General features: G+C 42.8%; 8 protein-coding genes across 11 annotated transcripts; 6 read left to right on the forward strand and 2 right to left on the reverse strand.

The window, feature by feature from the left end:
- Positions 1-44,407: 44,407 nt before the first annotated feature.
- Positions 44,408-46,445, reverse strand: cks1b (CDC28 protein kinase regulatory subunit 1B). Its single transcript, XM_080516090.1, has 4 exons — positions 46,349-46,445; positions 46,070-46,136; positions 45,784-45,911; positions 44,408-45,141 (listed from the first exon to the last, which is right to left on the reverse strand). The coding sequence occupies exons 2-4, from the start codon at positions 46,126-46,128 to the stop codon at positions 45,092-45,094; spliced, it is 237 nt and encodes a 78-aa protein (XP_080372216.1). The 5' UTR covers positions 46,129-46,136; positions 46,349-46,445; the 3' UTR covers positions 44,408-45,091.
- Positions 46,446-47,899: 1,454 nt separating this feature from the next.
- Positions 47,900-58,103, forward strand: pbxip1a (pre-B-cell leukemia homeobox interacting protein 1a). 3 transcript variants are annotated; one of them, XM_080515786.1, is made up of 10 exons: positions 47,900-47,943; positions 49,172-49,299; positions 50,321-50,405; positions 50,490-50,557; positions 50,753-51,368; positions 52,787-53,212; positions 54,089-54,132; positions 54,298-54,393; positions 54,548-54,728; positions 54,882-58,103. In XM_080515786.1, exons 2-10 carry the CDS (start codon positions 49,228-49,230, stop codon positions 55,937-55,939), a joined length of 2,646 nt encoding a protein of 881 aa, XP_080371912.1. In that variant the 5' UTR covers positions 47,900-47,943; positions 49,172-49,227; the 3' UTR covers positions 55,940-58,103. The 3 variants fall into 3 exon arrangements, with proteins under 3 accessions (XP_080371912.1, XP_080371910.1, XP_080371911.1); XM_080515784.1 differs by lacking the exon at positions 47,900-47,943 and adding an exon at positions 48,145-48,390; XM_080515785.1 differs by lacking the exon at positions 47,900-47,943 and adding an exon at positions 48,512-48,639.
- A 1,098-nt stretch (positions 58,104-59,201) lies between these two features.
- On the forward strand, positions 59,202-61,202 carry s100a11 (S100 calcium binding protein A11). The gene is made up of 3 exons (XM_080515704.1): positions 59,202-59,289; positions 59,374-59,518; positions 60,888-61,202. The coding sequence occupies exons 1-3, from the start codon at positions 59,207-59,209 to the stop codon at positions 61,017-61,019; spliced, it is 360 nt and encodes a 119-aa protein (XP_080371830.1). The 5' UTR covers positions 59,202-59,206; the 3' UTR covers positions 61,020-61,202.
- Positions 61,203-63,731: 2,529 nt separating this feature from the next.
- Positions 63,732-70,924, forward strand: s100u (S100 calcium binding protein U). The gene is made up of 3 exons (XM_080515662.1): positions 63,732-63,887; positions 66,508-66,636; positions 66,983-70,924. The coding sequence occupies exons 2-3, from the start codon at positions 66,517-66,519 to the stop codon at positions 67,622-67,624; spliced, it is 762 nt and encodes a 253-aa protein (XP_080371788.1). The 5' UTR covers positions 63,732-63,887; positions 66,508-66,516; the 3' UTR covers positions 67,625-70,924.
- A 1,863-nt stretch (positions 70,925-72,787) lies between these two features.
- Positions 72,788-73,343, forward strand: s100s (S100 calcium binding protein S; the record flags this gene model as incomplete). Its single annotated transcript, XM_080516500.1, has 2 exons — positions 72,788-72,955; positions 73,152-73,343. The coding sequence occupies 2 exons, from the start codon at positions 72,788-72,790 to the stop codon at positions 73,341-73,343; spliced, it is 360 nt and encodes a 119-aa protein (XP_080372626.1).
- A 4,942-nt stretch (positions 73,344-78,285) lies between these two features.
- LOC308144524 (SH2 domain-containing adapter protein E-like) lies at positions 78,286-88,250 on the reverse strand (the record flags this gene model as incomplete). The annotated part of the gene is made up of 6 exons (XM_080515654.1): positions 78,286-80,313; positions 80,554-80,673; positions 81,134-81,404; positions 82,782-83,018; positions 84,688-84,814; positions 87,807-88,250. The coding sequence occupies 6 exons, from the start codon at positions 88,248-88,250 to the stop codon at positions 80,130-80,132; spliced, it is 1,383 nt and encodes a 460-aa protein (XP_080371780.1). The 3' UTR covers positions 78,286-80,129.
- Positions 88,251-89,858: 1,608 nt separating this feature from the next.
- On the forward strand, positions 89,859-95,660 carry pygo2 (pygopus homolog 2). 2 transcript variants are annotated; one of them, XM_080516247.1, is made up of 3 exons: positions 89,859-90,823; positions 91,496-91,548; positions 92,003-95,660. In XM_080516247.1, exons 1-3 carry the CDS (start codon positions 90,772-90,774, stop codon positions 93,689-93,691), a joined length of 1,794 nt encoding a protein of 597 aa, XP_080372373.1. In that variant the 5' UTR covers positions 89,859-90,771; the 3' UTR covers positions 93,692-95,660. The 2 variants fall into 2 exon arrangements, with proteins under 2 accessions (XP_080372373.1, XP_080372374.1); XM_080516248.1 differs by having other exon boundaries at positions 89,902-89,998.
- A 1,709-nt stretch (positions 95,661-97,369) lies between these two features.
- cgnb (cingulin b) lies at positions 97,370-118,485 on the forward strand. Its single transcript, XM_080516562.1, has 20 exons — positions 97,370-97,441; positions 101,187-102,343; positions 102,436-102,524; positions 102,605-102,674; positions 106,323-106,420; positions 106,626-106,758; positions 109,042-109,254; positions 110,820-110,968; positions 112,968-113,046; positions 113,355-113,567; positions 113,757-113,855; positions 114,357-114,614; positions 114,699-114,869; positions 115,857-116,018; positions 116,193-116,282; positions 116,382-116,465; positions 116,550-116,668; positions 116,788-116,896; positions 118,017-118,180; positions 118,335-118,485. Exons 2-20 carry the CDS (start codon positions 101,219-101,221, stop codon positions 118,465-118,467), a joined length of 3,558 nt encoding a protein of 1,185 aa, XP_080372688.1. The 5' UTR covers positions 97,370-97,441; positions 101,187-101,218; the 3' UTR covers positions 118,468-118,485.
- The last annotated feature ends 3,411 nt before the right edge of the window (positions 118,486-121,896 follow it).

A 121,896-nucleotide genomic window follows, 5' to 3' on the forward strand; every position in this document is an offset into this window, starting at 1 on the left:
TGCCGAACCACTGGCAAAGCAAATGGAGGTTCAATTAAGGCGAATAAATTAGGATTAACGCAAAATGCAGCGCATTTTCATTTTAATTAAATGTGTTTATTATTTATTTCCAGAGCGCGAGACTCGCGGGGGGGGGGGAGGGTTGGGAGATCAGACGCCTCACTGCTCCCCTTATAGGATGATACAGGCTGAAGGAGAGTCGCCCAGGTACAAAGATGTGTGGTCACACACTGTGCGCACACACATTTTATGGGAAAATGATAGGATTGTCATTAGCACTGATAGGAATTCACAGAAAATCTTCACCCTGAAGCCTGATTTTAAACACATTTATGATCCCTGCAATGCGACAGAGGGAGTCGAATCAACATGGCCCCTTCCATTTCATTCTTTTAAAGTTACGCTTGGCGAGGTTTTATGAGCTCCTACACAAATCATATTAGATGAGTTGCCACCAAGTCATTTCTTATATATTACTGCACCTCATCATATCCCAGAAGCAGAGAAAGCAAAAAAATAAAAAAAATAAAATAAAATGCAGCAAGGGCCCCCACACAGAGCAGCACATAGCTAAATGGCAGAGAGACAGCAGAGGGGTGACACACGTCGTGTCATCGATGTCATGGCAGCACGTCCCGCTGTCTTGTACGGTATAATCTAACCAGTCTGGGTGTCAGACAGGCCGGTTTGTGTTTTTTTTTCTGCCCTGCCAATGTGGCTTCTTGGAATCGAGGAACAATGACAAGACACACAAAGTCAGGGGCGTGATGGAGGCAAACACACAAACAAACAGGAGCAGATAAGACACAAATTTTCCCTCCATGCACTCGAATTAAAGGCTTCCTTTTATTTCAAGGGCTTCGTTTTCACTTTATTAGTGATCAATGGGTTTAGACTTTTGAAATGGGAGCATCATTATTATCTGCAGTGGTTAGCATTGCTGCCTCACACTGAGAAAAATCCTGGTTTGGGTCAATTTAGGGATGTTTCTGTGCAGAGGGAGATTTTAATATAGATTTATTTTTTGTGCATGTTTCTTTGAAGGTTAACTGATCATTCTAAATTGCTCTATAGCATGAATGTCAGTGTATCTGATGCACTGTCCAGGGTGTATCTCATCTTCACTAGTAGTAATTAAGAATTGGTTTCAGCCCTTCATGATGGTCATTGGTAAAAGTGTACTGGCCCGAGCAGAAAGACCTGCTACAGGGATTAAATCCATGACAGCATAGTATGTTATTAATGGTCATCTTTGAGACCGCTTGTCCCTGTTCTCTTCCCTTCATTGAGCAGCTCTTCCTGGGTAGAGCTGGACTAATCCTTTACTGTTCTCATGATCATTGATGCCCCATGAGACGAGATCTTGCATTGAGCGCCAGAACAAGGGAGACCGACGGTCATCTTGACCGTCTTCCATTTTCTAATAATTGCACCAACATTCCCAGCCTTTTCACCAAGCTGCTTGCCTATTGTCCTCCATACTTGAGACAGAAGGCAGTATGAGTGGAGAACAATGAAATAAAGAGATTCTGGATTCTTCAGTAATAAAGTGACAGAAATGTTTTTTTCTTTTTCGCTCAACAGCAGCAGTTATGTTACAAATTGACAACCAGCTTGTTCTCACAGCCTCAGCAAAGACAAAAAGGAAGGAAGAAAAAAAAATCTCCTCAGACTGCTCCTTGTTGCCCTTTTATCACCCGTGTTCCTGATTGGCTGGCCAATCAGACAGAGCTCTGCCAGCAGGTCACAGGTGAGTTCAATCTCTTTTCCAATGGAGCTGAGGAAGACCAAACTGTCAAACCAAACAAAGAACAATCAAAACATTCCAGTAACAACCAATAACATCTTTTACTTTTTCACCCCAAATGAACATGATTGCAATTTCTGTACATTCTAAAACTTTATGCACCTTCCTTTCACCAAAACATCAACATGTATCCAAAGGAAACGATGAGGAGGAGGCAGGAAGTGGGAAAACCTGCAGAATTGGCAGTGAATCAAATATTTATTTTCCATTCTGTAAACATGCTGCTCCTGTTTTGTGGTCTGCATTTTTGGTCTGGTGTAACAGATCAGATTTTTTTTAATTTTTCCAATTCTACAAATGTGCTCATCATTCAAAATAATGCTAAAAAAATATTTATGAAATAATTAGAGGTGTTTACTGTCTGTTAAATATTGAAGCAAATCAGGATGAGCAGAAATAATATCATAGGTTTTAATATAGTTCTTTCATACCATGGAAAGTCATTATTAACTATAAATGTCTTCATAAAGGTATATGACCTCTCATGTAAAATATGTTGACAAAATGTTTGTTGCAATTGGCAGGAGGGGGGGATAAAACCTAATTGGTGCAGATGGGGTATCAGAACAAAAGTTGATTTTTAATGATGTTGTATAATCCAAAATCTAAACACTTCTTGCACAGAGGTAACAAAATCAAAATCCACATGAATCCAAAAATGCATCCATCTTCTATATCAGTTTATCCTCTTCAGGGTCGCAGGCCACTGGAGCAACGCAGCCAACCATGAACAGAGGCAGGGGACACGCTGGACAGGTCACCAGTCTTATCACAGGACAGGCACAGCGGGGTACACAATCACATATGTCACAATTTAAGGTCACAAGCACAGAGGAGGAGCAACAACACACTAAAGATGAGGGAAACAGAGGAACACATGCAGAAAACATGAAACCAGCCACATACTTTAACAGCAACAAAGGAACTCGCTTGTTTTCACAAGGTCAGGAAACTAATTCAAAGTTATTTCTGACCAGCACTAGAAGTGCGATTCTACTGGGAGGAGGTAGGGTATGGAGGGAACTCTCACTTCCAGATTTTGATGAATCACACCACAGTTGCCGTCACATGAGGAAAAAAAGTTTGAAAACAATATTGCGAAGAAACTTGCTTTGCATTCCCTGCTCGAACACATTACTCTGTTCTTGCAGTTTATGTAGCCCTTCATTCAAAAACAAAACATGAAACGCAGCGACGCAAAGAACCATGAGGAAATACAGCTAAAGAAATAAGTCGAGAAAAACAATAATAAAAGCAAAATAGCACCAAAAACAACAGAAATAGATCCATAATTACAAAACAAAACAAATATCATTACTTATAGCGCTTTAGTTATATATACACATCTATGCAGTGTTTTATTGAGGGATTTCAGCATTCATTGAGTCAAAAGAAACTGGTGATTTTTTTTTTAGAACTATATCAACACAAACTTCTAAAACAACCACAATTGAATAAAGTCAGGGGAGGATGTTCCAAAACAATCAGGCAAGACCACAAAGAAAAAGATTTGATAAAAAAAAAAAGACTTGTGGAAGGCAGATACATCCTTCAATGTTTCATCAACAAATCAACTCGTAACATCGTCCCTCACGCTATCGTTTCAATAAATGATCAGTCATGAAATATTTTCTGCCCACGATTATTTGGATTTGACGATGCTGCTGGGTGGCAGCTCAACTGTAAGTTTGACACATAATAGAGTGAAATTGACATACTGGAATACTGCCCGGATAAAAGTAGAGTTAAAGCTGGTTGGACAGGAAACCAAAGGAGGCATCCACATCCCGTCTATTGCAAACTCCCCAGGTGGCGGAGAAGACTGACATTCCACTGAAATTACTGTCACTGAGGGACATTTTTCAATCATGTCAAACTTATGAGGAGCTGGAAATCGACTCTGAATTGAGACATTTTCCTTCCTGTTTAAATGTCTTTAGATCAATTGACCTTTTATTGCGTTGCGCTGAGTTTGAAGGTAAATGGCTTTTACTGCAACATTATTGAATGTGCTTTAAATAAGCACTCACAATTTGTGCCTCCCCAAAAAAAATAAAAAAAATAAAACTGGAGTTGAGTGTTTCTGTCGGAGTTCATGTAGAAGTGGGTTAGTCATTATGAAATTACATAAAACATAACCCTTTGCCGTGCATTAGCTCCCCTACACACCTGAACTCAGTAGGAGTGAAACTGTAGCATCAGCAGCACTTTGCTTTGAGTGGTATAAATACGCCTATACGTCCAATGTCTTCTTGGAGTGATACAAGCATGAATCAGCTCTCCATTAGACTTTCATGAGGGAGCAGAAAGACAACCCACAGCTTTTATTTCCTTTACGTTACCTTTCTGGTCACAAAGGTAGAAGAGTGCTTTGCAAACAATGATGTATGGCACATACCCACACAAATGCATTATCATACAGACAAGCCCTACAGTTAGTTATCATCGGAGAGGAAGAGTTTTCAAGCCCGAAGGCAGACAGCGATGGAAGCCCAGTGGTATTGTAAACACCTACACTGGGAGGCTATTTGAATGGATCCCATCAAGTATTGGGGTAAATTAGATATTAATTCCATGCAATGGGGCCTACATAGCAAGTCACGTTGGCAGCTGGCAACGAAATTAAGAAAATAATGAGATTTCCACAAAGAAAAGGGAGAGAAAGGCCAAAAGAAACCAGATAGAGGGGGCAGATGAAGGAGAAAGACAGAGGGGGCGAGAGAAAGATGGAGGGGAAAAAAAAAAGAAAGATGTCATTTCGGAGGCGAAGAAAAGATAGGTGTGGAAATGAGGAGGTAAATGCAGTGAGCGAGAGGGCAGAAAGGGAGTCATAAACTGCATTTATAAACACGTCTCTATAGTAACCAACTGGTAATTTCACTAGTGGGAGCACAGAGAGGAGGAGGAGAGCAAACTGGGCCACCATTTACCAGCGTCACTAGAATCGAGTTATTATTGTAAAGAGAAACCTGCAAAGGAGCACATTGAATGAGGCTGGCTATCACTTTTTTTTTTTTTTTTTTTTTTTTTTAAGTAGGACTGACTCAGAGGTTGTCTGAAGTTAAAAAAATAAATAAATAAAACGAGGGAAATCTTCGATGCACACACCCATCGCTTTTCTTTAAAACAGGTCATGCTCCCCAGGGCTCTATAATTCTGTGATTGGTCTGTAGTTTTGCCCTGCTGAGGGAGTGATTCCATCCTCTGCTTTTTACTGTGCGCAGCTTCCAGGGTGCTCCGAGGCTCGCTGTGTAAAATCACAAGCAGTTAAAGCACACCTTTACTACGGCGGGTAGGTGATAATGCTGTGCGGAGTAAAGACAAAAAAAAAAAAAAAAAAAAAGGTGTGAGCGAACACGGAACGTAGAGGTCATTTCTCCTGTATCAGTACGTGCTCCACATACTGTAGCTGCTCTCACCCACTATGTGCAATTACCCTTTAGCTGTGTGATTGCACATGACGATTAGCAGGTGTGTGCTATGTGTGCAAGTCTGCAAATGTGCAAGTTGTGTGTGTGTGGTGTGACGTTTGCTGTTGTTGTTCTTTCACCACTGAGGCACCGCTGCTGAAGCGTAATGTTTTCTCAACGTACTGCAACCAGCAGCCATTCTCTGTTTGTCTCCTTTCTCCTCCCCTGTGGCGGTGCCTTCGTCACCCGTGTACTTACACACAAACATGCGAAAACAGAACGTGAAGTCATGAAGGAGACTGCATGCAAGACGGGCCTATAAACACCCCGCCTCCACTTGTGAATTTCAATAACATATAAGTATGAAATCCAGACGTGCCACCCCTGACATGCGTGCAACTGACTGTTAGATCTGGAGTGTAAGACAATCTCTGTCATCCAGTCGTCAACAAGACACTCGGCACTAATCTGCATTCAAATCTTAGACAGTTTCCATTAAACGTGAGTATTTGAACCGAGGGATGAAGCTCATCTTCTGTTACCTTCGTACTCTCTTTGCAGAGCGAGAGCAAAGACAAGCCTGCTAAAGATTTGCCCCTTGCTGCCCCTTTCTGCTTTCTCCTCCTCTTCCTGCTCTCCCTCTGTCTCTCTTGACAAGACTGCAGATAAGGCTCCAGCGAACAACAATAAGACCGTGGTCTCGTGTCAGGAGACCAAGGGGGAGCCCAATGAGGGACTAACCAGGGTGCAGATAAATAACAAGGCACGCTTGACTCTTCGGACGCCAGGCAGACCGGAGAATTAATCACAACCGGAGAAGCTGCAGCTCCTCTCCTGCAGACCAGCTGAGGCCTGCGCTTGCTGGAGCTTTACCTTTTGTAGTTTTGGTCATTGACACACATTTATTCACATGCACACGGACACACAGTGAATGATTCAGACAGAGATGAATGCAGATTTGTGCACAAGACACACACACACACACACACACACACACACACACACACACACACACACACACACACACACACACACACACACACACACACACACACACACACACACACACACACACACACACACACACACACACACAGTTGTAATAGTCGGCACAACAGCATTAGTCTCACTGCATGACTGTCCTTGTGAGTGATGGCAGCAGCATACGGCCTCAGGTGAGAGTTATCTTGCCACTTTACAAACTCCATGGTGCTGTAATGTGACACCAGCATGGCTAATAACATGCAATCCCACCCCTCCCTTTTCACAGTTTCACATCTCTCTCTTTCGCACTTTCCCTCTTTGGCTTTCTCCCGCACTCCTTTAATTGCTCCCCTCCCATCTCCTCAGTGCTGCCTCTCTCTTTTCTGCTCTCTCGTTTCCTCTGTTTTGTTGCCTTTCTTTATTGAGCATTTCTGTGATATCTGTTATAGAAACATACAGGAAATCCATTCTGTAGGGAACCCTTGCGGCATCCTGCAGAGAAATGAATGCAGAAACCACACTGCACTAGATGCGTATGGATATACTGTGCTTAACTTGAGCACTGTGCGGCACGAGTGCCGCTCGAGAGGACTTATGGGGATTATTCCCGGCAACAAAGTGTCTGCACTGTAAATTCTAGAGTTAAAAAAAATATACATAATGCACAGAGGAGAAGTAATAACACAGAAAATGTAATGTCCTGAGAGCAGAACATTGTGTTAAATTAGAAGAGTGTGGGATGCATTGCCATGGTATCATTAAGGTGGTCTCTCAAGGCTGATCAACCAAGTGAAATATTGGTGAATATTCAGGCTACACCTTCTTTATTTATTCATTCATTATTAATTTTTGCATATATTCCCATTAAACCAGTTATTAGCAGCGGTCTCTTCATCATCGGTTGAGGAGCAGTTCGCGAAATGCAAATTCACAGCACTTTATGAGCAAGAGCCTGCAGAAGCATCGAAGCTGAAAGTGACAAAGCCACTAAAGAAGACGAGGTGAAAGACCTTAAGGGCCTCAAACTAGAATACATTGCACCTGACAGCAAGAGCTTGTCCCTTTTATCGTCAATAAACAAACGTGTGTGGGAGGTAAACAGTGGCTGGAGCACTTCTCTGAGTCTCGTGCGCCGAGACAATGCTGGGCTCCAATCACCTGGCCCGTTCACACCCATCCAGCAGCCAGCGTTTCACTATCTGCCCAGGACGGCCTGGTCGTACCTCTGGTGTATTCGGGCTAATCCAGCTAATCCCGTCTTTTCCCCATGGACACCTCAACTCTCTTGGCTCCTCTCCTTTGATCCAAAGTTGCAGGAGGAAAAAAAAAAGAAACTCCTGTCTTGTCCATGTTTCTCTTTTGCACTACTTCTCTAACCACAGGTCCGGGGGGAGGAGGGCAAAACTTGGCAGTGCAGCCGCCGCTCTCTCACACCGTCTCTCTCTTTCTTTTATCCAAAAATATCCTGCTCCCTAATCCGGCTGGAGATGACAGGAGCAGAGCAGGTTGTCTTCCAAGGTGGAATATTGGATTCTGCCTGTTGCTCTGCTCCGTCCTGCAGGGACAAACTTTGCCTGGTGAATAGTTGAGACCGAAGAGAAAGGAGATTCCCTCCTACAGTTTCCCACATTTAATAAGCCTTACAAACTGAAAACAATGACACTGAGACAGAGAAACTACTATACACTGTCACCTATGGCCCACATATCCATTTTCTCAACAGACTGCAAATGTTTTCCTCAGCCTCCAGAAAAAAGGAAAAAAAAACCTCTCCTGTGTGACTTAACACTGAGGCTGATTGGGGACAGAATACAGAGAAGTTTTTTTGGCGGATAAACTATCACCACAGAAATGTCACGTCAGCCACTGGAGTAATTGCTTGTTTGAGTTGCTGTATGCATATTTGATTCACCTTCTTTTTCCAGATCAATTCTTGCAAATATAGATCAGGCCAGCTTACAGTTTGGAGCCCGTCTGACAGATGAGTTTAATGAGCAGCACTCACTGATCTCCTCAAGATCAAAGTCATGTAATCTGATTTTGTTCATAACTTTCAAACTGTAAAATGAATGAATGTTCCGTTGTTTTTGCAAATGTTGCTGAATGTATGCAAAGGTAAAATATGGGCGCACGTGCTGCATATGTATATGTAGGCTTGTGAGGGACAGTGCGTGGGACGGCACATTCCGTGCGAGATGTCATTCAAATAGCGCACTGTGAGAGCTGCAAGGCTGCGATAAGCGTAAAGATCTGATTTCACTTCTCAGTGTGCCTACCGCTTTGGCTAATTTTCATAATTAATTATAAAGCCGGTAAACATTACATCACGCGCCTGATAAGGTTCCCTGTTGTTCTCCTCGCTTCCCATTAAGTGAGAATTATCAGTGTGCGATACATTTTCCCTCTGTACTCCATTATTGAACTTCAATGGGGAGATTGTATGGACTCAGTAGTTGACTCCACAGTGAACCGTTGCAGTGTGGTCCCTGTCAGTCTGTCAGTCAGCGTGATGAGACTGAAGTTAGCAACAAAGACAAGAGACTGTGTCTTGTATGCTCGCTGGCCTCGTTATGTAGATAGACCCATTTTGTTTTCCATCAGCAGCTTAATGTTCCTCAACATTAAATTGCGAAGTCTTGAAACTTGATTTTTCCCTCCAGACAGAACAAAATGTATTCACAGACCATGCCGGGTTATTCTCAGCTTACTTCATATCTTCTCATTAATGAGTAAGATGAGGAGGCTTCTGCCTAATTTCAGCATGTATGTTTACTGCCACGCTACACAGGGAAAGGAAGAGGAATTTTATAATATTCTTCTTTTAATTAACTTTTTTTTTCATGTTTCCTCCCACTATGATCTGAATTCTCATTTACAAACTAAAGACAGCAGCTTCACTGAAACAAACCAAAAAAAAAAAATACTAATAATAGCCAAGACATTTATAATAAGTGACGTGCAATAAGCAAAAAGGAGCAGGAAAGCAGGAAGACATGGAGAAGAGGGATGTGAGAGGGGGTTTCAAACTGATGTGCTAGCAGCTGCCTGCTGTGAACAAGCCCTCTCAGCATCCAGGTCCTCATTGGTTAGAATGACTTAGAGTGGCGCCACGGGCCCTTCACTCTATTCCAGCGCCATCTTCCATCTCCGTCTTCTCCCTATTAATCTTTCACTCATATTCCCTCTCTTTCTTCCCCTTCCTCCCACTCCTCTCCCTCTCTTTTATTTGCTGCTCTCTTCAGCTTCCTCTCTGACTCTTTTCTCCTCTCGCCTCCTTCTCTTCCTCACTTTCCTCATCAGCGGAGCATCCTCTTCACATTTTCCCATTTAATGTTCTCTCTCTTTGTCTGCGTCTCGCTCTGTTGGTGTCATTATGAAGGACTCTAATGCAGATTGCCGTCCTGCTTCTCATACAGGTTGACATAAATGCATCCCCCCCCCCCCCCCCCCCCCCCCCCCCGCCTCCATGCTCCTGCTTTGCATCACGTCCAGCAGAAGGTCCAGTATTTGCTTAGGGCTTCTTGTCGAATAAGCAAGTCTCCTGATGTTCTTCCGTCTATTTGCTGCCCTGCGTGTGTGTGTGTGTGTGTGTGTGTGTGTGTGTGTGTGTGTGTGTGTGTGTGTGTGTGTGTGTGTGTGTGTGTGTGTGTGTGTGTGTGTGTGTGTGTGTGTGTGTGTGTGTGTGTGTGTGTGTGTGTGTGTGTGTGTGTGTGTGTGTGTGTGTGTGTGGAGTGTCGCTGTCCGGATTAAGGTGCCGTAATGAAGAGCAGAGGGAGCGTCGTGGACCTGGAGGTTGGGCCAGAACAGTACTAAGACGGATTAACGCAGCACACAACTGTTTTGTTGCATCACAGGGTGCGATTTGACAACCAGCAGTAAGTTCCTAGGAAATTTTCTCTGCAGGTTGTTTGTGAGGGCTGCAATGAACGCAGTGAATTTGATCGAGATTAGCACATCAGGGCAGGAAATCAATACCAAGGCTGTTTTCAAGTACCATCAAGTATGGTATGTCATCCAATTTCACAATTTACAATCCGCATGTTTACAATGGCGTTCTGTCCATTAGAGTGAGTCCCCACAGTAAGACAGATTAGGCAAATAAAAGATGCTCATTCCCTCAAGAAACTCCCTCACACATACCAGGAGGTGACACAAAATATGGCACTGAGCATTAAAAGAAACTCCCCAGCCTCTGATATCAGGTGTAAGCCTAATAAATCTGGAGCCACACAGCCCAGAATAACTGTCCACTTTAATTGCACGTTTTCCCACAGTAATTGACAGAATAATTAAGACTCAGAGGAGTCACTGAAACCATCTGTACAGGTAGAAACTGGATGTCCAAGAGAGACAATGGAGGAGGATGAAAGCGAGAGAGGAACCGCTGAACTCGCCCAGAAATTAAGAGGAGGAGGAGGAGTGAGCATGAGGGAGACAGATCGACACCGAGGCCAAGGCTAAGGAGGAAAAGACAGAGACCAAGAGTGCAAATGTGAGTAAAGGAGCAGGAGGGAGTGGAAGAGATGAACTCATTAGTTTCAGTGTTTACCGTAGAAGAAAAAACACTGCCAGACTCAACTTCTGCCAAACAGATTTACCCGAGATATCAAGTTTTCGGTGTGTTCTATGGCGGCCATGCATGCGAATCCTCTTCCTACACTCTGTGTCTGCATAACCTTTGTTTACGCAGAAGAGTGTGCATCTGAGATGCAGGGGTTTTTTTTGCTTTTATCAGTTTGTCAATGAGATAACTGGGTTTAGAGGACAAACACGGGGACAGCAAGGGAACGCAGACATATTAAATAAATAGGAGCAGAGAAAAAGACACTGCCATTACTCTTCTTGTGACTTCTCTTCTGAGCAAACATTTGTTCTTTGGTTAACGTAGATCTAAGTGGGCCATCTGGTTGCGTGCACATTACAGCTAACAACCAAAACCATCGGTGGTCCTTCTTTGTTCGCGCTCGTATTACAAACTGTTGGCAGTGACAGCCGATCATGTCACAGCAGACATGCCAAACATCAACGACCGCCTGACAAAAAGATTAAATAGATTTGCTTTGGAGTATCGAGCTTGTTGCAATGTTTGTTTTGTGTTTTGTTTTTCCTTCTCGGCTCACCCCGCTGTGCATCTGTAGCTTCATTCATATTGTCAGTGTTTGAGATTGACAAGCTATGCGCTAATGAGGGTGAATTTCAATTTGTGGTGCACGGCGGAGCTGAATGGAAATGAGAGCGGTGTGTGTGTGTGTGTGTGTGTGTGTGTGTGTGTGTGTGTGTGTGTGTGTGTGTGTGTGTGTGTGTGTGTGTGTGTGTGTGTGTGTGTGTGTGTGTGTGTGTGTGTGTGTGTGTGTGTGTGTGTGTGTGTGTGTGTGTGTGTGTGTGTGTGTGTGTGGACAGGTAAACACATTTAGCTCCCTTAGCCAATGAATAATGCCTTGTTAAGGTCAGTTACCATAGTAACATTTAATACAGACAACAGATGGGGACTTCAACAGCTTTATAGTACACCTGATCAAACAAACAAAGATGTGAATCAGATGAGGTGACAAAACGGTGATGGCAAAAAATAAAATGTAGTGAGCTCTCTCATTCAGTAAACGTATCATTTTGATGCATGAGTGACAACTGATGCGAGTGAATTGTGACAGCATCTCAGTTTTCCCATGGGCATCTGGTTACAAATATATCCATCCAACAACGACACCTGCTTTATTCTGATATGAGGCAAAAGGCAAGCTACTCAAAGGACGAGCCACCGGTTCATCACAGGGCAAATATACACTGATCAGCCACAACATTAAGACCACTGATGTGTGAAATGATTAAGAAGGATTGTCTCTGTTTGTGGGTGTGATTCATTAAGCAGCAAGTCAACATTTAGTCTCAAACGTCCCGATGGTTGAGCTCTGTGTGGGTCAAACTTATCAAATTAGGATTATTTGATGGCTGAGTCTTCAAAACTTCAAAACAAAATAGTCTTGTGTACGGTCGCTGGTCAAAAGTGGCCCCAAAATAGAAAAACTCAAGGATGTCCCATCTCACCACCTCCTGTACTTACAGGGTCTGTTACTAACATCTTGTTTTAAGAACACGTAAACTCCAGCCTGGAATCAAAGCAGTATGAGGCCACTTTCACACATAGCCGAGTATTTCCACAAACAATATTTCCCTCATAAATCAAATCATCCCCCCAAAAAAGTTTCAATTACACGAACCAACATAAAAACCTCATTAAGAGCTACTATAGTGTGCCAAACCTGGAGCTGGCAGTGTAACAAGAAGCATAAAGCCTCTGCACCTCGACATCATAGAGCATTTGCGATTGTAAATGCAACCAATCCAAAAGCGTGTGCACAGACGTAAAAGCAAGAACTGCTTTAACAGCATCCATGGCCTTCACAGCAGACAAACTGTAAACACAAGTCACACACATATGATGCTGAAGACGCTTATGTCGCATGCTGGGACTTTAAATTATGTGTCCCCCTGTGTGTCTACATGCAAAAAGAAATACCAGAGTTTTTTTCAAGTCTCCACTTTGGCTGCAGTTTTCAGATATAAACGATTTCTGTGACTTCTGTGACTCGAAAGGCCTGAACACATTGAAATATCACAGTTTTTGCTACACGTGAATTCGTTTAAATCCCGATCAAGTATAAATGTTCATTATTGTTGCAATTGATTAATTTATTAAGACTTTATATAACTAGAAATTTATATAACTACTCTCCCCAAAAGCATGTAAAAAACAAACACTTCTGGTGTGATATCAGAGCATCACAGGCTCCATCAAGGTTTTATTTTCAAAGCTCAAAATGAGTTTGAACTGGATTTAGCTCTGAGAATTCTCGGCTATATTTAACAGGTAACATTGGTTCTGACGCTCCACTGCCGTCCAGGCCTATAGTCGTCCATTTGTGGGATTATGAACGCTGCCGTCTGAGAAGTGTGCTTACCAAACAAGACCCGCGTTTCAATTGTTCTTTGTGTTGTTTGAAGTTCGGTTGGTGTTTGATCTCCAAGCAAACCAAACACAGGACTTGACGAGTTTCAGAGGTGCTGCTGTTTTCGCTGCAGATCTAAACTGATCTGTACGACGGAGAGGCTTTTTTTTTGGGGGGGGGGGGGGGGGTTGTTTACATACATTTTAAGCTGCTGATGAAACCGCGGCTTGTAAATCCATTTTCTTACCTGCTTTATCTAACTCAGTGGGCACTCGAGGCAATCCCAAAGGGCTTGAATGTTTACATCATACTGTTCTCTGTCTGCATAACCGGGTGGTTGCGTACAAAAACACAGCTCTGATGGTGAAAGTGTTCTGAATCTTTAAAATGATGCAGTTTCCAGACTTGCAAAGGCCCAAAAGATCAGACTCAAGCCGAGGACACTCTGTCATGAGGTGAGAGCACCAACAGCGATCCATCATCTGCTTTGTTCACATCTTTTCCTCAGCCAATGCAAAATAAATAAATATGACTGAATGAAATAAATAAATATGTGCTTGTAAGACCAGAGTTAATTAGACAAACTTTGATGCGGACCAGGGAACCACAACACAAGGGAGAACACGGCTTACAACGTTCAACACAGCTGAATGGACTTATGAGGAAAATTAATCCAAAAGAATCAACAAACTCAGCAGAAGCCAGAAAACATCTGACAAACACAGTAATGAGTGCTAAACAGAAAAGGCAAAAGGAATCTAAAAATGCCAAATAAAGGGAATGTAATGTATCCTTGAGTGAATTTTGTTGTTCTTAGATATGACATTAAACCTGATTCAAGCTGTTTTTCTTGCATGGATGTTATATTAGCCTCACATGAGACAATGATGAAAAAAAAAGGCTGATCCAATTTGTGCTACTTTTTCATAATCCAAATCATACTATTGTCACATAATCCAATTTTTGAAACAGAAACGTAATCTCAGCATTATTCAAGTCTATAGCGCATAATCTGCATTTCAGTTTTATTAGACTATATTGCATCGCATCCTCTCGGCATCTTGCTGCTCTTACAGCTTGTCCAATCCTGTTTCTGGGTCTAGGAGAGAAGACATTAACCCGTAATAACGGCAGGAAAGACGGAATCAACAGGGGAGGAAACACATTATAAAAGAATGGGTGGGAAGGCAGTCAACAGGCCTCAGCTCCCACAACATCAAGGGAGTCCCAGGAGGCCGAAACAGGGACGGGAGCCTGGTCCACCGAGGCCTGTAGGGAGGGCCAGAATATATTACTGTCATCGATGGCACAGTTCCCCAGACTCACAGGGCTCCGAAGTAGTGTTGAGGGCGAAGGGAACGCAAAACACAGCTGATTCTATAGAACTACAAAGTGTGCCCGCTGTCAATAGAGCTGTGAATGATGTAGGATGGGTTTTAGCGGTGTGTGTGTGTGTGTGTGTGTGTGTGTGTGTGTGTGTGTGTGTGTGTGTGTGTGTGTGTGTGTGTGTGTGTGTGTGTGTGTGTGTGTGCGTGCGTCTGCGTGTGCGTGTGTGTGTGTGTGTGTGTGTGTCACACACACGTGAGGCTTGCAGTGATGAATTACAATAGCAAATAGGATCTAATGAATGAACAACTGAATGTTTGAATAAATCAGTCCAGAGTGTCTGATTATTTTCTACTGTTTCGCAACTCCCTTCTCGCAGCGTGAACTGGCGGCCCTTTAAAAATTAGTCCCAGTGGGTGTAGAAATGGCCAGAATGTCCTTCAGTAACCACACCTCGCGAAAACTTCTCGAAAGCTTATTTCGGCAGAAATTGAACAACTGGTCTTTGTTGTGTGTGTGTGTGTGTGTGTGTGTGTGGCGTGTGTGTGTGTGTGTGTGTGTGTGTTTACAGTGCAGCCAAACAAACTGGTGGTGTTTGAATAGATACAAACATTCAACAATCATCTAATTTCATCGCAACATTAACAGTCGCCATCTGTTTTTCATGCTGGAAGAAGCACATGCAGTTTTTTTTTTTTTTGCACACTGCAATGAAACAGCAGCGATTGTGGCCATCCTGTGGAAATGGAGGTGTGCAGCCTGGCAGCACAAACACTTCATAGTGGCTGTTTATGTTCTGCACATGGCCACTGAGCAATACATAGAAACATGGGAGCCAAGTCTGGTGGGATTTTCTGGGTTTTATGACCCTCCAAAGTTAAAGTTTGTGGTGAGAAAGACAAACTCTCGCGAAGAAACACCTGGTTAGTGTTCTTGAAGCTGCGCTTTAGTAAAACAAGGCCTGTACCCAATTCTATCCTGTGGCTATGTCGAGAATATTGTTGAACAATGTAGATGTGACATCGACACACTGCTCCGGGCTGCATTGGCACAATCTTGTCAGACACAGCATGCAACTGGTTATAAAGTGACTAAAACAAGTTTATTCCAGGTGATACATGATTGTTGGTGCCAATGACGCACTCACAACTTATAGTTTGTTCGTCTTGTGCTACAAAACCAAGATGGCCGCTGTTAAGGGCAACAACTCTTAACGGTCTCACACTCAACTTTCTCACTAATACGCACACATACTAGCAATGTGATATTTTAGTTTCATTGACAGTGCAAACACAGGTTTGCTAAAATAGCAGCTGTACGTGTGGAAGTTATGTGATTAGAGAGACACGGCATAAATTTGAATTAGCTCTAATATAATTTGATGCAGCTTCGGAAGTGAGAACTGTAAACTGAGACTGATTTCAGAGAGAAGATATTAGACATTGTAATACGGTATAATCAAGCAGGGACATTATGGACTCACCCATTATTCACATAATCTGTTCATACAAGAGAAGTACGGGGTGTAATTACAGGGTGTCTTTTTTAGAAAAAGTTCAGATTTTTTTTTGAGAGTTACAGAGATTATACCTTCAAGAGGCAGTTTATTGACTTCTCCAAATTGGAACACTGTCGAAAATTATTTTACTGGTTATCATTCCAGACTCATGTTAGAAGCAGATGCTTTCCAGGAGAGAAATCCTTATTTCTCTTTGCAGGTAAGGAATATACTATATGTGCTTTTATCAAATACCTCATTTTAAATAAAAAAAAAAAAGAAGAAGAAAGAGACAAGACCGTTAAAGCTTATACAAGTGCTTGTGCAGCTATCTTTAATGCAAGAAAAATGAATACGAGACTGAAAATGAATGGGCTTAATGTCTATTCAAACATTAGCGAGATACGACGGTCCCTGCCCTCTCCACGTTATTAAATTGCCCATCGAGTGCATCCATCTTTTTCTGATAATTAAGAGCTGCCTGGGAATATCTCCCTTTTATTTAACAATTACATGTCGTTGAGACAGTCTAAGTGCAAAGATATATTTTCTCCTCGCTGGGCCAATCTCTATGTGGCCCAGTTTTTCTGCTGCTGACTCCTCTCAGATCGTGAAAGCTCTGGGGGTGAGTGGGGGGTGGGGGGGGGGTTGTCTTTAAGACAAATCTGAATCTGTGAATGTCTACAGAAGCAGGAGGCAGCGGGGGGAAGAGTGAAAGCAAGGAGGGATGAAGGAAAGAAGAAATGAGCGAGGATAAAGACACGGGTAAGGAGATGCAGAGATACAGCGGCAAAAACACAAAGTGTGCCTGTCAGAGGTGGAGGGAGGGGAAGGGAGGGCTGGTCGTTGGACACAGTCGGAACAGAGTGCAGTGACTGTGAAACTGCTTAAATAAACACTGCAAGAGAGCAGGAGAAGGGAGGGACGGGGAGAGAGTCAGCAATTGGGCCCACCGAGGGAGACAGAAGGTAAAATAAGAAAGGCAAGAGAGTGGACCAGGCTATTTTGCTAGTATGGAAGAAAAAGAGAGGCTTTTAGTAGATAGGCAACGGGGTAAAGAGAGTGACGTGTGTGTGTGTGTGTGTGTGTGTGTGTGTGTGTGTGTGTGTGTGTGTGTGTGTGTGTGTGTGTGTGTGTGTGTGTGTGTGTGTGTGTGTGTGTGTGTGTGTGTGTGTGTGTGTGTGTGTGTGTGTGTGTGTGTGTCACCAAAAAAAAAAAAAAAAAAAAAGATAAAGAGACAGATTATGAACCAGACCGTAGGATTGAGCTCAGAGGTGGAGCGTTTTAAAAGATGGAGGCAATGAAGGTGAAATGCAGTTGGCAAAATAGAGGGAAAGATAGAGAGTGACTGAGGAGAGTGGATTGATGGAAACAGAAGAGATGACTGCCAGAGGGGGGAAAAATGCCTCGGGGACCGCTTCAGCCTTAACTCACATAACGCTGCTGTGACAGGAAAACCTTTTACCTCCAATCCCGGTCATTTCCATATTCACTTGAGCCAACGCTGGCACAGGCTTGTATGTGAGGAGCCAGTGGCATGACTCTACAGGGATTATACAACCTGTCCTGACATTTACTAAAACAAAGCGGTTTTTTGAAGGCAAAGCACTGTAGTTAAGATGATAGGCTTTTTATACATTGGCTTTTAAGTCTCTTTCTATCATTGTATCATCAAAGTTTTTTTGTTTGTTTTGTTGCCAGGTACAATAAACACTTTACATATATAAAGAACGGCACATCATATGTATGAGTAATGTACATTATACTATACATAGGAAGGAGCATGTTTCTTATTCAACATATAAGAAAAAAGTCAGTACATTATTTCTGGATGATTCAAGTTTTAAATACTGCTCAATGGATGAAAAATTATTGGTAAATGTATGTCTCCCATGTTTGCCAAAATGTCAAGATTGCTTCCAGTGTTTGCATGTTTGAATTCCCGGTGGTTCGTTTAGTGGGTGTGATGTTGCTATTTTCTTGGGGAATCAAATAACTAATCAGGTCACGATACATGCAGGCCTCATCCTCTTTCTTCAGAACTAGGTTACTTTCAACACAGATAATTAGTGACCTGGCTACAGCATGAGAAAAGACAGACACTACTTTTTTTTTTTTTTAATAACATATTAATACAGTTTTATTAGTTTACAATCAATTTATTAGGTAAGATTAAAGTTACTTGTCCAAGACCAGAGAAAGGCGCTGAAGCCTTTCCCAGCTAAACACACTCAGGACACGCTACAACCATATACCATATAGCCATATAGCATGCTTTTATAGCACTGCTATAGTAGAATATCCACCACAACTACGTCCATTTTGGTTTATTGTATAAATATTTGATTGAGCGGTCAGTAACAGAATAACCAGTGATGTGACAAGTTCATAATGTCTGGTATCAATCATGCCATGAGAGCCATGTGGGGACTATGTCGTGACGAGGATGTTGTTGTTGGAGTTGCAGGGACAGCGAAGAGGAAGGAGGGCGAGGATGTTCATGGATGCAGTGGAATGAGGAAGGTGGATAAAGAAAGGGTTAGTGAGACAGGTTAGTTTTACCCTACTGATGATGTGTTGTTGCAATAGTAATCCTAAAAGATCATTCGATGTGGCAACCCCTGACTGGAAAACACACAAAAAAAACCAGGGAAACAGTTTGAACAGATAATAGATATTTACATATTACAGTAAATATATCCTATCTTTTTTTTTTTTAATTTCATACAGGTTCACACATTGGACTCAAAATCTCATGTTTTGAAAGCTCATACACATTTCATGCAACATTTTACTGTGATTATTCCTCCTGACACCTCCTCATGATGAACTAATTTCCCCTGAGAAGGAACACATATTTGTGTGTATGATCTTATTTATATTTAGGCTCTTTCCAATAAGACACTATCTAAAAGAAACATACTTGCAGTGAGGTTATTATTTAAAGGACTCAGCGTGAAGGTTTGCTCGATTGCTGCAGCTTATGAACCAACCAATAAAGTGCAAGTGTGTGTTTTATTTCTTCCTGAGTGTGTTTGTGTATGCATGCAGTACCCATGTGTGCATGGAGGCTGCCGCTCCTGCTGCCGGTTTCTGTCTGTCGCCTTTGGACCAAAGGTCATCAGCTCAACTGTCAAATTTAGTCCGTCACAGAATCTGCTCTGTCTTACAACAACGGTGTGTGGTTCAAGCTCCGCTGACGACACTCGACCCTCTGGTGTGGGCAGCATGTGAACGGGGAGAGGGGGGAGTGACAGGGCCAGGCTGGGAAATGGCAGCCGACACAGAGGTCATGGAGGCAAAGGGCCATGAAGAGAGTCACGGGGAAGGAGAAAACACAGGCAGGGTGATGGAGGATAACAGGAGGATAGGGTGACTTCCCCGGGTAACGTTTGGGTCTCTCTCTTGCTCCCGTGCTCCCTTCTTCTGTTTTCCCTCTCTTTCACACCTGACTCTGCCTCCCTCTGCCTACTATATATCCCGTTCTTTCCGCTCTCGCCTCTGTGCGCTCTACCGCTCCGTTGGCTTCAGGCAATGCTGTCCGTTCCCCTCTCGCACTCTGTGATGGAGGGATGGCTCGTGGAGTGAAGGAGCGGTGAAGCGATGGAGGCCTTAAGCACAAGGAAACAGTCCTCTCCCCACCGACTCGCTTCTAACATCTATTCAATTAATAATTTATTGGCTGTACGTCAACCTTCAGAACATAACAGCTGACTTTTATGTTACATTAAAGGGTCAGCGCAGCCAAAATACCAAAAGTGGTTTGTCTCTGACGAATACCTTATCTTTAGTAGTCATGGAGACATTTCTGCTCTTATCTGCAGGTATCAATCTCAGGACTCACAGCCCAGCTTATCCTCAGAAATGGTTGTGAACAGGAACATACTTCTTTTGCTGTTCTCAACGGGGGGAGGACATTCTCTCCCAGGAATAAGGAGGCATCCTCAGCCTACGCAGGGGTCATGAGGAGGCGCCCGGGTGGAGGCTGTGCAAACACAGAGCAGCACTTCTGTACTGAAGATTATTCATAGTCAGTTATTTTCATCTTCAATTCACCTTTTTTTTTCACCATTAAAACAAACACACGATGTCTAAACTTACTTCAAAACAGAAGATTTAAATAATCAGCTTTTACAGTTTAAATGATAGTGTAATGCGACAAAACTAATTAATTGGAATCAGCAAGTTGCATTGATAAACAATGTCCTTCATCTGGATGATGGAAAAATGTGGAATTACATTTAAAATTCAGCTTCTTGTTTGTTCCACACATTTTCACTCTTTCCCACAATTTCATATCCTCTAAATGCTAAATACGATCAAAAGTTCACCATTTAGTCCAAGACATGGATCATTGCCTTTACATGAAAACAAAATATTTTAGTACTTCTGAAATAATAACGTATATATCAAAATATGCACATTTATATTTATTTCCCTCTGCGACATCTTCTCTGCCAGACAAACTCCCTGAGTTAGGTTTGACGGGTCGTAATCAATCACAAGTGAACTCTTTTCAGCCTCATGTGACCTCATGTGACGCCAACAACCGAGCTGAAGGTCAATGAATCACAATAGAGTATCAACGGGTCACACCGCAGACCCCATGGTCCATCAACATAGAAACCGGAGACCTTTAGCTGAAGAAACAGTTTCGATACTGGAGCTCCACTATTTAGTTTGGAATAAAGGATTAGCAGTGCAGACAATCATTTAAATCTTATTTCAATCGAATATGCCTATATTAGCTAAATTAACAAAGAATAAAGTCTTACTGTGGCAATAAATAAACATAAAGATGAACATTTTAATTAACCATCTTGATTTGTTATTTATTTTGTTCCTCACAACGTGAGAACATCCCTGGTTCTGGTTGGGGAAGTTTTCATGTGTGGGTTTTTTCTCGTCAAGTCAAGTTTCCTTCTACAGCAAAAAAACAACAACAACAACAACAACAAAAAAACATGTTTGAGGTTATTGGTGACTCTAAAGTGCCTGCAGGAGTGAATGTCTGTGGTTGTAAGTTTCTCTAGAATAGAATAGAATAGAATAGAAGTCTCCTATATTAATGTCATCATTATATAAAATTGTTTGTGTATAAATAATTTTTTGTTTCAAGTTACTGGTTACCATTGCAGTATGAACTCCTCCACACAATTCTTCCATTTACCAATAGATGTTTTCATATTAAATGATGCAATCATACATCATTTGTACAAAATGTACATCATAAATTGGGCCGAATCGTGAAGTGTGCTGTGGGCTGGAATCCCCATTATTTAGGACTGTTGCTTTGGAAGGCAGATTGGAATGAAAGCAGAGACACATACCACACCGGCCAAGATACTTCAGGTGGTTTGTCAGAAAATAGGTGCTTTTTGATTTGGGTGAACTGACCCTTTTACAAAGATCTCATTAAAACATGGTGTGCTGTACTCGAACAGACTCAATTATCTGGAACCAGGTACTGCCTCTGTGTGTGTGTGTGTGTGTGTGTGTGTGTGTGTGTGTGTACTTTGCATAGTTTTTCCACGTGTGCGATTCACACATTTCTCATCAACTCTGCACCGTGCTTCGTTATCTCCTCGCACACCTTAATCAGCCAGTTATTCACGATTGGGCCAATTAGTCTCAGTAATCTGGTCAATTTAGCCATTCTGCTTTTTCCTTTGGGTTTTCAGCTCTTGGAAATCTTGCTGCTGCTGCTGCTCTCCTGTTAGATGCCACAGCCCTGGAATGGGGTGGAGGAATACGGAGTGTATTTGGTGTGTGGAGGTCATCGGGGGCAGTGGTAGGAGAAGAGGGAAGCTACTCGCCGTTCAATATCATAATGGTGCATTACAGCCGCAAAAGCTCCCAAAGCGCCGCGGCGAGCTGCACCTGGGGTCAGTCAGAGTAGCATTTAGATAGTAGCTCTTTGCTTTAAGCAGCGGGGGCCTCTCGCTTGCTTTCTCTCCCAAAGGCATTATCGTTTAATTGCAGGTGTAGCAGGTACACAGGGTGAGCAGGGGTTATCCGTAATGCGGATCAGTGTGGTTCTTAGCATGTATCACAGTCACTCGTTTCTCAATAAGACTGAACCGGGCGTCTGGGTATCGATCTGCGGGCTTCATTTACATCCAATGGGCTGCAGGATGATCAGAGCTTTAATGAACATATTAAATCTTTAGGTTTGTATCTGTTGTGACCTCGACATGGAGATGTGTGGTCCACTGCCTCGTGCACCTTCCTCCCGAACCTCGAGTCATTCCGTCTCATTATATGGTGACATCTGGGCCGCGAGCATAACTTCAATCTAGCATAATTAGCTCCTACCTATAATTAAGGCACCTCTTGTGGCTCTTCACTATCTGATTGTTTTGTTGTGGTAATAACTTTACCGAGGAAAAAGCATCTCCCCGGCTCAGGTTCCTCAGCTGATTGTGTCTTCACATTAAACGCTCCGAGTGTGGATATTTCTTGATTATTATACTATATATTATCCGTATTTTTGCACTGTGTGTGCAACAAGGTGAGACAGATGACATTTAAGTGATGCCACAATGTGTATTTTTCTTCTCTCTATAAATATAAATTTTAAAGATATGGATATTTCAGCAATATTAACCATAAGATAGACGTTATTATTCGGGGGTGGGGGGTTCTCCCAGTGGTTCAATCTGACACATCATCTTTCACTCTGCTCTTCTTTAGGTGTGCATAAATGACTCTTTCATCAAAGTACACACCAGTGAAATGAGGAGTTAATTGAGATACAGGGTGTTTGTCTAGGACTGAATACACTAACGTCGTATCGATTACAAGGCCTTGTTTATGTCACATTTGACGGAGCATGATCAATCCTGTCCTGGCACTTTGATTGATCACCAATATGCTGTCACTGGTATTGACTGGGGCTATGGTTAGAATAATACCACCATCCTAAATGGGCTGGATGAAGATGAACATGCTGAGCTGGTCTGATTTGTTTCTGAACAGCCACTTCTCCCTCTTGTTTTATCACGCCGCCTCGACCTCAGTTGTTGTCAGTGGGGTTTTTGGTTTTTTTTTCCCAGAGTCTCTCCATTTTTGCATTTCTCTGTTCATATCTCTTCCATGCTCTTTACATTTTCTTCAATAAAACTCTTTTTTTTCTCTCAATGTCTCCCCCATGGCCTCTGTATCTCCCTTTTGCACACAAATACACACTTTCTCTTCTCTGTCTCCGCTCATTATCCCTCCTTCCCCAACTTCTTGACTTGTCATTTTTCCAAAGGCTCTCCCAGATCTCCTCTGTGCATCTGTGAATTCTCTCTCTCTCTGTAGCGCTGCCCCTGTACAGCCTGACTCTTCACTCCATCCATCTCTGTCTCTCTCCTGCCTCTCCCCACTCCCCTCATCCATCTCTCCTGCTCCCTTATTCATATCCTCTGAGCTTTCTCTCCTCTCCTTTTTGTTGCATGTCATAGCAACCAAGTTTCTCCTTGACCCTCTGCAGTGAAACCGCATGCACACATTATTGTGAAATATGTCAATATGAGGGTATATCACATTCACAAAACACTACATTTTCCCATGCTCTCGTGTGTATCCTACATCTATCATTATACCTACATATTAATATTCCCTTATAATAAATGACTGTACAATTAATAATTCATTTTTATACTTGGCTTCCTATATATTTCTGGTAGATTTGGTCTATTTTGGCTCCAGAAGCATGTATGAGGTTGAACCGCTGATGCCGGGAGAAAAAGGCCTGGCTCATCTCAGTGGTGTCAGGTGGGGTTGAGGTCAGAGCTCGGTACAGGCCAGCGCCTTTTATTACACACCACACTGGGAAAAAACATTCCTTCATGGAGCTCACTTTGTGCTTTAGTGCGACGGTACATCATGTTGAAACAAAGCATCCTTCTTTGAGAAAATAAATGGATTATTGGATGCTGAATTTGTCTTAATAAATTATAGGATGATTCTACTTTGTATTGGAAAAAATTGCAATTATGATATGTTTAATTTTCACTCAGTTGCATCATTTTCTATACTAGGCTACAGTACTAACTAATTCAATCTGACGATGGATCGTAAAGATTAGTGTCGATCCTAGTGAGATACAGTCACATACACTCGATCTACAGTTTGATTTCAAACTCAAACCCCACACAGAAAGATCATCTCACTGTGACACGAGAGTACTAACCACTGCAAATGAGTATTTAAGCATGACATTGTACTTGTCAGTGCCAAACTGAATAAAAGACATTAATTCCTCTTTCGCTTAAAATGTATTCTTTATGTTCCTATTATTTATTCTGTACTTTTTTTAGTCTATCTAATATAACTGATCGTGTACATTCTTTTTTGTGGTGGTGATTCTTGTTATCATTACTTCATGTATCAATTTTTTAAGATCCAGTCAATAAATCCAGAGATTAAAAAGCCTTTTCCTCCAACTAAGTGTTGTAAGTTCAGATAATTGAATGAATCTGTCGTGTTTGGTTCAGAGCAGGACTCAAGATGCCAGAAGCACCAGAGCTCATTTTTATTCCAACACGGAAAAAAACAAAATGACCGAACAAACAAAGTCCTCGACCTCACGTGAGACGAGGAAGTGACACTGGAAAGCCCAAACATGCAGAACATACTGCGACACTGGAGAGCAGTCAACCCAGAAACACAGAAAAACAACCACCAGAACACGCAGAAGATGCCAAATATACACCACAGCGTCCAGGTGAAGACAATAATCACACACTCAGGCACAGGTGAAACACATCAGAGCAGGAACCGCAACCAGACACGAGGAGGAGGAGAAGTCAAAGAGCCTGAAACCTGAAATAAAGTTAGAAACTCAAAATGACATAAGAACAAAATATGCATCATGACAGAATCAGTCAGCTTAGCACATGTATCTCAGCAAAACCACAATAATACAATAATACAGCTTTTTGCACAGAAAGGCGAAGTTGAAGAAATAAAATTCATGCAGAAGTTACTTTCTCCGACTCAAAGCTTAAAAAACTTACGGGTAATTATCATTAATCGTGACTGTTCAGAAACTTATACAACCGTGGTTGACGTACTCATGAGAGATGTTACATTCCACTGTTTTATATCTTCTGCCGCCATTATAAGCCTGAATCACATGAGTCTTGTAAGATAACGTTTCTCACTGGAGGGACTCGCATGCTGGGATTCCTCACATCGTTTGGACGTCTGACTTTTCTGGCTGTTTTACGTGATTTCATCTTCAGTTGTCCGTTTACTAAGATTCAGATCAATACAGTGAAGCAACAAGTAAAATGACTCACAATCACTCCCTTTGAATTGTATGGAATAATCCTCCATAATGTTTTCAAAGGTGTCCTTGGAAAACAATGTAGCTGCAATGAAAAACATCCAGACAAAAGCCAGTGTGTGTGCAGTGAATATGCAAGGTTCTTAGGTCACCTGTCATGTTGCTTTTAATACATGCAATTGTGCAACAGTTGTTACTGTATTTTCTTTAAGGCACTCAGAGCATTGGGAATCATTTATCTGAAAATCCTCTTTATTTATCAAGCAGTAGGAGGCTCGCATTGTCTGTCGTATTATATACAGGTGAGAAAGAGACAAGAATGAATTGTTAGCATTGCTCAGGTAGGCACAATAGCTGCACTTGCATGAGAGATGCCAAGTGGGAAGAAAAAAAAAGCTAATTTTTTTTCCATATTTTACGTAAACGCAAGTAAAAAGGCAATTCAATCTCTTTGAAATTAGAGCGATAGAAACTGTATGAAAGGACAAATGTTTACTGATGTATAGGACAATAGTACATTTCTCTGTAGCTATGCATTTCTAAAGGCATTTTTTTAATTGTAATTTTTCTCTCTGAAGGTAATTCATGATTAACTCTTACCAGCCACTGTGACACAATTCACTGTGATACAATAACAATATTTCATGAAATATTATTCTATATATTTTTTTCAGTTTATCCAAAATGTTTATTTCCATATATTTTTGACAATTGTCTGAATTTGGGATCAAAACTCCTTTTTTGTTTTAAAATTACATGAACTAAAAACATTTAAATAAAAAAAAATCTACAAGTGTATCTTTGATTTTTTGTTTGTTTTGTGTAAATATAATCGATTTGTTGTTGTTGTTGTTGTTTTTTTACCAACATCGTCCTTATGGAGTTAGTTTCAATGAGCACAAGAGTGATATGCAATGTAAGTTTCTAAAGGAATTTTCAAACCATGAACATAAACCCAATTCTCTTGAATTTAAAGTCATTTTAAATAATAAGCTTGTTTGAACAACTTTTCATTCAAAGCATGATACTAGCAATAGAGGGGCCTAATGTGATGTTATCATTGGTATAAACATTAAAATTTTGCTATATTCTTTAAAAAATAATTATTGGAAAGGGTCTTGTTTAACTTATATCGTGACTTTACATATATATCTTATTTAAAATTCTACCATTTAAGTGCAACTTATGATCATACAGCACAAACAGCTTTCTTGAATTGAATATTCTAAAAACTAACTTGACTTTGATTATTATTGGTTTCACTGACTGACCTGCCTGAATAACAAGACAGATTTTGGTTCATTATTACTTTTTGTGTGTGATGTCAGATTGGTAGGGAAAGTGTCATTGGTAATCTTTCCTAAAAACAACATGTTTGACCCTCTACACCAAAAGTGCAAATGAAAAGTTTTACTTTTATTTCTCAGCAGCGGAGAACATATAAACTCCGTACAGAACGGCTTCCAAGGACCGTGCCGCTACGAGGTGAGGTGACGATTCGAATCGCGACACCAATGTGTCGCCCAGTTTTACAGTTATCTTGTTTAAACAAAAAACACACTGTAAAAACAAAGCAAACAAGATAAATTACAAAGTTTAACATGAAGAATTAAAGTAGCTGCTCCAACTTTCATTACATAATTTGTCATCATATATCGAGCGGTTTAATTATGCACCATAAATAAGTGGTGTATTCATGAACTGATGCAATGAATAAACAAACTGGGCTCGCAGATCTCCACGGACAAGTGCATACACAACAGCTCGCAAACAGACTTTAAGGTCCAGCCTTTCCTCCCGGCCTGCTCGTGTCTGTCTCGTCCACTTCTCTTCTCGCTTCCCCTCCTTCCCTCCCTCTTCACCGAGCAGGGCCAATTAGAGAACATCCCATGTTACTTCTTGGCTCAAGCAAAGACACTCTCCAGGGCCGCTAATTAAACACAACCCTTCCCCCTTTCTGTCTCTTTCTTCCTCTCTCTGCACTGTCACCTCTCTCCATCTGCCTCGCTCTCCCTCTCTTCTCCGCCCTCCCCGGCAGCCCCTCAACCTCTTTCCATCAATTCACCAGTGCTCCCCTGCTTTTCACAACTCTCGCATGGCCCTCCATCCCTCGCCCTCTTTGCCTATTTGTCACGGTGGAGGTTTGATATTCACATTGGGACAGTCTTCAGAGTCAATCTGTACAAAGCACCGGACTTGTTATTCTCTTCTGCTGGTGTTAACCATGCGCCCCGTGACCTCGTGTACACTTTAGGAGAATGTCCAGATCTGACAGCACTGCTCCTTTTTTTAACAATGTTCTTCCGGAACTACTGTTGCCCGCCGTCTGCAGCTGAGCAGGCTGACACTGACAACCGGGCCTCCTTTAATGGGCCAGTCATAGCTACCAGTTGTACTCCAGCTTTCTCATTCCGTCTTCCCCTTTTTTTCTTTTTTGCCCACGTCGCCGCCTGTCAGGGTACACCGTGATCCCGATGCATGCGGCTTTATAGAAACCCTCACCTGGCTTGGCAGAGGATCAGTCTCTTTTCGGTGCAGGTGGATGCCGGCGTAGTGAAACCGTAGACATCTGTTGTTGTCACATTTCCATGTCATGGGTTTTATCCAAGAGCCTTGATTAGTCAAAGACATGATCCAGCCGTGGTGTTTATTCCCATTAAGCAGAGATATTTGTTCACTTCTTGGCAGCAAAGCAAACCCCTGTATTAACCTGGGAGGTAGTTGCCCGTACTTTTGTTGTTCTCGCCTGTTTTCCAACTTTGGAGAAAACTTCAGACACCACAAATGCTCTGTTATTGCATCTTTTTCTTACCCTCAATCACAAGAAAATAACCCCCAGTCGAGAGCTTTTTCTCCGTTAAAAGCTCCCCTGACGCCCTCCATAAAGAGAAAAATATACCACAGGCATGTCTTTCATTTCCAAGGCAAAACAGGAGCAACGAGAGATTCCTGCCAACTGAAAAGGTAACAGCTGTAGACGCTCATTCTGATTCATATGCTGCAAAGTAGTTCCTTGTGTTGGACTGATGGAGGTAATTAGTTGTGATTTCTGGGGCTGGAGTAGCTCCAAAACATAAGAGAAATTTGAATAAACTGATGAGGGTCAGTCACATTCTGTTTACCCAGTTTTATGAGCAGACACAACATTCAGCGATGACATTCAGAGAGTTACTAGAAATAAACAATCTGTATTTTTGTTGGAATATTTATTATACAGTGGTATCGTCTGTGTAAAATGTATTATATGCGTGTTATACACTGGTATTAGCAGAGCTGTAATGTTGTTTATGCTGCCAGTGTTGGACTCAGATGTTGATTTGCTGGAGGGGCTCATGCAGGCATCTGCAACCTGTGGATCCAAACCCACATGTGGATCTGTGGCCTTTCTGTGGCAGCTCCCTGAAGCTTTCACTAAAATATACCTAAACAAGTGTTTCATCTTATTTAAATTTTATTTACACACCACAGTCATTTTCAAAATTACATTTATCTCTTGGATTATAAAAAATATATATATTTCATCCTTTCTGTGTTTATAATAGTCACTGTTAAACCTTTAATATTTAGAAGTACTTATCTTGTCTTATTCTGTTTAACTTTCTCTCTATTTTTCCCATGTGGCTCGGGAATAATGATCTAGTATTAATACCATCCTATTCTAAAAATGTCTAAATTGTATGAAAAATGCTGGAAAGGAAGGATGAAACTGCTAAAATGTGGTATTAAAAACAGCTGAAAATTTTAAGGAAATATTCACTATCCTCAACTCTAATTGAAACTTCATAAATGCAACAAAAAATACATTTTACTGGTTTAATATCTTTTGCGGCTTCAGGTAAATTTGGTGGAAAATCAGAAAAATGTCTCTTGGTTGGAAAGGTTGCAGATCATTGGGTTAGTGGTTTGAAATGAGAATATGTTGCTTTATATATCAAATACTGAGAAATTGGAATAACTGTAATTCATTCATTCCAAAGCCCCTAACTTGTCCAAATCTTGTCTGAAGATATCCAAGTGAATAGTCATTTAAGTGTCACATCTTCATACAGAATCACAATCTACGATATCGGCCATTCCACCCTGTCAGGAATGGAGTTGTTCTGAATGGTAGTGATGAACAGCAGCAGGAAGAGCAGATACAGCGAGAATATAAAGGTGACACTGTGGAATAGTCCAGCACCACTGGTGCGACTGTGAATCTCATTACTTGGGTGCACATGCGAGATAAATACAATGGGGAAACAATTGGCATACATCACTGACATAATTGCAAAAACATCTACTGGAAACCTCTGAACTGCCACGAGTATTTACTTAAATATCAGACTGACATCTTCAGAAGAATCCTAATTTCTCACATTGACACGACTGGTGAATGGTGTGAAGTGGTAACACAGGCGTCGCCCCCCCAGTCTCCATTTCAAATGTGTGCCCGAAGCTATTACACAAGTTGTGATGGAGTCCACAGGTAGCTTGCACCCGAGATAATCACTCTATGAGACTTTATAGATGCACACAAATATGAGATGTACCAGAAGCAGAGATTTTAAGGTTGTTTTCATGTTTTCAGGGCGTTTAAATTGGGCCAAATACCTAGGCTAAAAAAAAAAAAAAAAATCATGGTAAATACTGGGCTGCAAAAATAACTTACTTACACTTAACTTTCATTTCACACAAAAGAACAATAATAGGCTTACATGTGCAAATTGGTGAAACACATGTAGGATTCAGAGCTTAACTTAACTTTAACATGAGTTAAAGAATTACCTCCCTGGGATGAAAAAAGTACTTCTGATTGGGATTCTGATTATATAAATAGGGGTTTTGGATAGCGTGGTGCTGGCGCACAAAAGGCAAAAGCATTCAAATTAAAAGCAGAAGGTGCATGGACCTACGTCCTTGGAGAGATCCTTTTATTTCATATTTGTACATAAAAACAAGGATTAGTCTGTTAAAAAAGTACTCACTTAACTGAAAATTATGCATTTTGGTTTTTACCTAAAATGCAATTAATCAAGCATAAAATTGAATACTCCCCTTTATTTGTCTGTATTTGCTGATTATTTTGCCATTCATCATCAAACACAGTGTTTTACTTGACTACCTCAGGTTCCAACCCAGTTTTAATTCAATACATTTGAAAAGTGTAATACTTTTCACAAATTAGGTTTCGGCTTGTCATGAAGGGCCGATACTATGATGATGTCTTGCAGTCGGGTGAAATCGCCATCTTTGTATCAGTATTTGATCAAGCTCAGTCACACCAATGCATAAAAACTGTAATATCCAGGTATCACTGGGTTTTTACTTGAAAGGTAATTGATCTGGTGGCTTTTATGATATGCGATCAAAACAGCTGAACACATTTTTCATCCCACTGTGGTCCTCGCTTGCTGAAATTTGGATGGACCGTTTATTCAGTCCACCCGGTGAAACGGTGTTCATCTGTTGCCAGCTGGGTTTTATCGACCCCAGGCATGGCCAACATTGTTGACTTAGTGGAGCCATGATTGTGAGCATTAGATGACGTTGTTGATATTTCAGGCCATTATATCGGTTCCCAGCTGAGCATCGCCACTGAAAACATCTTAAAAATACATCTTTTAAAAAAAATAAATAAATACCCAACGCTCACGCCCAGCAGGCCTTCAGACTTATACGCTGTGTGGAAAATCCTACGTCCAACAGTTGTCGCGACAACTAAGTGAAAACTAGAAATGTCACTTTTTTTTTTTTTTTTTAAGAACGGCAGGAGCAAATTCAGAGATTTACACACTGAACAGTTTTGTTCTGCTTGGCTCGGGAATATCACAAAAGGTGATTATCAGGTGTTTTTTTTTATTGTCACTGACGGCAGAGCAATATGTATTTACCACTACATCATTAGTTACAAAACCACTTCCACTAGTTACACACATCCCAGAGGGCTGAGAGCGTCGGCAATGAGAGAGATTGTTCTGGGCTGCACTTTGTCAGCCATTGATTGATAAGAGGTTTTGTTTTCATGACGCCAACCAGATCACCCAACTGCCTCTCCCTCATTCAATCCCCAGTCCCTGAAGCAAAACTAATCCTAACTAAACTCCCAGGAATCCTCCCATCTCCCGTCCCACTCCTCTTTCTCTCACTCCCCCATGTTCTGTCATTCCTGAAGTGGCACTAATCCTCACCCCTTCTCTCTTTTTCATCTCCTCTTTCCTCCCCTTCGTGTTTTTATGATCTGTAGTTACCGGACCAAAACTAATCTCCCCCTCTCCTCCCCTCCTACTCCCTCCTTCCCAGTCGTCCTAACCCTCCCTCCCTCTTTCCCACCCTGGCATCCTCATGTAATTTACCCTCGACCGTAACTGCATCCCCCCCCTCCCCCCCCCCCCCCCCCCGGTCTGCTCTTCCTCCACCACAGTGCCTCCCTTCGTCTATACCCAGAGTTAAATTGACAGTCAAGCCGACGCCATGTTTGCGAGGTTCTTCTCCAAAACATCTCACACAAATAGACTTCATCTGACGATTCGCATCCAACAGCTGTACAAGGAGGAAGAAGATGTACCGTGTAATAGTGTTCTCCCACCTCTCAGAAAGGAGACAGTGGCAGTGCAGCAGGAATAAGAGAGGAGCCAGACACTTTTTTTCCTCAGATGCTCGTGAACCGCGCTGAATTCAGACATCCTCTGACATCTCATTCACAGACTTGAGATACACTCGTGGGTTTTTGACGGGCGCACACTCGCGCCCAGACAGCGACACGCGCAAGTACTCGTGTATTTGTATTGAAAGAGGGCCCCGCAATTTCAGCTGTATCGCAAAGTCCACAGAGGGAGAGTGGACGTAGAGCGAGCGCGCGGCTGTCAGCTCATTCTTCACAGCTCTGCTACAAACGCGTATATCTGCCGTAGCCGCATAATTACAGAGTTATCAGAGCCTTTCTCAGGTCCTCAGCCCCCGACAGCATATGAAAAGACCCCAATTAAGCAATTATCTTTAAAGGTAGAGCCTAATTCAGTCATTTGAGCTCCAAAGAAGCATTGAGAAGGGAGACCACAGTGGCTGACAGCTAATTCAAAAAGAGGGGCTAAAAGCATTAAGGCTCAGATAAAAATGGAGAGGGCTTGTCATCATGTAACGCTCTGAAAAATTGCAATAGCAGCGGCAAAATGTCAGACTCTTGTCAGAAAAGATTATAGCGTTTATATGCACACTGTGACTGTGCATGCTACTTTATCATACATGACCATTCTTCCCTAGGCTTTTCATGGGGCCGCGGCTCGTCCTCGCAGCATTTAATCCGTTTTAATAAAACAATCGAGCGTGGACTTTTACCCGCAAATGGCTAACATCTCAATGAAATGCCCTTTCTGCGGCGCGCCACTTTTAGTTCTGCTGTTTAATAGTGGTTTAAATGCTGCTGTCATTTTCACAATTAGTTCCTCACACTTTCGCTCTCGGTCTTTGTCACTCTCCGGCGTGAGAAACCTTCCTCCCAAATGCCATCCCCGGCTGTAATGATCCACACAAATTACCAAACCACTTACACAACTTTATGTGCTACAAAAAGCAGGAGGGAAATTGTCACTAATGAGAGCACTCTTTCCACTCCCATATGCAGGTTTCATTTAATCACGGATCAGTTTTACCTTTTCCATGTTTGCTCATTTCTCTTTTTCTTCCATGATCAATTCAGCTCAGTTGTCCATAACTATTGTTTATGAGCATCCATGTTGCTATGTTCAATGCTCTGCGTGTGTGTATGTGTGTGTGTGTCTGTGGTTGTATCAATCTAAATTGTCCACGTTGTACTGTTTGTCAATGTGTCCGCACTGCTGGAGCAAAGTGGAGTGATGGACGGCTCGACTACCTCCCTGCCTCTTGAGCTTGAATTTTATACGGAAACAAACTGACAATTGCAGTTCCAGCTTCTTCTTTTTTTTTTTTTAATAACTTTTCAGTATTCTAACTGTATGTTAGTGGGAGACTGAAATTGTATATTTCCCTGTTAGATGAGCAGCAAGAGCCGCGCTGATGGTCTTTTCATTTCAACAACAGTACTTTGGCTCATTCTGACAATAATCAACACAATGATAGCCAGACATATTGCGATGCATTATTCATTTTTGTCTGTCTGATTACCCACTACCGTTTGACAACCATCACACTCAAATGTGTTTGGATTACAGGCAGTGCGGAGTGCAAAGGGAAAAATGGCTCATATAATGTCCATCTATCATGCAAAGAGGGCCTTATGCGGCGGCGAGGGGAAGGAAGTAAACATTCGCAGACTCACCGCGGGCGCAGTTCATCGGCACTAAGCTGTAGTTTGACACAATGTCTCTCCTATGGGGGAGGAAGTAGCCTCGCAAGTGGTCAATAAGTCAGACAGTGCTTCATAATCCACAAAAGATAAATCCACTTTGCCGAGGCAATTCATAACGTTTGAGTTGTGTGGGGTCATTTAACCATTTCAATTGATTACTGTCATTTCGGAAGTAAGTTACCGTCTCGGGGTCTGAATGGAGAGGCTACTTTAAGACTCGACGTGCTGATCAATATTGTCGTCGCCAGGTCCAGACAGCATCTCACACATCAAGGCAATGTGGAAGTCCTCCCCAGCTAGCTCTGCTCCAGCTGGATCAATATGTCAAGCAGACGCGCGTAGACGCCGTTCTGCTTTCAGCCGCCCATCAACAGGTGCGGTTTTAACATGCCTCATTTATATGAGTGAGTCATTGAATCACCTCGGATTGAGTCGCCTTGTTCTACATAAAGAGAGCAGTCAGACGCTTCGACCGCCACTTGCCAGAGCAAGAAATATACTAATGTTTAAAAGACCCCTAAAGGATCTGCCAAGGTTGAAAATCAAGATAAAGCGCTCGGTCGATCCTAAAATTGATTTATAGCCCACCTCTCACAAAGAGCTCTTGAAAATACATGAGCCAGTGCCACCGTTTGTGAGGGTGATTTCATTTTCAGCCCTATTCCCTTTGAATGGAGTCTCAGGACATATTCCAAAAGCAGGACTGGAAAATGCCTCGGAGGAATGATGGAAAGGAAACCAAGAGACCCCTGAAATGCTGTGCCGGGTGTTTACAGTGCAGCATTATGAGGATAGACGGCTTGACCCGGGCTGCTCATATAGATGGGCATTACTGATTTTACCTGCTATAAGACTCACGGTGCCACTAGTAATCCCAACAGGCTGTGTCATGAAAGAACTCCCACTGCCAATCACATTATCCATTTCAACGGGCCAACTCATAGAACAGCTCTTACACAAACGCACCATAAAGTCCAATGAGCACAGTCTGCAAGGTTAGATCAATACGACCAATGTGCCCAGGACCAAACATCTTAAAATGTTCGTCTCTGGAGGTGCTGGAGTTTCTTCTGAGACCGGATCAATGCCTGACTGGCCAACTCCATTAGAGGACCTTTTCATCAACAGGACTGACTGGTGGAGGCGGATAAGTCGGGGCTCGGGTTCTGCTTCAGGCTCTTGCAGTAAGTTTCGGTTTGCACTTCAATGTTTGACCTCATTTGTGATTTTGGTGGGTCTACCGCTTTTTTTAGTGACTCCTCCAGACGTTGTTAAGAGAAAACAAGGGACAAGATTAAGTGAAATTCGAACCCCCAGTCGGACGCCCAACTAATTTTAGAATTCAGGTCACATTTGGCTCCTTTGCTGGTCTAAACAGCAGACAAAACACAGTAATGAATCGCCGGTAAACTTAATAGAGTGCTCTGCAGCGAAAGAGCAGGATGTGCAGTGCAGTGCAATGTTTTAAGGTACTTCACATGATTAGATTTCTCTGCCGCTGAGCAATGTTATAAGTGACACTTGTGATTTATCCAAACTATCGGCACACAGATCTGATGCCAACATCTTTGAGAAAAGTTCAGTGAATAACGAAATTGAAAAACAGAACATGTGACAAATAACTTTTTTACTTTGCACCAAAAGATGTGAAGTGCATTTAATCTGTGCACACCTTCATAATAATGCTGTGTTGACTGTAACATAACACATGTGTGTTTTCCAGCATAAACTCGTACACTCTTCAACACGGCAAGAATTCCTCCATTGTGCATTAGTCACGATCTACTTCAAGGACACGTCGCTACGGAAACCTGTCACGTCCTGTGTACATTTATTCTCTTCATCCCATGTTGCTTTGAGATCTTGTTCATCGCCTGCCAGGATACAAATGGAAGCATTCACACTTCCAAATCTTGACAACATTAATACTTTTATTGATCTTATTTTGTAAACTGTCTGTTTCTTCCTGTTTCTTCCAAGCTAACTTCAATGGAAACCACAGAAAAGTTGAACTAGGTTCTGCTTGTCTTGGAGTTTAATTATGTTTGTTTGAGACTGAGACTTCTGCTTTAAACTTTTCATGTACCGACATGAAGACTGACGTCTTTATGTACGTTTGCCTTGAAAAATCACCTTTTTTTTTTTTTTTGAATTTCTGAAATGTGATCAAATAGAAAGAAATGTGACACTATGTTTCATCCTATTGCCATAAAACAAGTGAAAACTGACTAACTGGGAGCACATTTGGCAACTTTTGTTGAAGATAGCACATTTCTGTGTGAGGCAGTAATGCTGAATGAGATAGCTCAACAAAATTTAATAACCTCATTGAGAGATTTACTGACAAATATGCTCGAGTTAGAACAATAAGCTATATATTGAGTCTATAAATCACAAATTTGGCTGGTTTTGAAACCTTTACTGATTTTATTATAAGCAAAGAGTACATGATGGTTTGTACTTTTGTGATCAACGTCTGAGTGAAATGTAAACACAATACATATATATGGATATATGTATATTCACACACAATTACGTTTCAAAATGTGGTCGCCTCCATCCAACCTGCGCAGCCTTGAACTGGATGAAGTGTTCGGGAAGATGGATGGGTGCACTTTGTATAACATAGCGGAAGAAACGGTGCTTGAATAAAATAAGCACATGCATTCACCAGGTAATCACAACTTCACCTGCTTCACTGGCCGCGTTAAAAACCCAACACATGTACCAAACAAACTCATACGTCAGCGACCTATTAAGATCTTGTCATGCTGCTTTCAACCAGATAAAAAGACGGAGGACACTGTGTCCAACATCCAACCAATGACATTTTCTCTCGGATGAAGTTTGTTGGTGTTATATAAAAAAAGAATGCAAAAGTCCGTCACAGATTCTCCTCAGAGGTCTCTGATTATGCGGTTATCTCCTCCTCCCTCTCTCTCTCTCTCTCTCTCTCTCTCTCTCTCTCTCTCTCTCTCTCTTTTTTTTTAACGCCGCCGCCATGGTTCAAGAACAATAATGTGGTGTTAAATGTGGCTCCTTCAACATTTAATTTATGTCCTCATTTACTCTTGCAGCACTAATTCCTTGTTAAAGTGGAACTGTTAAACACTAGACTGAACCTATGATTATTTTAAATATCGCCTAAGAAAGCGCTATGTTTCTTAATTGTCCTTTTAGGGAAACAGTAGCATTAGAATCTGGACAATACTTGCTTGAATTAGGTGATAAAATGATGAATGTTAAAACTGTTGCCTGGATGGAGGAATTACTCAGCATGAGATAAAGTCATATTAAAACTTGGTTTATATTAGGTGACACTTTTTTAATACACGTCTAATCCCTAATATGACATCCACCAAATAGAGCAAGGACATTGTGACACAAACAGAATTAGAAGTAATTTTAAGTGCATTTAAAAAAAAAAAAAAAAAAAGCCCTACACTGCTTTTCTTTTTAATGGGTTTCAAACTGTTTTAAATCGTGAAAGTTTTGCAGGCAAGCTAACAAGCTGTCACACTGAGTGACGTTTGCTTTTATTTCATGCGGGTGAATAAAATGACGAGGCAGTTAAGAAACTCACTTTTCTTTCACACAATATCGTATTAAAACTTTGAAGTTGGGATTTTCCATTTCTTTTCCCCCTCGCATAATGTTCTCGGCCATGTGCCTTGGGCTCTGACAAATCCCGCCAGGATCTCTAATTTAATATACAACACTCATTTTGCCAGCATTGCCCTTCTTGCCTCAAGGTCTCGTGTCGCGTATCTTTGGGCCGGGGGATCATTTCATATTTTCATTTTCCTTGACAGTATCAGTGTGAGGCAAATCAGTAAATCACATTAACTAAATTATACATTTTGTGAAATGTATTATTCAGACATTAATTTATCACAGACGGTTTGTTTTTTTTCACACAATATTAACCTTAGAATGACTTGCGTTTGAATTATTTTTTGTATACTTTGATAGATTAGTCTTATAAATTATTTCGCACCCTTCTGAAATTCATTTTTAGAAAGTGATTCGCCGGACAGTCTAATGGGGCAATTTGGGGCTCTTTGTTCCATCGGCCATCTGTCAAACATTGGCTCTCCTTTTCTCTCACCTCCTGCTTTCTGCATCAAGCCGGCCTCTTTTTTCTTTCTTTTTTTTTTATAAAGGTGGCCCACGCACACATTAATATCCCTCCTCTGCACTGCACTCTTCATCTCTCCGTCTGACCTTCTTTCTCTCTTTGCCCTCTCTTAACATCCTTCTTTCACCGATAATCCTTTTGTATTTGTTTCCCATTAACATCTATCTTCCTCTCCTACGTGTTCTTCCCTTTTAGCGCTGCAGGGTTCCATTTCTTTGTGTCTTCACCTTTTCTTTTCTATTCTTAACATTTCCTCGTCGGGTTTTCACCCCTCATCTACACCTGAGCACATGTCGGCACACACTCCTCTCACCGCTTTTCTTTTAGGAGTAAATTATTCATATTACTGGCTCACCCTAATAACACTTTGATTATTCTTTTTTCTTTATCCTGAATGGGAGTATGACATCAATTATCAGCACCCGAGAGTGAGATGGATGGATGGATGGGTGAATGGATGGATGATGGATGGATGGGGTTAGTAGGAGACAAAAGCATCATGTGTGATGCTTAGAATAAAGGCTTGAATGTCTAAAATGAGCTTCTTAATACCAATACAATGCATTAATTACTCTCAACATTCTGCTTCCTATCAACTTCCATCAGCTGGTGTAAACAGGAACTTTCCACCTCAGAGTTTTGAAGGTTTCTTCAAGGTAAAGTTGTTTTTATTTTTGCAGTTTTATTTTTGTTGTTGTTGTGTGTTGCAATTGGTGCAACATAAATAAAACTGACCACCAAGTGGATGTTACCAAACATTAGTGTCAGACATAGTTAGGGATGAGGAAGCTGAGGCATTTTGTTTCTTAATGTCTATCCCGTTTGCTGAAATATAGAACAGGTGGGTTTACAAAAGGATTTTTTTTGGTGGGGGGTTCTACTGTTTTTTGGGGGTTTTGTAAACACTTTCTTTTTTCACCGAACAAAACTGTTATTTTTGTCCTTTAAGGAACGTGTTGAAATAAAAAAGAAAAACAGTGTTTTTCTATAAGGAATTATTCATGCCAAGAGAATTGCACTTTACCATCACGTAATGTGCTGCATAAATGCATGTAAACTCAAACACAATTTCTTTGAGGGATCGTACCAGCCTGCAGACTGTGGTCTGGAGACATCGGGGGACTTTATCTTCCAACCCAGGTTCAAGGCTGATGCTCGCTTCAGGGCCAGCTCACTTTCCCTAACTCAGCAGTCGGGAAGCGAAGCCTGGAGGACAGAGCAGGAAAAGTTAACAAGGGGAGAAAAGCTTGTGGATGAATACAACCTCCTGACGCCCTGCAGCCGAGTCCTCGTCATACTGCCGATACTTCTGACCTGATCAGGCCAGACTCCATCTTCCTTTTTGGATTCAGAGCCATGTGCTGGTTTGGAGGCCAATTCGCTCGGCAGGAAGGAAAGCAGGAAACTTCAGCCGAAACTAGATATTATGAGCCGCTTTACATCTCGCCGCCTGATCCCGGACTACACTGTATGCTTCACAGCCAGTTGTTTCCTCTCTCGTGGACAAGATCAAGCAAAATGCTGCAGCATGAGATTGGAAAAAAAAGACTGATTTAATTCTGCTGCAGTTATCTGGAGAACAGCTGTGAAGATTTCAAACTAAATTTCAGCCAACTTGATTGTAGCCTGTTGATTCCCTTCTCCATTATAATCTCAAAGGTAAATCAAATAAGTAATTCATCTTTGTATTGTCGCTTGATTGGGACGACTGATGCCTGTTGATCTCTGTGGTTTTTATTTGATAAAGAAAGGCGTTACTGTAGAAAATGTAGTTGACCACGACTACCATTTCTATAATGTACTTTTGTCTTAAAAGTCTCTTCATTTTGCTCTCGGTGCCTTGATTGTTTATAAAACCTGATCAGAGAAAGAGCAATGACTCATTACTCCTGAACACAACTTAGTTTTCTGACTGTAACCAGCATTAGCTTGTATCAACAGTGACAATTATCTTCCAAGTTGGTTTATCACTTTTTTTCTGGTTTAATTTTGCAGCTACTCCATCATGGACAGCCTTGAAACTGTGATAATGACTTATTTACTCAAAATATTCTAAAATAACAATTACTCTTAAGATAAAAAAAAATAACTGTGTGAATCACTCATAAACCTCAAACACGTGCTTTTGGAATATATCTGGGAAAAAGAAAAAAAACAGGCACAGGAAGATCATGCAATCTCTTCAGAGAAATTCTCCGTGAATCAACAATGGTAACCACTGCAAGTCGCTAGTTATTTTACATTTCCATGAAGTAATCCAGCAGAAGCTTTCAATGGCTTGCAACTGCTTATAACCAAGTTAAATGATGATTTTCCAATCCCCTCTGTTTGCCCCCCAGACATTAAATTGAGGTGAAATAACGCCCGACCACCATTAAAAGCGTCCTTTGGAAATGAGCAGTTGTACTAGTAATAATATTAAACAGTTCTGGCTGATGCTGTTTCAGTTAAAGGTCATCGGCCTGATAAACCGGTTCACCATTTTATTCGGGGCTCGCACTTTCGGTTCGTATCCACCTTTAAGGCTCGAACAGAAACCAATTTTCAGCATGATTCGTAGATTCCTCTGTCACGGGCTAAACCTTCTTTTTTTTTCCGCCCAACCACAAGGCGTCGAACATCTTTTTCTGCCCACTACACATCTCTAAATCTCAGCAGGAGGCTCAGATTGCTGACCATCACAGCCTAGTGATTACCTCGGCAACATTTTCCAGAAATTGCTACAAAAAAAAAAAAAGGGAAAAAAAAACCCTGTGATTCACAAAACATTTTCTTCCCTCCATTACCCGTGACTTTCAAAGTTGTGTATTTACTACCCGCCGTGTCTGCCAGCCGTTCTGAGGTGTCTGCACCCTCATGCATTTGGGAGTATAGGCTCATTTGTGTTCTGTCAGCCAGGAGTGGTACAACATTCCACCAAGGTTTTTTTTTTTACAAATGTGACACGCCAAAACAGAAGTTTGCATGAAAAAAAATTTAAATAAAATACAAGTCTGCATGCAACCTAAAGTCAGACATATATGTTTACATCCTGAGTTTACATTCAACACAGCAGAGATGCACAAAGCTGCTTAAGTTCATGTAAATGATCTGCTCTTTCCCGCAGCTGTGTCGCACTGCCCTCCTCAGGACAAACCATGAAAATGTGAAGAGATTGATATTATCACGGGGCCAGAATCAAGCCCGGAGCAGCCATTCAAATGTGCCTTTTTTGAATTTGGACTCCATGTGGGAGAAAACAAAAAAAAGTAGGGTATCCGATTTGTTTCAAGATTAAATAAATCTTATTTATACTCACATTTTATAAACTGTATCTGTCAGAGTGAAGTCTTTACATCATTTTTGAGGAGCTTTTAACTTTGTAATTCACTTGGCAAAACTGAGGTTTGAGGTTGCAATAATGTAATTAGTGTGTTTTCATTTCCAATTAATTTATTATTGTGGGTATAAATAATCCACTCTTGTCAGTTGTGATTGTGCATCTTTATTTTTATGCTTTGCAAAATGTCGTAATCTTTCAACATTTCATCAAACAAATGGATTTCCAGGCTTTCACATGGCTAAAACTGTCAAAATATTGTGATATTATCATCTGTTAGAGTAGCAAACATCAATATTTCTTCCCGTTTTAAATCACATTTTCTTTTGCACCTTGACCCAGTTCCTAGCTCTTTTTTTATGGGGGGGGGGGGGGGGGGGCACAAAGATTTTATTCCGGCTCCCAAGGTGGAAAGATTCTTACAATGTTGCTATTCCCTCCTGCAAAGGCTATGAGCACTCCAACTGTGCATGCGCACCCCCCCATTCAGTTGTAAACAGTTGTAAACAAACGTGGCGGATCCGTAGTGGTATGAATTGCGGTCTGTATTCTAGTTTTGTCGTCCATGTCAGTTGTTTTATAGTTGAGACTCATCCCCGATGCGTCATAAGTCCATGCGGATGTCAGGTTCTCTCCATTTTCTTCACGTTTATAGCGTATTGTTCTCTGCACACACGTCTGTGGTTTCATTACAAAATCAAGCAACAGCGCCCTTACGTGGCCCGGCAGACTAACTACATCGTTGTGTGTGTTTCCGCTGCTGCTGCAGTGTAAACACACTCCTGTTCTTTAAACAGATTAGGTGCTGTCTCGTGAAACGTTCTCGTGTAGATAGTGAACAGATATAGTGAACAAAGTAAAAAATTTTAATTTGAACATGTAAAATTATTTTTGTCTCAATATCTGAGCGGGACAACTGTGTGCTCAACAGTGTCACTGTAGCAAAAATGCGAGTATACAAAATGCCGAATGTAACGAGGTGAAAGCTCAACGTGGATAGATTAGACTTTGGAACGTTTGCTGATTTCCACTGTGAAATCATCCGAGTGCAGTAATGGCCCGTTTTGTCATTCCCTCTCAAGTTCCGTTAACATCACAGTCCCGTCTCGGCTTTCACAACATCCATGTTTTTTTCCGGAGCTGGAGGTGTCAACACCGTGTGGGCAACATTAGAGGCTTTAAATACCTCAGCGGTTGAAACTAAAATACACACAGTCACTCGACGAGAAACAATTTACTCCGTTAACTCATTACGACACATCTAATGGAAATAAAGAGCAAATTTTCAAAGCAAATGACGTATCACAGAAATAAAGATGAGATTGAATTTGTGAAATATATTTGGCAACATTACAGCCGCTGTCTTGGAAATACGACGTGCAATCTGCCCGACGAGCCCCCTGGTTGCTTACTAAGCACCTGCTAACGGCTCCCGTTACTTTATGAATAACCAACATAACAGTTGATCTGAATTATCCGGGCTCATTTTAAGGTTTTGTCATTTCCTGGTCGTTGAAACCCCCCCCCATAATCCTCTAATCTTTTTACACAGAGCATAACCACTAAATGTGCAGCAGATGCTGTGCCTGCCTCTCCCTTTATGCGTGCACAACACCGTAACCACAGGCCTATTTGGGGAAACGTTTTGCCCATCGCAGTCAAAGCCACAGCGACTCGTGAACGAGGCGCGCATTGCACACAAAATGAGAAAAAACACGCTACTATATTTCACAAAGAAATCCAGTCACAGCGTCACACAACAGATGCAGTGTCACTGGATGAAGTCCAACCCGTGTACCCCAATATCACACATTCACCAAACCAACACGCACGAGTTTGTTTTGTCAGATCACACCTTTCGTACCGCAGGGCTCGTCACAATATAACAGGACAGGTCGAGTAATGCGCCCAGGCAGCTGATTATCCTCAATGTGGCAGTTTTATAGCAGGAGAGCTCCGGGGGTCATGTGAAAACATGAATCAGAAATCAAATTAAAAAGTCGGTATGAATTCACGGATTGAAACAGGCAATCCGACACCCTTTGAGTGTTTGACAATCAGAAACCTGCAGGATTTGGAGGTCACCTCGTTGTGAAATTGTAAAGTATGAGCATAAAGGCAGAATAAGGTGGTAAATCAGCTTTAGAAAGGACTTTTGCAATGTTTGCTTGGATTTGTGATGCTAATGCGGGTCTCTTTCACAAATGACTGGAATTCACTGCAGTTTCAACACAGGTTTTTATTCTTCCTCACTTCAACTGTTTGAGTAAGAAGCTGGTTAAAATACAGCGCTGCGCCAGCAAACGCTACTGCTGCCTCATTTAACAACTTGGCATTTAATTAACCTTGATTTGTTTGTGAAAATTAGTAGAAATCTTTGTCTTAAAGGTGACAGGCTTTTACCAACATAGGCCTGAGGAAAAGGTGTTACTTGTGAATTTCCAGAAGTTATTCATTCCTTGCATTAAAATAAAGAATTTTTTGTTCCTTTTTTAGATTACGCTGCAATAACTTCACTGGCTCAAATTGGCCCATGGCTAATGATGAGCCCAAAGCTTGTGGTCACTGAATATGTTTAATAAATCATAGTGTATGTGATGTGATTTCCTTTCAGTCTGCAGTGAATCACTTTCTCATACTTGTAGTTGCATCGTCCACTCCTACGCATTTAAAGACTAAACTTATAGTAATGTAGTCAAATCATCCTGTCATTTCATTTAATATGTCCCTGCAATTTTCTCAGACAGTAAAACTGGGAGGCCTTTCCATTTCAGCTCTTCCCCTGGGAAACAAAGGAGTTTAGTTTCTCTGGTTCAGATCAGAGGATGATGGCGTCCTTCTTCCAAGATTGTACACTATAGATGCAGGTTTTCTATCCGGTGCCTGTCCTGACAAGCTGAGCAGTTTTCCACAACGGGGCAGCGACCGGTCAGTCAGATCTGAACCAGGAAACAAGTTTGATTCTCAAGGACCTCTAGTCCAGATCACAGAATAAAAAGCTACCGGATTTTTCATTTTGTTGCAGCTGCATGCCACAATGTCACACAGGAAATAACTTAATCTTGCACTAAATCTGGAGCAAGACAAAATAAATAAGCGGAGGCTGAGGTTGCATGACATAGAGCAAGTTCACCATCATATCAACTTTACAATATGCATATTGCAAGACAACTGAAAATCTGTTTTTATGCATGTCAGTCCTATTTGACACCCATCGCCTGCTTTAAGATAGTTCTAACTATTAGGCCTTTTCTTTGGTCAAGTGTTAAACATTAACAAATTAACCACAAACAGAAAAAAAATACAGCTAAAACAGACCAAAATTAATTAAAAGTTTACATTTATTCCAGAAAGAGCAACACGCATAAATACTGAGCAGCTCATCGGTGCAATCAATCCTTTCAAATATAACTAAAGTAGGCCAAAATGAATAAAAGATGCTTATAAGACAAAAGTAACCAAATTAGTTTCCATGACTCATCAGTGCAGATTTTTAAGCAAATGACAAAATATTGTTAAATGTCAATTTACAGTGTCATTTAATCCAAGCAGCAACGTGTCATTTGAAACCGCAGATGGAGGTTTGAGTCAAACTGAATTTGGGATCCAACTACTGTATCTGGCTTGACTTCTAACCAGAGGTTTACCCAGAATGCACTGTTGGAATAACTAATGTTTAATTAAAATTTTACTCCCCACATGTGACAGTAGTTATTCTGAAAAGCTGGAACATCCAAGCAGGTTCAGAGAGTTGGACAAACAGGTCAAGTCAAGAGGACAGTTGATGCTGATTTGAATGTTTCCGGTCGACGGTGTGTCACTGTTAACCCGTGCAGAAGTCTTTTCCCCACAATCGAAGGGTGATCCTTTTTCTTTTTTTTTCCCCCTTCCCCAGCATATGCTCCATTCTACAATCATTGTTCATCAATGTGACCCTCCAGGTCCAACATGGTCAGCCAAACGTCACCTCCCACAGAAGAGTTTGGTAATCTGACCACACGTCGCCTGTCGTGATGAGTTAAGTTGATCTGTGGTAGATGGGCAAGACTGATCTTCCAAGGACCCAGAGAATCTCCCTTATGACTTCTGGTTTGGCAGAGGGCGGCGGAACAGTAAAATGTGTGGCTCTGGAAGGTGAAAGCCAAAAATAAGAACAAGGTTATGAAAACTGTGATGTGTTGTGGAAACTTGACACTTGTGGCTTCTTTTACATTCGATTTTGAATGGAGGGTGTGACTGGGTCTGGCATCTGTTGTCTTATATGCTAGAACGCTGGTTTGTTTGTTAAATGGACTCATCTGGCTTAACATGACAAAAGGCAGTCCCAGTTTCAATTCACACATGATTAAGTAGAATTGTGGAAACTTTAAATGGTATACACGTGATTAGCCTAAGGATGAAATATGGATACAGTTCAAGTTCTATGTATGAAGTGAGTCTGGAATAAAATAGGTTTCAACTGTTATAGCCCTGGGCAAAACCTTTATGTTTTATTAGGGGGTGGAAATATGGATACTTCCAAGTTAACCAATAGATTAAAAGACCATATCCTAAAAAAAGGATTTTTCCATCAGCAGTGAAGGTACATCTACAGATTTCCTAACACAAATATATATTTGATCAGTTCTGCATTCCAAATATTGCTCAGTTGCTTAAGCTCACAACAATAATTAATAATACATTTCTACAGTAGATTTGAGTGATAATGCCTTTTTTTGAAACAGTTCAAATACTTAATATACTGGTATAACTAAAACTAATATAGATACCTGGCTGGTGGATCATGTAATGCACCCATCCTTGGCTTTGCTGGACCCCGAGGTTCCTCCACTCAGTCTCTGACATCAAATGGGTCTTAGGTACACGCTTTGCTATATCTTTCGGAAGCATCACATGCCTGTGGGGGGAAAGTATTGGTTTTAAGATATGAACTGTAGCTAAATTCAACTTGGCCACCATGGTTTTGAGAGCCATGTCGAGTATTCGGTTCTCAAAGCTCAATCCTGAAAGTGTCAGTGAAAGTTTCCATGCCATGCAAATACAGATCAAACCTACCTGTATTCGTATTTCTCGTCGTCATATTTATCAGAGTAGTAGATCTGTTTATGAGACATATCGGAGCCTGAGAAGAAAATAAGGTTGGATGAAACAAATTGTCTATAACTGAACCAATTACAACGGCATCATGTTTAGAGTCGAGATCGGAAGAAGCTAATGCTAAGCTAACGTGGCACAAGTTAGCCAGAACGAGCGTTACCTCCGACAATGTATGTCTATATAACTCTAATGTGGGTTTTAGCAGTTGTGTCGCATTTGAAAAACATTTAAAATTACCTTATGAAGCTGACAAGGTATTCTTGTGTTTAAAAAGGTACTAATTCCAGTTCTTTTTTAAGCGTCCCAGAGTAACAGGCTGCTCGCTCTCTCTTTGTTTCCCTCTCGAATGTTTGCGACCCGCTTTTCACCGTTCAAATGCACTGCGCCTCACCCTATTGGTCGATTCGAGTGCAGAGCTGTGCCTCCATTGGTCAGTTTTTTCGTTGACGGAAGTGACGTTTTATCTATGCCGTGGACTCATTGGTCTGCGTTATGGAATCTCAGATTGTGATTACGTAATCACTGACCCAGATCTGCTTTCTCGTGATGACACTATTTTATATTTTATGTAATATTTAACTCGCCCTCTCTCTCTCTCTCTCTCTCTCGCTCTCTCTCTCTCTCTCTCTCTCTCGCTCTCTCTCTGGCGCTCTCTCAAAAAATTTTTTAAATATCAACAGGTTGGCTTTTAAACTGAAACTTACAGTTTAAAAAGCTCTGTGTTTTGTTTCATAATGCTGCTTTATGTTGACACTTAACAAGAGCAAATGAGACACAGGTTGAATGCTGCCAGTGGGAAGAATGACTAGAAATGACTGTCCATTCTGGATTAACTGCTGTCAACAATTCTTTCTTTGGAGAGCACCATTTGACCCAGGGTTTTCCTTAATAATACAGATGTTTGATTGGCTGCGTGGTACACCTGTGATGGCTTAATTCACGTGCCTGTGCTTTTCCTCATTTATACGAAGCGACTACCGCAAAGACTATAAAAGCCGTGCCGATTGAATTAGAAGAGCCCCATCAGGTTTACTAATACCTGAAAGATGATAAAAACTGCACCAATTGAAAAAGAAGCGATCCATCAGTAACCTTCGGTCTGGGCTGGGTCTGGATGGGACAGTGTCTGGGTCTGGACCCAGACCGCGGCCCGCTCATTTAACTGACAGATACTCAATACGAGCTTTCCGCCTTGTCTTGTCAAATATTTAGCTTCCACGAATTAATCTTGAGGCAAAAGTTGTACTCCATGTGACTTGTTAACACTATGGAAGGTTAATGTACCACTGGTGCCAATGGCAGCACTTATAAATTGTTGGGCAGGCAGGCATGAAGAAAGCAGCCAATGGGATGGATGTGGTGCCCCATTTCTGCTGACAAGTCTAGATGTTTCTCTCATATTATAGTACAATGTGTCTGGTAAGGTAACTTGTTGAGCATTTAATGTAACAGTGACACAGATTTAAAAGAAATACAAACAATATGTCATCCCTTCGATACTAAGAACAATGCTCATATACTGACATGTCTTTGCCACCCCCACCTCCCTAAAAGTGTTAAAAACGCCACCGAAGAAGCAAGCAGACCGATAGAGGACGCATTTTTATTTTTAGTTTAGAGTTTTTGTGGATGAATTTAAGACACCATCGCCTCTGCACTATAAATTGTATTTTTACCCAAAGTTTATGTTTAGAGTTTCATGTCAGATAAGCAGTGCTGTCACGGTAAACTTGCCTGTCACACAAAAAAACAGACTAAATTTAGAGAAGGAGTCATATGATGAAATGAACGTCCACGTTGGAGCAACAGGAGAGGAGGGGTTGTCAACTCCGGTAAGTCCCGCAGTCAAATATAGCTCTGCAGACGTGTCAGTGAGCGGCTGGTCGCTGTTACCCGCTCCCCCCTGTATATATATATGTGCTCACGCATGCATCTTCAGGGTCGGGTTCACGCGTGAAGTTTTATTATTTCAAAGCAAGACGCAGCGTCCGTCACCTGCCACTGCCACCTGTGAGCGTCAATCACGTCCGGAACGCACGTCGCTCTCCTTGGACTAAGTACTTTTATTTGATTGGTCGAACCGCGGTTTTGAGGCGGGCGCTTCCTGGCCTTTCCTGAAATCCCATTGGACGAGAGGCGCTGGTGGACGTGACGCAACCTGGAATTCCCAAAGTTCCCAAGTTCAGAGGGAGAAGAGAGGAGCAGCGTTCTTTTCTAAAAAGCAGTTAAAAACGTTTGGCAGGAAATAAACCACCAGCGGCTGCGGCGTGAGCAAGCGGGTAAACAAAAACGTCTTGTCCGGGTGTGTTTTGACGGAGGAGGAGGGGGGCGTGTGCTCGAGGCGCCTGCTTACAGCTGGGCCTGAGTGGAAACGCGGAAGAGTGGGAGTGGGAATGTTCAGCCTGCCATCCTTTGTTTACCATCACGAGTGAACCTCACATTTGGTTGCTACAACAAACGAGACCCCCTCGAGTGGCTCTCTTATATGAGCAAACCGGAGCTTCGGTGCGCGTGAATGTGGTCTCCGTGTGAGTATTACCGTTAGTTAGCTCGTTGCAGAATCAATGGAGTGGGCTGCGCGTGTCGGGGGGGTGGGGGTTTGACCATTTTTGGTAATTTAGCTGCTGCACGGATTGACTACATGGATGTAACTGAATGAATGGGTGGCATGAAATAGCTACGGCAATCAGAGATTCCTGATTTCTTTTTTATGACTGGACCTCTTGTTTAAAACTGCGCAGCAGTGTATTATGGACGCCACCTTGCTGTTACATAACTTGAATCAATGACAATCTGCTTTCAATCCCCCCCCTGGTGCGCCGTGTATTAGGTCCAAAACTGTATTGTCGTTGCATAATTGCAACATTTAACGCGATAATCTTCAGCGTAATTAGATTTATTTCTACGTTTCGCGTGCGCACGACGGCGAATCTAAGCGGCTGCCGAGAGCTGCAGCCAGATTATTTAATCTGCATAATCTCGCTCATTGCGGCCAGGCATACACAGGCTGTGCATTCGGCATGTAAAGCGAAGACACGTTGCTTCTGTCGTCATCTGCAGGATACCATCCAGCTGAATCTGTCCCGTGCTCTGCCGAGTTGAGCCTGACGAGGGCGATGTCGGACCACAGCAACAGCACAGGCAGCACCGGCTCCTCCACCAACAGCTGGACCCTCCTGTCCCCCGAGGTGAGACATCCGAGGAGGCTCAACTCATCATCTCACCATCTTCTACACAGGAAATCTACATGTGCACTGAGAGAACCTCTACCTAACTTTATTCGATTAGCCATTTCCAGACAATGAAAGCATCTCAGTGTGTTTTATAAGTGAATAACGGAGTCACTAAATAATTTTATGTCCAAGTACTGTGCCGGAAAGACATGTGGCTGTATACCAACAAGAAAACATCTCATTTATTTTGCATTCATTCAGCAGCAGCGAGCTATAATCTCAGTCAGTCGAGCCAGTGTCAGTGAGTATAACAAGATGAACTAATAAATAGTAAAGTAATTGAAGGGGACACCGGGAGTCCCGATCCCACCGTCGTGCGGTCTGTTTACACAAGGAGATATGAGTTAGAGTCAGCCTATAGTCACAGAAAGTCTGTACTTGGTTGTGAAAGGCATTTTGGAAAACCGTCTTAATTGAACTCGCAAGTTTACCTTGTAGAATTATTACTGATTTCACTTTTCTTAATTAATTATACATTGCACGTACTGATGAGAACTAGTAACATTTTTTTTTGTAAGGCTTCTTACTGTCTACATTTTGTTATACTTATCTTAAAGTAGTTTTATACATGTATGCATCGACTGAGCAATGCAAATAAGATTGGAGGCCAGTTCATACTACGTGCATATGTCGGAAACATTGGAATTAAATAAATGAAAGGAGGGTATGATCAACATTCCTCAGCATATATAAATGACAGTAATAGATCTTAAGTCCACATTTGACTTTTTTTATTTCACAAACTAATATCGCAAAATTGATGGTTCAAATCAGAAATAAATAACCAAAAGCACAGTATAAAATCGATTTAATGAAAGGAGTGGCTTTGTTTTGGCCTCTGTGTGGAGGAATGAACATGCATGCCTGAATAGCGTTCACTGTAAATGTCAAGGTCAGTTTGTCCAATTAGCGCCTCGTAGGTGTTACTGTAAATACTCGGCGGAAGTCTGATCCCGTTGGATATTTGACTCCACAGGAAGTTGCCATTGAAAATGTCGGGCCTGTGGATGACGGCACCGAGAGCCTGGGCGACGTCCCCAGTCTCGCCGAGGAGGTGGCAGGTATTGACGAGACACAAATACATGGAGAGCAAATGTGGAGTTTAATATTTTAGTTTTGACCTCGTGTCAATGTCATTTTATCAGGGGCGGCTGCAGAGTTTAAACCACCTGAGATCCCTGTGGAGACGGTTCTATCTGAGGAAGGACATCAGGTTAGTAGGCAGCTATCAATGCAGTAAATAGGCCGTCATTATAAAGCCTTGTGAGAGGAATAATACATTTTTTTACTCTGTTTCATGGAGTAAAATGGAAAGTAAATGCAGAGTTTTCTGAGTCAAAAACTGAAAATACAACTCTAAAAGTATTGAAGTGTCTTTTTTTCTTTTTCTTCCCTCCTTCATCATTAGGTCTGTCAGGAAACTTCTCCAGATTCCAGCGAGGGTCCCATCCCGTCTAGTCCAGCCCGGCTGAGTCCTGTCCCACCAAACCCCAGTGACCTTCCAGACCTGGACCTGGAGAGTCAGGCTCCAGTCATTCACGACATTGTAACCAGCTCCCCCAGTGACAACGAGCACCTGTGCGCCATGCCGTTTGTCACCAACATTGATCTGAGGCCTTCGCTCGATATTCCACCTGTTGAAGAACCGCCGCTGGAGCCCGAGGAGGCCGACGTGGCTCCTCCCCAGACTGAGTTCTCTTCTGAAGACCTCGCGCTCGACACGGGTGATGATGCTGCCCTGGCTCTCACAAGTCCTCCTGAGGAGAGTCTTCACGTCTTCAGTGTCGACCCTCATGTTAAACTCCCCACAGAGACTCTAACGGCCGCCGCTGCTGATGTCGAAGGTGACATCAGCTTTATTGCAGAGATTACAGAGCCATCGAGCCCAGTGACGGAGCCCACTGAAGAAAGTAGAGCACCGGAAACTGTTGGTTCATCTGAATCAGAAGAGCCCGTGGAGGAGGAGGAAGAGGAGGCGGAAGAGGATTCTCCAGAGTTTCCACATGTGATTGAATTTGATGAAGGTATGGCTTGTCCTAGAATATTTGAGAGTAGAGAGTGTTGGTGTTTGATGTTTTCAGTCATCCAGGTCACAATATCACAAAGGCGTCCGGACTTGCTTTGTGTTGTGGTATATAACTTCACGATCTCCAAACAGGTGCTGCACAGCACAACATTTAATATTCGCTCCACAAACTAGATGTAGTCTCATAATCAGGCTTTTGGAAATTATTCATACAAAACAATTCAAGGCAAAAAAAAACCCCCACAATTTTGTGGTTTTTAAAAAAAATCTAATAATTAAGTCTATAATACAAATAATCCATCATCTATACCTGCTTAATCCGATTTAAGATCACAGAGGTCTAACCCAAAACCCAATACAATTGCAAGAGAATACAGTTATACATCAGTGACACTCTCATAAGATAAATAAAACAAAGAATGTTTAAGTTCTGAGCTGCAGATGTTGTACCTGTGTCATTCCTGTGAGAAGTGAACAGCTGAGTCCTCCAGAGATAAAGTTCTGAGTCTCTGGAGCGCCAGGGCAAAGAAGTGAGTGATGGGACAGTCATTTAACTACAGTTCATTTCTGTTTACAGTTCCGCTCTAACGGAAATAATCAGAAATAATAGCAAGCCTGTTTTCTCCCACTCTGAACTTTTTATGTTAACTTGTATTTTGGATGCTACTCGCCGAAGTAATGACATCTTGAAGCTTTTTGACATATTGAGTCCCAAAACTAGATGATTAAACCTGTAAATCCAGGCAAAGTTATACTTGGTACTTGGTAATTGGCAAAAATGCAGCAATTGATCAAGAAACCGTAAACTATCACACAATGAAAGCAGGACTTTGGTGCCTCCCGGTTTCCTGGCTTTGGAAAGCAAATAGGTTATGGCACTTTCTAATTAGCACAAGTCGATTGGAAGAAGAAGAAGAAGAAAATGAGTCTTCTGGCGAGAGAAATCATTAACATGTTTCTTATCTGGCAGCTGGAAAGTAATTCATCAGTGTGACGCGGAGGCCTACACCCCACAGAGAAACCAAGAAAACCCCCATGCATGAAATTACTGCTGTAGTAATTTAGTGAGAAAATGTCATCCGTTTCCACACGCAGCACAGATTCTTCTGTCAGACATTTGTCTCTTGGTGTTTGCACACGTTTGTATTTTGCAGTAAATGTGTTCACTTAGACTCTGGTATTTTACACGAGTGAGCCTGCCAGCAGATAATTCTGCTGGAAATAAATCCAGTTCCTTAGTTGCCGAAGATGTTGGCAAGGTTCGCCAAAGCGAGTCTGAACCCACAGTTCAACACGATTCGAATTCAGGCACAAAGTTCTGATCTGTCACAAATACACATTTTTGCGTGTGACGGCTCGTCAGGGCTTCCTGTTCGGAATTAATTTGTCTTCGTCTGCGTTTCTGCACCCTCTTAGAGCCGTCCTTGCCTTATAACATTGCCTACTCAAGTACCGGTAGCTTCAAGGACGGACTGAGGTGGAGGGCCGCGCCTGCGTTCGAGACAGCCAAGCGAAGAACCTATGACGAGGAAGATGACGAAGAGGAGGTGGAATTCAAGCTGGCTGAGAAGAAGGAGGAAAAGCCTGCGTTCGAGACAGCCAGGCCAAGAACCTACGACGAGGAAGATGACGAAGAGGAGGTGGAATTCAAGCTGGCTGAGAAGAAGGAGGAAAAGCCTGCGTTTGAGACAGCCAGGCCAAGAACCTCCGACGAGGAAGATGACGAAGAGGAGGTGGATTTCAAGCTGGCTGAGAAGAAGGAGGAAAAGCCATGGTTCTCCTTGAACAAGTGCATTGTGGGAGCTCTGGTGCTGCTTTTCTTAGGCTCCCTCTTTCTCTCAGGTGAGTTCCTCTCACTTCCAACATCAGCCTGCCTGCTCGCTTCTGCTGTCTTGTAAAATATCTGTTTTTCTTTGTGTGTTGATTCTAATTGTAATCTTTCAACACAGTGAAGATGAGTAAAGGCACGCCTAAAACTTAACCACATAGACTCCAAACATACAGCTGCCACCTTCACGGTGTATTGCATGTTGATGAATGTTCAGGAGATCCCTCCTCCCTGATCGACAAACAGGCGCAGATCTGCTCAAAGGGCCTTTTTCCCCGTCTTAAAATTCTCACCAGAAAGTTACGCGATGAAGCCTTCCCTTATTTGACGACATTAGAATTTACAAATTGCACAAGCCAATTTGTTTGCAGTTGTCAGCGATGGTGAGATGCGTGCTCTTGGATCTTGTTGACTAAGCTGCACTATGTCAACAGGTTTGCTCTCTGACCTGGATAATGGCAGGTCCAGCACGACTGATAAGACAGCAGTGTAAGCTTCTGCGCTCGCTGGCTCACGCTCAATAACTGGCCCGAGCACTTATCTGGCTTGACAGTTCATGCAGTGGCAGCAGAAAACGGCAAATAACATGCATTCTGAATTGTACAATAACATTCCTCCTCACTCTTTTTTTTGAAGGGCTCAGTGGATGTGCGGGATGTTGTCTATTACAGTCCGTGTGTTTGGTGCAGCACAAAATGTGTCTCTTTAGTATAACAACATACAAATCTGCATGAATAAACACCGTGTTTGCTCCAGGGCGACGCCTGAGATCAAGCAAATGCATTTCACAACACAAGCCTGTGCTGTTGCAGACAGCTTTGGCGGCTATATGTCAATAAAATTGTCTTCTCCTCAAGTTTTCACAAAGGTCTTGTTTTCTCGTCCGACAGGTGACTTTGACGCCTCCGACCTGAGTGATGGAGAACAAAGCCAGGTGTGTTTCCACCGTCACTTACTCATCCACTCACTCATTCTCAGTCTCCAAGCAAGCATCTATAGAATGGCATATTTAAACACAAATATGTGACTTAAAACATGGAAAAAGAGAAACGTTTAAAAGCACGTGTTCTATTTCTATTCATACGATTTTTCCATCCAGGACTGGCTTAGCGGTGATCCACAGGATATGAAGGAGCTATTGGATAAACTGATGCAGGAAAACCAGCAAATCACTCAGCTTGAGACTCAACTGCAGGTCAGTATGTGGTCGTAGCAATACTAAATATGTAGGTATGACGAGACGGCAGGCTAACTAATGGGTGTCCAAGTCGTGCAGCACCTGGATTCAACCCAAGCTTCTATTGTGAGCGGCTGTCATTTTTTTCTTTTCTTTTCTTTTTCTCTCAAAGTCTCAAAAAGAAGAACTTGACTCGGCACTGAAGGCGGTGGCAGGCAGTGGGGATGAGCAGGGTAAAGCTGATCTGGAAAAAGAAAATGCAAAGTTGAAGGAGGAACTGTCATCCCTGCCTGAGCTGAAGAAAGAGCTTGAGAGTCTGAGAACTCGAGTGACTGAACTCAGTCAGCTCAAAGGTACGGTGTGGAAATGGCAAACTCGATTCAAAACGTGCTTCTCTTCTTATTTTTTGTGAATATTTATTGAATTGGGTAGCTTAAAAAAAAAATTTTTTTTAATAAAGATGTGATTGCTGCTGATTATTTCTATATTTTGAATTTTCCACACAGCTGATCAGGGAATTCTCCCGGCTTCTTCCACTGCAGCCTCTCAGCCAGACGACAAAGAGGGTCAGAGAAATCAGAAAGCAGCCGGACCACAAAGGAGACGGGATCCAGCTGAGGGAGGGAAGCTGAAGGAGGAACTCCGGCGACAGAAAGGTCTTTTGGAGGAGAGCAAGAAACGGCTGCAAACGATGAAAAAAGGCGGCAGCAAGAGGAAACAAGTGAGGGACCACTTGGAGCAGATCCAGAAGAGACTCTCCGAACAAGTTGAGAGGTGGGAGAAGAAGAAGCCACAAGAGTATAAATGGAAAGAGAGCAAAGGCAAAGAGCACTGGAAGAAAGAGGACAAGAAGGAGTGGAGAGGAGAGAAAGAATGGAAGCATGGCAAGGAGGGAGGAAAGAGGGAAAAAGAGGAGAAGAGGGAGAAGGAGTGGAAATCTGACAAGCAGAATTCTCACAAAGAGGCCTGGAGGAAACACCAGGACGAGTGGGAGAGGAAGAAAGACCAGCGCAAAACCGACAGAGATGAAAGGAGGAAGGAGAAACCGTGGCACAGCGGACCCGGCAAAAACTCCCACCACCACCATCATCATCATCATCACCACCAGGATCACCAGCCTCACCATCAGCAGCAGCAGCAGCAGCCGCGCCAGCCTCACCAGCACCACCACGACTTCTGGAGGGACCAGGAGCAGAAGCTGCAGCGCAACGTCCGCCCGCAGCTGGGCTGCACCTCGGTGGAGGACTGCGCCGGCAGGGAGGGGCTCTACCCGGTGGAGCTGCCCGAGTTCGAGGAGCTGCTGGAGGGCTACCTGAGCAAGCTGGAGGGCGCCTCGCCCGAGAGCAGGGACAAGATCGCCAAGCTGACCGCCGACTTCTTCGAGGACGGCGTGTTCATCCACGACAGGGTCCTCTTCGGCGACTTTGCCGAGGACGTGGCGGACATCCTGGAGGACATGGTGGACGTGTTGGAGGCCAACGGGCAGAAGGACAACGACTCCCTGGAGGAGGAGATGGAGGAGTTCGAGCGAGAGGCCCTGTGGAAGTTTGCAGCCACGGCTTAGGAAAAAAAAAGAAAAAAACACAGATTCAAGAGGAGTGGGATCCAGGTGGAAGATACAGCACAAGCGGTGGTTTTCTAGGACATTTCTTGCCTACCTTCTCCTCTCCAGAGCTGTAATTGTAGTAGCTTCCGGTCCAGAGTGGTTGTGCCTCTCATAAATGTGTCCCTATGAGTCTCCTACTATAAGCTAGACTTGTATCTGTCATTTTGGACTTAGTTGTTGTTACCTACCTCTGTCAGGTCATGCCTCCTCAAGCAAAATCCTTCAGTACAGTGTTGTGTGAATTTCCCTCTGATATTTAGTGCTATACATAGTGCATGTTCCTCCCAGTCCATCGTGTAAATTCACACTGATAGTTGACAGGATCTTACAGCGGCGGTGTTTGGATCGATACCGTTCATTAGCGCAGAAGTGGTCAATAACAGGAAAACACAAAGTGTTTGACTGTTAAATACTCTTCTGTCACTGGACTCTGCCTCGTGTGGGAAAATCTTCCGAGCAAGCAGGTTAAAACAAATACTGGGACGTTGGTTCAGATACCAGTTGTTTCAAGTCGGGTGTAACTGTTTAATCCCAGGGGGCAAGATCCCGCTTCTCTCTGCAGTAGATTCAGATCAGGTCGGACCAGTTTGGGTTTTGTGTCAGCAGCTCTTTGGTAGACATGGGCGCGCACACACACACACACACACACACACACACACACACACACACACACACACACACACACACACACACACACACACACACACACACACAAGGCCACTGTTTGAGTGCCCTTGGCGTTTTGATTTCTAAGTTTGAATAACATGTTTTCCCTCTTAAACTCCCAGCTGCCAACCAACGGCAAAAAAGAAAAAAAAACCCGTCTGGTGACGCCTCAGAAAAGCAATAGGACGAAGTAATTCAGAGCCATAGCTACATTTAAAGACGGCTAAACCACTTCAGCACTTTTCACAAGCATACAAGAAACGCTTTTTGTCACTTTTCGCTTCTACACGTTATTTGATTGCGGGGCTGGTTTTAGTTTTTTGGGTTTTTTTAGGTCTTTAGTCGTCTTATATATTTTGTAAAGTAGCTAAAGGGACCTTCAACACATGATCTGAGTAAAAGTACATAGGCTAGTGATCTGTAGTGTCGCTGCTCCATTTGGGTTTGTATAGTTTGATTTATTTATTTTTTTCCCCCACCAAATTGCAATCGGCAACCAAATCTGAATTTTCTAATTTTATTCAAACGCATTAATAAATGACATGCAAGTTGTTTTGTTGGGGTTTTGGGGAAGAAAAAGATCCACTTGAAAGATTCTGTGTTTCATCTATTTTTAGTGGTTCTGAGTTGGATAAGCCAGGTGAAAGTGAAATAACAGCACAAAGTCCAAAAAGTATTGTAGCATTGAGTGAAGACAAAATCAATTTTTGATTCATGTCGCATTTAATGTTTCCCTTTTTTTACAGATGTGAAGTTTGATATAGACTTGATTGTGTGTGTGTGTTTTCTCTTTTCTGTTCTTGAGTGAAAGAAGCTTTGAAGTGTGTCATATTTTATTTATTCTGTCCCGACACTGCGACTCTTTCCTTTTTTTTTTTTTTTTAACATGCAGAACCACAGTTTGTGTCCCAGGCCACACATTGAATGTGAAAATGGTGAAGCTTTCGTTTTTTAAGTTCGATCCTTCAGAAATTCTGCTGCTGCTTATGTGCCTTTTATTATCCTCAATATCTTAGATTGGACATGAGGTCTTTGATTGCATTTGCTTTTGCAAGATTAGGAAGAAATCCAAGTTTACACGACGTGCAGTGTTACTGCTGTTTATAGGGCCGAGATTGAATGTTGTAGAGTTTACACACGACGTGTTGAACTGATTTTTGTTTTATTGTTCTCTACTGTTTGTGAAGAGAACTGTTTTCTGGGGGTTTTTAGACCAAAGGAAGGGAACGAAAGTATACTTTAATCTATATGAAACACTAAATGAAAGTTGAATCAATATTTGAAGAGTCATTTTTTTTGTCTTTGTGGGACAACAGTAGGACTTACTGAGTATGCAGGACCTTGCTCAAACATTGATTTAATCGAGGCCTGGACTATTTCTCATTTCTCCCATTATCAGCTATGTTCTATTTTAGGAAGTCAATGTTGAGTTCAATAAATTTTTCACCAATAAGAATGTGACTTTTGTCTTTTTAGTCAGTCATTCATCGAGTGAAAACATTTAAATGCGTCTTTTGTTATATTCATCATAACAACAAAACCGTGATAAGCCGCGGGATATCCTAATGTGACTATTATACCACTAAATCATTCACAGTGACACCAAACCGTGTGCGATGTGCAGTATCTTTGACTCACTCCCTGGTGGGAAGTGGAAGTGTTGGCATGACAGGCATCTATTATCACAACTGCGAAGCCAAACTAAAATATTTACACCCAGATTAAATGCTCGGCAGAGGCTCACACGTTCACAGGCACGCCAACTCCTCTGTTCGCACTGACACTATAACCCACAAGTCATGGACCTGATATGCTGATGAACAGGAATGTAAGCAACCACGGAGAACAAGACGGTCATTATGAAACTGCAGGCAGAAATTGTCATTCTTTACATTCTACAAACATTTCAAGAGGCACTTCCTGCCTCCCCTCTTCCACTTTGACATGTTTCTCAACATCAGACAGACGAGTAACTATTCAACATACGGTCCTTCAGGTTTTTCCTTGAATGCAGATCATCAATTCCAAATGCAAACACAAACAGATGGGTAATCTTGTGTAATCCGCAAAAGACATTTTTGGACTGTAGGGAGTAAACTGTATAAACCCTGCGAAAAGCCCACAAAGGAAGAACATGCAAACCAGGGACCATCTTGCTATGAGAGGACAGCGACCCACCACACCACTCTGGAGCCCCGGGAACACTGTGTGTTTGTCCTAAATGCCAGATTATTTGAGTCATGTTTTGTATAAACTAATTACTGCTTAGACATGCAGGATTCGGTCACTTGATTAGAGCAGCCTGATGCAGACACAAAAGCCCTTGCTCTGCACGCAGCCTGAAATAGGTTTTGTGCCATCCTCAGTACAAATGTGCCCTCTGTGTAGGACACAGTGGCAGTTTTCCTGTGTTGTGTGTGTTTATGTGTCCGTGTCTGTGCGATTGATGTCCTCAGCGTAGTGGAAATCACACGGAGATGAGGGCAGCCTGCAGGATGGCGGGGGGGAGAAGAGGGGCAGTTGATGTTTTCCGCTGACGTGTGCATCAGCAGGGTGGAGATGAAGCCTATAAATTTCGAGGAGCGATGGTCGGAGTCGAGGGACGAGATTTGTGACCCAACGCACCACGTTGCAACCAGCAGGTAAGACGGCGGCCTCTCCTCGGTGCGCATATGATACCGCGACGTGTGCTTTTACAGAGATGATGTCGTCGATTTTCTTCGCAGCACTTTCCAAAGCACCATGGAAGCAGCCATCAAGACCCTCGTCGCCCAGTTCAAGATATATGCCGGGAAGGACGGCTCCTCCTGCACGCTGAGCAAAGAGGAGTTCTGCAACCTGGTGACCAGTCAGCTACCCAACTATGTCAAAGTATGCATCTTAAATTGCTGAGATTCTTAAACGCTGAGCGCCGAGAGGCAGGCATTGACGAACTAGTTTGTTGTGCAAATGAAGGTGTCACACATGTTTGACAGCTCATTTTACTGACAAATCGAGTGAGTTTATTGCTTTTTGGCACGTGTGGTTCCACTGGCGTTTCCCTTCCCTCTGTCTTCGCCACCTTGTTGCTGTGTTGCTCAGTACTGTAGTACTGAAGAATGTTATGAGGCTACGATGTTCAATTCAAAGTGACTTTCAATGAAGAAAAGCTAAATTTGGAAAATTGCAGCCATCAAATGTCATTATTGATACTTTTCAGAAATGTGATGAATTGATTCACTCCTTGTGAGTATAATGCTGCTTTTGTTTGGTTTTTTTTTTTTTTTTTTTTAATGAAATTGGAATGAGAGAACTTGTAGAGTTTAGCACGCCTAACTTACAGGGACAATATCTCCAGTTTGAGTCTGGGTTTGGTTTGAGCTTGCATGTTCTCCCCGTGTAAAGGTTTTCTCTGTGGACTCTCCAATAGAAATATACACTTGAGGCTAATTGGGCGACTGCTAGATGGATTAATGGGTGAATTGCCTTTCAGCGTTCAGCTTTCAGCTTTGGAAAAAGGAATGGGGGTGAAAGTATTTGTGTAAATATACATTCATATAAAATAGTAGTTGTGCACAATGGAGAGGAAAGTTGAAAGCTCAGTAGAACCATGTTTATTGGAGCAGATAGACATGATCTCATGGAGGACTGAGATTAACTCTATAAGGTCATTCTCTACATTAAAAAAACATTCAGAGCAGATGCATTGAAATGCTGGTATAAAATAATGTCCTTTCTCTATTTTTAAAAATATATTATAATATAATACAGTACAAAGTATTATGTATTTTCTATATTAGATGGGCAGTTGCTTGTGTTTGTATTCATATTTAATGTATTTAAAGTTACAAAATTACTTATAGATATATTTTCATCATTACATGTGAAGGGTGTGTACCTGCATTGATATTTACCTCAATTTAGTATTGAAACTATATTTATTCAGTATTTTATGATTTTGATATTTTGGGAATAAATAGCACCTTTCTTATTTAGCTATTCATGTATCTATGTTACTTTTGTGTAATTGAACTCCTGTTTTATTTTTTTGCACATGTTAAAAAAAAAAAACAAGCTCTCAAGCATCCAATCAATATATTTTAACATTGATCTAATGTGGCAAACCTTGATCATCCACTAGCTGCTGTTCAGTTTTCTTCTTCGCCATAACCATTAGGTGGCAGGACAGTCTTTCACTGCACTGGATGCTGCTCTTCAGGGCCACTTTTTTCAAACACCTTGGTTTCTCCTGACTCCACAGAGCAGCGACACCGGGGCGATCGACAAGCTCATGAGCTCCCAGGACGAGAACAACGACGGGGAGCTGACCTTCTCCGAGTTCTGGAAGCTGATTGGACAGCTGGCGAGCGAAAAAGAGGGAGGCCTCAGTTAGCCTGCCGTCGCCTGTCACTTGTGGCGTCGAGCCAGTTGTTGCACCAGCAACCCTCTCAGTTATGGGCCGTAAACTGACGGGCGCTTGAGCTCTCTTAACGCTCCACCAGTTCCACATGTGAACGTCATCTGTTAACCGTTTGTCGATCGCAGAGGAACTTTGAATTAAAGGCTTCATTGTCTCGACTCCTCAGCCACCAATGCGCCGGCTCCTGTCATTCATTCACCACATTATATGATGTCCAGCCACCCACATTTGAGGAGGAGTGCATTACAGCCTTGATTTAGGGGCCTGTAATCCTATATTCACTACTGCTGCCACTGCTACACCTTCCAGCCCATATCTAGTTCCATAGAGCTTCATAATGACTCTGCAAAGCTGCCTGTCCAGGCATTAAACAGCAAAGGTCTTTACTGTCTATCAATGAGGCCTCATGCAAAGAGGAAACCAGAGCCAAATGCATCCCATTAAACTGGAGGGATAGTTATTGTTTTTACATCGTCGCTGCTTTTGCTACTAGATTGTCCTCCTTTTAGCTGGTTATACTTGGTGTTAAGGTCACTTTGTATTAATTCTTGTGTCTAGACAGAGTTATGTGCGCCGCCATGCTCCCCAGCTGTTTTATAGCCCGTAGGCCCGTTTTCATTTTACAAGAGAAAAGGTGCTGCCAACGTGATTTTGACAATGCGGATCTCTCCGCTGATAAGTGAGCATGAACTTTGTACCCAAATTATCCCGGCTAAAGTGCCAGCGTGGGAGGAGTGACGATGGGTACGTGAGTCAGCAGCAAAGCCACAGCCGGGGACAAAGCAGAGCCTGGCATCCATCTTCTGAATGCTGCGTAGGAAAGTCCCCGTCATGTCGCAGTCAAACGTTTCAGCAGATAACCAGAAGATGGAAGCTTGTATCTCATCCAGCTGTGCCCCAGCAGTGAGATGTAATCTGTGTAGAGAATGTAAGAAAAAAAATAAAGGGGGAGGGAGGGTTAAAAATTTGTTAAGGAATCTGGCATGTCCACTTTGCCTACCACCTATTCTGCACTGGCTTCCCTTCAGCATGATTTCATCACTCTTGTCCAAAGTGTCATTGGGGGAAAAAATCTATGGCCCAATAGAGCCAAACACAAGCTTGAGCAGTCTTATCTTGGGGAGAAATGTCTATTTCTTTTCATGATTATATATATTTAATTACTCTAAAGCAAGGGTGTCAAAGTCATTATAGTTGGAGGGACTCAAATTAATCTCAATGAGGCAGACTGGTGAAAAACTGGATAAAAACCTATCAATCATTCTAATTAGGTTTCATTGACAAGAGTAAAACGTTTATATTCCTTAAAAACAATAATAAAAGCAATTTCAAAATGATTTTGTTTTAAAAAGAGGTTTTAAGGGCAAAAAAACCCCAAAACAAAAATGTTCTACATTAGTATCTCCTCTTGTTTATTTGAATCATGTTTAAAAATTCAACAAATGAGTCTTGTGGCTTTTAGACACATCTATTGTACCATTGAATACCCGTGTCTTCTCAATTTGCATGATTTTTGCAGCCATCAGTGTGCGTTTATTAATTCTGTCTCACAGTTTACCTTTGATGCGACTTCACTGCAGTAGTGAGGTCACTAGTTTTTTGTTGTTGTTTTTTTATTTACCAGTGCACTTTGAATTTAAACTGGTATAGGCTCGGTGGGAGTCTACCTGGGGGGCACCACAGGGCTTCAATGGTGGCCAGAAAAGGAAATTTGATGGTTTAGAAGATCGATGGATACTTTAATTTTATTTATTTATTTGTTTGTTTTTTGTTTTAAATACTAAATTTGTTCTGAATGTACACAGAGACTATTTCAGATCATCTTGAGGAGATAAGTTGACCATCGCGGAAGTACATCTCAGACAGGTCATCGATCCATGACAGGGCAAAGACAGAATGGTCACACATGCTCATATTTAAATTGAAGGTCCCAAAAATAGCTGAATCTGTACTGCGGGAAGAAACCAGAGGTACCTAGAGAACATCCACTCTAGGTACTTTTTGTTTCTCATGGATTTCAAACAGCTGTGAATATGAGAAATAATTGAATTTTTGGTAAAGATATCAGGTTAGCATTTTACTTGCAATGAAAATATGAGCACATGTCTTTTACATTATCAAAGGTCATCCTGCATGGTGCACTAAATCCTCCGGTGGGCCTTTGAGGCAACATGTTTTGACACCCCCAGTCCAAACCAAATGATATTCGTCTCTCCAACAACAAACAGATGTGCCTGTTTTGTTTTGTTTTTTCAGACACATCCTCCCTTTACAAAGGATTAGAACAGTCTGGGTAATGGTTGCTCTCTCAATCTCAAAGTTGTTCCTCCCTCCTCATCTAATAAGTGAAATAGTTTTGGAGAGATGGAAGTAATCCCAGTCCCACCCTAACTGTCTCCTCGTCCCTGAAGCCTCCTGAAGCCCGGAGAGTTGGCGTGAAACCGAGCAAATCACACATGACGTGAAACAGCTGGCCCGTGAGCCAAACATAATTCCAATAAAAAAAAAAGGACACACACAGAAACTTCAAGTGTTTTCATAAGCTTTCACGCCCTTCGTTTTTTGTTTTGTTTTTTAATTAGAAATGAGGGTCGCGCTCTTCCACATTCCCACTTCTCCCCTCGCGCTCTTCCAGGTACACGCCCTTTGACTCGCGAGGGGGAAAAGTTTTAAGGACAGAAAAAAAAAAAAAAAAAAACCTAAATCACGGAAGAGATTCTGCAGTCCTACTAGTTTGGCAAGTTCCCTGAGCTCAAAGCGGCGCAGAAAGGCGGAGAAGAGCGCACAAAGTCACTTTTGCGCACATTTTAAACACTTCTCTTGTCCCACAGACCGTAAACGGTGAGTCCAACGCGTCTTTTTGGATTATTTGTAGTTTACGCTCAGTTCAAGCAGCTTGTTTGCTCATCGGGGCTTTTTTTTCCTTTTTTTTTTTTTTGCCACGTTTCGATGAACTCCTGCAAGAAGAGCCATCCCATGAAAGTTGGCGGCTGTTCTGACTGCAGGACGGTTTCAGTGACTCTGGACGTTTGATACTCACATTGCACTCTGATCTTTACTTCCAACACTTTTAGGAACGTTTGCTTTTGCTTGTCTTTTTTCGCGTTGGAGGTTTTTTTTGCGGGTTTATCTGCGGTGTGTGGATTCCATACGCTCTCTCTGTATTTTTTTCCCCATTGTAAAGATATTTGATAGGTTGTAAGTTAGTTGTCAAGTGATCATTTGCAAACAGCCTGTTAAAAAAGTGACAGAAGTTTGAACGGAGCGCAGTCACCGGCCCCCCGGGTCGCGCGTAAAAGCGCATTAATCAGTCGAATTATGTGAATATTGCGCATTAAATGATTTCTTTTTTTTTAAATATACAGGCCCGCACGGTGGTCAAACTGTCTTCCAGTGAAGATTTATTAAACAATAATTCGTCTGAGCCTCTTCCAGCACTGTGTGGCAGCATTGCAACGTGCCTGTGGCGTTAATGAGTCCTGGTCGAAACCTGGAGCTTTTAATGTCCATATTTTATTTATTTATTTTATGCTGGCTGACGAATTGCGTGAAGGACAGTCGCTGTACGTATGTTCACCGCAATTTACAGCCACAACCTAACTTGTTCCTCTGTTAATATTTTATGCCACACTAGCGGTAGTATTGTCATTACTCTGCGCACATACCGTATCACATTCGCCCATTTGGAAACGCAACACTCGATCTCCTTTGGGCTCCACAGGGGGAAACGGGAAACCTCGGGTTGTAGGCCTGTATATTTAATTATTTGCGCAGTTATTTTGAGCGCTTTTAAGGCAAATGACGGGGATTGGTGTGTCTCAAATTGGACATGATGGGGCTCTGACGTGGTTTCGGGCGCAAGTCTTGAATTCATTTGTCTAATTTAGGGGAGTTTGAAGTCGTTGGGATGTCATCCAAGCGCTTCCACCTTAAGACAGGGACCTGTGTAAATAATGGATGTGAGAATGGATAGAAATGTCACTTCAAGAGCAACAGAAATGCCCTTGAGTGTAATTTGGGTGTATACAGAGACGTGAAGGCAGCGGAGGGTGTGTCACCTGTGCAAGGGGGGGCTAACGTAACAAAAACTAAGTTCAGCACTTGTTTTTTTAGAGATGTGCATAGTGAACCTTATTATAATGCCTGCTACAAAACAATATTGTGTTTTTCGTGACATCTGTTCTCACAATCAAAGGCAACATGTTCTGTGCTGGCATGCCAAGCTGCAGTTGTTTGGTGCCCATGTGGTGGCACACTGGGTCAGACAGTTAAAGAGCAGTAGGTCATCTGCACAATCTGAAGGGGGTGGGAGTCGAGTGAAATATTAGATTTTAATGGCTCTATGCTGTCAGAGCTCATTGTCACCTCGAGGTGTAATGAGACGAACAAGCACAGTCCTAAATGGCCCCGTGTGCTGGATGTGGCTCCTGCAGGGAAATTGCTCAGGTGAGGCCTGCTTAAGACCAACATGCACTTTAGTAATTGAGATATTCGGCAAGGTGGCTGTAAATTACAGCTAAGACGTGCAAGCGAAGAGCCCACAGTGTGTTTTTCCCGAATGTGGATCTTGATGTTTGCTCTGTAGCATTTGAATACTGAAGCTGATGGACTGGTACATAAAGACACAGTCCTATTCGTCTTGCTGCTTTGGGGCAAAATGACTCTGAGTTGGCTTGTAAATTCCTGTCTAAAGTGATCTCTACAGACAGCAATGAATGGAATTCCTGCAAACATGTGTCACCTACTGGCATGTTACACTTTGAGCAATGTCTACTTGTTGTTTGTGCATCTGTAGAGAGCTTAATTCTGGATTGTCTCTCTGTCAAACTGAGGAAGATTTGGGAATATTTGTGCGCATATAGGAGGCAGCTGCCGATGTCTAACAAGAGGGTGATAATCAACAGCAGGCCTACAGGTTTGAGGATGGTGACATGAGAGAATAAAGGGGGCAGAATAAACACAAATGAGACGTGGCAGGTAAAGAAAGAAAGAAAACAAGGCAAAGTAAATTTGGCAAGATGGCAAAAGTAAGAGAAAGGAAGGGAGGGAGGGAAGAGCAGACAGGGACTAGGTAATCCCTTAGGTAACCTGAAGCCCAGTCCCCTCGGTGGCTTCAAGAGATCAGATGACCTATCAAAGATCAGAACTTCCATTGTGTATCACAGCTTGTCTCTCAATCAGACTCCCTCTCACCCTCTCCACTTATCTCACGTCACCATCCCTCGCATATTGCGGTTCTAGACCCAACACCTGAAACGAAAGGCCTTGCTGGGACAGGAGGAGATCCTCACCTTTATTTTCCACTGCGGTTACCTGTTACTTAATATTGCTTTAAGTATTCTGCAACACAGAAAATCACCTTTACATCAGTGTGCTGTCTTTTTGTTTGTCCACCCATGTGTACATATGTATGTTTGTGTATCTGTCTCTTATCATTTTTTTTCTTCCCCTTTTCACACAGAGAAGAGTCATGGAGGGTGCCATTCAGACCATTGTGAAGGTCTTCCTGAAGTCGGCCAAGGGGAAGGACGGTCTACAAAAGAAAGATTTCCAAGGCCTTGTCAAGTCTCAGTTCAGCAACATCCTCACGGTTAGGAAATCATTATTGAGCCTCTCTGAATTGTTGCCATCTCTTGAATTATGTAACGCCCGTACAAAGGAGCACACATTAGTCTCCTATTAGCACTGATCAGTCTCAACCTTTCCACGTTTTTACCATATGAATTGTGGGTGAATGACAGTGTAATATACAGAGAGTGAATGGGAAAAGTGATCCAATATGATAGAATGACATTCACCGGCATCAAAATGTAAACTGATCCACTGATACAGTCATTTAGTAATTGTGTATGGTGTTTTCGCCACTGCGCATCCAGGTAGAGTTACTCCCGATGATTGGGCTTGATTGTCTTATGGTTGTGTTTGCCTATTCCCAGGACACGGACTCCAAGGAGGCGGTCAATAACATGGGCCAGCAGCTGGACGCCGACAAGGACGGCAAAGTGGGATTTGAGGAGTACATGAAGCTCGTGGGCTACTTGGCGTGCTCGCTCAGCGAGCAGCGCTGCCTCGCCAAAGAGGAGCCGGCACCAAGTTCAAATGCTACATCTGAACAAGCGGCACCGAGCGCCGCCGACAAAGCTGAGGAGACGCCGGCGACAAACGCTGAGCCCAAAGAGGATGCAAAGCCAGAAGCAAATGAGCACAAAGAGAATGCGGCAGCAAAGGTCGAGTTGAAGGCGGAAGCAAAGGCGGAGGGGGAGACGCAGCCTGAGCCGGCGAAGGAAGAGCCCGCGGCCGAAGGGGCGGCCGGAGTGGCGGCCGGAGTGGCAGCCGGGGCGGCCGGAGTGGCAGCCGGGGCAGCGAGCGCACTCGCAGCCGCAGCTGAAAACACAGTTGAGGCTGCAATGACGGCGGCGGCAGAGGCGGTGCAATCGGAAGAAGCGACGGTAGAAGTGGTAGTAAAAGAAGACGGGAAGCTGGAGGCGGAAACGGCAAAGGTGGTGGAAGAGGCAGAGAAGCTGGCGGCGGCTGTGGAGGGAGAAGTGGAGAAGAAAACGGAGGAGGCGACCTCATAATGGACAATTCATTCCTTCAAAAAAAAAAAAAAAAAAAAATACACTCTACACATTTACATTCAACACTACACAAAACAAAGCACAGATATTGCCAAAACTAGTTGAAAAAGCCACTAATATTTTTTTTTTTTTTTTTTTTAACAAAACCACTTTGTAAGCACAAAATATTGGTAAAGGTTCAAACACTACAAGCCCAACTCTGAAAAACACTCAAATCCTGACATATGATAATTGTTGTACATGACAGTAGAAATGTTGCTTTTGTACTTCTATTTACCACTATGTTCATATATGTACAGCATGTGCATTACGATATATAGCACATATACCTCATTATGAGAATATCCTATCATAGCATGCCGACATATGCTATCAGGCTACACCCCTGTGAAAACTTAATTGCAAAGTATGATTTTCATTGCACGCGCGTCCAAAATGTTGCTATATGTTGACACACCGCTGCAGAGGACAGCTCTCTGTTTTTATTCCCTTCTGCATTGTGCAGCTTGGCATTACTTACCCGCTTGGCCTGTGGTGCTGAATGCTAATGTCTCACAAGACAAGAAATATGCATATGAGCTTAACAACCAAAATCTGTATGAGAAGAATAATACCACTGTTTATAAAAATGAATTTGAAGCCATAACCTGCCGCCGTTTACCTGAGCGTAACACGGTCGCTAGAAATGGTAGGAGATGGCGAACTTGGCTCTGATGCGTCTAATCTCAAAGCACCTATGAAGCTTTATAATTGTGTTTGCATGTTTCAGAAATTGTTAGGTTTTGCGAAATAAAAGGATAAAATGCACCACAAGTGCGAGAACCAGGCTAGATGCTGTTTGTAGTGTTTCTGCGGAGCCCAATTTTTAACCAAACTGGCAAAGAGAGTGGTAATAGTCTTCTCATTATGCCCGTTATCATGAGACAAAAAAAAAAGTCCCTCTTCATTAAATTGGTGCATGATGCTGCTTCCCTTTTTTTAACCCAGTGCTGTGGAGCTGATTTAGCATGACAATAAACAGTTTTGTTGAAGCTTTGCATTACTTCTGCTCACCTTCATACAGTATTTGTTCTAAATTTCCCATCACACCCTCCTTCTCTCTCTCTCTGTGTTTCATGGGCTGTCGGCATCTGTCTCACTGTAGATCCCAGGGAAGTTTTCTTCATCTAGCTTTGTAGCTCGGAAAGGAGAAGCTGGAAATTAAATTGTCAAGGTTCAGGGATGAATCCTCAAGCAGGCCAGTGTTGAGCGGGCTTGGCGATTAGAGCAGGTCAGAAGAAGGTGTTCGTGCTGCCTAATCCACAAGGATTTGGAGGCAGAAGATGCCAAGAAATCTAGAACAGTCAATTGGTGGGTGATATCTCTTTCTCCGTCAGGGATGGCGTCGTTGCCGTGTATTTGAAACCGCTGCAGGTTGTACTTTTTGAACCACTAGGCGTTGGACGGCATATTATCCAGAGTGATCCTTGGCAGCAGTGGACAGAGGAGAGTCACAAGAAAATGTCTCGAAAACTCAACCCGTGTTTTGGAGGCTCTCTTCAAAATTGCTCATTTGCTTGTTTTTTATTTTTCTGCTGGATTAGGCACCAGCTCTTCAGCCCTTTGTGTGTGTGTGTGTTTGTCGGTCACACCATGTACAGTTTATAGACCCTGTTTGACCTGCAACTGGATCTTTGTGCATCAGGCATTGGGGGAAACTACTGGATTAGGCGTTCAATGGGTAACACACCCTGGGACACAGTTATACGAAAGTAATCCCAGGCTGCAGTGAAACTGCCCATCAGATTAGGGGGTAGTATCAAGGAGAACATCATTAGAGGTTGTGCTTTTTTTTTTTTTCTCCTTTTTTTTTAGTGAAAATAAATACTGAGCCATCACTATGAATCATTTTGGTGTAGTCTTGTACAACAGGCTAATATTAAGATGCTGCATCCTGTCAGATTGTACCATTATATTACAATTATTTTGGCCTTTTGTTTAATTTCTACCAGGCCTTTCTATATTTAACGTTCAAGACCATATCTAACTCTCATTGGGACCACTATGGAGATCACTTGAAAATGTTCATTTTTGTTTTGTTTTGGGGTTTTTTTTTCCACATAAGAAATTCGCCGATTAGAATTGAATGACTTGTAAATTGTCGCGTCATCAATGATGCAGGCTGAAGGCACACAGCTTGTGTTGCATGCTCGCTGCATCGTGGGTCTACACGGCCAGCTGCAAAGTGCTTTTAGACACTCTGCTAAACGTGCACCTTAGGCACTGTAACAGCACTTGGCACATCAAACAGTAAATTGCAAGACAAATAAGCTTGTGTCATGTGATCGACCTGCCGTACTGCAACACTCCCATTATCAATACTCACAGTGCATTACATTTCCTGCTATTACTAACAAACCTATCGGACACTTTGGGTTTTTTAGACTGCTTTATTATCTCGTTCGTTAAAAATCTATGTAGTTTTGTTTTTATATAACCAAATACTTTTTAGGTACTTTTGTAAGAACAGTCTTACAATCAGCATTATCTTTATTGATATATTTACCATCTTTTCCATTTATCACACCAACATGGGTTGGGATATCGTACATTCGGGTGGATAAAGCAAAAATCACTTTTCTGATGTGATAAAATGGCTCTACTTGCACTACCAACAGTTTCATGTATTTTCCGTTGAGTTTCCTGCACATCATCTGGATCTTATCACAGTAAACCCTGTATTTGAGCTGATGTGAAATAGCAGAGACCCATAGGAGCTGCATTTTTCCACCAAAGAAGTTGGACGGTCTGTGCTCGCAGTTTTGTTGCTGTCCCATTGTGTAAACCACACCCAACCTTAACTCATGCAGATTAAAAAACATGCTGGAACCAAGCACAGCAGATTTACAGCAGGGAGTGTTTGCAAGCCAGATTTCTATTGCCACACAATAATGTCTCATTCAGTGTGAGACTCCGTTGATGAAGATGAAAGCTTCTGCTGAGAGGCCTTGAAGCAGATACAATACGAGTGTCAACAAGTGTTTTTAAGGCTCATTGGTAAAATGTTTGTGATTATAGGGCCATTCCCAGGATGTCCTGCAGACTTTTATCATCGTACGTATTTGCCTGCCAAGTGCTGGAAGGTATGCGTGTGCCTTACAGTTGGACACAGTCCATTGTCATGTCCAGTAAACTTCAACATGCTTAATATTACTATTTCCTATGTAACGCTGTATCTTTTTTTTTTTTCTTTTGTATTTTTTTGCTTACTCTAGCCAATGTGTATCAGGTAATATTGAATAAAACTGTGACAATACACTATTTTTGTGTATGGCTCGCTCATTCAGTTCAAAATCCAGGTATCGAGTGTGATGAGGAGAGGAAGTGAGAGAAAACACCTGCCAGGACAAGGAGGTGGGGTTGTTGGGGTGGGGGTGGGAGGGCAGAGTAAGAGGGTGAAGGAGTTTGTGGAGGGGGGGGCGATGAGAGGGAGAAGGAGGAGGGAGAGGTGACCAGGTGATATTTAAGCCACTGGCGAACTCTCTCCCCATCCATCTCTGCCTTGGCTTCGTCCTCTGCACCTCTTTAAAGACAAAGGAGGCCCTCCATCAACACTCAGGTAAGGCAGTCCACCTGCTGCTGCTGCTCTTACACGCAACTTTCTCTCTTGTATCTCCTCTGGGTGTTTTTAGCAAATTAAATTATTTTATCAGCTGTGTGATTGCAGCGAAGAACAGAAAAGCACCCTGGATTGTGGGTATTCAGCGAGTTGTGTAAATCATTTGGTGTTTTGTTTTTTTTCGTGATAACCTATGTATTAAAAAAAAAAAAATCATGGGTGATAGTTGATGCATAAGGCAAATATGGAAACAAGTGAAGCTAACAGGCTAATCTAGCCAAGATGTGATTAGAAATGACAATATGCATGAATTTATTTAGATGCTGGATATACAGAAACATTGGCACCCGGATTCCTCGTGCTTTGTGAAGCTTATTTACAAACTGTCCGATGTTATACATCACTCAACATGTGTGTTGATCCACCTGTGTGGTTACATAATTCATATGCATCCATACCATACTCAATATTGTGTTACTGACAGCATTTTGGTCCCCATGGTTTCCTATTGTATTGTGTCAGTCAGTGAGACAGATGACCCCTATAGATTTTCCAGTTAAGAGGCTTTGGTGTCCTCTGGCCTTCTCCTTTGTCTCCGCTGCCTGCAAAGCTCTACAGCATGATGAGACGCAATAAGCGGTGACTGACATCAACGTCGCAACCTCCTTTTGTAATAATAGTGAATAAATCATGCACAAGGACATTGGGGGATCGATTGTGTCCCTCCATGTTTTGTGCACCGTTACATTGGCCTCAACATAACACTGAAGTCTATGTTTATATTTGTAGGTAGCTGCATTTTAAATTTGAGCACGGAAGTTGAACGTGTGCGAGCGAGCGTGGAAGTAAATGCTCTCATCTCCACGCACGACTTGGTGTATGGCACCTCAGGTTACTTGCCCCCTGAGTTTCTGAATGTGATTACCAGACGAGTGTTGTGTTTCACTTCTGGTTTCCATTTTGAAGTATAAGACAGTTACATGACCGGTAGACGGAGGCATGTTTTACACTGAAACACGTTTTCACTGATACAGTGTTATCCGTTACACCCATTACTAATTCAGCTTTCATCAACAATAACCAGATGGCCATACAACAATGAATTGTCTGCATTTTTTTTCTTTTTTTAACCAAGTTCTTCACATTCCTTCCTCTGCATCATTGACAGTGACTTATCTGTGTCTGTGTGTGCACAGTCTCTTCACGAGTCCAGCACAAGACGCTCCAAGATGCCGGACACAATGTGTGTAAGATTGTTCGAAAAGCTTTCCCAAAGCTATCTTCCACCTTTCCACCTCTGAAACGTAAAACCTGGCTTGGTCATACTAGCAGTGACCAGTCCGTCCTAGATTAGGGTTAGCAATGGGCTCTGGGCGTCATTCAACCTCCGTAGAAACGGGGTAAACCCGCCCCACTGCTTTCGTTTCCTCTCCATCTATCATTCTACCTGTCCAGCTATCACTTTGTCTTGGAGGTGGCTTCAGCCTCGTTTGCTATGTGTCCGCCGACACATGCAGCTGGGGATGGAGCGGGCATTTTGTGGCAGCGTCTGACCTCTTGACCTGATGCCTCTTTCTAGCATGTCCAAGGAGCCCAGTTCCAACCTGGAGAGTGCCATGCAGATGCTCATAAAGACCTTCCACAAGTATTCTGGGAAGGAAGGCGACAAGTACACTCTGAGCAGGGGAGAGCTGAAGGAGCTGCTACTAGAGGAGCTGGGGACTTACTTAGGGGTAAGGGCACAATCATGGCCATGCACCAACACACTCGTGTCGTTTGCCAACGTGCACTGCACTGGCAAAAAAGTATGCACTCACATACTCTGGTACACGTTTGAACAAGCCTGTGCAATCATGTGTGCCTGCACACACGTAACTATGAGTACACATTCTCCCTCTCTCTCTCTCTCTCTCTGTTCCCCACCGACAGAGCTCCAAAGATAATGAAGCGGTCGAGAAGGTAATGAACGACTTGGACGCCAACAACGACGGGGAGGTGGACTTCACCGAGTTTATCATCCTGATGGGCGCGCTGACCGTCGCCTGCAACGACTTCTTCCTGGAGTTCAAAACAGACGACAAACCAAAAGATGAATGTCAGTCAGCAGAGAAGAAAGATTGAATCAGTTCAAGAGACGAGGCGGCCAGGGTGGGGCGAAAAGTGGGAGGGAGAAGTGGGAAAGGGGAGAAGAGGAGGAGTGAAGGAAAGAACTGTGAATCAGGAGAGACAGAGGAAAGAGGTGCAATTGCTTTTTGTTTCATGCATTCTGCAAACGCTACAACTGTATATTGAAGAAGGAGGTTCAGCAGTCAGTCAGTGGGTTCATTGAACGAGGGGGGGAGTAGTGTTTTTCCTCTGAAACTCTTTCTCATACCACTTACACACACTTGACTTTATGTACACAACAGGGTATTTTTCAACAGATTTAAACTCAGCTTTAGCAGTTTTGACCATTTATTTAATTTAAAAAAGGGTTTGGAAGGAAAGAAAGTTGGATTTTTGCAGAAATGGACGTTTGAGCATTTCTCGCACATGAATAAACTGTGACCATATATGAAGTTACTGATCATCATATTACTGTATGTACTCAGTGTTGAAAACAGGATATGTTTATCCCCTTTCCTGCACCTATTTTGTAATCCTTTTTTTGGGGGGGGGGTAATAACCAATGCTTCAAAACTAATAAACGTTACATTTAACCAACTGTATCGAGTTTCGGTTTGGTTCCTCATACTTTGACTGTAAAACAATTCCTGCTGCACACGGGTTCATCAGCGTGTCTGGAAGTGAATTGCTGCACCTGGAAATTAAAGTTGACTGCAGAGCGGAGAAACAGTGTCAGCAAACTGCGAGCGCATATTGGTGTGTAAGCATTCTGTGTGCATCTGCTTGTGTGTTTGTGTATTGGGAATTCCCACAGAGTAAACTGCTCCAGCTCACACATCCTGCCAACAATATCCTGCAAGTCTTGTTCCACTAGATATAAGCTGACCCAGATGTTTGACTTGGATCTGCATAGAAAACGTCTTCAAAAGAGGAAGACAGAGGGGGGGAGGGAAAAAGGGAAAGAAAGGGGGAGGGTGTGAGGGGAGATAATGAACGTTTGTGCACGTACGCTTGTACGTTTGTGTGTGTGTGTGTGTGTGTGTGTGTGTGTGTGTGTGTGTGTGTGTGTGTGTGTGTGTGTGTGTGTGTGTGTGTGTGTGTGTGTGTGTGTGTGTGTGTGTGTGTGTGTGTGTGTGTGTGTGTGTGTGTGTGTGTATGAATGAAGGGAAAAAAAGGGCAGCGAAGGCAGAGGAGGGAGCCAGTTTATGAAGTACGTCAGTCAAGTATGTAAGTTGGAAAGTTGGTGGTATAATCACAGAGGAATGTTCAAGTTGCTGTAACTGTGAACACATTCACTGTCGCACACACACATACACACACACAGAGATCAGAAAATGAACACGTCCTTTTCCACCTCATCGGCTTTTGAGGCAGTTTTTCACTTTTAAACTACGACATTGGAAGAAATGAGAAGCAGCTGAATCGCTCTGCTCTCAACTGGGTTTTTCTCCCCTCTGGGTGTAATTGTACTTGAACTGTGACGAGCTGCCTCCTCTTCTTACCTGTGGCAATATCGAGAAACTGATTTGAGGTCAGCAGGCATCCGTGGGCGTGGCTCCCGCTATCAGCTTTCACTCCCGTGTTTTCTGAAAGTGTTCTCTGGTTGGCTGGTTTGAATGTTTGAGTCCACTGAGCACAGCCCACAAACAGGTAACAAACTCAAAACAGCTCCGCCAAATGTGAACATTGTTGTAGCCTGAGGGGCAACTGTATGAGCGTTAACAGCCTCAGTGCCTGGCTTCAACTTCAAAGGACCCATAAATCAAGAGTTTTTATGTACGTTTATGGAATATCGTTGAAAGACTCAAGTGGAGGAAACGATCATACTTTTGACGTCCATGATTTAAAGAGGGATATGTTTGATACCATCATATGTCAAATACATTCAAATGTGGAAGGAGTTAGTCCGATCCTTTCCAAAGTCTACTGCATTCATTTTACCACTTTGATAGTGGTTCCTCTCTGTATTATTTGTGTGCATTTCAAGCAGCAAGACTTCTTGCTTTGATTCCTTAATGCCGTGTTTAGTCAGAGAGCAGAGGCTAATGTTCCTCCAGTAGATCACAGGCCTGTGACTGAGGTGTATCGGCTGTGAATCAAAGGCAGACATCTTACACGAGTTATGCTCGACGGCAGTTACTTAATTCTCAGTTGCACGGCCTTTTCAACCACGCCGGGGCAGACAAAAGCCCGAGGGCCTCCCGCACACGGTATCTAAAAACACGCCTGACCTTACCAGGTGAGCCGACTCGAGTTGAGAGACAGACTCTCTTTGCTTATGTGTCGCACACGCAGCTGCTGCTGCTGCTGCCCCGCATGAGGAATGGAGATGAGCAACACAAAGCCGGGCCGTGTCACTTGCACCCAGTCTGAAGCATCTGATAAGGATGGCAGGAACACTTCGGTTACCAACGGAGCAGGTCAAGCGACACCCGGATGTCAAGCCACCATGTCCATCAGGCAGCGATCATGTCAAGATGACACGCAAAGCCTGACGAGGGGGGCAACAATCGCACGAGAGTAGGATGGCATGCACATGAGACCGACATGAAATTATTCATTGAAGTATACGGTGGCATAGGTGGCTCCAGCTCCACATCATGTGATGATTAACTCCTTTCCAGGCAGCTCGCTCTGTCTTGGACAGAAAGTTGAGAAGGCCAGCTTTCCTCGGGTTCATGAAATCTATCTTGATAGGAGACCACAGGGGGACCTTATGAGCTCCGTCAAGAATCAAGAGACATGTGAATGACGATGAACTGGCTTTCGAAATTCAGAAGAGGACAGACTTTGATCAAACGCTGGTTTTCTTCTAAAATATGAAGCATACTGTTTCACATTTTCAACATACTTTGTTGCTGTTAAGAAAGTTCACATTGAGATATAAAGATTAATGGGATCAACAAGGTCTATATATTCCTTGTTCTGCTCAATGTTTCTTTTTTGGCGGGGGCTAAAGATTAGAAATGAGTGAAGCTCACTTAGTTTGTCACCACAAAGTAATACATTTACAGGAAAGTAAAAGTCTGCAACCGACACTCCAGGAACATTTCATAAGGACTTGCATTTCACTTTGCCTGTTTTAAACACCATCACATTAATTTTAACTTAGACATGAAGTTGCAGAGCTTTGTGTTCACCCTTCTGCTTTGATCAAAATCCCATCATGTGAAGCTACAAAGCATGAAATAGCAAAGTACAGTAATGTCACAACTTTTAGCCATAACAGTTTTTACTATCGTAAAACAGAAGCTTCCATCAACTTGTTACTTGTTAATCAAATTTGACATGAAGCTGCTGTTTCTTTCTTTCCTGTCCTAAAGGATTTTTTGCCTGAATGTTTTGGGAATTATTTCTTTTTTTATTCTGAACCCAGAAACGCTGCATAGCTACAATAAACTAACCATTCACATCATTAAGACGTGCTGATCCAGAAAGCCTGTTAACAATAACACATCAAGAACTACTAGTTTGTTTGAATTTTCCAGTTAATGTTCCATTAACCAGTGGGAAGCCGTGGGTGTCAGGTATATAAACTGATGGCTCTAAGAGCCAATACGTATTCTGTTCTCAGTTTATCTGTAATTCAGTTTACATAGTCTCTCTGTTGCAACAGTCATCTCCTGGCTTTCAATGTCCCAACGAGCCTTGGAAATTTCACAACAATCGCACATAACTGTGCAGTTTTCCTCTCTACAGTGGAGAGGAAAACTCATTTTTTAGTAGGAATAAACCTCCAGCAGAACCCGACATGGAAAGGATGGCAGCCAGTTGAGGTTAGGGAATAGAAAAGTGAGACAAGAACTGGACAAAATTATATATTATCGGTGTGTAATTTTGTTCTCTCTTTTTTTTTTTCCTTCCATTGCATCAATCGAATCATAACTGCCCAGATTCATTATGTGACTTTCTGGAAGTGTATTACATCTGTGTGGAGCCTCTGGACAGAATCACGCATTTTCTAAGTTTCTGTTAGTAATCAGTGTAATTACAACTTGCATGCAGATTGAATGTTTTTAGTATAAACATGGACGGCTGCCTCAGAACAACTTTATTTTCCATAGTCACATTCTGGCCTTGTTTCAGCAAATGCATTGTCTTTCACCCAACCCCCTTCTCAAGGGTCATCCACGAGGTAACACAACAGCCGTGAGAAGGCTAAGAACAACGAAACTGAACCTGAGGGTCACTCACCCTCATAAATTAAAGCACCATCTCTTGGCACCAAACAGAAGCAAGCAGCGGCTGCGTCCTCCCGCGAAGTCAAGGAGAGAGCGTCGACCGACAGATACCAGCCTCTGATAAGGCCACCAGAGTGAGGACGGTAAAGGAGAAGAGTGAACGATACGTAAGAAAAGGAGGGAAGAAGAGGGAGACGGTGTCAAGTGCTCTTTTTTCCCTCCACATTAAGTATCCCGCACATGGGTGTCATGGTACTACTCTTACTCCGTGTCTGTTTTTAGTGCGGCATTTACCTTAGCTCCACGTCTGGCACACGCCAGGTACGTAAGAAGTTTGTCCTCAACATGATCCCAGAGCTAAACCTTATCTCCCCACTGGACCTTTTCCCCTCCCTCACCTTTTTCACTCCAGCCTGGAATAATATTCCATCCCCATTTAGCAAAATGGGGTACTAAACTTCCAGACAAATTACTTAAGTGCTGAAACCGCAATCAATCCCCAACAGTTAAAGATTCATTACCCTCAAAAATGCCCCCATTCAGTCATCCCAGCCCCCTCACGGGGGGGAGGGGGGGGCGCACGATCCTCCGGGGTGAGGAAACACTTTGATCAGAGCTCGACAAAAACACCCTCACACTTTGTTGTTTGTGTTGTTGATTTATTGGGATCAGAGAGAGGCCCACAAGGGGATCCTCAGCGCTGAGATTCAGGCCCATTTACCGACGCCTGTTTTACAGTATGTGAACAATCGCCCTGATAAAACAATATATCGCAGGTGTGTCTTATCAGGTTGCCTCTGCTTTCACACATTGACAGAAGATGAATACCCATAAAATCTTTGAAGAGACGAGCCGTTGGCGAGCCTCCGAGATTGTATAACAGGAAAAATTTAATCAACCTTTGAAAGGCTCCATTTGATCGACAGCACAAGAGTTAACCTCAGAACCACATCAAAGGAGACCATGAAGATTTCCAGCATATCACTTATTCAGGAGTAAACAAAACAAGAATGATGAGTTACAGGTTTAGCACATAGAGAAACATCAGAGTGGAGAACACACGTCTTCACAACTGGGTTTGCTCTTGTGCCTCTTTGCACCAGGGGGCATTCGATCCTGCAGTAATTGGAGCAACAGGGGGTCCAAAAACAGCCAAAATTTGACAGTTCTTTCAAGGATATATTCAGAAGTGTTTATCTGTAAAGACCTTCATGCACTTTTATCTTTAAAGCAGCTCTGTCAACTGAGATTTCAGAACGGAGGTGGGCAATTCATTTTTCCAATAACAAAGTAGGACTACTGTGGAGGGTGGAGCCGCAACCCAATTCTGCTCAACATGAATTCATCTCTTCATAAAAATCAGTATATTGCATGAGTAAGATGATGTTCCTGAGTGTTACTTTTTTTTCATGATAATGGTGATTCAAATTGTAACAGTTCAACACATTGAAGATGGATTAAAGAGACATGAACTCATTGAAAAGCTGTTTTGTGTTGCATTATGTGCGTTAATATTCACTTGATTTGAACAGGATTAGACCTCGAGGCCATGCGGTGCTCAGGTTCTGGTTAAGACATGTGTTTTTGTAATTTTCTGGGTTTTTTTAAGACTAATTGAAAAAAGCTGTGTAGCTTAAAAGTACAATGTGTGGGATCATGTGTACTATCTTTTAATGTGGTACTTATTGTCAACACCTGTGACAAAAATCTACTTTCCGAAAGATGCATCAGTTTTAGTGGGACTTACGGCTGAAACATTTTCTGAATAAAAAATAAATAAAAATAAAATCTTGCGGGATTACAGGATTACAGATGTTCCCCTCGGGAGTGTTTGATGCAGAAATAAAGATGAAATCTTCTCCCATTTCCTGTCCATAACTAGTGTAAGGCCATTACGCCTCCGAACACATTGCACCAGGGTGAATCATTCACACTTCACAGTGCAGACCGCACAGCAGAACAAAGTCTCTCATTCACAGTGAAACTGAGGAAAACCTCAACGGTCGGTGGTTACAGAACACTAAAAAGCATCAATCAGTAAAAATGCTGTAAGGACACATATGAAATAGCTGGTGTTCGTTCACACCCGTGTTATTGGGATTGTTATGCTTTGGCGCATGGAATTTATCAAGTATAAATTCTAATGAAAGCCTGTTTTGTGTGTGAACGATTAAACGCAGTGTACCAGCATATCCACCAGAGGGAGAACGAGAATCACAAATGAATAACTAACATACCTTGACCCGTTCAACAAGAAAAAGAACAAAAAAAGGGCCTATCTGATGATTTATACTTTATATCAGAGATTTGAGTGTTGTCTCATCCAGCCCCAAGTCACATTCAAATAGTCAAAGTGCCTTGTTCTTCCTGCTGAGCTTGTTGCCATGCAAACCTGCAGTCTGGATGTTTTGCATGAGCTGCACAATGAAGTGAATAAACAGACAGTTTGAAGAAAAGTATGTCACAGTCACTGCCATGGTCCAATAATAATGATAACAGCTGGAGCTGCACAGATTACCATGTGTGATCTGCTGGAAGGAAAACATTTGGGTTGTTCTGAAAAGGAATTGCTGCACCGAGGTTTCGGTTTGTGTCGCCAAGGCGATTTGGGGAGAAAGAGTCAGTAGATACGAGAAACAGGGTGCAGCAGGGTCATGTGCTCGGCTCCGTTGAAAGGGAGACGCTGAGTGCAGTAGTGGTGCACCACCTCTGGGATGCTGGGGAACACACAGCTACTCTGGTCCAGGGTGTAGCCGTTCTCTTTTGTCTGAGCAACAATGATGTGAACACAGCCCTGACTTGTCCTGAATTGCAAAAGAAAAAAAGAAAGAGGGAGAGTGAGAGAAAGGGATGAACCACTTTTGCTTGGTTTTCCAGTGTTCTAAATCTTCTTAATCAGTAACAACATGTTACACACACACACACACACACACACACACACACACACACACACACACACACACACACACACAATACCCTTTAGCAGTATTTGAATCATTTGCAGCGTTTGAATCCTTATCGGTGCACCTTCAGTTTGCACTCACTTGAGGGCGATGGAGTACTTGCTGGTGTCCGACTCGCTGTTCCTGACCAGGAAGCTGGCCTCTCTGCAGGACTGCAGCTGAAACTCGGCCTCCTGGCGAGTCACACAGCCATGGTACCAGCTAAGAGAGTGGAGTGGGCAGAGATGGGGGGTGATTCATGTCATCTGAGACTGATCAAGCAAGCAAAGACTCATTTTCCCCAACTTTGCCTTGGAAATGTTCACGATTGTTACATAATACTGAAATTTAATTAAAAAAAAACTGTGGTGGGGAGATTCATTGCTAGAATAAGAAACAGATGCACGGACATTCAGGCTGTTGAATTCCTTTTAAAATGCTTTGACTATTACTGAATTAAATACCAAAGTTTTATGTGTCTCCAGGAGAAAGAAAAAAGAACACACTGAGCCACATAAAACAGAAGTGAAGATTGCAGAGGATTGGTTTCAGCTATGAATCTTTTCTCTCTTTCTCATATTATTTCTTTATCTTTGAGAATTTTTTTTAAACAATTTTTATTTCTATTTGGACTAACAAAGTTGAACTGTTGGGACCATCAATCAGAGCAGAATCTCCTCACCTTTGTTTTTCCAGGGGCAGGGAGGGATCTACGCAGCAGGCCTCGGCTTCAGAGCTGCTGCTGCTGCTGCTGCTGCTGCTGAGGGTGGAGCACCCCAGCGGGGTGGGAGGAGACGATCTCAGGATCTTCTGGGTCCAGCTCTTCTGCCTCAGATGCTGATGCTGCTGCTGCTGCTGCTGCTGCGTCTGGGCCGCTGGATGCTGAGGCTGCCTGGTGAGTGTGTGGTGGAGCGTCTCATCTTTAGCAGGACGATCGGCACTGTCAAATTGTGCTGGGGGGAGACGAGCGACGAGAGAAGATGAGGATTTCTGCAAAGAAACAAACGCCTCTCTGCCTGGGCTTGAGCGGAATGCTGAAGCCTTCAGTAAATATGAAATAGGAACGCTGCACTTTGATGTTTCATGCAAGATGCTGTTCGGTATGCTGCTGGTCTATGCAGCGTATGAAATATAAATGTGAGAGTAAGCCTGGCTGGGTTTTTTTTTTTTTTTTAACAAATATATTTCATATTGATCTAAGCATATAGAGACATGTACTACATAAATACTGATTAATAACAAAGTAAACCCATAAGTTGTTTCTTCAAAAAGGTTTACAAGTTTCTTATTTGAGACATTTGAAGCAAAAAAAAAAATATTAGTTATAATCGAGTCTTGTACAAATGCAGAATTGTGTTCACCCTTATATAACATTTTCTAGAATTAGTACTCAGCTTATCAAACAATATAAAACCGGTCCAACAGAAAACTCTGATTGGATGACAGATATTCTGAAAGTGCTGATATTCAACATAGCTGCAGTGAGATAACTCACAATGTCATTAATGTCACTTCTAACAGCTAAATGTGTATTACTAGCTATAACAACATCTATGTAAAATGAAATATACAGGTAAATAGTACACCAGAAAGAACATTACATTGAAGATCAAACAAAACAATAAATAAAATAAAGAATTAATGACAGAATTAACTTTTGCATGAGCATTATGACCTTCTTGGTATGGGATCTGCAAACTTATTGATTAAAACTGATGGGTTTTTTTGGACAATTTTCACCCAATTAAATTTGTCCAGAGCTGCAAAACTTTTCAAATGAGAATAACGCAGCTCATAATGTCATACAATTAGCTTTGTATACAAGAACTGTACTTTAGGTTACACTCATGAAGTTCGATCATTTCTAATGGAAGATGTCTTATCACATTTTAGGGTGTTTTAGTAGCTTTTTAGTGGTTTTTGTCTTTTTAGGCCATTTTAAGTCGAGTTAGCTGCTTGAGACAACTTAGTTATTTGAGCTGTTTGTACTTTTTAAAAGTTTGGATGTTTTTCTAGAGATTATGGGACATACACTTAGACATAGACTTGTGTTTGATAACAAATATTTTACAAATCCTATTTTTGTTGTGCAAGACAGTTTTTGAATGAATATATGAATGATACCGTGAAAAACATCCATGTTTGCCTCTGACTTTTAAGTTTTGCATTTGTTTTCTGGAATTCACAGCCTGTGAAGAATAGGTCTTATAAATAGCATTGAAGCGTTCCTTTAAATTGAAACATATACATGTTTGACTAAGATTAATATGTAGACTGTACGTATATAGTGTCCCTCTTTTGACAATCATTCACAGCATACTCTGTTGTACCTGATAAGGTTTTAACGATTTGCTCCTTCTTCCACTCCCAGGGCAGTTCGTACTCGGTGGAGGGACGGGTGTCCAGCTCTGGCCGGGTGACGGCCGTCTTCTCGCCGTCGCCGCTCCCTTCATACGGGGTGTCGTAGATCTGCAAAGGAGCGGGCTGCCCGTCAGGCACCGTGCCCTCACTCCCCTCCACCAGCACACACACCTTCAGCAGGTCCTTCGATCCCCGACGTCTGATCTCTGGTGGGCAGAAGAGAAGGGCTTGTAGATTTAAAGGTCTGCTGGGAGATAAAGACCTCCTTCTGGGGAGGAAGTCAGGAGTGATGCATCGCCTTGTGATAGCTTCAGCGAAGGGAAAAAAACACTGGAATCACTGAGCATCTTCAGAACAAAGCTGGAAACAACACAGCCAGAGGAGTTGTGGGAACCGATGTATACCGATGTTTATGTATGATGAATCTTCTCCCAAGTCACTTTTCATTTTTCAACCTGTTATAGCCGAAAAAGAATGGAATTCAAGCTCATAAATTATATTTTTCTCAACACATTTGCAACGTGTTCTACTGTATGAATAACGCAAGAGTGAGCTAAAAAGTGTTTATTCAATGTATTATTTAAATAAAGTGTAAATAAGTCATTGCATCAGTCATCTTCAGCGGTTGGGAGCTTTCAACGTGCCTAAGAAGGTACATATTTATCAAAAAAGACAAATATCAAGCTATATAAATGGACTCTGCATGTTCCATGACTGTGGAAAACCAAACAACAAATTCCAATGCAGCTATGTACACAACAGTCATCTGACATTAACCTTACAGTACTTATAGGAATGTTGTGGAATCTGCATGTCAGAATGTTATCCTGTTCATTTTGTGCTGGTTTTTGCCATTAGAAGATCAATAATATGGGGATTAACGTTTTGCACGGGACCAGCTAATCACATGTTCACACCACAATACGGCATGGTGGTGAATTTCTCATCTCCACATGTCCATGTCTAGAAACTTCCTTTAGAGAAACTGAAATGCAGGTTGTTGCCGTTGGTGTGCCGGCACCGCTCATGATGCTGTGATTAGGGTCAAACTGTGAACGCAGCCACTTTCAATCCATAATCGGATTCAATCATCAGTGGACCCAGCAGTCCACTACAATATGTCTTGATTCTGGTGACTAATGTCAGCCACTGTGTGGATTGCGGCCCTGAATCTCACCAGCGCACTTACTGAGTCACAATGACATCAGCCTCTTGCTTACTTCCTCAGTCTGATTTAAGCCCCGGTGCGTTTACTTCCTCGCTGCAAGTCATAAATTGAGTCGGTGGCATCATCACATCCTCTGCAGGCCTCTGTGAGGAGTCCTTGAAGTAGCATGTGTGCATTCATTGAAGTAAAATCTACTCGACAGCACCGCAGTGAAGCATTTTCACCGCCACAGCGGGCTATTGTAAAACTCTTTCAGAGAAAACAATAGGGCTGATGGAAGGAAAAGTCAGGAGAGCATGTGATTGGACGACTGGCCACCAGTCTGACTTGACGCTGGGAGGTTTTGATTAATGGTCAGACAAGTCCATATAGGGTTGTACACAGAGCTACGTTTGAGATGTATGTGTGTGTGTTGTGGTGGTGGTGGTGGGGGGGGTGCACCAAGGGCAAACTTCCTTTTGAAAGAATAGAACCAGGAAACAGAGACAGGAAAGAGGAAGCAGGAACAGGAAACTGCACCCATTGTCCAAATGCAACACAGTTGCCGCAGCAACCCCATGGGGTGCAGGGAGCACTCGGGGAGCGAGTTGACGTTCTCGCCGCTCCGCCTGGAGAGGCTGAAAACAGGGACCCTGTCAGCGGGAGTCATTATTCATTCAAGAGAGGAAGTTGAGAGGAAGGAGAGAGGAGGGTGATGGAAGCAGTACCGGTGATCATCTGCTGGGCGTCGTAGGGCTCCATGTAGCCGTCGTTCTCCCCGACCCGCTCTGCCTCCCTCTGCTCCCGCGTCTTCTGAGCATCGAAAGGATCCGCGTAATCCTCAAGGATGATCACCTGAATCAAGAAACGTGAAAGAGTTCATGGAAAGAGTCACAGCCAATTATTGTCAAACAAGAGAAGAAAGGGATCATGTAAATTATAAATGATATCACACCTATTTCCCATATATATATTTTTTAGAGGTAAATGAACAAAAATATTTGTGTAATCCTGTTTAAACAGGCTTCAACAGACTGACTGCACCAGCTATATACCAACTTGAATAAATCTTCACAACTCAACTGCAACAAAATTGCATTAAAAAAAAATGTCCTAACAATTAGACACAGGGGAATAAAAGTAAACATTTGCCCTCCCTATTACCACAGTAATATTACCAAAATTGACGACAAATACGATCAGTGCCCAAACCGTGTACGATTATTAACCCTTAAAAGTATTCAGAACATAAATGTCATGATTGATAACTTTTAAGAATTTGGTCATAGATATACTATTTGGAATTAGTTTATTAATAAAATGTTGAAATTACTTCTTTCTTCTTTTTTTTTAATCTGTTTTGCACAAAGTATTGTTGAAAACTCCCCAAAAAATAATAAATAATGACAATAACTGCAATGATAAATAAGGTAAATAAATAAATATGTGTAAAAGCTTCAATATTTTCCAGTCAGCCTTTGATGAATTATCTCTGACAGCTGATTTCACAGGTTTTGTAAACACCTTTGTGAAGTCCATTGTCTCTCCACAATCATCCATCCTCTGCATCAGTCACCACCGACTGTGCTGTCACCTTATCAGTGACATGTCATTTCTTGTTTACTTTACAAGCCACTCAACAGGAGACAATAGCAGGCTGTAAAAGTTGCCTCGCTGTAATGACTACCAGCTGTGTTCGCCCGGACAAAGACGAGCGACGTGTCGGCATTTGAATAAAAGCTTGAATCTCATCCTGGAAAACAGGACTGAGCACGGCCCATTGTTGTTGAGGCATTACAATTACTGTAAACTACAACTAATTTACAAGTGCTGGTCAAGCAGTATATTGACCTCAACTTCCTAAAGGAGTCGTGTCACATTATTTACCATCGGGAAATCAAAATACTTCAAAACCATGGTCCTTAAAAGTCAGCAGACCTGAAATTGATATTGAAATGGGGGATTTACAGCTTCTCTGATATATAAAACTTGTCTTTTTCTTCTCACCATCACCTCCCTCTTCTATCTATATTCCTAAGTTGGGGGGGGGGGGGGGGGGGGGATTTTGGTTTGCACCTGAGTGTCACATAACACAATGCTTTTTATAACCTGATAGTCATCACCAGGGGGGCTGAATGGAGTGAATGAGAGGGATGAAGCGAAGGGAGGGGCAGAGAGAAGAAGAAGAATATACTCGGCCAGATTACATGCAGGAGAGGAAGGTGAAGGCCTTGTATCTGACCGCAGCTTTGTATTCAAGGCAAAGTGGAGGGGTGTGAGGGCGAGGGGGTGGAAGAGAAACAGAAAGGCAGATAGAAAAGCAGGGAGGAGTGGACACAATGAAGAACGGGGACAAGGTAGAAAGGAGAAAAGAAAAAAAAATATCAATTTCCAGAGCTTGGAATGGATCCTGGCGCCTTCAGAAGGAGAGTTGGTTGCGCAGATGTGCAGGCAACAGGTAGAACTCCCTAAATCCTGCATGGAGAATGAAGCATTGGCATCATTCAATGAAGGCGATAAAGCAGAATCTATTGTGTAAATACGTCGCAAGTATTAGTATGGGGCAGAAGTATACATAAAAGAAACAGAATTAAAAACACAAGAATGTACTTATGATATGTTGTCTCAGATTAATGATGAATACTGATGGACATGCATTGAAAGTCAGTTAATGTTGTTTATCTTCAATTTACAATGTAAATATTCGACAGGCTGGTTCATCTTGAGATCATTCATGACACTGACACTGTCACGCAAGTTTAAAAACAGTAGTTATTTACACATATACAGCACCTGAGCTCTCTAAACGTATAACGTCTTCAATTAAGGTAATAAAAGGTGACGTGAAATTCAAGTTGGGGATCAATATCAGATCTGATGAAGGTGTTTATAGACAGCAACACAAAAATCTAATAGTGTTGAACCTATTCCTTGTAGCAACTGTCAAATGCAACGAATGAAGATGTGAAGGCAGGAGAATAGAACAATAAAGTCAACAAAAATATTTGAAATGGTTGGAACAGCTCCATGGAAAACCTCAAATACTCTCATTTAATATCTGACTTTTTGTTTTCCTTTACTGAAGTGTTCTTTGTAAACTATCAACTAAAATAACTATATAATATTGATTATTGCTAAATTCTTTAATATTTCGATGTACAACATTGAAATAACTCAATCATTTTAGTTCTTCTGAGCTGTAGAAAGTGAAGGAACCATTAACCCCCCCCCCCCCCCCCCCACCCACCCAGAAAGGTCGAACAGGAAATTACTCCTCCAATATCTGTCATCAGCTGCAGTAATCACACTCATAAAACACATCCTATTGAATCACGCTCTATCAATCAAAGCATCTACAATAGGATACATGTAAAACATTCTGATTTTCTAAATCACTGTGGATATTCAAAAGTCCAACAAATAGCATGTTGTGGTTTTCCTGAGGAGACATACAAACTCAGGTCAGATTCTAATCAATAACTGTAATGTAACACTAAGTAACAGTGAAGTCATGATACTGTTGGTTCTGTGGGAAAATTTGAAGATTGTAACTATATCCTGATATTTTTGGATCTGTATCAAAACTTTAAAATGTTGTCACGTCATAACTCTCCTGGTGGGTTTTTAACAAACTTTATTGTTAAATCATATGTCTGGTGGTCTGTACCAAACTTTATAGAGTCTATCTCTGACGTCACGATATCGTTTGATTTGTATACAAGTTTAAAGATTATAACTCAGCCAGTAAAGGCTTTAAAATCATGCCCCTGTTGGGTCTGGATCAGATTTTAAAACCATGTACCTGTTGGGTCTGTGTCAGACTGTGATAGTTGTGCCTGTGACTCACTGTTTCACTTTTGTTCTGAGCTGGTTTCTCAGCTTCAGGTGCCACTGAGCTGCTGATGGTACCGCTGTTGAAGTTGGGGCTCTTGTCCTGCGCGTCCACTCGGATCAGGCGGCTGATGTAGGAGTTGGATGGAGAGCTCTTCAGGGGTCTGTGCTGCTCCTCCACCACCGGCTCGGATCGGGAGTTCTTGCGGCTCTTCCCGGACAGGAGTCCGTCCCACACTTTGCCATCCTTCTGGGAGCTCACGCCGGTTCTGCTCAGCTCTGCGGCCGAGTTCTTTCGGTTCCTCCCGGTGAGGAGCGACCCGACCCCTCCACCTCCTCCTCCTCCACCGCCTCGTCCGGCTTTGCTGGCTCTGGGTTGAGAACCAGACTCGGAGGCTGAGCGGATCCTGTCGGCACCGTTCTTCAGATTGATGGGGAACTCCCTGAACCACTTGGCCATGTCGACTCTGGTGTGGAGCAGAGCGCTTCCAGAGCCATACACCAGGACCTTCACAGACCTCTGACAAAAGACTTCCGCTGCTTTATTCTAGGACAGAACCTGTGTAGACAGGACCTCCACACCTCTCTCTAAAGCATGTCAGAAATACTCCCGAAACTCACTGCCTCTCCTCCTTAGAATTACAAACTGGAGAAAAAACAGGCAACATGCCGTTATACGACTCCTATTTTATCCCATTTGTAGTTTTCTGACACCTGTTCTCCTTCTATGCTTAAATTTTTTTTTTTTAAAGAGGGATAAAAAGTTCATTCCCTTTGAGGGAAGATATGTTTTCCAAGTCGGATGATCCGAAAGAAAGCAAAGTTCTTCTTGCTTGAGATGTGTGGTCCCATTCCCAGAGAGGCTGGTGTGTCCTGAACGAGCGTCCAGTGTGGCATAGAGGAGCAGGACTGCGCCTGTAGTACAGAGGGGGTTGGGGGGGGGGGGGGGGGGGGGGGTGTCTCTGCTGGGAGGGGTGGTCTGATCCTGCGGGGAGGACCTGGTGGACGGTCGAGTCAATTTAAGACCTTAAGTCAAGCAAACTAAAAAAAACAATCAAATAAATATATGTACACAAGGCGAAATCTTCCACAGAAGCTTTCACACTGAGATACTGTGGTAGAATAGCCAGCTTGAGGGAACGTAGAATAGAATATAATAGAATACAAACACTTTATTGACAGAGGTAAATTCTTTTTAGAGGTGCTCCAGAATAGAACAGAAATTAAATAGAAGTTAAAATAAAAACCAGAATTTTATTAAAACATTTTATAATTTATGAATATTCAATACATAAAACGGAACCACTTTAAGAACAGCACAATGAACAAGTGTTCATGTACAAACACACAGCGGCTCAGAAAGAAACTGGTCAGACATTGACATAGAGACTCTACACACTATTCATATAGAAATCCGGAAATGAGACAGAATGTATATAGATAGAATATCACATTTGGGAGAGATACTTTTCTATTTTATTATATAATTACATAAAAATCAATCAGTGTGGGACATTTTTCAAAACAGCACTTGTCTAATAATCCTCTCATTTTAACAAAGGGTGAGCCACAGGCACTGCAGGCATTTGTAAGACGGCAGCCATTCAGTCAAAGGTTGTCGCTTCAGATCGAAGTTGACAGGCCAATTGATCTGTTGACGTTTGATACTAATTCAATATTAATCATAACGTCACTTGATCACGTGCTAAATTACCGGTCTGACTTATGTCCGCCGCTGCTTTAATTGTAAAGGGCAGCGTTCAGAAGTGGTCCGTTCTGAGCTGCTCCATGTACACCACTCACAAGTGTGAGTGTACTTCTATCAGCTATAAAACAATCCCAGTAAATAGCGAAAAGACCGGCTGGTGCGTAATATGCTTGATTATAAATGTATATATGTTGTAAAAACTGAATAGTTAAAACATAGCATTCACATGTGAGAGGTATAGTTTCGTCGGCGACTTCACGACACCCCTATTTTTCCGGCAGAAATGTAACCTTCCATGGTGTGCGATACTCCTGCTTATCCCTCTTTGTCCGGTGGCGACAGCAGGCCATGATAATTATGGCAAAAAAATTTGCGTTTTTGAATGAATTATAGTTGAACGGTGGATCAACAAGCATACACCGTGTGGGGACTGGTTTGCTGGCAATGACACACCAGAGAGTTTCAATTTAAAGGACAGCAGAGCAAGCAACGGAGAAAGGGTACAGTTTGCTTCCAAGACAGTCTGCAAAAGATGGCTAAGCTAACGTTAGCGAGCCAGCTAATGTTAGCATAGTAAACAACCAGGGTTTTTTTTTATTATTATTATTATTTCCCAAACGTATTCGATCTGCTTCATTTTCATGAATCATGTAACAAGTGATCTTTTTCACATGTGAATACAGAGGAACACACCGCAGTGTCGGGATTTATGCGACCGCTGGCTGATATCTCCCCGCTGCTAGCTAGCCACCGAGTAGCGTGGCTAGCTGGTTAGCTGGAGGTAGTAACGAGCTCGCGTTAGTCTCGAGCCGCACACATCTGTAAGTGATCACTTTAGACAGGGGAGGGGGGTTGTTGCTCTATAACTTGTACTGGCACTTCGAGCCGGGTTACAAGTAACCGGTTTCGGTCAGCTAGTGGAGAAACTGGTTTGCAAAGTTGTGCTGAATACCTGCTCGTCTTTTTGTTTTTTGTTTTTTTTAACCTGACGTTTATTTGGTGACCAAATCCCGGCGTGACAGACACCAAAGATTTGCAGCTGGAAAAGGGGACTTTGCAGACCTTGGGCCGGCGCTTTATTTACGAGCCATCCCGTCCAAATAATTCGTAAATACTGTGGCAATCACAGTTTTTGAGTGTGGCTGACATGACCTGAAGGCAGACTCCACCTTAGTCGGCATTTAGCCTTCAAGACGTCGTCGTCATTTTTATAACTTTTTTTTTCTTGCATATGAACGGTGATAAGCCACTTCACCGACAGTCATTTTAGCTAATGGCTGCCGAATCGGGGAGACTACTGGCGGGACAAGGAAAACGGAGCAAAGGTAGGAATTAATTTCACCCATCTCCTCCCCCCTCCAATCAGATCGGAATCATCCATTACTGCGCTGCAATGGGCTGCACTGGTGCTGTTAGCAAACCCCCCTTCTCGCCTCCCCCACATGTAAACTTCACGACTGTCTCCGGTGGTGGCTGTCCCCCTCACAGAGTGGACCTGTGAGCGGGGGTCCATGTCTTATCTTGCTATCAGTGTCCCTCCAATTCCGTTTCCTCGTCCCTCATGTCTACGTCTTTTTCCTGTCTCCCTCATTGACCTTACCTTCTTCTGCCTCTTGTTTGCGGCCTCTCTCCCTCTTGCCTGGGTCATTTGGTCTGCCTGGGTCATGTGCGATTCAAGGCTTCATAACCTTGGTGATGATACCGCCTGGATGTTGAGCATCTTGTCCTCATGCCAGTCTATGTCCCATCATTTAATCCATTACAGTTGTTGGACTTGAGAAAGAGGCCCTGGGTCTAAATAAAAAAAAAGAAGAAGAAGAAGAAAAAAAAGCTGCTCCACTCTGTCACTAAGGGGTATTGGCCAATCCAAATGTGATTCTGCACCTAATTGGTGGTGGACCAATAGCAGGAAAAGTGGACGCTGTTTTTGTAGTGACTTATATGCTATTTCCCCTTTTCCACCCCTTTTCCCTCTACTTTTTTTTTTACTATTTCAGCTTCACAGATGAAGAGCCCGGAGAAAAAGAAGGCACGGAAATCCACGACTCAGGTAATAATCATATTGTTGTGACTTTTAACCTTTTAGAAATGCTTTCACTGTGGAATAATGAACCACGTGGCTGCTTTCATTTAAAAAGTTGTACTTAATTTCCTCTGTGCTGGGCTACATGCACTTGTGGGGATGTTGGATGTTTTTTGTTTCTTTTTTATGTTTATAAAGGAGTCGGAACAGGAACCGAAATCTCTGCGTCACCTCTAAAACCTGTTACTTCCTGTGAATTAATTTGTGCTGCTATCACAATTTTAGTTTTTAAAAAAAATCAGAATCTGCATTTTTTGGGTTCGTTTTATCCAGAGGCTGCATTACAGCATTCAAACATCCAATAATAACTTTATTGGTATGAATAAATCCCAAATAAACTGAACTCCCAAGAAGTGTTTTCATAACATTGATGTAAAAGTGTTTTAACTTATTGTCTTGTTTATTTTCATGTTTTCCCCAGGCGGCGGGGTTCTCCCACCTCACGGAGTTTGCGCCCCCTCCGACTCCTATGGTGGATCATCTGGTCGCCTCCAACCCCTTCGACGATGACTTCGGACCCCCATCCAGACCGAGCGCAGCCAGTGGACCTGCTGGCGCCCCCTTTCTTCCCAGCCCCGGTGCCGGCGGAGGAGGTGGGTACGGAGGTGGAGGCAGAATGGGTGGAGGCATGAACTTTATGGGAGGCCCCCCAGGAGGACCAGCCAGCGGTCAGCCCGGGAGGAGGCCACCGTTTGGCCCTCCAGCCAACGCTGGGCCCCACCACCAGCTGGGCTTTGGTGGAATGCCGGGTTTTGCAGGTGGTGGTGGGGGTGGCAGCGGAGCAGGAGGTGGGGGTGGCGGATTCCCGCCCGGCGGCCCTTCTCAGTTCAACATGCCACCAAATTTCAGTCCACCCATGCATCCTGGGACAGGATTCAATCCCATGCTGTCTCCAGGAGCTATGGGGGGGCCTGGGGGAGGGGGGCCACCCCACCCTCGATTCAGCATGCCCCCACAGCAGCAGCACGGACAGGGGGGGCATCCATTTAACAGCCCTCCATTACCCGGTGGTGGAGGCCCGAGGGGTCCCCTGCCTCCCATGGGAGGAGGTATGGGTCCAGGGATGAACATGATGGGTGGCATGGGTGGTGGTCCTGGTGGCAACATGGTGGGAGGGTTGCCAGGTATGCCGCCTCAAGGACAGTTCCCTCCCTCACAGGATGGCCCTTATCCAGGCCCAAGTCCGCCGGGGCCAGGCAATGAGGATGGAAAGAACTTTGGTCCAGGAGGAGCTCCGCCAGGACCGCCGCCACAGCAGCAGCAACAGCAGCAACAACAGCAGCAGCTTAACCTTAACCCCAACGGTCCGCCCCCTAACAATTCCACACCTGGCCCCCCTCCCAACTCTGGACCCCCACAGCCTGGTGGAGGCTTCCCTGGACACCCTGATGTCCAGCAGCCCAATGCCAACACGCCCGGCCAGCCTCCTTCAGCACCATCACAACCGAACCCCAACTCTTCTCCTACCGGGCCCCTGAACGGATCAGGCCAGCCACAACATCCACCGCCCAATCAGCTCCAGCCCCCCAGCAACACAAACACCCCCAACTCGAACAACTCCACCCAGCAGCAGCAGCAGCAGCAGCAGCAGCAGCAATCCACTCCGCCCAACTCTGCCCCAGGCTCCACCCCTTACAACCAACAGAACAACACTCCCGGTGCCAGTGGCCCCCTATCAAACGCTGCGTCCAATTCGGGTCAGAACAACATGACCAACAACAACGGAGGCAACACTCCCGGCAGCAACCCAAACCCCCCGTCCAACTCCACCTCGACTCCAAACACCCAGTCTCCGCTGCCTCCCGGCCCCGCCGCCTCCTCCGCCGGGCCCGGGTCCGGCCCAGGGAAGCTCGGCGGCTCCGGCATGGTCTTCCCTTGCGGCCTTTGCATGGCAGAGGTGCACGACGACCAGGACGCCATCCTGTGCGAGGCGTCCTGCCAGCGCTGGTTCCACCGTGATTGCACAGGCCTGACAGAACCGGCGTACGGGCTGCTGACTCGAGAGAGCGCTGCCGTGTGGGCTTGTGACTTCTGCATCAAGACCAAGGACATCCAGGCCGTGTTTGTACGCCAAGGCTTAGGCCAGCTGGTGGCAGCTAATGAGAGTTGAGGAGAAGGACCCGCGTTGAGGTGCAGACAAATAGACTTTGATCAGCCTGAATGACCTCGGTGTCAAGTCGGCTACTCGCCCAACTCTTCTGTTGACTAGCCCTTTACTCGTTCACTACGCAGAGAATCACTCTCATTGACTTTCATGCTTATATATATAGCACCTTGAGTGACTCTTGGTAGGTTATTTCTTCCCCCCAATAGGAGTCAAATCACGATGAATGTTAAAACTACACAGTCCTTCAGATATCGAGCCTGCCAACCAGCAAAGCACTGACACCAACACACTACCTCACACAGTTTGTGACTGACTGGCACAGAAGCTCCCGCACTGACTGACTGTGACCGACTCGCAACACTTGCGTATCACACGCGTGTAACACACACAGACACACACACACACACACTCAAAATTTTTACCTAAACGATTAAAGATTCCCCTAAAGATTCTACATTGATGGTGTGAGATTTCGAAGAAAAAAATTTGAATTAGGATCAGAGAGTGTTGTACGTTTATTTGCTCGAGTCTAGCACTGCCCAATCACATCGTACGCCTTTTTTACTGCGAGCAAGTGAAAGAAATGACAAAGTAAATCGCTGCATTGCAGTTTTAAAATTCAAAACACGAGTGTCAGTCGGAGCCAGAATCAATTCCAGAGTTGTTTCCTAACAACTTTTGCACCTCCACACATGCGCTCTTACACATACTTTGACTCAACGTTTTGTACCCAGTGCTGATTTATCCAAAGGAGCTCCGGGCTGAGATTTCGTCCAACCCTCGTCAAGAGGATTTTACCCGCTGGGGAGAAAAAAAAAAAAAAAAGTTGTAAATATCGGGACAAAACATTTGTCTGGAACTTCCACGACTTGTGAACATGCCGCAGAATCAACAAAACAATGAGTTGAACTTGTGTGTCTCGGCTGTGTACAGTATAACGGTTTCGTTTTTATACAGTACATTTCAACCATTTCTTTTCTCTCTCTCTCTCTCTCTCTGCAGTACACATGAATTGTGAAATCAGTGCTTTTTGGATGGTGTTGGCATAGCAAGTAGTGACATCATGTCATATCAGATGTGCATTGTCCTTTTTTTTCAAGGAAAAAAAACATTAAAACTTAAAAAAAAAAAAAAAAAAACGTGTGGGGGAGGGGAAGGGGTGCATGTGAACCAATGCAGTAACTGTCTGATCTGTTAATGTTTATATTCTGGTTTCTTCCCTGCAAGAAACCTTGAAGTAGACCAAATAACTAACGAGCGAAAACAAACAAAACTTCAACAAAAAAAAAGACAACAAAAAAGAGACCCATTTTACAACATTTCTGTCATGGGGAAAAAAAATGTTTCTAAACTATTCCTCCTCCTCTTCTTATTTTGTTCTTGATTCAATGTCCAAGTTGCCTTCTTTTTCTTGCTCTCTGCTGTTCCTCTTCACTTTGTACTGGTGTTTGTGCTGTGCTCTCGCTCTGCTCTGGTGCCTCCTGGTGGAACCTGGAGGAACCACACCGGCTGGGGAAGGGAAAGGTACTGAATTCTGAAGTAAAGACAGATTTGTTTTTTTTGTTTTTTTTTTGTACTTGTCCACGTTTGTTTTTATTATTTTTTTTGTTTTGTTTTTTTTACATTTGTTTGCTAATCATTGTATTAAAATAAGGGTTTTAAAACCCGCTGAAATGATAAAGTAACTTCTTTGTCCTAATTTTCAGAGTTCTACATCTTTGTAGCTTTAATCGTAGGTGTATGTTCTCCTGAGGATTTATCACATGGGTGTTACGGTACTTTCACAGTGAGAATTTCCCCTGTGGGGCATTTCGATCTGTAAGGAGTTAACATGTTCTCCCTGCGTGTGGGGTTTCTCTGGGTACTCCGGTTTCCTCCTACAGTCCAAAAACATGTTGAAGGTTAATTGCCTGTAGGGTTGAGTTGTGTCTCTGTGTTTACCGTCCTGCCTTCACCTGATATTGGATGGGATCGGGAGTTGGATAAAGCGGTGAAGAAAACCGATGGTGTGTTTCTGTTTTGTTTTCTCGAGGGTAATTCTAGCTTGTATTCATCCTCGCTTACATTGAATACACTTTTGGGTAAAAACTATAAATGCTCTCAGAAGTAAAGTCCAAAAAACAAAAACAAATTGAGTGACATCAATTAATTCTCGTACAAATACATCACAAAAGTTATTTTATAGTAAGAAAAACTACATTTGTTTAGGCTGTTAAAACTTAAGTGTTAATCATTTACAAGATTCAGAGCTCTAAACATGTTCAAAGGCACATTACTGCACAGAAATAAATATTGTTATAATTATATTATGGAGTTTAAGAGTAAGATATTCTGCCTGTCGTTGCAGCTTTGCCATCTGCAGTTTAGTTCAGCCTTCTCGTTTGCCGGTTTGTGTCCCACTAACTGACAGGACACCGCTGAGGGTCTTCCAAGTCTGACCTCTTAACCACCGACTGCATCGGGAAGGGAATCGGCTGCAAAATCTAATCTGCGGGTCACATGACCTGCTGAGGTGACCTTGGAAAGGAACAGTAGAAATGCTTCAACACATACATCCACTGTACACTTCATTACCATTTGCACAAGTTCGGTTTGGTTTAAGAATCGTCCAAATGGTTTTGATTATTTCTATTTCCATTTCTGTTTTTAAGTTTAGAATTTGCATTGATCTGAATCTACATTGGATTATATTGAGGTGTTGTAAGGTCTGTTGATGGGGGTGACCGACTCAGATTTAATGTAAACAACCTCCAAAATAACATGAATACATAAAAATGTCTGATGAGCTTCTGCCAAACTGAACATTAATATCTTTTTGCAAACACCAGGTTTCCATCAGAGCTGTTTCATGGGCTACATTAGATCAGGGTTGTCCAATCCTAACCCCCGGGGGGTCCCATCCCGTCTGTGTCTCCGCCTTTAATGGAAATGGCAGCATCAAGGGCCCACAGAGACCGACAAAGCCACTTCTAATCAGCAGCATCGGGGCTGAGGGGCTTCTTAAACATGCAGACCACTGATCCTTCAAGAGCAGGATTAAAATGCACTACATTAGATTATGTGGGTGTTTGTGCGTGTGTGTGTTGTGTTGGGGGGGGATTCCACAACCACCTATCCATTAATCTTAAGTGTAATGAGTTGCTTTCTGCACAGTTTACTTATGTCACGTCCATAAAACAGGGAGACGTTAAAAACCGTGGCTTTTAAAACCTGAATCTGACCCCCCCCCCATCCGATACTATGTCCATCTTTTCTGGATGGGCTTCTTCCGTTTGCTAATAATAAGAAGTTATGAACGGATCAGACTTTTGATTAGTGCTTCCAAAAGGACGCACTGTCCAGTTTACATAAATAGTTTGCAGTGCATCCCTGGGCTGGCCAGTATTTCCCCTAACCAGCAGTGCTATGTTAGATATTATGATCGGTTGGTACCCATTATTAAAAAAAACTCTCCAACTGAAATTCATTAAAACGGCCCATTAGGTGTCTTGAGATGAGCCGGAGCCCGCAGCGCGGCAGGCGCCGCCTCTCGGGCCGCAGACCAATGGAGTCGCTGCTGAGGCGGGACGACGACCGTCGGATGTGCTGGCAACAGGTTGCGCCGGTAGCTGGAGGGGGAGAATTTCCCGATGTCCTCAGTTTTCACTGAGTAACATCTTCTCATCCCACCAAGGGCGCACGGAGCGGCTGCTGCTGGAGCGGCCGACACATGTAGGACCCTCCTCAACACAGGATTTTCAGGACATCAGTGCAGTAAGTACGGTGCGATATATCCACCTTGGCGAAATGAGTTGTTTTCCGGTCCAATTTAATTGGTTTCTAGTGTAGAAGTGAGAAAGTTACGTGTTGCGCGCGTCGTTTCGCTGAGCTCCGCAGAGACGCACACCTGTGGCTTTATGATTGAATTTGGCAGCCGCCTCCTCGCGCTGATGGCCTATAAACAAACACGGGGAAAAGGAAAAGAAGAGGGGTGGCTTTTTTTTTTTGTTGTTGCTCGCTTTCTTGCATGTTTTCAAAGGTTTCGGGCGCAGCTCTCGGTGCCGCTGCGCTCCGCCGCTGCGCATAATTGGATCAGACTGCGCCGCGTAAAGAGGATATGAGGTATTATTACAAGCAGGTGGAGGCTTAAATAGGACGTGACGGCGCCTCGCGGGGAAGGCAGGTGCGCCGCATGTTTATCTTGTTGCTCCGGCTCGTGGTCCCAGCGGCTCGTGTAAACAACGCAGTGGTTTCGCCGTGCGCGGCTCACCGATACTGGTTGAGTGGACAGGTGCGCGTGACGCAAACAGGTGTGCGACAATTGTTTCCAGTCACTTCTTTCTAATTATTTTTATTTTTTTTAGACTTACCACCTTGTATTCTGTAAGTTCATTATAAGAGTCAATACCTGTAATATTTACTCTGCCAACAAATCATACAATGCAGATTTTTATTTAAAAAAACGTTATAATTTTAAGTAAACTACACGGGAGGGAGATAAGCCTTGTGGTGCTTCACATCCCTGTCAACACAGTGTGCTCACTGTTTGAAGATGGTGTTTCCCATTTTCTTTTATGTACACTTTTTTTTTTTTAAAGCTCCACAAATAGCAATGACCTAAAATGTATTCCTTGGGTCTGACTTCAAGCGCACTTTGAGGCGTTTGGGTAAACATGCACCTTTTAATGAGGAAACAAGCATTACCATGTTGTTGCTATTTTAGACAAAGAGGAGCTGCCTCTGCACCACAGCCCATAATACTGGTGTATAGTGTAGTTTGTCCATGATACAGGCCTCCTGCTTTGGAAAATGTGTCTTTTGATATTGAATTTGGGTAATTTCCTATATGAGCAAGTTGCTCACTTCTCATGCTGACATGTGTGCTGGTGTATGTAACCACAACTTTAATTATTTATGATGAGTTGAGTAGAGATATGATTCTTCATGGTCAATTTACACATTAGTTAAGGCTGCTTAATTGTTCTAAGTGTTTAAGCTGTCAATATTAAATTATATTTTTTTTAATTAACAAAAGCAGGGAGAAAGAAACTACAAACTTTTGCATTTTAAAGATATATGCCAGATTGTATGTACGGTTATTATTGGAATATGATTTTAAAAAAAGTGTTCATCCATCAATCAATCCATCCATCCTTTGAACTGATTTATTCAACTCAAGGTTATAAAGAAGGTCTCTATGGCTCAAGGTCTCTAAATAAGAAGGAAAGACACACTAGTCCACACATGGATTCACATTTACACCTTAAGGCAATTTAGAGTCACAAAATTAACTCTATTAGAATTCAGGATGTGCTAACCGCAATACCAACCCCTCCAAAAACGACTCCATTTGTCAAAATAGTTTGTCATCACACCTGTTTTATTTATTCCATTAATTGCTTCTTTTTTTAAGACTGATGAGATTTATAGCACATCACCAAAGCGCAGCATCGCTCTCACTCGTCTTTACAAACCGGGGGGAGGGCAGGACAGCCTGTGAGAGAAAGTTGAGCTGCAGACGTGCACTAAGACGCCGGGGAGGGTGCAGGAAGAAATCCGTCTGAGAAAGAGAGCTGCCTGCCGGGTGAGGAGAAGTGGATGAGAGATGGCTGATGGGCCAGTCTGGTGACATTCCTGTCTCTGTTGACAAAGCCATTCCTTGTGACAAGTGAGAGAGAGCACATGCAGAGGTGAACTAGTTATCACCAAACAGTGTTTAGCTACTGGTTTCTGTACGACAACCAAGCCCCTGATATAGATACATACATCAGTCTTTTTGAGAAACCGTACATGTTTGCTGACTTTAGGAAGGCCAAACAATCCCACCATTGTTTAGAAGAAGACCACAACAAGTCCTGCAAACATGTTTGCTTGATGCTATGTTAAGAGTGGAGAATTCCTTTATTTTTTTCTCTAGATTTTTTGCTTTCCAGTTTGGCGTCCTCTAATTAGTCTCGTCACTTTTCTCTTTGCTGCCTATGTGTACAGTTTTCCACATGTGTAGGCTTTACAGTTGATGCTGGCCTAGTTCTGAGTTTCCTCCTAATCTGTTCTTATTATACAAATGCAAACCACGCGCAATGCTGAAAGCAACCGTCTGGAATCCAAAGAATGTTTTGAGGAAAGACAAAGTCTGACTTTGATCCGCTAATCTAACCTTATTGCTGGACGAGGGGGCTGCATGTTAAAGTATAACCAGCAGTCGCTCGGTGCCAGTTACATTTTAATTTTAAATAGTCACATTTTTTTAGAGCTGTAGGTACAGAAAAACCAGGCAGACTTATTGTGACACAGACATCGAGACTGATTAGCTCAAAATCCAAAGAATAATAATTGTCAGAAACAATTGGTTTTATATATCAATGACAGTAGTGACGAGAGCATTCTTTATCTGGGGTTTGTCTTGATGCTGTCAGGAGTGAAACTTATTAGATCCACAACAACCAGATGGGGAATGCACAGCAGGTGTGTGTGTGTGTGAGCGTGTGTGAGAGCGCATGTGTGTGTCTGCACAGCTCAAAGTAAACAGTCTACGCCCGAGTGGGTCTGCTCTGAAGTTTGGTGGCTGGGGAGACCGGCAGCGGCAGCAAGAGAGCGAAGGGAGGCCCATTCCTGACATAGCCCCTAGTGTTTAATGCTCCACAGAGCCGGGACAAAGGGGAGGAGTATTCACCTTCATATTGAGCGCATCACCGAGCTCCTTTTTCAGCGCATATTAGATGAACGTGCCTTGTTCACACCACTAACATTACAGGTTGACTGAGTTGTATACTCTTTTACCTGTATATAACCTGTAATAAAGGCATCACTCACTTCATGTGCTAATCGGATAGAATAACTCTTCCACTCCTTTTATCAAAGTTATATCTGCTTGTTAATGAAGTGCCTCAAAAACAGATGTTTGCAGTGTCTGTGTATGAGCAAATAAACCTACACATTGCTGCAGTTTGTCCTTTATACTTTCAATTATTATCAACAACAATGAATGCAGTTTAAAGAGATATAAATAGTAAAAGAACAACCCGGTGAAACCAGTGCCCTCCCTCGGTCTTGTCTCTCTTTTGTGATGCATAAAATAGGAAGTGCCTGAGAATATATGAGGTAATAAAGTCTTTTTGGTGTAAGGTGTAACAACCACTGCTATTTTATTTCTTTTTCCTGTACACACCCTCTGGGAAAAGGAAGTCTCTACCTTTACAAAGAGGTTCTCAGTGCCCCAGTGGCATATTTGGCATGACATGATTACAATGCATTCTCACTGAGAAGGAATTTCACCTGCAGGGCAGCAGGAGAAGATGACAGCTTCATCAAGATGCTGGCGATCTGATATTTGAGCCAGATCAGAAGGAGTCCTTCTGTAAAGACTTCGGTAGTTTTCACAAAAACACAAAAAAAGGAAATAAAACAACTGATAATACAATGTTCAGTATATTTGCATTGGGTTTGAAAACGCATTTCTGCCTTGTGCCACTGAGTCACCTGTTTTGCATGTCTTCTGTTTTCCTACATGTCCGTCCAGGCTGCCAGCAGAAAAAAAACCAGGAAGCGAACATGAGCAGCCTCTCCGCCGACAGAAAGCCCCTTGTGGACTATGGAGTTCAAATCCGCTTCATCAAAGACCTCGACGACACGGGCGGAAGTTATCTGGACAAATCCAAAGTGAACAACAGCGCGACGCCGCCTTCCAACAAATACGGCGTGGCCGTGCGGGTGCAGGGAATCTCTGGACATCCTTACGTGGTCCTAAAAGATGGAGAAAAAGGCGACTCGTACGGAGTTCAGCTGAACACTCCCGCACCCACGTCGGGGCCTTCTTCACCATTCAACACCCTCCCCAAACCCAACAAAGAAGCAGCAGATTTTGTGAACCCTTACAGCCCCGTGGTCAATCCCACACGTTCCGCCGCATCTCCAGCTGAAGATGAAGATGGGGAGATTTTTGGGAGCCCTCATAAAAGACCTCCCGGCGATGGTCAAGCTGGGACACAAGGGGAAGAGGAAGGTGGAGCCGGGAGAGAGAAGCAGGGGGAGAGGTCCAAAGCTGAACCCCAATCCAAAGGCGCAGTCGGTGAAAAAGAGAAGAAACGAGACGCGAGTAATGAGGAGTATAACGAAGCAGGACTGAAGCCTGTCAAAGTGAACGGTGCCGGGCCCAGAGGGGCGAAGGAAACCGCCCCCGTCGTCAACGGCTCTTTACGAGGCTACAGTGGGAAGAAACCAAGCCCGGTTCCACCGGCACCGTCCGTCTCGGCACCTCAGGTCCCGGCGGATCAGGCGCCCGTCCAGGCGATCGACACGAACTCCCTGGCTCCGATCAACAAGCTCATCAGTAAATTCAACAGCGGAACGCCGGGGGGCGGCCCGCAGGTCAGGGGTCGCTCCGGGGCGAGGCAGCGGCTCAAGTTCGACGAGCGCAGGAGGTCGCGGAGCCTGGACGCTCAAAAAGAGCCACAAGCTTCCCTCCCGCCTCCTATTTCTCCCACCCTGAATCCCTACGCCGCTCCTCTGTCCACCTCCTCCCATTCGTCGGTGTCGGCGGCTCCAGCAGGCGGGAGTCTCGGGAAGAGCCCCGCATCTGTTGCCAAGGTGACGGCGCTGGAGGCCCCCAAGAGGAGCTTAAAGTCACCAGAGAAGTTTGTTGCCAAGGACACTCCTCCAGCTATAGCTAAAAAGCCTGTAAGTGGAAGCAGAGGGGAGCTTTGGAGCTATTTGAAGTCGATTCTTTGTTTTGTAGGCGTTTAACTACCGTATTTACTTTGTCTCTGAAGGAGATCCTCCCGAGGAGTCAAAGCACGGAGGTCTTCAGTGGGGAAGAGGCTCGAATCAGACAAGCGATTTACAATATCCTCAAAGACGGGTGTGGGGAAAACTACAAGAAAATAATGTTTCAGAGTTTATTTGGACGCATGTCTGACATGTCCAATGTTTCCTCCTCAGCACCAGCGAGAGTGAAGGATCCCTCAAAAGAAAAGTCAACCTCATCTATGAAACAACCGGCAGCTTCAAGGTAAAAACAAATTCATCTGAAGATGTGGAAAATCACAGGGATATTTACATGCCGAGATCGTCTTACTGATTGGAAACTGCAACAGAAAAAAAAGTTTATTTTTCCAGAAACAACAGCAAGCGGAAAGTTCAGAAGATGAATCGATCGATCGAAATACAAATAGTACACTATTAGAAATATATTCACAATAATGTCGAGTTGCTGAAGAGGCCACAGAGTTGAATCCAGCAAAGTTACAATGTTTCAAACATAGTCCGAATTTATTAAACTACAAGTACAAATATGCTTTTCCACACGCCTCGGTCAGCTTTCGTTGGTGTCGGCATGTTGGACAAGAGCCAGCGTCAAGTATAGTTGTCACTGTTAGTTCATGAAATAACAGATGGTTTGCAACCTGTTGGCACGGTGGTGTATTTACACCGCAGTGAGCAGACCCGGGTCAGCAGACTGACTCCAGGCTTTCTGTGTGGAGTTTGCATGTTCTCCCTCTGCTTGTGTGGGTTTTCTCCAGTGACTTTGGCTTTCTTCCACAATCCAAACACATGTTCTTGGGTAAAATAATGACTCTAAATTGGTGTAGTTGTATGTGTGCGAGTGTGCATAGCCTCTTATCAGTTAACGCTCGAAAATTCGAAACCATGCCGACTGTCTCCTGTCAGTTTTCATGCCACATTTTCTCTCCTCTGACTCCTTGTTAATATAGCTGGAGCCACAGCTATGAACACACACACACACACACACACACACACACACACACACACACACACACACACACACACACACACACACACACACACACACACACACACACACACACACACACACACACACACACACACACACACACGCCTTATAAATTTGCATGATTCTGCATAAATCTCCATGCTCAAGTTATTCTAATGTGTCCTTACCTTCCCATATCACATGCACTCTATTATGTACGATCCTTTGTGTTGCACTCGTCGCCGTGTTTGTGACCGCGTCTTATTACGTGCACATCATGTCTCTCGCCAACAATGCACCTGCAGAACAGAGCTCTGTGTGCTGAGGGCGCAGTCGCCGTGCCCCATGAATTATTGAGTCGGAGTGGAACCCTGCACCAGCTGGGGGTTGACCAGCCGGATGGGCTGGATCCGTCCCCGGGGAGCTCCGTTGTAGAAAAACCTGCACTTCAGTAGATTTAGTGGTTGATTCCTTTACCAGCAGGCAACCCGGTTTCTTCAGAGGCAACACGCCTCCTGAATAATCCAGCAACGGCATCAATACACAGGATGAAGGAGTTTACAGGGTCCCTTTGATTTATTTGTGTATGCATTTTTATTTTACATTTTTCTTGGCTTGAGGCCATTTCCAGGTTTGCATCAAAACTCCGAACACAAGATCAGGCTCGGGACACATGAGCGTGTGTCACACACCCAGGAACTCCTCTGAAGTCTTTCCGAGTTATTTATGATACAATATTTTTTCCCCCCAGCTTTGTTTACATTCTGAAATGTATCAAAAACTAAAATATGCAGCCTGGTTTACATTCCCTGGGCGCCACTCGTGTGTGTCGCTCCTTCCGAAAGTGCCTTTGGTGCGTTTTTGACTGGTTTCCTGCCATGTTGTCGGTTCAACGCGAGTCTAAGGGAGAGTGGCGGCGTCGGCTCGGCGTCACGCTGTTTGTGTTTCTGCTTAATTGCGGATCAGATGCTGGCGTGTTCAGTTACCTGAGTCTGAGGCAGCTGCCGTGTGCATGTTTGTATAGCGACGGATCACTAAGATGACTTAACAGGACGTGTTTACCTGTTGTGACATGTTCAAGCAAACAGTGTTGAGTTGGGGGGGAGAGCTGTTTTGAGGGTGTCTGGTTTGAGAAAAAGAAACCTTAAACCTAGAATATTTTGATTACATTCCTAATAGATCTACATTTTTTTCCCCAGTGATTTCCAGGATGATGCAAATTCATTAATGTTTCAAGGCTGCGTCTCTGAACTCTTTGTTCATATATTGCAATGCTTAATCAGCCTCGGTTGAGTCTGTATTTGGGTGAATATGAGTCTCTTCAACTGGATACTGCTCATATAACATTCGTTACACACTTTACTATCGAGTCAAACAGACAATAAACAGTTGTTTGAGTTTTATAATACCAGTGAATTTATATTCTTGCTTCAGCTGTTTCATTATTTTTATATTTACTTTATACCAAAACTTAACAATTGTCTTCAGAAACACCTTTTCAAAAGTACTTAATGTAGACCTCTCGGCAATGTTCTGAACTTAAGCAGCTCATGTTCACCTATTTTTCTTGATTTAATACGTTGAGTTGCTGCCACGTATGTATGTATGTATAGCTGATTAGCTACATGCACTAACAGGTTGTTGACCTGTTTTTCCTCATAAAAAGGCCGTTGAGTGTATTTGCACATTATTAAGTCGGAAATACTTCAGGGTCTAAGTTCGCAAGTAACCAATTTCCTATTATTTGCTGTAGCCAGTAAAGTAATTCCAATACCTTTTGAACTATAGTCAGTCATTTCCAATGACTTTCACTAAAATCACCCGAGAAATGAAATGACACTATCCAATCAGCTGAAGTAATTGCAAGTGGTCGCCACACCAGAGCCACCATTGGAATTTCAATGGGAGAGAAGAAAAGAGGGAGAAAAACACTTCAAATACCAGCTTTTTAATCCACTTTGCAACTCCGTGCGTTTTCAGAAGCCCGGCGAGGCCAAATTATCATGTAATTATTACAAGAAAATATATCAAAGGTAAGAAGGAATTCATTTGAGCTGAACTATTCTTGTTTAACCGTTACATGGCCACTCTCCGTTATCTTTCTACCACTGGTTAGCCGCTGCATGAGAAGCTTATTAGTAGAACAAGGCCGGCTGTGACTTCTAATTCTAATTGAGTTTTCGTGAGTTTTGCATTTAGGATGGCGGGAGAGTACTGGCAGTGCACATGAGGATATAGCTGACGCAATACATGCGGAGTGCTTAAAAGAGCTTGTACTTATTCTCAGTCATGTTATCTCTCATTAATTATCTCATAGTGAGGGCAGAAAGAAAACCGGAATGTCCCTGAACGGGATTATCTGCAAACTGTCCTGCGGGGGGGGGGGACGAGAAGAAAGTGAAGCAAAATCTGTACAAAATATATCTTGGTAATCCATCACCGATAAGTAGCAGAAAAGTGAGGTCCCCCGAGGAGCAGAACATCCGTGATCCCCGCTTTTGTCTCTCTCCTCTGTCTGTGTGTGTGCGCGTCCCTGTAATGACTGTGTGGGAGGATAAGAGCGGTTTCATGGGCAGGCTGCGCTTAGACGTCTTTTTCACTGAGAGGGAGCCTCATCCGAGCGGTGTGGGCGAGCAATGAGCTCTGCTCCCTCGCAGCCTGTCAGAGAAGGCTTGTTTATGTGGGGAGATCGTCTTTTCTGACAACGTCTGAGCACTCTGGCAGGGCTTTTTCTCCCGAAGAAACTAGGGCAAGAAATCCAAGCCTGGGTTGTTTTGTTTTTTTGTTGTTTTTTTGGGGGGTTAAGTTTAGGAAAATACAGAGCACATCATACATCTGTAAGGTCGACGGCTGCAACATTTCCAGCCCCCCTCTCTGTCCTTTGTTCTTGCTTCCAATCTTTGTTGTGTTCTTATTTTGGTGCAGAGGGGGGGGTCAGAGGGAAGCCTCAGGAAGGGGAACCTTGAGGAACTTCAGGAGCAACTCAAACGATTGAAGCTTGAACTGCATCAGGCACATGATGAGTAAGTGTGTGTGTGTGTATGTGTGTGTGGTTTTGCATCACTTAACAGCAAACAATAAACTTGCATTCATTGCACCTGTGGGGTTTTTTTTCTCTGTGTGTGTGTCGTAGATGAGCCTGTTCTGATGAGTGGCAATGCATTATTAATGACTGTGTGTGTGTGTGTGTGTGTGTGTGTGTGTGTGTGTGTGTGTGTGTGTGTGCAGACTGGCTGAGGAGCGTATGGCCTGTGAAAAGTCGGAGTCTCGTGTGCGTCTCCAGGAAGACCAGCTGGCTGAGCTTCAGGAGGACCTGAGGAGAGTTTCAGAAAACCTGCCTCAGTCGGACTCACTGCAGACGGTACGGCCCGTCGCACTGATGCACACATTTCTATGTGCCTATTTTTTTTTAATGTCTCTTAATGTCATTAACTGATCATTAGTTCCCAACCATTTTTTTCCCCCTGCAGTCGCCTCAGATTACCCTGAAGATAGATTGTGGAGCAACTCTGATGGCTGATTGTCCAGATACATTTGGACAAAAGCATTTTCAAGTAGACACAAAAGAATAAAACATCAAAATAACTCTAGATTTTAAATTTATATTAAAACCTTGTGGTATCTCGTAATATATGCAATTTTAAAGCTTTGCAATTGTGTTGTTTATTTTGTATTTTCAGCACAACTGCTTTCAATTTGTCTTTAATGTGGTTTTATACATAGTTCCCTTAAAATATTTCCTGTGTTAAGAAAGCAAGTTCAGACCTGAATGTCTGAAGCATAGTTTCTGAATGTGGCACCCACAACCACACAAAATATGAATTGCTTTGCCTTTTTTTCTCATCTTCAGAGCAAATAATGAAGTCCAAATGCTTCATTACTGTACTAAGTTTTCAGGTCTGTGCTGGAATTTCAGATGCGTTTCAAACTACTCAAATCAAACACAATTTATTTGCCTTAATAAACTGAAGTTCAAGTTCTGTTCTTGACAGATTTGTCCACGTCAAAACTTGGAGGTTGATTTCATCCTAAATGTGTTGGACGGCGTAAAAGCAAGACGAGCTGTTTGTGTTTTTAATGCTTTTCACGCACCACAGAAATAGAAAGACAAAAATGATGTAAAACAAGTAAGTTGATGGAACAGGCGAGCGCGGGACACGGGATCACAGATAAAATGTGACGTCTGCGACGGGGCAGCCGGCGGAGGGACGCGGCTGAAAGTGGATCAGAGAGCAGTGACTGCAGATCCAGAGCAGCCCGACATTCACCAGTCAGGCTCTTATTTAAGAGACATGTTTTGAACACATCAGTGAGGAGAGCAGAAAAGTCTCGGTAGGAACATCATTCAAAATGTCGCGTTATACTTTCATACTGTGACTACGTTTCTCAGCATTTCTTCCTTTTCCTTGAGTGTAGAAGTTGAATCAGCCTTCTGACTTTATGGAAATTGTATCATTTTTTTTGCACAATTATGTGAATGTCTTGATAAATCAGGGACTGTTTGAGACTTTAGACTTTATTTCATCACAGGAGATTGAAGAAGATCCCTACTTGTGAATCCTATTTCAACATTTGAAGAAATCTTAATATTTCTTCACGGCATTACAGTGAAACTCGCCCTCCGTCCGTACCAACAGTAAGCCACTGTTATATATGTGGTCATGTAGCTTTCGGCGGTTGGTTGGAGTTTAGTTTTCATATGTAGTCTTTTTCATAACTGAATAAACACTGAAGTGTTCAGCGTCTCCTGTTCCCCCCCCGAGGAAACTCAATTCATGTATTCTTGAACATACCGGTACTAACTTTGCAACTTTAAATAAGACAATGTATTTTAAATGTGCACCTAAATTAGTCTCATAAGTCATATTTAGTGTACTTTTGTTAATAACACATTTTATTTGAGATAGACAATCTTTATGTCGGCTTGAGGTACTTTTTTTCCCCAGAAAAGGTGAAATGTGTTTTTCTGTCAGTGTTTCACCATTTGGCATTTGCTGATAAAGTCTGGAAGATGATGGTAGTAGTAGGAATAATAAGATGTTAGAATATGATATAATAATAAATTGAAAATAATCTTGATTCTCATGACAATAAGTACATCAATCATTTTAAATAGTAATATAGATACTTTAAAATCACCAAATCTGCATGTAAGCGAACAAGATGATCAAACAAGACACAAGCAATAACAAAGGAAATCGCAGATTTGGATGAAATCCTTTTCTGTTGCTTATTGAAATGATTAACCGATTGTAACTGGTGAATATTAACTTTTCTAAATCTTCTGTGAACAAAAACTGTTGAATTCGATCCAACTAGCCTCTTGGTTTCAGGTTAATCTGGCCTTTTTTGTTTTTAAATGCATTTTCAAATGATGATGCATGCTCCTTTTTTTATGTAAAACCTTTTTGTTTTTAATATTGATTTGACTGTCGTGAACCATTTTGAAAGTGCAACAAATGAATAAAACCATAAAAGCACAAATGTTATAAACGGGTTAAAGGCTGTAAAGAGCTGAGTTTTTCTTAAGGAAGACCTGTTATAACAGTTTTCTCCTGGAGATATGGTGGTAGTAGTAGTAGTAATAATAATAGTTTCAGTTGTTTATTACTTTTGCCGTCTATGTGTGCCTCGTCCTCTGTAGGACGTGATGACTCTGCAGACCCAGCTGATGGAGGCCGCCATGCTGCGTCAGCGCCAAGAGGAGACGCTGCACCAGCGAGAGCGGGAGCTGACGGCCCTGAAGGGAGCGCTGAAGGAGGAGGTGGAGTGTCACGACAAGGAGATGGAGACTCTGAGGGAGCAGTACGGCCAGGACATGGACAAGCTGAAACAAACAATGGAGGATTTCACACAGGTGTCACGTCACTCTTTGGTTGTTTTTTTTCTACACTGCCAGTCGACTTTGTTGCAACTGCAGAGATGACCCAGATTTCTGAGTGAACACACCCTTAAAGTTCATTTTATTACACTCCAAAAAGAATGCTGTAACAACAGTGATGTTACTGAACAAATACGAGCAAGTCAATAAACTGAAGGGAAAACAAACACAGGCATTAAAGGAATGTGTTGTGTGGCGTTAATGAGTAACTGGGAGGTGGGAAAGATCCCACTTCCAACATCTGAACATTGCCTTAAATGGTGAAGTTTCTTAGTTGGTGGTGTGACATCAGTCATTACCATGGCGTATTTGAACGTAAACGAGAAATGACAACTTCACTGCAGACTGACTTGGAAGTGGGATTTTACCCTCTTGTAACTTTCCAAGTTCCCAACACCATAAAGGCATTTTGTAATTTAGAAAGTCATTTTACATGCTTCAAACCTTCACTTCAACACAAATATCTGCACTTTCTCCTCTTTAAATGCTTCAAACTGGCTTGTTAGTCGTTTTAACCTCCATGAGGATGATTCAGTGAAAAGATCACAATAGAAGTTTGTAATCCGCAATAGTTGCACACCATAACTTTCAGTTTCCATTTAAAAAATTTAAAAAAAATTTTTTTACAAAACCAGGTTAGTTTCTGTTTTCTTAGTGACCCAATACTATGAAAGTGGTGGAAAAGGTTGGAATGTTTTCATCTCTTTGTAAAGGTTTCACCAGAGAACAGTCAGGTTCTACCTGTCAGGCAGTTTGTGTCCTGCATGACTTATTAAGGATTTAATAAGATGAGCTTTGATGCTGCATCATGACGGCTTTACCTCGTCATTCCGTTTCATCTGAGTGTTCAAACTGTGAGCCCGGGTTGCACGAGGTCGGGCTGAGCCCAGCGTGCAGAGCTGCAAAAGAGAATATGGCTGCTTGTGATCCGCAGCCCAGAACTTTTCCAGTTGGATTTCCATTGTGAAGTTTCTGCTTCTATCGGTAGACTATTTTTGGTGGTGGTGGTTGGGGGGGGGTTACTGTCGGATGTGGTGCAAAAGAAACTTGAAGAATATATGTATATACAGGAATAGATCATTATGCAGATTTTGGAAACGGCAACGGCAGTGTCAGGGAAAAGACACATGCAGCCTGAGAGCAGGAAGCGAGCAGACAGGCTGCCAGTTGCTTTTGATGAGGCGCTTTACTTGGCGAGATGCAGATTAAAGCGGTTGGGTCTTTGTAAGGTGGTGTTCATTTGATATTTCGTGACATAATTTTTCTATGTAAAAGTGTTTTAACGGTTGCATTGCTTGCTGATGAAGGCAAACGATAAAAGATCGGTTTCTCTGCACCCTCCGGTTTAACATTTGCTGCGGAAAAAAAAAGAAAAGCTGAATTACAGGAAAATGTCATAGATTAGGTGTTGCGCCTGCCCTTTGAATGGCTGCATGTCATAACAATGAGAAGGATGGCTTGAATATGAGGGGATAAGCACATTCTAAGCAAGGACTCCCATAACTCTGAAAATAATTTGTGTTTGTGTGTTCGTTCATCAGTCCCAGGAGCAGATCGAGGAGGAGAGGGAGAGGGTGAACGCCTCTGTGTTGACGCTGGAGGAGGAGCTGGAGAGCAGCAGAGATCGGGGGGACCGGTGGAAGATGGAGCTGGCGGCCACCGCGAAGGAGCTGAACAAAACCAAAGAGGAGTCAGTATCTGGAGTCTTCCCGTGTTGTTTTGCTTTGCTCTGTACACTGAAAACAAACGATGAACCCATCGTATCCGGATTCTGTTCACTTTGACATTTAAAAGTTGGTTCAGTTGAGTAGCCGGTCAGTTCAATACTACTGACAACGTCTCAGCGGATATAAGTATATAAGGGCTGGATGAGTACAAGATGTGTACAAACGGGGATGACATGGTGGAATAGCACAGTTAAAGCAAGATTTAATTCAAGCCCGGCCCTCGCTGTGTGTGCAGTTCTCTCGAGAAAGAGGAAGGACTCGTCAAGTTGTGCACGTTCACATCTCTGGTGGCGTTCGTCTTTGATAACAGCAGTCGGTTTACAAACAGCATAGTCTCAAACGCTCTCTGCCAGTCTGTTTCATCTTATCGTTCGGAGCAAAAATGCACTTTGAGATGTCTTCAGTCTGAGTAATTGTTAATATTGACTGGGGATTAACACTGTTTTATGGATTTCGCATATGTTTCTCACCAATAATGAGACATTTTAGTTGTCTGGACACTTTACAGTGCAGTAGCCCTGTACTGGAAAGAACTATTTTATACTCTGTGTGTGTAGTGAGCATCATTTTAACAAAAATGGATGGATTTAATTAGAAAAAAACTATGTTTTCACTGCTTCCGTGTTCCATTGTGGCGCGCTGATTTGCTTAAGGACATTTTAACACATTGCAGGAAGAGATGAGGAATCAAACCACCAACATTTAGTTTGAAAGACGATCCTTTTCACCTGCTTTCAGTTGGGTGCAGTCACACTGGCGTTTTACTCTCCACCTCTTGCTTGTCGTCATGACATCTTCATCAGAATTCTCAAGGGAAAAGTCATTACCTTGACCCCACCCCCAGATTTCTGACACTCTCTGGCGCCCCCTATCAGAGGCCCATCTGACATGGTCACATCAGTGTAGTGGTATAGACTACAAAAATAAGATTCTTCTTCAAGATTCTTCTTGATGTCGTCGAGTGTTTCTCCTTTGTGTGGATCAGACATTGTTTACTGCTGCATTTTGTTGCGGCTGCTTGAAGCCGGCTCTTCCACCCGGAGCTCTGATTACATATGCTGTATCTTCAAAGATGTCAGAGTTCAAAGACGCTCAAACGCAATAATCAATGTTGTTTTAAAGATGGAATAAATAAAGCGAGGGTCTAATGTTGGCCAGGCTGCACGCTGAGCCCAGCTCCTCCTGAAACATCCCCTTTCACAACAAACCGTTTCTCTTAAACAGGCTCGTGTTCGCAGCTTCGTCTCGCTGCTTTGAACCGACTCTTGTAACATATTTCAGCCCCGGTCAAGCATCAAACGCAGTCTGTCCTGTCTGATACTCCCTACATTTGAGAGAATTGGTTCACCGAATTGATACATCTCACTGGAAAACTTCAGAAAAACCCAGAAAAAGATACCGCGAAAGCCCTTTTCAGTTCAGTCCTGGAATATCTTGATTCTTCACGAGTTTTAAATTTTTTATTTTTTTTTTTTTAACGCATGCACTTTCGCTTGATTTCTCACTCGGCAGGAAAAGGAAGCCCTCCAGCCATCGAACGTGAGAGAAAAATGAGTCTCGCTTTGTTTGGTTTGACTAGATTTAGCTTGGTTTTGATCAGACGTTGGACATAAATTCATCTTTTATTCAAGTGGTATTAGAGTGGATTTTGTATGTGATGATCTGTTTTCATTGTTAGATCAGTCAACGTTTTCTAACAAGTAACCTAGGGAAAATAAACCCAATTGTCCTGATTTTTCTTCTGACCACCAATCAATTGGATTGTTCTTTCTTTTGTGTAAATGCATAAATCAAAGTGTGCTTGAATCAAAGCTTTGGATGCGGTGATGTTTTCTTGAACCAGATCCATAGTTTCACTAACTTGTACGCTGTTTGCTTTTGTTCTGTTTTGGTGTTTCAGTTTCTAGATGTTTATACACATTTCAAGTACATTGCATTTAAAGTTCTCCTTTCTTTGCGCAGGCTGAAGGATCTGCAGGGCTCGCTTCTCGCCGTGAAGAAACAGCCTCCTGCCTCTAATGAGAGCTCGTCTTCAGCCGAGGTAATTCAGCACACGAAGCAAAGATTATGCTCGCGTGTGGGTGAAATCCAGGGGCTTGTCACTTTTGTTTAACACCATCTTTTTGTATTATTATTTTTTCTTTAATCTGCCAGCGCCGCACTGTGGTTGTGGGTTCTGCTTTGGCTGAAGTTCAGACTATTTTTCTTCCTCTCTCCATTCATTTCTCCTGCAGACAAGAATATGCACGGGAACACGCTCCGTACTCATATCAACTCTTTGTCATGCACCCTGGCACGGTGCTTTTTTTCACTCTCAGACATTATTCATCTCTGATTACTTATCCCAAGGAGCTTCAGCGTTGCCATGACGATCTGAAGCGGACTCGCGCTGATCTGGACAAACAAAAGAGCGAGCTCGACGAGAGAAACGAGGCACTTCAAACCCTGAAGAGGGCGAGCGGCGAGAAAGAGGCCAAGCTGCAATCCGAGATCACCAAGCTGAAGGAGCAATCGCAGAAGGATAAGGCCGAGCTGGAAAAGGCACTCGAGAAGGCGAAGGAGGTGAAGCTTTATAGCTGAGAAGCGATTTTGATGATATAAACAACTTGAGAGCGTATGAGGAGCACAAAACAAACACTGTTGCTTCTGTTGAGACAAATGTACAAAATTAGAGAGACGGTGCAAAGTGAGTGGAGTGTTTTGGGGAAAAAGAAAAAAAACTGTTTCCATTTTATGTTTCCATCTCTACAGTCATCAGCTGGGTCTGCAGAAAAGACTGTGGTGGACCATGGCGCCAATCAGGAGCTCCAAGAAGCAAACAATCGCCTCAGAGAGAGGCTGGCCCGCATGGTACTGCACAGCTGTACACACACACACACACACACACACACACACACACACACACGCAAAATTATATTTCCACACACATACTGTACGAGAACAGAAGAAATGTCCTCCCACACAGACGCTATTTTCAATCAGGAGATGTGGAGTAAACCGCCAAAAGACGAACTCAAACATATAAGCGTAGGAAATAATCCCTCCGGGATGAATATACAGAAAATCTGCTTCGTGCATTGAAACGGGGGAAATATTACAGCTGTTTTAAAAAAAAGACATGTGAAGAGTGTAGTCGCACATTAATACAAAGCAGCCTGTGCTGTGGTCAACCCTGCTTTCAATATGAAAAGACTTGCATCCCTCTATTATGTGTCCTTCTTCTAATTTACATATCACACAGATATATATTTTAAGGTTTTGAAGTTCTGAACAAATGCTGGACTATTCTGATCTGCTCCTACAAATAGAAAATAGTGCACTCATGTCCGTGCTTGGCTTTTTCCTCTCCAGACGAGACTTCACTCCAGCGTGCCGCGGAGCCCGGACACCGAGGAGGCGGTGGAGGCTCTGGAGGACGAGAACCGCTCCCTCAAGTCTCAGCTGGAGGAGGCCAAGAGAGGAGCGGCTCGCCTGAGCAAAGAGAGGGACGACCTGACCCGGAGGCTGGAGGAGAGAGAGCTGGAGAGGGACGCCCTGCGGAGGGGCAAGAGTGACCTGGAGGAGCAGAAGCGGCTGCTGGACCGAGCGCTGGAGAAGATCAACAAAGAGGTGTGGGAGGATGGAAATACTGTAAAAAGGTCTCGGCGTGCCGACACGCGCGGATGTCGTCGTTGACTAGTTTTCAACGCACAGATGGAGTTGATGATGGGAGATTCCAGGCAGTCGGTGGTCGCCCTTCAGACACAACTGGACGATTACAGAGAGCGCTCGAGGAAGGACCTGCTGGAGGCGCAGCGGAACGGCAAGGACCGGCTGGTGGAGCTGCAGAGGGCACAGAGCAACCTGAAGGCCCAGCAGGAGGAGGTGAGGCTCAGAGACACGGAGGAAGGTGTCTTAGTTTGGTCAACTATCTCTTTCTCAGCTCATGGGCTATATGACCAAAGCATTTTATAGGGTTCTTGTTGAGTGATACCCTACCAACGTACTTCCTTCCTTTTTCGACAAAACAAAGTACCAGTATGTTGATATTGTGCTTAGACGGACTTTTAAGGTATCTGTACTTTTATTTTTCTCACTAAATTCTAACACAAATATATATTTCACTGTTTTACCTTTTTCTGTTGCAAAGAGGAATAGTTGATTTTTATATGAATTGCTTTTTCAAAATGGAGGCCAATTTCATCCTGTTACACACACAAAAAAATATCACTGCTATAGAACTTGAGCCAAAACAAAAGACGAGCAGGACTAACAGATTAGTAAAAATGTTTCAAAATGACAGCCAGAAACCATTAGTAGAAACGTTTCAATGATCTGCCGTGAAAACATCTCACAACTTTTAACTTTTACTTTAGTCAAATTAAAACGGCATCTACTCCTTTTTTTATGCTAACCTGAACTTTACATGAGTAGAATGTGTACATTCCCTCTGTGAGGCTAAACTACAATAGATAATTTATGGAGCCATTTTAAGTTTTCATAAAAATGAGTCATCATCGGGGGTGCTTTTAGTTTTTTCCTGGACTTTTAAGTTAGAGCCTCGATTTTCTCTTTTTTTTTTTTTTCTTTTTGTAATGTTACTCTTTCAAGTTTTTGGTCTGTAATATAGTTTTGGTTGACTCATCGTCTACTATCTAGGAGTGCAAAATAAACCCAAAACTTTGAAAAAAATCTTTTCGAGGATGTAAAACTTTGATAAACTTCAGCATTTTGTTCAACATGGAAACATCCCAGACTGCATTACGGCCCAAAATAACCCTGTAAGAACCTCTGAAGCCCGGAAAGATCCACAAACAGGAGGATGTCCTCCATCATTTCATAAATAACATCTTACATTCTCTTTTCTTTCAGGTCTCTCGACTGAAGAAGGAGCTGCTGGTGTGCAGCGAGGAGAGAGACGGTGCGCAGTTGGAGCGGGATCTTCTCAACAATCGCCTCAAGCATTTAGAGGGCGAGTTCGAATCCGAGAAGAGCTCGCAGAACGACCGCTCCCGAGAGATCAGAGGCCTCGAGGTGAGGCCACGAGGTCAAAGGTCAACTAAATCTGGGGGGGAGTAAATCGGGCCTGTGTTACCAAATAAAGTTCAAGAGCAATAAATAGTATGAGGGATGCGTGTGTGATGTTTAAGGTCAGAGAGTTGGATGGAATTAGACATGCGAGTTTACTAGACTCTGTGTGTTTTTCAGGATAAAATCAAGTCTCTGGAGATCGAGCTGGATGAGGAGAGGAGCAGCGTGGAGCTGCTGAACGATCGCATCACCCGAAGCAGAGATCAGGTCGGCAGATTTGAATTTCATGCAAATTAGGGGGATTCGATTCCGTGTCGCTGCTGGCCTCCAATGCGGTCTCCCCTTCATCTCGTCGTCTCCTCTCAGGTGGACCAGCTTCGCTCGGAGCTCATGCAGGAGCGCTCGGCCAGACACGACCTGGAAATGGACAAGAGTGCCCTGGAGAGACAAGTATGACTCCCACAGAGAGATTTAAGCCAGGTTTTTTTTGTTTTAGAAATGTCCGACGTGTAACGCCATCACCCTCCTTTGCAGGTTAAGGAGTTGAAGTCTCGCATGGCGGACATGGAGGGGCAGCCGCGACCCACAGCTGGAATCAGCCTGCTGGAAAACAAAATCCAGGAGTTGGAGGAGAGAGTGCGCAGTGAAGAGAGGTATGACATAACTCACTGCAAGTAACTGTAAACTATCAATTCACCACCAACGGGGCAGCAATCCTGTGTCCACTTTCATAAATATCAAGATAAAATACTTTTTTTTTTTCATTCTACAGAGAGAAGTCCAGTGTCCAGGCCTCGCAGAGACGAACAGAGAGAAAACTGAAGGAGCTCACTACCACATTAGATCAGGAGAGAACTCAGCACGTTGAGCAGAGAGATCAGGTGAATGTTGTCACGATCTGCTTGTTACCTGAAATGTTTGTGCTGTTCAGTACTAAACACACATACTCATCTTGGATCCAATCATGTAAGACTTTTCACTTTCATACTACAAATCAGTGGAGTCATAAAGATATATAATATCATTAGAGGCTTTTTGTAAACATAATTCACCATAAAGCCAGAATTTATGCTTGAGAGCCAACAGCCCCCAATTACAATATTTTGAGCAGTGAAAAATATATATTATATTTGGTATAAAGAGCTACGAGTTAGCAATACTTGAACACGTTATCCTATTGTGGCAAATGTGTTATTGTGTTTGCATAACAGAAATTAATGTGAGGCAGAAAAGGCTGCGATTGGTCCATATTACACTTTTTAGGAAATTGGACCATGCAAATAAAAAAGCAGAGCATATATATATATATATATATATATATATATTTATTAACGCATGCCACTGGCAAAAATATAAGCACTTCAAAAGGAGAAAAAAACGTGCATTTATATCATGTGTTTCCACACATACAAACCCTTAGAATACATTTAAGTAGCTCTACTGTTACAACACATTGTTTACCATCAACAGCCAAAACAAATCTAATCAATTTACCAAATCTTCCAGTGTTCCTTGTTATGCACTGATTAAAAGTTATAACCAAGTAGGTGGAGCTCCATCACTCCAGGTGTGTGCAACATTACCAAAATATAACGGTATATTATCTGGATCAAACACTGAGCTGACAGCTAAAATGCATTTTATTGGATCCACAGTGTTTTCAATAAAATACTATAATTAGTTTTTTATTATTATTAGATTTGCTCATCTTTTCTTTTTTTTTTTGCATTGAACAAACTTAGAACCAGTTGCTTCTTCACACATGACTAATCTCATCTCCACTCATCTTGACCCAACCCTCACCTCCCTCCATCAGCAGAACGCCCCCTGACCTCCTGACCCCCTGACCCCGATCATCTTTCTGATTCCTCAGCATTCATAGACAAACCTTTTAAACCCACCCCCCCACCCCACGAGCCCCGAACCCTCACCTAGCTCACCTACGACCTCCTGTGCCGCCCCCCCCCCTCTAACCCCCATCCTCTCCCTCTCGGCCCCCAGCTGTCTCTGCGTGTGAAGGCCTTGAAGCGGCAGGTGGACGAGAGCGAGGGCGAGGTGGAGCGCCTGGAGGGAGTCCGGCGTAAAGTCCTCCGGGACCTGGAGGAGCAGCAGGAGCTGCAGGAGGCCCTGCAGGCCAAAGTCACGGCGCTGGAGGGCGAGCTGAAGTATGATTCTTTTTTTGGGGGGGGATATTCTGCCTGACCTGAGTCTTTTCTACACTAGGGGGCGCTCTGCAGTAACTAACCAGCCCCATGTATGTAGTCACTGAGGTGAAATATATGAACGAGGTGTTAATAGTCGTCTCTCCGCTTCCTGCAGGCGGAAGTCGCAGCACACACATCGAACGGCTTTAGGCGCCACGACTCTGAGCTCGGAGGAAGAGGACGGCTTCTTTGACAGCAACGTCACCTCCATCCTCACCGAAGGTCACCTGCAGACCAGCAACTGCTAGTTGGAGAAGAAGCACAGAAACACCTATAAAAAGATTTAAAACGAGGCATTCGGGGCACGCAGGACTCCTTTGCCTCACCTCACCTCACCTCACCTCACCTCACCTCACCTCACCTCACCTCACCTCACCTCACCTCACAGTTGCTCTTCGAGGCTTTATTTTTAGCGCAGCAGTCCAACAGAGACAGGTTGTCTGCATAATTAGCTGCCATTATGATTCCTCCACTGCTGTCATGTTTAATCGGCTTGGAGGTCTTTTGTTTCTCTGTGATGTTGAAGTGAAGACTCAACTTAATGTGCTTCAACTCTATTCCTAAAAGTTTCTTCTTTGCCGTGTGGAATCTTTACTGCGTGCTGCTGTGGCATGGGTTTGTCTTCACGTCATGCAGAAGATTTGCATTTTCAAATCAACCAATGACCCCCATGTTTTTTTCGAATGTCTCCAGTCTGAAGTCTGTTTGCTTCTGCATGATAAGTTAACATTTTTCAGTGTTGTTCGCGGCGCCAAGTGTTTCTTTGTGTTGGAATTGACTTCTTTTTTTTTTACCTTTTTAAATGTGACATTTGTGGCCCGTTGAAACGTGAAGGCTGTATTTTTTTGACACTGTATTCGCTTTTACGCAAGACAATCAGATATACATACAGTAGCACTGTGTAATCTCAGAGATGGCAGACTTTTGTACTTTATAATTCATGCGGTGTAATGTTTGGGATGTATTGATCATAACTCTCGTGCATGTTCCACTGAAATGCCTTAAAAATGAGCTCTGTGTCTCTATTCTTACCTCATATCTGTACTGCATGTGACTTGTTCATAGAGGCTGCTGCTGCTGAGATCTAAATAGTATTTCACAAGCTTGCTTGCGCGTTAATCTTTGCCTGTACATTCCTATTGGAAAAACATCATTCACTTATTAATGAAAGTGTTCCACATTTCTCCATGTTGCACCTTTTCCGTGATGAATGTTGTAATCCTTCGGCATTTTGCAATCTGCTTCAGTTGAAATTTCAAGTAGCTATTAATGCAGTTAAAGTGTGTTTACGAAGCTGCTGGTGACGTTTGACATGTGGAGCACAGCTTTGTAAGCTTCCCAGCGGTTTAGACATAAATTTGGTGCACATTTTGGACCACCTGTAGAATAAAAATATAAATATATAAAGTTGTCTTTTTTTCTTGCATGTTATAGGGTTTTCCACTGCTATATTTGTTTTTTAACATTCAATCAAAAAATAGTCACAGGAGAAGTTTAATTAATATCAAAGGTTTGCTCATTTGTATTCTAAGATGGATAAATTAAATCTATTGAAAATTGATAATTTGATGCACAAATGAATGACGAAACTTTCTGTAAGCTTTAATCTTATTACGACTCTCTAATGTATTTACAGCCAGGGTGCTGGGGCGTGTGTCTTCTCCAAGGTTTATGTCAAATTTTCATGCTGCTGCATGAGTCAGACCGCCACCGAATCTAATCAAGTCTATTAGATTAGTTTTACAGTTACTGTCTTTGTAGTTCAAGATGTCCTCTTTGTGGAAAGAAAGCCGGGGTTGGATCACTTCCTGGATCAGAATAACAAGAAAACTTTGTATTTAAAAGTTTAATAGTGATTGTTTCCCCCCCCCCCCAATTACCATATGTAGTCACTCCACCCACCTGCCTGCATCCGTCTCTAAGGGAGGAATCTGCAGTAAGTCTGACCTCTTCAACTAACAATTTATCACAACAATGTCCAAAAGCATCGAGTAGGGAAATCAAAACAAATAATCTGAATGAGCTTGTTTCTGTACTGTGAAATTGAAATAATTGTTCTGTCGTTGGAGGCTTTCAGGCAGTATAGTTTTGCCATAAAAGACCGGCAGAAAATTCATCCCAGCAACACATCTGCAAGCGCTGCATAGTTAAAATCTAGTTTAAAGTATCAATAAACCAGAGGTAAGTTTGCCGCTTCGCAAAGATACAGAGAATTTCCAGATCAAGACTTGTCTGCTGTTCAGATTGACTTCATTTCAACTGCTGCTGAACATTCCTGTGGGCCTCATTTTGTCGGGGCTTCAGAGCTCGTGTGCCAGGTCTCTGCCCTTGTGTGTCTCACCTCGTGTTTCTAATTAGCCAATGGTCTTCTCCCTCTGTGTGCACCCGTCACTGTGTTCCACCTGTGCCCACCCCTTCCCAGTGTATTTAAACCCCTCTCCCGCTGTTGTCTTTGTCGGCTCCTCTTCTTCCCTGGACTTCAATAAAATCTGGTATTTGTGGAGTTCTGCCAGTCTGTATTTGGGTCCAGCTGCAGTCCTTGACATCGTGAGGCAGCTTGAGAGTCATGAAGGCAGTGAAACAAATAACACAAAGAGCTCCAAATGCACATTTGTCTTGGTAGATTTTATCAATGACTTTCAAAGCAACCCCGAGTAAAAACTTGTTAGTTGGATAATATTGTAGCCAGCTTGATGCCTTGTATCAGCAGGTGAGAACTAAACTTTTATTAAGTTTTCTCAGCTTCAGGTTGAAATTCCTGGAGAGATACAAGGCTTACTGAACTGAGTGCTAAGTTTTTTTTCACAATTCCTCAAAGTTGTTTACTTTTTTAAGTGGCATTTATGTGACTTCCTCACTGTTTTTGGTTTGGTTGGTGGTGTTTTTTTTTTTTTTGTGGCTGTTAACTTCAATCTCTGGTCGGTTGGTTGGTGAATTCACTTGGTAATTTTTTGTTTGGTTCTCCAAATTTTTGTATTATTGTACCACTTAATTTCTAATCACCTGTTCATTTTGTATTTATTTGAATTCATTTCTATACAATTTACATTTAACTTCAGTTTCAACCTGCTCCTCTTTATATACATTTTTTATTCCCCTCTGTTCTATACATTTGCTTTGTCTGTAGAAATGTATGCATTTTTACTGTTTCTTTAAAGATAATAATTGCATTGATTTTTTTTAATTACATTTATTTTGCATTATCTAATTAAAACCTGGACGTTTTGTACATAAATCTAAAGAAGAAGATTCAGAAAAAAGCACGTCTGACTGTTACTCTTACAGGGGAAACCTGAATGAACCTGAGGAATCCTTTCTCTGTTTCAATATTTTACTTCAGAGTTAGATTATACTAAAATAAAAGGATTCCTCTGACAAACTCTGCTTCTCTCTCTGAGTCTTTTGGAGGAACTGAGCTGAGTGTTCCTTTTAGCTCCGGCTAAGTTTTCCCCTCGGAGACACAGACCCAGTAATCCTCACATGGTTTACTGTAATTACTGAGGACATCAAGCTGTTATCATGACTCCACCTCGCTCAACCTCTTTGCCTTCATCCTCCCTCTCTCTCATACTCATATTTAGACTGTTCACAATGTAGTTCCTGTTGTCTTTACATTCAAGATCAAGTCTTAATTGATCACAATGTTTTGTAATAATTGTTCTCGAATTCGGAAAGGA

Source organism: Blennius ocellaris (assembly GCF_963422515.1).
Source record: "Blennius ocellaris genome assembly, chromosome: 20".
NCBI lineage: Eukaryota > Metazoa > Chordata > Actinopteri > Blenniiformes > Blenniidae > Blennius > Blennius ocellaris.

Excerpts from the sequence above, each read along its gene's own strand:
- cks1b (XM_080516090.1), bottom strand. The coding sequence starts at position 46,128 with ATGTCTCATAAACAGATCTACTACTCTGATAAATATGACGACGAGAAA. Across the intron at positions 45,912-46,069 it reads GACGAGAAATACGAATACAG|GCATGTGATGCTTCCGAAAG; the intron begins GTAGGTTTGATC and ends TTCCCCCCACAG. Across the intron at positions 45,142-45,783 it reads TTACATGATCCACCAGCCAG|AGCCACACATTTTACTGTTC; the intron begins GTATCTATATTA and ends TTCACCTTCCAG.
- pbxip1a (XM_080515786.1), top strand. The coding sequence starts at position 49,228 with ATGTCGGACCACAGCAACAGCACAGGCAGCACCGGCTCCTCCACCAAC. Across the intron at positions 51,369-52,786 it reads TGTGATTGAATTTGATGAAG|AGCCGTCCTTGCCTTATAAC; the intron begins GTATGGCTTGTC and ends GCACCCTCTTAG. Across the intron at positions 54,394-54,547 it reads AGCTTGAGACTCAACTGCAG|TCTCAAAAAGAAGAACTTGA; the intron begins GTCAGTATGTGG and ends TTTCTCTCAAAG.
- s100a11 (XM_080515704.1), top strand. The coding sequence starts at position 59,207 with ATGAAGCCTATAAATTTCGAGGAGCGATGGTCGGAGTCGAGGGACGAG. Across the intron at positions 59,290-59,373 it reads CACCACGTTGCAACCAGCAG|CACTTTCCAAAGCACCATGG; the intron begins GTAAGACGGCGG and ends TTTTCTTCGCAG. Across the intron at positions 59,519-60,887 it reads AGCTACCCAACTATGTCAAA|AGCAGCGACACCGGGGCGAT; the intron begins GTATGCATCTTA and ends CTGACTCCACAG.
- s100u (XM_080515662.1), top strand. The coding sequence starts at position 66,517 with ATGGAGGGTGCCATTCAGACCATTGTGAAGGTCTTCCTGAAGTCGGCC. Across the intron at positions 66,637-66,982 it reads AGTTCAGCAACATCCTCACG|GACACGGACTCCAAGGAGGC; the intron begins GTTAGGAAATCA and ends GCCTATTCCCAG.
- pygo2 (XM_080516247.1), top strand. The coding sequence starts at position 90,772 with ATGGCTGCCGAATCGGGGAGACTACTGGCGGGACAAGGAAAACGGAGC. Across the intron at positions 90,824-91,495 it reads ACAAGGAAAACGGAGCAAAG|CTTCACAGATGAAGAGCCCG; the intron begins GTAGGAATTAAT and ends TTACTATTTCAG. Across the intron at positions 91,549-92,002 it reads CACGGAAATCCACGACTCAG|GCGGCGGGGTTCTCCCACCT; the intron begins GTAATAATCATA and ends TGTTTTCCCCAG.
- cgnb (XM_080516562.1), top strand. The coding sequence starts at position 101,219 with ATGAGCAGCCTCTCCGCCGACAGAAAGCCCCTTGTGGACTATGGAGTT. Across the intron at positions 110,969-112,967 it reads CTGAACAAAACCAAAGAGGA|GCTGAAGGATCTGCAGGGCT; the intron begins GTCAGTATCTGG and ends TTCTTTGCGCAG. Across the intron at positions 116,897-118,016 it reads ACGTTGAGCAGAGAGATCAG|CTGTCTCTGCGTGTGAAGGC; the intron begins GTGAATGTTGTC and ends CTCGGCCCCCAG.